The sequence below is a fragment of the Triturus cristatus genome, chromosome 1_1 (assembly GCF_964204655.1).
Source record: "Triturus cristatus chromosome 1_1, aTriCri1.1, whole genome shotgun sequence".
Lineage (NCBI taxonomy): Eukaryota > Metazoa > Chordata > Amphibia > Caudata > Salamandridae > Triturus > Triturus cristatus.
Window position 1 is genome coordinate 22,843,550 of NC_140579.1, and position 144,179 is coordinate 22,987,728.

General features: G+C 47.4%; 1 protein-coding gene across 2 annotated transcripts; it reads left to right on the forward strand.

Moving 5' to 3' along the window:
• Window positions 1-3,209: 3,209 nt before the first annotated feature.
• LOC146869191 (C->U-editing enzyme APOBEC-2-like) lies at window positions 3,210-112,741 on the forward strand. 2 transcript variants are annotated; one of them, XR_014978300.1, is made up of 4 exons: window positions 3,210-3,554; window positions 20,542-21,120; window positions 21,780-21,835; window positions 112,460-112,741. XR_014978300.1 is itself a non-coding variant. In XM_085643057.1 (3 exons), the coding sequence occupies exons 1-2, from the start codon at window positions 3,427-3,429 to the stop codon at window positions 21,077-21,079; spliced, it is 666 nt and encodes a 221-aa protein (XP_085499183.1). In that variant the 5' UTR covers window positions 3,210-3,426; the 3' UTR covers window positions 21,080-21,120; window positions 21,780-22,251. The 2 variants fall into 2 exon arrangements, 1 of the variants encoding a protein (XP_085499183.1); XM_085643057.1 differs by lacking the exon at window positions 112,460-112,741 and having other exon boundaries at window positions 21,780-22,251.
• Window positions 112,742-144,179: the final 31,438 nt, after the last annotated feature.

The following is a 144,179-nucleotide window of genomic DNA, read 5'->3' on the forward strand; positions in this document are numbered from 1 at the left end:
TCAAAGCGCCCGCGAAATGTAAGTGATCGCAATCGCGATCACACTTCAAAGCGCGGCTGTGTGACAGGCGAAAGTGAAAGACGAGTGCTTTCAGGCTGCCAAATGGTGCGCGCGCCCGGCACACATGCACAGTAGTTGGTGGCCTGAAAGCACTCGTTTGCACTTCCAAAAGTGCTTACTATAAGTCTCGCCAGAACAGCGCTAAAGCGCTGTCTCAGGCGAGACCTAAAAAAGCCCAGAGACCTCCCTTAACCGGCTGTCGTGTCACGATCACCAAAATGGTGGCTCGCGACACGAAATGGCCGGCTATAAAGCCCCCCCCCAAGCCCAAAGCCAGCCCGAAAGAGTCCAACCAGCCCCCGGCCCAAAAAATCCTGGGTGGGGGCCAGGCCCTATTTAGAGTTCGAGCCATGGAGGTGTCCCCTTCACACACTTTACAGAGTGTATAGCGCCTACATACACTCTAAACAGGACGGATCGGACACCTGCTGTTTTGCATTCGTCAGACTTTTAATAAGGCCCGTAGGTGCTTTTTCCTCAAATTATTCTCCCTTTTAAAATCTGCAAATAATATTTATTTCCATCATGAGGCATGAATCTAGAGAACAATATGGCAACATTCTCCCACTTTCTTCCAAACTGTTTCGGTGGCACTCACCTCATTGTACCATGCCAATTGCTAACATTGTCGAGTCACAACTTTGTTGAGTTTCCCTGAACCTAAATATATCTTATGAACTAGAGCTAATATTAAAGAAAATAACTACATACCAGCTCTTACTTTAAAAAACAACCATGTTGACACGAGGTGCACGCGCACAGGAGTGCTGTCATTACGAGGGCTGTACTCCATAAACCATGGTTACAAGCATCTGAAAAACCACAATCGGCCCCATAAACAGTAATAATGTGAACTGTAAATGAGAAAAGTCAATATAATAAAAACAGCAAAGCTCTGTTCTCAATGCCAAAAAGTGAACGAAAGGTGCGAGTAATACAGCCGTTGTTGCCCGAGTGTAATAAAACTAGAGGCGGGGACGGATGAGCGTTAGAGTATCACAGGTTTTAATGTTCATGTATTCTGAATTTATTGTTTTGCTGAGTTTTTTGTGCCAAAGTTGTTGACAGTGTTTCTACCCTTAAGAGATTACCGGGTCATCATCAGGACGGAGTAAAGTTATGGACTGACCAAGCATCAAGTCTCCGAAAAACTATAGATGGAAATTGAGGGTTATAGCTTTAGGCCCTCGCTCCACTAGGGGTGTATGGGGGTTCTCCTCTACTTTGATTCACAATCCCTTACTGCCACCTAAACGGAAACCTCTTCGCCACAGAAATATACTCAAATGTACAAAGTTTATTTGCATAACCCAGCCTCCCCCTGCCATGATAAAAGCTGCACTATCCTGTGTCTGACTCCCCTATCCTGCCTATTCATAAATACTTAAGGTATCTAACACGTGACTCATTAATTGTACTAGTCGCTAAAGACAATATTCAGCTTTCTTCAGGGCGCATGATCAGGCAATGGATGTATGACGTTACAACGCATACTTTTACAACGCATGCACTTACAACACAATTTTTACATCGCAACATCCACTACAACGCATTCCATTACATCGCATGACACTACAACGCATTTTAAAAAACTACCTTTACAACGCATTCCATTACATCGCATACTACCTTTACAACGCATACCATTACAACGCATACTGTTACATTGCATTTAAGGTAAGTATTGGATAGTATAGGGGTAAAAATTACTATTCTAACTCCAGAGGGTGCAACAGTAGGGTAAGTGTTGGATTGTGTAGGGGTTAAAAATTACTATTCTAACTCCAATGGTATGCATTGTAATGGTATGCGTTGTAATGCCTGCGTTGTAGTGACATGTGATGTAGTGTCATGCGTTGTAATGGTATGCGTTGTAGTGTCATGCGTTGTAATGGATGTTCCGTTGTAATGCCTGCGTTGTAAGTGTAGTGCGATGTAATAGTTGCGTTGTAAAGGTTGTTTCCCTCAGGCGATGCTTCTAACTAAGGGTAAATGTGCCGGATCACGGCCAAGTAATAGGAGACCTCATATTACACACTCAAATCAAAGTCCTACCATATAATAGACTATATTTAGGGTTAGCGTTCTGAAATTGTGACAGTGCAACGGATCTCACATCCACATGCCGGTCACAGGAACCCTAATGATTAATAGATACAAGCAGATATGTTCTCTTTAGCACCGTTGGTCCTAAGGAAGAAGAAACCGGTTGTGGAAATCTCCTAATTCCACTATAGGCCAATGTCACAGCCACATCGCCCAACCTTCTACATATGTGGTGACATTACACCGTTGATTTAGAACCAGCCTGGGCATGATTGGTAGTCCTCAGGGTAACGGGAGGGCACAGCAAGAGCTCTGAGCCGTAAACCACTCTCAGATGCACCATCACCCCTGCAGGACTGGGAGTGACTCACACGCAGAGCGCGAGCCTTTGAGACAGCCTCTGACCCAGGACCACCTCACCTTCAGGAGGCAACTCAAGACCTGGCTGCTCGAGCAGTAGCGGACCCCTTCCCCCAAGCGCCTTGAGACCCTTCCGGGTGAGTAGCGCGCTATACAAGTGTCTTGATTGATTGATTGATTGATTGAGACAGGTGCAGGGGGCAGAGTGTGGGCAGTGCCACAGGGGCACTAAAACGGTCCATATGAGACATGCGTTTGCATATGAGAAGGGTGCCAACGTTCAAGCCCTCTAAATCAGAAGCGAGCTATGCCTTGCATAGTGGTGGACAAGTCCGAACGGCGGCTTGTGATTCGTGTAATTAAGAGTTGGGGGCATCGAATCAATGTAGGCACAGGAGGTTTGTGTTCAGTTGATATATTTACACGCGGGCAGACGACTCTCCCTCAGAATGTGCCTGCCTGCCACAACAGGAACACATATCAAAACACTATGTACAGAAGGGCACACCCTACCGATGGCACCCCCTTAAGGTCAGGATTGAAATGCCATCGTGGGAGCCAATCTATCTGTCTAGTCCCTGCCAAGACTCTGTCCGGTTGATGGATTAACTGGACAACGGCTTCGTTTCCAAGATGTTTTCCATCTCATACTCGTCATAGGTGCTAAATCCATGGTGACATCGGTATAATTAACAAAAACAAACACTAAATAAAAGGCAGCGTGGCAGACACAAAACCAAGCGAGCTTGGCACAGAGGCCAGTCCACCCATGCGCGCCTCCTAGAGTGGCTGCAGCCGGGCCCCGTCCGCCCATCCTCCCTCCACGGACCTGAGTCCATTTTTAGCTCCAGCCAGTTGCTTCTGCGCCTCCCGCTCACGGACATCGTTCTCACAGCTGCTCAGGGACCCGTCGACCAGCGAGCCAGCGCCTCTCGCTGCCAGACTCCGCCGGACCCCAGGATGGCTGAAAAACAGGGCAACCCCGAGCCGTGCAAGAACAGCCATGATGACCCCGAAGCTCCTGAGACACAGGAGAACGCGGAGGCACAGGTCGAAGAGGAGCCGCCGCCATTCGAGATTGTGTCAGGGTAAGAACTAACTCTCTCGAACCTCAAACCGAAATGGGAATTTGCAAAACCGTGTTTGCCAACTCCCCTAATCTCGGAGGCAGGCTCTCGTGTTTTTAGCCACAAATGTGTTTGGTTTTTTTGTCCTTTTAAAAAAAAAGAACTTTGTCCATTGTACAAATAGCCCTTGTTCTCGTGTATTAAATCAGTTGGTCATGAGCGTTCGTCATCTTTCTGTTCCAAAATCCCATATTGTTTGGTCCCAAATATGGCTTTGTAAAGATAAGCATAGCTCTAGTGTCACTCACTGACAGCAGGCATCAATCTCTGTCTCCCCCTCCACCCTTCCTGTTTTTATACCATTCGCCGTAAAAACCTTGGTTAAAGTGTGTTGTAGTCTCGGTAAAACATTGCTTCATAAGATGTCAATCAAATACATAAATAGCAATACAATTTGACCACAGTAAATGGTAAATGAAAACTAGGGAAGATAGAAAATGAAGCACATAAAATAGCAAAATGAACCAACAAAAAGCAAAACTCTTGTCTGTGATCGACCCTTAAAAGTAAGGCTGTCCTATTGGAACGTGATCTTTGGGTTTGCGGCATTTAAATGGTATAAGTGCTCCAAGTGTCATGCTTAGAATTCCACAAGGAAGTGACAACTGACACTAAACAGATCTGAGCAAGAAAGGGGTTTTAAGATTGACGAAAAAACCAAGTTAACAATAAAACTAACACCGACCAGAAAACTAAATATCAAAGATTTCGGTTTGGGGGGGCACGCAACTGCAGAGGGCACATGGGGCAGGACTGAGGTGCCCTGGAAAAGCTGTCTGCATTCGCTTTCAAGGGGTGCCACAGGCAGTGAGGAGGTGCACCGGCACGGCTGCGCGTGGATATGTCCTGAAGAGCAGGGGCCTTGTAGGTTTGGGGTGAGGCGCACTTGTAGAGCTTGCGGCGGGTAGTGCCAGTGCTGAAGTAACAGGGGAGCCTGTGGGTTAGGAGTGAGTGGACTGGCAGACCTCTAGCAGGGGAAGCAGCACTGGCTGAGATGTTTGCAGCTATAAGTCCTAGCATTGCATGGACGCTCCAGGATGGCAAACAACCATTACAACACTGTCAGTACAGCGCACTACCTTTACCACACAGTCTTTACAACGCAACATCCTTTGCAACGCATGCCACTACAACGCAAGGTAAGTAATGGGAAACAGTCATTTTTACCCCTACACTATCCAACACTTACCCTACTGTTGCACTCACTGGAGTGGGAATAGTAATTTTTACCCCTACACTATCCCACATTTACACTACTGTTGCCCTAAAAGTATTATGCGTTGTAATGGAGTGCGTTGTAAGCGTAGTTTCTAAAAATGAGTTTTAATGGCATGCGTTGTAAAATCATGTGTTGTAATGGATACTGCGATGTAAAAACTGTGTTGTAAAGGCATGCGTTGTAAAAGTTTGCATTGTAACGTGTCCTATTTCTCCAGGATAGGAAAGTGGTGCATTCACAGAGTTCTGTGTGGGTCCGAGAAATACATTAGCAGGAAATCTGCACAGGGTGAGATTTTGTGGACATTAGCAATGTACAGAATTGTGAAGCGCAGGTTAGTAGCGAGGTGACCTCTCTGAAGGCCCCAGTGCTGGAGCAGCCCAGGGATACTGCTCAACAAGATATGGACTAGGTGTATTAGTAAGGCTGCATAGACGGTTCTGTATTGGGAAACGATGTAGAGATACTCCAAGCTGTATGATGCGCTGGCGAGCAGTATACGGAGTTCTAGGAGTAAACTGCAGGGAGTACATGCAGCAGGTCAGTCCTGAGGCTAGTTCATAGACGTGTGTATACATGGGACCTAAAGCGGATTGAGCGGGGGCATGATAGCAGAACGAGGGATGGGGGGGGAGATGTTGGCGCCAGTGCTTAATTTGTAAAAGCAAAGTGCCAGGGCCCTCGTCAGGAAACCACTGCAGCTTGCACCACACATTGCCCCTGCCAGTGTTGCCAATGACACTACCAACACAACTACTGACAATCACAATCCTATACGTGTGACAATTCAGACTATTGCCGGCCCCCAAAGCTATAAGAAGGGCTTGGGCGGGGGTATTGTTTCTACTACTTACCGGTAATCACATTACTCCTAGTCCTACTCTCGCTTCTCTCCGTTATGCAATGAGGCCCCTGCGCCTCGTAGACACACCCCCTACCCAAATAAAAAGGCACCACCCCCTCCACCATACATGTACGAACCAAGCCACCGTAGACACCGTTGGCCGGTCCACCGGGAGGGAGGGCGGGCTGTAACGGAGAGAAGTGAGAGTAGGACTAGGAGTAATGTGATTACCATTAAGTAATAGAAACATTACCCCCACGTCCCTCTCACTTTTCTCCTTTACGCAATGAGACATACAAAGCCAAAGAAAAACCAGGCTAACTGCCCAAGCACAAGCCCAGAACATCAGAACCAAACACACCAAGGAAGGGCAAACAAACAGGAAAGACAAGCCGGATGCAACACAGCTGACCGCATCCTAGAGGCAAGCTCAGCCCCAAACATGGGCAAGAAAGAAGACCCACAAAACAAGGAGCCGAGTACCCCCCAAGCCAGCAAGCCGACACAAAAGGGATGAAAAAACAGCAGAGCCAGAAGACGCAACCCCCCCCATAGAGGAAGGAAAAAAAGGGGAACACGAGAGAGCCCGCCAAACAGGATGGAATGCCCCAAGAGGGACACATCCACCAAGAGAAGGACCACCCCATAAAGAACCAGGAGACCAGACCGACCAACAGACCCCGGCAATGGGACCACAAAGCCCCAAAAAACCAGCCGGAGCACCAGAGGCAGAGAAACAGACAAGGGAACCATGAGGGCACGAGCATACCAAGCCCCGAACCAACAGGCAATGCAGAGCAGAAGGAGACCAGGCAGACCCCAAAAAAGCACTCGCACAGCAGTGGCGACCGAAGTCGACAGACCAAGGCATCACCAGCCACCAGGCTCCAACAGCAAGACACCCGCCCTGGAAACGCCAGAGAAGGCACCAGGAGAAAAGGATACTACTGGGCCACAGAACCGGAGAATCCAGACCACCACCAGCTCCAACAACAGAGGAACCAAAAGAAGAGGAACTGCAGGAGGCCCCAGCAAAAAACAGACTCCCAACCCACCAAACCAAGACCCCAGAACAAGGCCAACAGAGGAACAGCCATCAGGGCAACCCACACCCTGGCCCCACAGCAAACAGTCCAGAGCCCAAACAGCGGGAACAGGAAAGGCCCAGACAGAACAGCGACCCCCGAAAACTGCAGGAGACAGACAAATGGGGACGTGCAGTAACACCACCCACAAAAAGAAAGCAGGCAAGAACGCCCCAGGGCCAAAATGCAAACACCCCACCAGGAAGAACCACCGCAACCAACCTGCCACAGGACAGGCGCACATGGGACAACCCAAGCCAGGAGCACAGCCTGAGAAACCGGCAGCATGGTGAAACCCAGAAGCCAACCCCCCAGGTCGAAACGGCCCACAGAAGGAAGAGAAACGAGGAACAGCACACTGGAAAATCCAGGGGACCCTGGCAGGAACAAGGGATAGCCACAACAGCCCACCAGCCGCCAAAGGGACCCAGCAGGCCAGCCAGTAGAAGCAGGAGCCAGAGAACACCGACCGAAGAGGACGAAGCCCCAAACACGACCACAGAAAACCACAAAACACAGACCACAGGCCAGGAGAGCCACGCCAACAGCACCAGGCACACCAAGGTATCCACCCCGGAACAAATCAGGCCCGATCCCGCCAAACCCCAGGTACCAGAGGAGAACAGGCACCTCACAGCGGCACGACCAGAGGAAGAGGAGGTAGCAAAGCCCACCGCACCTGGCAAGCCCAGACAGACACTCAACCAGGAGCGAACCAGGGCCGACAACGCCGAATGCCTGAGAACAGATGCAGGCAGGAGCCATCAGGGACCGGAGGACGAAAGGACGCAGGCCAGACCAGCAGACGCAACACCCTGGACGACCACAGGACGGAACAACAGCATCTGGGAAACCGGCACACATGCCCCACCAGCACAGAAAGGCAGGCAAAGTCAAAACCAGAGGCCAGCAAAAAGATCGAAAAAAGCCACCAAAATCCGGCAAACCATCTGAACAGCAGGCAAAGAGGCCCAGCACAAGAAACAGCCAACAGGTGGAATCAATACGGAACAACCAAGCAGGAAGAAGCAACCACGGCACCCCACCAAACAGCTCACAGGGGAAGCCGAAGAGAAGGACCACCGCCACACTCAAGGGGAAGAAACTGCATACAGAAAATCCCCCAGAGCGACGAGCAACAGCCCACACAGACACCGAAGCCGAAAATATGGACCCCGGCAGGAGCACCCCATCCCCCAGGCCACAGGAAGCCGGGAACAGAGGAAGCACAGGGGAAGGCCGGCCCAAAGCCCAGCTCAGCGCCAGGCCCACAAGCATCGCAACGCAGACACAGAGGCAGAGCACAGGAAAACCCACAAGCAATGGGAAAAGGACAGCCCACTCATCAGGAAACAACCCAACAATAAAAGACATAGCACCCCCATGCAGAAAACAAAAAAGGACGTCCAACCCAGATGGAAGGAGGGGTAAAGGGAAAGGGGCATCACATCCACCACCAACCGACCCCCACCAGACAGGCCCAGCACCCGAAAAAGAAGAGCCAAAAGGGTAGCAGCACCAGCACCCAGGGGTCCAACAAAGCAGCGCGACAGCCAGAGCACCGCTCCGAAGCGCAGCGACAAGCCCAGGCACAGCCGAAGGTGAAGGAGGCCCCAAAACCCAGGAACCACTGCAGACCCGAACCCACACGGGGAACGGAGCAGCGCCAGATCCACACGGGGAACCGAGCAGCGCCAGATACGGGCAGACAGGACCACGAGGACGTAGGGAAGCCACCGCCAGAGGACAAGCTCCCACAAGGAAGGAAAGTGTCAAAACCCAGAAGAAAAGGCCAGGCGGACAGGAAAAGCCACAAAGACAACTCAGGCAAGACACAAGGCTCAAAGCAGCAAAGCAACCCCATCCGTGAACAGGAGAGGCAGGAGGCACCAGCCGGAGGCCCAGGCACCCACAGCCAGAGGCCACAGCCAAAGACCAGAGGCTGACCAACCCGCGCAGGAGCAGGCCCGCACCAACCCCCGAATCAGGACCGGGACTCCGAGCCCAAATACCAAGTCCAAGCAAGAGACAGACACCAGGCCCAAGGAGCCCGCACGAGGCCGCAGCACAGCCAACGGCCAAGAAACGCACCCCACAGAGGCAGCCACAACCACCCTCCCAAACACCATCGAGATAGACACAGGCGCCAGAACCATGGAGCCCGTTACACCACCAACAGCCACCAAATGCACCCCACAAAGGCAGTCCAAAGGGACACCAGCCAGAGGCAGCCACAAACACCACGGAGAGAGAAACTGGCCCCAGATCACCACCAGAGAAAGGCACAGCAGACCACCGGGCAGGAGAACCAAAACAACACAAATAAGGGAAAAATTGTGTTGCACCGCTAGCAGGCACTGTCCCCCAAGTGGGCCACAGGAGAAACAGGACAGCACACCAGGCCACACCACTAAAGGAGAGAGGCATCCACCCCTGGCGTCCCAACTGGAACCCAACAGGCCAGAAAATGCAAAAACCTTGCATCCACCCCCTGCCGCCCCCCCTGCCGCCCGCATGAAGAAAGAGGCGTGACGCAGGGCAACAAGGGAACACAGTTTGCCCGACAAACTCGCACCAGGACTGCATGCACGCCAATGCGGAGGATGAGCCACGTGCCGCGCCAGGGAGCCCACAGCGGTAGTCTCCCCAACAAGGCACTAAGCAGGCCGACCCTGCACAACCTCAGGGAGCAGACAAGACCAGGGGCCGACATGGGGATATGGCGGGAGGCCCAACAAACACCCACCCCACCCCCAGCCACCCCATCAGAAACAACCACCGACCGGAGAAACGCCAAGCAAACCTCCGGCCGATGGAAACTAGCCCCGGCCACAGGCCATGCCCACCCTGACCGGAGCAAGGCACCGCTGACCATCAGCCAGGGAGGAAAAGCCAAGTAGAAATACATGCAGCGGCCAGAGAAAAAGTACAGCAAACCTCCGGCTGATGGAAAACGACCCCTGGCAACAGGCTACGCCTACCCCGACCGGAGCAAGGCACCGCCGACCTCCGGCCTGGGAGCAAAAACAGGCAATGAACTACAGGCACACCAGTAAAGGACATTGTAACGGTCTAGTTTATCTAAAGTGCACCCCCTTCCCGGAAACACTATCACACACTGTATCACTCTCTGGCTAGGCGTGGCCAGAGAGCTTAAATAAAGATGCCGGGGTCGCTCGTGACTTTCGGCTGTTTACACCATTCGACAGTGTCGTGTCTCCCTCACTAGCAGCCCTGCGGCGCGCAACAGCATAGCGCGATATCAGGTGGGGCCTATCTGACCCCACGACACTGGCGACGAGGATGGGATGTAACGTTCACACGACGTCAGGAACTGCCCCCGAATAGAGCCGGTCTGCCAAGAAGAGAAGAGCCCCAGCTTCATAGTGCGGATTATGCGTCTGCACTCGCCGAAGGAATCCTGCCGTGTGTGACGGATGAAAGCAGCGCAAGATGCCTGCATCATCCAAGCCGCCGGTGAGTGCTCGCAAGCGGAGACCCCAGCGCTCGTTTGCGTAACCAGAACAGGGCGCGTTGGAGCTCCCGAGTCAAGCACGGTCGAGCACGCGTCGGGAAGATTAGCGCGCGCATACGCATTGGCCCCCTGCTGTATCCAGGCCTGAGAGGGGAGAGTGAAAACACGAGCGCATCGTCAGCGCTCTGAAAGCTATGACACAGCTGACTCCACGCGGCACCAAAGCTAAATAAGGGCACACAAACAAGCCCAAGCTAAAGCAAGCTCTGCAACACAAGGAATGAGAAAGTACATAACACAAATGAATGGTGGGCATTAAACATCATCAAACACTGGCAAGTGCAAGCCCCCAGACCAGGAGAATAGAACATAAGCAGTGGCAGAAACACACAACAAAGTTGGGAAGTGGCACAAAACACTGGGAGCAGTGTCCAAAATCACACAGTGGCTATACCAAAGTAGAATTACACCAGGAAGATTGCAAGATAACAACCAACCATGGATGACCAGGCAGCGCCAGCACAACAGCCAGTTGCCACTGCAGCTACACCTTCACACCTGCTTACACAAGTCAGCGCACTTCCCCTGTTCAGTGAATTAATTGACCCCGCAACGGCGTCACCCAGGTGGAAGGTATGGATCGGCCGTCTTGACAATTACTTTATGGCCACCAGGGAAACAGATGGAGCTGTAAAAAGATCACTTCTGCTGCACTTCGCAGGGGACGAAATATACAAGTTGTTTGCACATCTGCGGAACACAGGACCACAGACGGACTACGACGCAGCGGTCAGAGCCTTAAATGCCCACTTTGACCCTCAACTTAACCCTGATTATGAACGTTTCAAACTCCGACAAGCTCGCCAGAGTGAGGGTGATTCTGTGGACACGTTTCACGCACGTCTACGCGAGTTGGCAAGCACATGCACCGAAGATGACCAGGTAAAAGAAGTACGGGCGCAACTTATCCAAGGTTGCTGCAACAAGACTCTGCGGACCCTCATTCTTCGACAGCCTCCCATATCTCTTGAAGACATACTAATCCTAGCTCGATTGCATGAGTTATCAGATGTCCGGGCGTCTGCCATTGAGGCTGCTCTTAACTCCACGGCCGAACAAGCGGTGACTGTCAAAACAGAACGAGTGGACGCCATTCGGGCGACGACTCGCGGTGGGTGCGGAAGGTGGCCCAATAGGAATTCACGACAACAACAGTGCGGATACTGTGGGAAGGAGGAGCACCCCCAAGACAGCTGCCCAGCGAAGGGGAAAACCTGCACAAAATGTGGCATTCCTAACCATTTTGCGAGTGTATGTCGAGGAGGTACGCGATACAGAGGAACCTCAGGGCGGAAACCACCATCCAAATAAGTGAGGCACCTCACACTGGAAGAACCTGCCACTTCGAAGACACCAATGATGGCAGCGCACCGTCGGCAATACCTAGAGGCCTCATCCTCAGATGGCGAAGAAGAATGTCACTTCATTTCCTTTGTGAATGATCTCAAGCGAAGACGTTGGCCACAACCAACGTGTGCCATCGAGATAGCCGGGACACCTGTTACAGCCCTCATCGACACAGGGGCATCAGTGAATGTCATGGGGTGTCAACACTACAAGAAGCTAAATCCAAGGCCAGCACTCACGCCATCCAAGGTCAAAATCATCACGTACGGAAGCCAGACTCCGCTTCCTCTGAAAGGAAAAATGTCTGTACAAGTCAAATCGGAAGACCACGAGGTCATCACAACATTCCACATAGTTGACAGGGAAGCAGACATATTAGTTGGGAGTCACACTGCTGAAGACCTGAGCCGGGTCACTTTTGCGAACGCAGTAAAGTCACTTCAAACAGAGAACATACTGGAGCTGTTCCCACAGCTACTTGAAGGCCTAGGTAGTATGAAAAGACCACCCATAAAACTACACATCGACACAGCTGTGAAACCCGTTGCCCTATGGCATCGAAGAATACCATTTCATTTACAACCACTAGTGAAACAAGAACTTTTGAAGCTTGAGCAGCAGGGGTAATAGAAAAAGTGACGGGTCCAACACCATGGGTGTCCCCCATGGTCATCGCCGAGAAGCCCAGGCAGCCATGGAAGATCAGGATCTGCATTCATATGAGTATGCCTAATCAAGCGATCAGGAGAGAGAGGCACCTGACACCTACCGTCGACGACATACTGGCTGACCTCAACGGGTCGAAGTGGTTTTCTAAATTAGACCTAAACGCCGGTTACCACCAATTGAAACTAGCTAAAGAAAGCTAAAGAAAGCAGGTATATTACCACATTTTCAACGCATCTGGGTCTGCGATGCTATAAAAGGCTAAATTTCGGGATATCTTCAGCAGCTGAAATTTTCCAGAACGCGGTAAAAGAAGTTCTGTCGGGACTTCAAGGAGTTATTGATGTCAGTGATGACATTTTAATACACTCGGCCACAATCGAAGAACACCACCGTCGGCTCAGAGCAACCCTAAAGCGTCTGGCAGAACCTGGAGTGACTCTCCACAAAGAAAAATGCCAATTCTTTAAAAGATCCATCGAATTCTTCGGTTATGTCTTTAGCCAAGACGGAGTGAAAGTGGACCCCAGGAAGTCGCAGGCGATTCAACTCGCCCCAGCCTCCACTACGTCATCAGAAGTCAGAAGCTTCTTGGGCATGGCGACATACTGCGGGAGATTCATTCCGAATCTTGCCACGATTGCCGAACTGCTACTAAATCTGACGAAAAAAGAGTCTGCCTGGCACTGGACTCAGGTGGAAGAGGAAGCATTCCAGAAAGTAAAATCAGCATTGCTGGAGAGCACAACCATGGCGTACTTCAACACGACTCGGCCAACGGAACTGATAGTGGACGCCAGTCCAGTGGGGTTAGGAGCCTTATTAACTCAAGAGACTGAGCCGGGTACCTGGGTTCCACTGGCATTTGCTAGCAAAGCACTGACAGCGACCGAAACTCGCTACTCTCAAATCGAACGAGAAACACTGGCTATTAAGTGGGCCTGCAATCACTTTCATTTATATGTCAGCGGTCATCCATTCAGAGTAGTAACAGACCATCAACCCTTACTCCTGCTCTTCAAAGGGACTGCACCTCACCCCCCACCCAGGATCGAGCGGTGGGCGAAACAACTTCAGAACTATCAACTTGAACTAGTATATAGAGCAGGTGCCAAGAACCCGGCCGACTTCCTGTCACGTCAACCGGCACATCCCGCGGAAGCAAAGTCTGATCAAGAGCTGAAGACGGAAGAGTTCATCAACATGATCTCCCAATGGTCGTGCCCACAAGCGCTTTCAATTGATGAGATCAAGACCCACATGGACACCGACATGTCAATCAAAAGAGTGACGGAAGCAATACGGAAAGGATCCTGGGAAGGCTTTCTCCAGGACATCCAGGGATGGAACACTGTCGACAGGTCCCGACTGGGGAAAATATGGCGAATCCGAGCTGAATTTAGCATCGCTGAGTGTGGCATACTGCTGAGAGGGTCACGTATCGTTATCCCTCAAAGCCTCCAAGAACACGCAACTGTATTAGCGCATGAAGGTCATCAAGGCACAGGAAGGATGAAATCCCGAATGAGAGAAAAACTGTGGTTTCCTGGAATAGAGGAAGCTGTAGACAACGTCGTAAGGAACTGCAGGGCCTGCCAACTCGCCGAAAACGCAGAAGTGCCAGCTCCTGTGATAACTGAAGACCCTGCTCTGTCACCCTGGTCATGGGTGAGCCTTGAGTTTCCCAGATGGTAGGGTCACAGCAGTTCTAGTCGATAGCTACACCAAATATCCTTGCGCTGAAGTCCTGCCGTCCACAGCGTTTAACCATCTAGAGCCAGTGCTGACAAAAATATTCGCATTATTTGGTCAAACCACATGTGATCAAGACAGACAATGGTCCCCCATTCCAAGGTAACGACTTCAAAGACTTCCTCACTCGGTTGGGGATAAAACATCACCGCATTACACCGCAGTGGCCACAAGCCAATGGAGAAGTAGAGCGCTTTATGCGGACAGTGAATAAGATTCTACGGATAGCAGCCGCTGAACAAACTGACCCAGAAATCGAGTTGCAGAAATTCTTACGAGAATACCGCAGCACACCTCACTGCACAACACAGAGATCTCCGTGGTCCCTAATGCTGGCAGGGCCTCGACGAGAAAGCTTTCCACTAGCTGATAACTGGGAGCCTGAACCATATGACCCTGCAAGCACCCAAGCCAGAAGAGTAGAGAACAATGAAAAAGCGAGCCACCGGAGGCGAGCACAAACTCGAACACTGGTGCCAGGGTGTGGGGTCTTGATAAGAAATCGCAGGAGCAGTGGAAAGTTCCGCACTCCGTACGAGACAGGCTTTTGGACCGTGAGGGTCATCCGAGGGACAGCTGTGACTGCAGAGCGGAACGGAGAAGTAGTAACCAGAAACATCTCATGGTATAAGAGAGTACCCATGGCAAACGTCGAGAGGCAAGGCCCCGAACTCACGTTGGAGAGGCTGAGCCCACTCACACTAATGGTGTATCTCAGCGTCAAGTATCATCGACACCCATCGCTGAGTACAACCCGCAAGTCGTGACCAGTGGGGGAGAAACGGTCAGTCCCACAAGGGGTCAGAGTCATCATCAACATCAATATACCCTCAGGCCTAACCCTCGACCAAACCGAAGACAAGTGTTGAAAAGAACTGATTTGGGATGGGATGTAACAGTCTAGTTTATCTAAAGTGCACCCCCTTGCCGGAAACACTATCACACATTGTATCACTCTCTGGCCAGGCGTGGCCAGAGCGCTTAAATAAAGATGCAGGGGTCGCTCGTGACTTCCGGCTGCTTACACCATCCGTGAGTGTCGTGTCTCCCTGACTCACAGCCCTGCGGCGCGCAACAGCATAGCGCGATATCAGGTGGGGCATTCCTGACCCCACGACAGACATCACTCAACCGAAACGTGGTAAACAAAGGCTGACACAGCAGGAACCAACAGTCCCTGCACAGGCCCACAAGCCGGCCGGAGAAAGGCTCAGCAAACCTCCGGCCAGCGGAAGCAGCTGAGACCACAGGCTACGCCCACCCCGACCGAAGGAAGGCACCGCCGACCTCCGGCCAAGGCGAAAACATGCAGGAGAATGCGGCAAACCACAGGGAACGCACCCCCGCAGAGAAGCAGACCGACTCCCCAGCACTGGCACACTCCCACAAGCCGGCCGGAGGAAAGCAGCGCAGACCTCCGGCCTGGTAAGAGAAGGAACGAGGAAGGAGCACTGATACACCGCCCTGAGGCAGACCCATTCCCCCTCTTACCTGAAAAGAGGACCTCCTCCCAGCAGAGAGCCAGAAGAGAACGTAGAAGCTGGCCCCTGCGACCGCCGGCACCGCGCGGCCTTAAACAGGGTCTACAGGAACACTGGAGCCCGCTGAAGTGCGCGCCCCGAACAAGAACACACACCGAATCCAAAGAAGAAATAAACACATGAGCGAGCGCGCCGCACCCACCTCACCGTGTCTACAGACACAAAAGAACAGGTATGGTGAAGGGGGCAGTGCCTTTTTATTTTGGTACGGGGTGTGTCTATGAGGCGCAGGGGCCTCATTGTGCAACGGAGAGAAGTGAGAGGGACGTGGAGGTGATAGCCATTTTTACTGACTAAATAGTAAACAACTATTGTTGTGATCATCTTCAAATTAGCTAAACAGTGCCATCATGTGGCAGATGGTGACAAGCGCTGGTGTTGACAATCAAGTGCAGGTGCTGAGTACTGGAAACCACTGGCTCAAATTAAGCACTGGTTGCCGATCAACACTGGGTCCGGGCTTTAACTCTGTAACAGACTCTCCATGCCACTGGAATCAAGCTATCCTGGCTGAAGAGGGGTGAGACCCCAAAACCGGTCCTAGGATGCTTGTTTCCAGTTCAGTGAGGACCTGGCTTGGCAGTTCGGGCTGGACTGTTCCCATGAGGCACAGGGTCAAGGCTGATTTGCATATGGCTGGGTTCAAACTGGAATGGCATGGTGTGCAAAAAAGCGATGGATTTAGGCCCAGATCTCTGTACTGGGGTGAATGTAGGACATTGTTCTGCATTCTGTCCATCAACTGTTGTTTTTGCATTATGACTCTAAGGCACTGCATATTCTAATTAGGTTGCAGCACACACGCCTATTCGTGCTCGTCTGAGGTCCCTCAGAAGCGATGAAAGCTCCAGACAGCCTGGCTGGCATGTGAAAGATTACAGGATCTAAATCTGGGAGCGCAGAGCTCTCTTTCAGCCCCTGGCAGGGCGAAGCCAGGATTCATAGTCGGCACCTGCTCCCCAGAGCTCACTCTGCTCACCGAGCAACAAGCCCACCACACAAACAGAGCCCCTGAACCGAGATGACACGACAGAGGGAGCCTTTGGTGCATCGGTGCCCACCCTGCCACTGCCCCTCTTGTGCAGCTGTCACTACAGGCGACCAGGCACTCTTTCAAGAGTAAATTTTAACGATGCACGGAACCATGGATTTATATTATGTTTACTTAACATTTCAAGTGGCAGAGAAGGTGGAAAGAATACCGTGTCCCACTAGAGTAATCCATGACCCCCCATCTAGGTCATAAAAATGTCACATTTTAAAAACAGAGTGGACTCAACCGTTTAACACCCCCTCCACCTGGATTTCAGTGACACAAGGCAAAAAAAGAACGCCCATACAATAAAGTACAGTCCACTTCACCTTCTATGCAACTGGAAATATAGGTTAACAAATAAAATACTATTATCCAGGTATAATCTAGAATTAACTATACAGCAACGCGCCAATACACATATGAATGCAGTGGCTGAGTACTCTGCTACAATATTTATTAAAGATGCACGCAGGTGTTTTATAAAGGGCCAGTTGTCATCTTACAATATCTTAGGGACGCCATCATGCACAGGAAAACGGAGGTACAAACAGCATACACAATAGAGTAGAGTTATTGCCAAATCATTGGAGTGTAGTCAGGTGGACTCCTCCCTTGCAACATCCTTCAAACATGGATCCTGGGACATGTCAGTAGCAAGGCCTTCTTAAAAGGGTCAGCTTTGAGAAGTTGCCTGAATCTTAGGTAGTTGGGCAATGACTTTTGGACCCAGATGGATCTAAAGTTTTGAACCCAGCACTCCCACGGCCTGCATTCGATTGGTGGCATGGGTGCAGTGGTATCAGGTGTGACGCTCCTATTTGCCATGTGGTATTGGACCAGTATTTGTTGGTATGTTGGTTATTTACACCAACAGACTTTCTGGATGATGCAGAAGTCCTTGAGTGTAATCTTTAGTCCCACTGGGAGTCCATGGAATGCTTTCGGAAGCACCTCTTAGATGCTTTATTTTGGAGTCTCTCAACCCAGTCTGTTGTTGCCAGGTCTCTGTAAACAATGTAACCAAAGCCTATTCGTCCCAAAACAGAAAATCTTCCACGTTCAATTGAATGAGAGGTTGATAGGAGAGGGAGGGTGCTGTGAAGCAGGTGAACCCCCTTGACTGCAGTGTTGATTTGAGGGGTGAAGAAGAGCTGTCTGTACCTTAAAGTGCTCCCCCGTGTTTGGCTTTCCAGAATGAAGCAGCCCCTGCACCAGAGGGCCAGTGGAATGGCATAGAATCAGCGCCTTGTCTTCCTCACATCGGGGCTTCCATCGTAGAAGGAAGCTTCATCCCCCCCCCCCCCATAGAGTGAGGCCCAGGTCATTGGTGATGCTATTGTGGCCTTCAGAGTTATTCTTCAGGTGAATGTTTATTCGTGTTGTCAGATACACCCGGAAGTGAATACTGTACTGATAGAGTCGCTGAGACGGGGTCACGTGTAGCAGTTGAACAGGAGTGGGGTGTGGAAAGAGTGGAAACCTAAGGAACACCGCGCATAGACCTGTGGTGGCAGCACCCAGAAGCACCGAGCACACCTGTCGAGCGAGCATGAGGAGGGAGCCATTTTAGAGGCTGTCCTGGTCCACCCTCTCAACCCGTGGTCAGTACCTCACGATCCGCGGTGTCACCCACAGCCACAGAGGAGCATCAAAGCTGTGTGCTGGCCGCTGCCCAGTGTGCTGTGGAGGCCCCCTTTGAAGCCGATTCCCTCGCTCTCAAAGGCGGGAAACATTTCACATGGTAAACAGTTACTGCATAACAAATGGAGCTTACAACCTTGGCATGTATGAGCCTTGTACAAAGCCGAGCATCCGCCGTCACGGAACGCTGCAGTTTTATCTCCCACTCTTCTTCCCATGGTAACAGGAAGTGGTCAGTTGCCGCAGGCCTAATTCTGAAAACAAGCACAATTGATTGTCAAAGCAAAACTAATGTAGACAATTTAAAGAACGACAACATGTGCAGGGCTGTGGTGTAAGTTCCTGCAGTCCTTCCTGCATATGGGCTGCTCCCTGCTCAACCAAAGGCTTTGCACACGGGCAGAAGGAGCTGTCCAAATTGAAATGTTAGTTCTCACTCACCACGTTTTGTGGGGGAATGCGGCTCATTGTACATTACGTCAAAGGGGATTTGTCTAAAAAAAAAAAAACAGATTTGAATGACCGAAAGCCAGACACGTATTTTCTATCTGGCCTTAATTTCTTACTTGCTGCCTCATTTTTCCTGGCGTTATGTATTGATACAGGCACAGGGCTCAATTTACAAAAGATTATATGTGACCGACTCCTGCAGGTCCAGGAATATGTAACACCTACTCATGGAAGAAGTTTGGGACCCAGAGCAATTGTGTGTATAGAAAACAATCGTTATCCCCTCACACTTCTCATCCAACCACCTGGAGCCAGGAGTCAGGCAGCAAACTGTGCACCACATTCAGAGCCCCTTTTCCTCCACTTCAGGTACATGCAGGAAAGTACTCTGCACCTTCCGCTCTGCACTCACATAGAACCACTCATATATCTATATAAACACCTTTTTTACAGATTTGACAACCTTTATTTTTTGAGTATGTGTTTTTTCAATCCCATTTCTTTACATTCTAATTTCCGCATGTTATGATATCCTCGTGGTTTCATTGGGGGTCAGCAGCATACTGTTGTGCTAACCCCATGGAAGACGCGGCATACTCAAATGGTGCGAGATGAAAGGGAAAGAGATGACTTTAAATCTAGAAAACACTTTATTTTTCCCGCTCTAGAACGCCTTACACTCACCCAGCACCTACAATGTTTGCAGCCAGTGACCTAAATACTCAGTGAATGTTAATGTTCCACAAGTACCAATGTGCCCCTCTTTGGTCGTTCTTTTGTCCTTGTGTCAGTGTCTCTGTGCTCTGAGGTTGGGTTCTACCACATACCTTAAATTCACTTTCCATTTTACATGACTACAGCTCGCATGTTCTACGTGCCTCCACTACTACACACCTTCCATACTCCTACTACACATAACGCATTCTCTTCCCCGCTCTGCAACAAGCCCTCCATTCTCCTATTCTGCACCGCACCTTCTGTTCCCTTTTACTCAAAGGCACATTCCATTCAACACCATAAATATGATTCCTTATTCTGTGAGGTACTATCCAGCCACCATCTACCACACGCTGTGTATCTCCCATTGCACGGGATGCCATGCATCGGCCATTCCCTACCCCGTGAGCGCATTGCGTGTCCTCCCCTTTTATTTCGAGATATAATCCATCTGCAAGGCTTCCCTCCACACACCATGGAATATTTTTCCACATTCTGTAGCATACTCTCCTCCTTCGTTTTAGTCCTCGTTGCGTAACGTGCAGTGCTGCTGTGCAAATGTCTACATAGCCCTCTACGCAGACTTCTCTTCTCAATCCCATAGCACTTCTAACTTTATCTACAAGATACCAACTCCACTGGTGTAGGCGAATTACCATTTCTAATCAGTGTATGGAATGTGAACAAAGATGGCCTCTGCTGTGACTGTTGCGCGTGTGAACTTGAGCCAGAATCTCTCTCAGGAACTCTTTTGGCGGGTGCATGAATTGTTTTTCGGTGGCATGCAGAGGTTGCCTGCCAGATGCTGCAGGCATAGCCCATCACTGCCCAGCTATATGGCAGTCTTCTACTTGGGGTAACCAACTCGCTGCCTTTGGTTATCTAGAATAACCCTTCAGCATGGAATCCCGTAGTCTGGACAGCATGTTCCCAACCCCTAACTTCACTTTAATCACCAATATTTTGTCCCACTGCTACACATTAAGGGAGCTAAGATAACGCCCATAATGCCTTTTTTGTTGTGAGGGGGACAGGTGGGGCAGCTTCTAAGTTCACCACCAGGAGTGCTCAACTTGCACCATCATATTCACACTCTCTCTTCCTATTTTTTTTAGGAGCCGACTTCCAGCCTTCTTCTTCAAATTTCAGTTTCGGAATGTGGAATACAGCTCAGGCAGGAACAAAACTTTCCTGTGCTTTGTGATGGACCTCCAAGGCAAGGAGACTGGAGTCTTCCGTGGGTATCTGGAAGATGAACACATCTCTGCCCACGCCGAAGAGGCCTTTTTCAACACTGTCCTGCCAGAGTGCAAGGCTGGCGTTAAATATCAGGTGACCTGGTACATGTCCTCCAGCCCGTGCGTGGCCTGCTCAGAGCGCATCGCCGGGGTGCTGAAGAAGAACAAGAACCTGCGGCTGATGGTCCTGGTGGGGCGGCTTTTCATGTGTGAGGAGCCAGAGATCCAGGACAGCCTGCGCAAGCTGAAGGCTGCAGGCTGCAAGATGAAGATCATGGGCCCACAGGATTTCGAATTTGTCTGGAAAAATTTTGTCGAGCAGGAGGAAGGCCAGGACGGACCCTTCGTGCCATGGGAAGACATACAGGAGAACTTTCTTTATTATGAAGAGAAGTTGGCCGAGATCCTGCAGTGAACACTGCCAGAGGTCCAGGATAGAGCTGCATTTGCTCCCAGGTTAGTTTGACTATTTTCCAAGAGATTCTCTCTTTCAAACTAAGACACAGTAAGATAATGAGCAGGGCTGTTTCTACCATTAGGCAAGACTAGGCGTCCGCCTAGGGTGACAAAAGGGGGAGGGCGGCAAAAAACATGAGTTTGGGAATATCTAATGCATTAATTCTTCTAGCCTGGATGATAGGGGGAGAAAGTGATGGTAGTAATTGGGAGGGGGCGGCATTTTTCAATTCTCGCCTAGGGCGGCAAAACACCTACAAACGGCCCTGATAATGAGGAGGTACATAGAGATTTAATTCATTAGCAAGCAGTAGACATGAGCAAGCCACTAAAAGCTCGAGCTAGATGATTGGCTTAGCTCGAGGTCCTTTTGACAGTCTGAGCCTAAAATACACTGACCTATCACGTGGCAGCTGCTTGCCACCTGCCACCCACGCGCTAGCTTCTTGCACTAAGTATTAAACACAGACATTAACCTTTGCTGTAAAACAGGCGGAAAAGAGATACCCATCTACTGGATGAATTCCACAAAATGAGACCAGAAATCCTAAACTCAATCTCAGCTTCCTCACTTGACCAAATTTTGTTACCCTAAGTATTGGTGTCTCTAGAAGTGAACTCTAAGGGATATATATCTCTTTCTGTTTTTTCTTTTTTAGGAGCCGACTTCCAGCCTTCTTCAAATTTCAGTTTCGGAATGTGGAATCCAGCTCAGGCAGGAATAAAACTTTCCTGTGCTTTGATTAAATGTTAAAATCTAACTTTGCATGTATGATATATATATATATATATATATATATATATATATATGTTATTGATTATTTCATATATAGCAGGTATGGATTACAATATCATTGTTTGTACCATTATGGTAGCAGAAATATAACCATGTATGGTTTAAACATAAATTACTTCATGCTTGTGTTGTAATCCTGATATACGTATTTATACGAGGTACGCTATGTTTGATAGTATCTTGTCTATGTCTATCATGCACAATTGAAGCACTGGCACTTTAAAAATGGCTTTCACGGTCCAGAGCGTGTCATGTGATCAAGCCGAGGGACGGCCGAAACGCGTCATGGCGGACTAACTGGTGGTGTGTAATCAATAAACAATTTGAAGCACGGATTTGGGTACACACTCGTCTTTTTTTCTGGAGAAATAGTGGAACGAGGAGATTAAATATATATATACATATATATATATTATCTACTGGCGGTCGCCAGTAGATAGTTATAGTTAGGACCGTGTTTCCATAGGAAATCCGCAACATTCTATTTGGAATAACTTTGGCGCCGGTTGACGAATCCTCGCGAAATTTTCAAAATAGGTGGGGCGCTCCGCTCCGCTCCTACCCTGAAAGTCTCGGGGGGATTCGTCAAGCGGGGGCCGGGAAAAAAGGGGGGTCCCAAAACGCGTTTTCCCCATGCAATTTTCCATAGGGACCTTTAGTCCAAGGTACAGCCCGAACGGCTGAACAGAATTACTTTAAATTTGGCAAAGAGGTAGTCCTCAGGTCAGGGATGTGCCTTTTGCATATCTGGTGTCAATCCGTTCAGTAGTTCCTGAGAAAATCAAAAGTAAAATCATATCTATATCTGGGCGGAGCCTAACCACACATCTCATTCTCATTGTGGGATCTGATTGGCTGTCAGCACTTCATCCAAAAAGTGTTGGCAGCCATCTTGGGACCAATATACATGATAGCACCTCATTAAAAAGCCTTGCAGTTAATAGAAGATTTTAAGACTTTAGTTACATTATAAATCATTTGTTGATGGTACCATACTCATTTTAGGAATTGTGGTATGTTCTAAGGTGATTTTACCATGTGAAAAAGCCTTCTGCTGTGATATCATGAATCATGTTTGAGAGAAAACTATTTTCTCATGCTTTTCCCACAGAGGTTTGGAAGGTGATCAATAAGCTAAACTGAGAGCATATTTTCTGTAAGTTCACATTATCTTTCTCAGTCATGGGAGAATGAAGTCTGACATTCTCAGTAAAACATGTACATCCAACAAGGGCAGAGACTGTCAGTTGATTCCTTTGTGTTCTACTGCAGCTTCCCAGAGTGTTCTAAAGAACAACTAGAGCGCTAATAGTCCTACTTATGACAAAAGTATGGCACACCTGAAGCCATCTTGGCTGGAATAAAGTGGTAACTCTTAAAACATTTAATTTAAAAAGGAACAAAATGAGGGGGTTCATTTTGCCATAGAAAGTATGATTAGTGCTGCAGAAAGAAAAGTTAGGGCACATTTTGAGTGACTTCTCAAATCCTCTTCTATTTCATTAAAACATTCTGACATGCAGACTGAAACATGCACTTTCAATACCAGCAGCAGACTTCCCTGGTGAGCAGTAGCTTTACTACAGTGATCTAATAAGCAACTAGAGTGCTAACATTCTGAATTTATGGCAAATGTGTGACACATCTGAATGCCTTCTTGATGGAATCAAAGTAAAAAACTGAAAGTTTTTCCTACTGAGGAGACTGTAGTAAATGAGGAAATTAGGAAACATCATAACAAATAAGTCTCCCAAAATGGCCACCAGAGACAAAAGAGCCCAAATGTAGCCCAAATATCACGAGATGTAACCCAAGTATAGCCCAATGACAGAATGTCCCAGAGTGTTCTAACGAACAACTAGAGCGCTAACAGTCTTACTTATGACAAAAGTATGGCACACCTGAAGCCATCTTGATTGGAATAAAGTGGTAACAGTTAAAACATTTAATTTACAAAGCAACAAACTGAGGGGGTTCATTTTGCCACAGCAATTATGATTAGTGGTGCAGAAAGAAAAATTAGGGCACATTTTGACTTCTCAAATCCTCTTCTAATTCATAAAAAAATTCTGACATGCAGATTGAAACATGCACTTTGAATACCAGCAACAGACTTCCCTGGTGAGCAGTAGCTTTACTACAGTGATCTAATGAGCAACTAGAGTGCTAACATTCAGAATTTATGGCAAATGTGTGACACATCTGAATGCCTTCTTGATGGAACCAAACTAAAAAACTGAAAGTATTTCCTACTGAGGAGACTGCAGTAAATGAGGAAATTTGTAAACTTCATTACAAATAAATCTCCCAAGATGGCCACCAGAGACAAAAGAGCCCAAATGTAGCCCAAATATCACCGAGATGTAGCCCAAGTATAGCCCAATGACAGAATGTCCCAGAGTGTTCTAACGAACAACTAGAGCGCTAACAGTCTTACTTATGACAAAAGTATGGCACACCTGAAGCCATCTTAATTGGAATAAAGTGGTAACAGTTAAAACATTTAATTTACAAAGGAACAAACTGAGGGGGTTCATTTTGCCACAGCAATTATGATTAGTGGTGCAGAAAGAAAAATTAGGGCACATTTTGACTTCTCAAATCCTCTTCTATTTCATAAAACAATTCTGACATGCAGATTGAAACATGCACTTTCAATACCAGCAGCAGACTTCCCTGGTGAGCAGTAGCTTTACTACAGTGATCTAATGAGCAACTAGAGTGCTAACATTCAGAATTTATGGCAAATGTGTGACACATCTGAATGCCTTCTTGATGGAACCAAACTAAAAAACTGAAAGTATTTCCTACTGAGGAGACTGCAGTAAATGAGGAAATTTGTAAACTTCATAACAAATAAATCTCCCAAGATGGCCACCAGAGACAAAAGAGCCCAAATGTAGCCCAAATATCACCGAGATGTAGCCCAAGTATAGCCCAATGGCAGAATGTCCCAGAGTGTTCTAACGAACAACTAGAGCGCTAACAGTCTTACTTATGACAAAAGTATGGCACACCTAAAGCCATCTTGATTGGAATAAAGTGGTAACACTTAAAACATTTAATTTACAATGGAACAAAATGAGGGGGTTCATTTTCCCATAGAAATTATGAATAGTTCTGCAGAAAGAAAAATTAGGGCACATTTTGACTTCTCAAATTCTCTTCTATTTCATAAAAATATGCTGACATGCAGACTGAAACATACACTTTTAATACCAGCAGCAGACTTCAGTGGTGAGCAGTAGCTTTACTACAGTGATCTAATGAGCAACTAGAGTGCTAACATTCAGAGTTTATGGCAAATGTGTGACATATCTGAATACCTTCTTGATGGAATCAAAGTAAAAAACTGAAAGCATTTCCTACTGAGGAGACTGCAGTAAATGGGGAAATTAGGAAACTTCATAACAAATAAATCTCCCAAGATGGCCACCAGAGACAAAAGAGCCCAAATGCAGCACAAATATCACCCAGATGTAGCCCACATGTAGCCCAATGACAGAAGTGTGCAGACTTGTCAGGTATTGGAGTGCTTTACATGAGCATTGGTTACATCACACAAGATCAAATTCATTCTGGTTGTAGACATGGGGAGATTAAGTGATTTGACCAGAATCACAGAATGTTGAGCTGAAGCAGAAACTCCAACCTGGTTCCCCAGTTGCAAAGTCTGCAGCTCTGGAAGTAACACCACATCCTCTCCCCTAAGTGCAACATTTAATCAAGTGGTCAACTGGATAAAAAAACATAAAGATTACAAAAAATTTAAAAGTTCTTTGTCGCTATTTGAAAACTCAGAAAATATGTCCTCATTTTAGTTTTTTAGAGCACTAACCATAATTTTGATGCAAATAAGACCCTCTCATATATGTAATTTCTAAAGGAAATGCTCTAGGTATTACAGTTTTGATTACATCAAGATGACGTCAGGCGTTCCACACTTTTGTAATAAATATAGAATGTTAGCAATCTAGTTGTTCATTGGGATACTGTTGAGAGGCAGAGGCCAGGGGCACGGACTCTGAAAATTGAAGGCAGGTAGGAGAGTGCAGAGGCAACAATTTGACCGCACTGGGCAGGCAGGAAGGGCAGTGGCAGCACAACAGACTATGGAGGGCAGTGGAAAGGGGGGCAGGGGCAACAAACCAACAATACAGGACTTGCAAGAGAGGCTGTGGCAATATAATAGACCATTGTGGGCAGAAGGAAGAGGCAGTGGTAGTACAACCATACATGCCAACAGACCCGATTCAGCCAGGAAACGTCCAATGTTTTTAAGCTCAAATGGGCTTTACTTGATCTGTCTCCTGTCTACAATCTCCTCTTTTTTAATGTAACTCAAAGGGGAAAATCAATACCCCAGTTTTTTTTCAAAATCTCCCTCTTACCAAGTTCAAAATGTTTGCAAGTATGGTACATTGGATCATGGTAGGCAGGAGGAATTGGGGTAGGGACATGGACTCGGATAACAGAGGACAGGAGGGACATGGAGAGGTGCACCAAACTGACCCTACAGGGCAGGCATCAGGGAGTGCAGCACAACAATCCATGGAAAGCAATAGGGAGGGACAGGACCATGCACATGGACAACAGAGAACAGAGGGGAAAGAGGCAATGGTAGCTAGCTGACCATAATGGACAGACAGGAGAGAAAGCTGCAGCATAACAGACCATAAAGGGCAGGAGGGACGGATCAGGGGCATTACAATGGAACAGGCAAGCCAGGAGGGAGGGAATAGGGGTCTGCACATGGAAAAAGAGGGCTGGGGCAAGGGGGCAGGGCAGGAGCAGCAAGATGACCATGGAGGTCAGGCAGTATGGCCACTAGAAACAAGACACACCATGGAGAGCAACAATGAGACTATGATGTCATACACACAGGCCATGGAGGGAAGGTGGGAGGGGGCAGGGGCAGCTAGCTGACCACACAGGGAAGGTGGGAGGGGCCATGGCAGCACAGAAGACCATGCATGGCAAGCAGGAGGGTTAGTGGCAGCACAATGGCTATGATGGGCAAGAAGGAGGGTGCAGGGGCATGCACAAAGGACCATGGAGGATCGAAGGGAGGGTCAGGACCTGGGCACAGACAAGAGAGTTCAGGGGAAGGGGCCTCACAACAGACCGCACGGGGCAGGCAGGAGGAGCAGTTGCAGCACAACAGACCAGGGAGGGCAGAAGGGTGTGGCAGTAAAATGGACCATGGAGGACGGGAGGAAGAGGATAGGGGCATGGCATGTGGACAGGCAGGGTGGAGGTGGCAGGGACAGGTTACAGTCATCTGACAATGCTAGGCAGGTGGGAGGGAAGTGGCAGCTCAACAGAATACGCAGAGTAGATAGGAGTGGCAGGTCCATGGGATGGAGCAGGGGCATGCACAAAGACATCGGATGGCAGAGGGAAGGAGAATAGGGGCAGCAAGCTAAGCACAGAGGCTAAGCAGGAGGTCAATGATGGGCCATAGAATTGGGCAATGGAGGGCAGGAGGAGTGAACTGGTACATCATGCTAAATGGAGGGCAGTGGCAGCACATCAGACCATGCATGGCAGGAGGGAGGAGGCTAGTCCATGGATTCAGACAACAGAGGATAGGGAGGAGATGGATGGGGCAGCAAGCTAACTGTTCAGAGAAGGTGGGTATTAGGAACTTTATTGTTTTTAAAATGTGTGTCTGTGCGAACTACTTAAAATATGAACAAGTATGCAGCATAATCTCACTTTTATTCAGGAAGAAGAGGTCGTTTGTGACTGTGACTCCGGGCTCACTTGGCAGAAACACCCCCTGACCCTCCACCCCCCATCGCAAAATGTAATGTCCGTGAAAAGGGTAGGTGGACGCAGTGTTATATAGAACATAGTCCTGAGAGCACGATTGAAAATGAAAACTAGATATAGTATATGGTATAAACTATGCACCAAAAAGTGTGATATAAGATGAACCAGGGCGTGAAATATAATATGCAATACATTGTGCGCAATGACAGATTCATTGGAGAGCGCGAGATAGCACAGGCACTAGCTCGTGCTATGCGATATGCGCCTTGGAGTGTAATATGCACAGGGCAGTGTTGTGTAACCTAACTAGTCTCTAAAGTTGTAATATAAAATATGTGCTGGGGAGTGTAACGTTGCATATGCACTGTGACAAAGATATGGATCCCAGATTGTAATATGTATGGCATAGCGCTGTGCGTTATAACATAGGCATCGAGGAAGGCACGTTAGATGGGGCAATATAACCCGTGCGAAGGCAAGTGTGGCACGACATATTCACAGGGTTGTGTTACAGTGCACATGGGCTAGAGAGTGTCATAGCATACGCACTAGCTGGTGGAATACAACACAGAGGTGTGAGGCACTCGGCGGGCACTGGTGGGTGTAACACAGCATTGGGCTCAGCCAGGAGCCCACTGTGACTCTCAAGTGAGGTTCGTCTCCTTTCCAGAGAGTAAAATAAAAAGTATTACACATCCGGCGGTGGATGTGTGTTTTATTAACCGTGAGGGGGGTTTCTTGCATAGTTTGATCGAATTTTTGTGGAATCCCCTTTGAATGGCTTGGTGTGCGTGTATATTAAATATGCCCGTCAATAGCTACCCATGTTTGTATAAATAAACGACAAGGGTGTCTACTTGGAGAGTACCCAACGGCGGGGGCGTCGGGATTAGGCACGGTAGGGCGTCAGACACGTCAGAGCTTCACTAGCGGTGTAAATACATTCCATGTGGATTCATTCTAGTCATAGTTGCCTTTTAATGATTATCACGCAAATCGTCATGGTGATAGGTACATACGGTTTGTCCAGCATGTCCTAAGTGTTTCTATAAATATATATTTTTTAAAAATAATAAAAAAACAAAGGTCGGCCCTGGGGGATGGGGTCCCCGGGGCCATAAGTGGCTTGAGGAGGGGGGCAACGCAGCCCCCTCCTAAAGAATAAAAAAAAAAAAAAGGCCTTGACCCGGGGGTTGGGGTCCCCGGGGCCGATTAAGGCCTTGGGAGGGCCAAATTTTTTTTTTAAACAAAAAAATGAGGGTGCAGGCCCTGGGGGATGGGGCCCCACGGGCCAGTAAATTAGAAAAAGAAGGGGGGGCCACACAGCCCTCCTTCTTAAAAAAAAAAATAAAAGACCCCTTCAATACTGAGGGTCCCTGAGGGCCAACTAGCCCAACAGGTATCTCCAGTATGCGCCAGGGAGCTGCGTGGCAGACAGGTGTTCTGAGGCCACGCCCCTTTTTACACCTCTATGCAACGCAGCTTTGTGGCGCTTACTGGAGGTACTTAGTGGGCTAGTTTGACCCTAGGGTCAAACTAGCCCACTAAGGATTCAAGGGGACTTAATCTCTCAACTTAGAACGGCCACAGGGCGCGTTTACACAGTGGTGAAGGGAGGGGACGGGGCCTGAGGTGACATGTGCAAACACGCCCTGTGGCACGTTTTAAGTTGGGGAAATAATTCCCTTTCAATCCTGAGGGACCCTGGGGGCCAACTAGCCCACCAGGGGCTTCCAGTAAACGCCACTGTTCTGCGTTGCAGAGAGGTGGTGCAGGCCGTGCCCCTTTTTACACCTCTCTGCAATGCAGCTCTGTGGCGCTTACTGGAGGTACCTAGTGGGCTAGTTGGACCCTAGGGACGCTCAGGATTCAAGGGGACTTAATCTCCTAACTTAAAACGGCCACAGGGCGTGTTTACACAGTGGGGAAGTGAGGGGACGGGGCCTGAGATGACGTGTGCAAACACGCCCTGTGGCGCGTTTTAAGAGGTAGTTTTAATCACCTGCCCTATTATATACTAGGGGCTTACAGAGGAGGTCATGCTGATCACAGGGGGACCCCAACGCATAGTGTTACCTAGTGTATGTAGGTGTTTTCACTGTATTCTGAGTGTCTTTTAACATAGCACTGGCTCTAGGACTGGTTAGTCAGACTCAGTTAACACTAGTATCCGTCTGAAAAAGTTGAGGGTACAGGATGATTTTGCAACAAGGCTTCTTTCTGTTCTTCTGTTTGTTCTTTCTGCACGTTATCCTTCTTCCTGCACTTTTCTTCGTCTTTGAGGACTTCTGTTGCTTCTTTCTGCATTACTTCTTTTTCTTTCTGTGCGTTTTTTCTTCTTTCTTCACATGTCCTATCTCTGTAGCCATAGTTAGAAATTAGCATTTAAAAAACCTTTGAAATTCACTGAAAAAACCATAGGTTTCAGGCACGTTATAGTTAGGAATTAGCATTTAAAAAACCTTAGAAATTCACTGAAAAAACCATAGGTTTCAGGGGCGTTATAGTTAGCTGGACTTTTTACTCGTACAAAACCATTGAAATTCCCCCGTTATAGTTAGTTCAGCTAACTATAACTCGCGCGCCCACAATGCACTGCTGATGACGTCACATATTACATCACTCATGACATGGTCAGTGACATCACTCATGACATCACTGATGACATCACTGATGACATCTCAAATGACATCACTGATGACATCACTGATGACATCATCCAGTGAATGTGTGTTTTTCTGAAAATTACATATGTTTTATATATGTATATCTCAAGGTCGATGGAAGAATAAATGGGTATATAAGTGTCTAAATTGATGATTTGCTTTTGAAAAATAGATTGTATAACTGACTGATTAAGTGTATCTTAGTGAATACATGGCTTAGTGAGTAATGTTTAAATATATAAATATCTGTATCAGTCTCTCACTTTGTGTATAAGTGGCTGCATGGGCTGGTAGTAGCCACATGAGTGTCTATATAGGTTATTAGTTGTTTTTTTGAGTATCAGAATGAGTGTCTGAGTGTCTGTATGGTTCGGTGGGGGTATTACGTAGTGCATAAGTGCATGAATGAGTGACTCACTGTTTGTATGTGTTGAAGACAGCATGTGTGCAGGACTGTATTGGTGGATGAGTGTGTGCATGGGTGTGTTAGTGAGTGAATGACTGTCTCAATAGTGTCTTTATGAGTAACTACATATGTTTTAAACTAGTATATGTGACTATTGGTGTATATAAGTGAGTATATGTGAGAGTGAGAGATTGAAAGAGTTCCTGTATGAATAAGTATGTGTTTATATAAGTGATTGTTTAAAAGACTAAGTATGTGTAAGTTTCTGTAGAAGTAAGTGTGGTGGTGTGTGTATAACTGTATATGCAAGTAAATGTATGTTTGATTCTTTATTAGCATGAGTGACTATGTGTGTGAGTAACTCTATGGATGAGTGGCGTTGTGTAACAGGATGTATAGGTGTATGAGTACATATGATGAGTGAGTACATGTATGAGTGGCTGTATAGGACTGTTGGTGAATGAGTGGATGTGTATGTGGATCTTAGAATTACTGAATAGGTTGTTGTAACTGATATTGGTATGTCTATTATTTTGAAAATTTTAGTTTCTATTTTTGAATGTGTGTATCAAAGGTTATATTAGGGGGAGAGGAGGCCTGCCACTCTATCACAAAGATGATGTTATCAGTGATGTCATTTGAGATGTCATCAGTGATGTCATGAGTGATGTCACTGACCATGTCATGAGTGATGTAATATGTGACGTCATCAGCAGTGCATTGCGGGCGCGCGAGTTATAGTTAGCTGAACTAACTATAACGGGGGAATTTAAATGGTTTTGTACGAGTGAAAAGTCTAGCTAACTATAACGCCCCTGAAACCTATGGTTTTTTCAGTGAATATATATATATATATATATATATATATATATATATATATATATATATATATATATATATATTCCCTACTGGCGATAGTTTTCCCATAGACAAAGCGTTTTTTGCTTTTGCTTTGCTAATACCTATGGTGCCATCTTGATGAAATCTTCCCCCCTAAAATGGCCTACTTTGCCTAGTGGAGCATGGAATCTTCCGGGGTGATTCGTCAACCGAGGGGTGAGAAAAAGGGGGTCCCAAACCAATGTTTCCCCATGGAATGTCCATGGGGATTTTGCAATTTTTAGACACGGCTACAGGCTGAACCGGTGAACAGATTTACCCACAATTTGGCGAAAAGCTAGCTCTTGATCCAGAAAGCGTCCTTTTTAGGTCTCGCCTGAGCCAGCACATGCGCTCCACGGCCAAACATTTAGTAAGCGGCTTTTGAAAGTGCTACCACAGGCTTTTGGTGGCCTCAAGCTTGAGTGCACGCGAGCGTGCACGCGCGCAGCCGCCATCTGTCACACAACTCCCGCTTCTCTCCCACCACAGATCGCTTCTAACGGCTGCTCGCGCGCGGCCAATGCTTGCATCGCTGATCTCGATCACTTTCCCGAAGTAAGTCATTGTTCTGGGCAGTATGTACGGTATTCAAGTTAAAGGCCAAAAGATTAACCAAAGCCAATCCTCTCAACTACCTGCTATATGCCAGTGGATCGAACTGCTGGTTGGGCACCAAGCTAAAAGAGACAGATTTCACTGTTACTGCCTCTTCATAACTAAATCACGAGGTGGGAGGTCACTCCCCTACGGTTCAGTTGCGAACTCAGACATCAAACAAGCAAGTCCATTTGCTCGGGAAGCAAGCTATTACGCCCACTCACAACACCTGGTCAACCGATACGCATAAGATGGTTTTGCATGCAGATCGTCAGAGAGTTGTCAGTAAAGCAGGTGCAACACATCAGCTGTTTCCTGATGAGATAATTGATGCTATGAGACATCCTTGAATGGGAGGGGACAAGCAAACTATGCGCTACAATTCACACAGCCTATATTTTTGCTTCTGGAACTCCCCCCTTCAGTCCAAGAACCTCACTGTCCGTACTTCTGATGTTATACACACATGTACTTGTTACCCTTCACTTCCTTCCCGCTGATAGCACTTGCTTCTACTTTTCAAAAGCCTGCCCGCAGCCTGTTAAACACCCATCTCCTTACCCATTTTGCAAATCTACTTTTGCTTTAAATTACACAGGGCTTTTATCCAGGCGCTTACCACTCTCCGCCTGCTGCTTCCCTTGCAGACGCACTGTGCCTAGCCAGGCAGTTGCGGCTTCCAATCAATATAGCAAGTCTGATGAAAAGATTGAAACAAAAAGGGAAGGTTCACCAGTACAAAGTCCAAGTTCAAAATGAAGTCCTTTATAATTCCTTTATTCTTGTAAAAAATGTGTATGGTAAAACCTCAGCCCACGCATTTCGTTCTTAGCGAAATAACTTCTTCAGGGCGAATTGGAGTATTTGTAGCAATCAACAAGAGACCATATAGTATGAAGGGTCCCATAAGTATTCCTTAAGCAGACAGTTGGTACGATAATCCGAAATAACGGTGATGCTCATCAAGAGATAAGTGTATGTCGACAAGTACGTATTGGAAAAGTCCAAGCAGTTCACATGGGGTCACTCAATGATACGAGTCACTCGTATCATTGAGTGACCCCATGTGAACTACTTGCTCAATGAGACTTGCATGTGGTGTGAGGTTCTTGGCAGCACCACTTTAATGTCCGAAAGAAGAGGTTAGAGCGCTGTGTGCCTCACCCGGAATTACAACCAATGCACTTCCAGAGTAAGGTAGGAGTGCAGCAGAGTCCACTCCGGCGGCTAATCGACTAGCGCTCTGTTTTTGCTTCATAAATACAAGTGTGTTTAAATACGCTGTTTACGTTCGTTCTTCCTTTTTATTCTGCATTTGGATACATTTAAGCGTGATCATGATTATTCGATTATGGGGTGCAGAGTCAGGCAATCTTGCGAACTATTTAACTTTAGTCACATATTTAAAGTGCTTTTCATTCATGTCCAATCTGTACCTCTGCTTTACAAAACGATGCCACTTATTCTTTAAAACGGCTCTGGTATAGTATTGTATTTGTCATTTGTATTGTACGTCGATACCGCTGAGGTGGCCCCGAAGCTGGTGTTACTGCGTCGATGTGGAAGAGTAGAACATGTATTGTTGCCTGTGTGTTTTTCATGGAACAGTTTTATCTACTTCACTCTTTTCTATCTACTCTTTGGAGTAAAATGTCATTTTACGTATACTGAAAACCGGGATATAATATGGAAGGTGCCTTGTAATGTACATGTAATTGACAAGATAATCATATGCTGTTATACAGGCAGTCCTCACTGTTCAGGGAAGTACACCCATCCTCACTCGACACGGACGTATGACATTGCATGCATGTCTTGCATTCCCCCTGTTCCAAATGTCAACTTTTGCGTATTTGTTTCTCACTTCAAATTAATTTGCTGCCATTTTTCTTGTACAAGGAGGCATTGAAGGAAGAAACTCAATGAAGGATTTGGAGTTGAGAAGAAAAATGAATTGGCAAATCCAAAGATATTCATTTTTTAATTGCATGCATGCCACAAAAAGAAAACAACATGCCGCCGCCGAAAAATGGTTGCATATTGTATTTTTCCTAGAAAGGACCCCTTTGAGAACAGAGCTTTGTCGAACCACCATCTATACATAGGCGCAATTATAGATAACAGAAGAACTCTCAAGCAGAGCACCGTGTGATATGAGAAACAGGTAGTTACATGGGAAGCAGCTGTCCTTGACAGAGAATCTGAAATAAGGAAATAAATCTATCCTTGAGGCTGTCTGAAACAGAGTAGAGACAAGCATTGGCATAGCCAATAGGTCTCGCCTTTGGGACCTTTGAAGTGTTTAGCCATGCAACAGTTGATGTTGTTGCACCAAGGATATTGTGCTGCATAACTAAATACTTAAAAGGCCCCAATGGCGAGACCTATTGGCTATGCCAATGCTTGTTGTAATTTGGTGTAAATCTGTTCTGTAGTTTGGGAGTTATTATAGAAATAAAAAGTTGTATATCTAGGGACACAGATTCTCTGCAAATCCGCTGGTACCCGCTGATCCAATTATATATTACTTTACATTATAAAAGCATATAAATTCACAGAAAAAAAACAAAGGTTACAGGGACGTTATAGTTAGGTTCACATTTTACCCACACAAATCCAAAAAAAGTCAGCAGTTATAGTTATACTTATCTGAAGAAACTATAGCTCTTGCCATTAAGTAACTTTAGGCCATGAGTTTTAGTTGCTTAACATAACTATAAGTATAACTATAATGCTGAATTTCTATAGTTTTGTGTGGGGAAAATGTGAGCCCAACACTAATGTTCCTGTAACCTTTGATTCTTTCTGTGGGAAAAAATCTATCTATCTATCTATCTATCTATCTATCTATCTATCTATCTATCTATCTATCTATCTATCTATCTATCTATCTATCTATCTATCTATCTATCTATCTATCTATCTATCTATCTATCTATCTATCTATCTATCTATCTGTCTGTCTGTCTGTCTGTCTGTCTGTCTGTCTGTCTGTCTGTCTGTCTGTCTGTCTGTCTGTCTGTCTGTCTATCTATCTATATATCTATACATACACACATGCACACACACACACACACACACACACACAAAATCATATTTAGACATCTTCAGCAGATAATCTACTTTGCATTGAAAGGTAGTTGGGTTGGGGGGTGGAGCATGGAGCCCAGGGAAGATGGTGGAGTACCCTTCAGCTCTGCGTCGGACTGGCCCTGACACAGACCACTACCAACAAATCACAGACACCGTGTAGGTCCAAAGACTGTAAAATTGAAGCACAGACCAGCATGCAGCAGGGCACTTCTGCAACAGGTCCCATTTGAGCCCTGTGAGACCAGAGACCCACCAATAGTAACGGGTCAAGGCAACAGCCAGGCTGATCCATGCAACCGTGCTACGAGTGGCATGCTGGCACACAGAGATGTTGCACTCACAGCTCTGTATCATTGGCAAAGGTGTGATAACCACATTGGAAGGGCAGGAAATAGAAGGCTCTCAGGATGGTCGGGACCCCGAGGAGGCCTCTGTGGCCAAAAGCCAATAAGTAGTGAAAAAAGAGGGACAAGTGTGGCGACCATATTGGCATTAGCTCATACCTGGAGGTGAAGCCGTAAGTTCAAGGACCACAGTAGCCTCTGCGCACAAACTAGTGAATAATTGGCGCAGGCAGCTAATACTGAGAGGGCGCTGTTGAGTACTTTTCCACAAGGGTGTTTAGGGACCTAAGCTCCTAAAATAGAAATATGGGTGGCACCATCAGGACAGACCTATTTACAGGAATACAACTATTTCTGCACTGAGAGCAAGAAGGAAGAGCAGCCGCAGGAAATGCACATGAGAATCCTGGCCTGGATTAGCAATCTCTAGCGATAGAAAAAGGAACACATTTGAATGAGATGCTGCCACACTCACCAGGAATCCCGCGGGCGAACATCACTGGTCCACCAGGAGTTTATATGCTCTACACACTGACCATGTCACTTTATAGTCAGTTTCAATGTTCAGTAGGAAGTAGAGACTCCTGAAGAAGGCTAAATCAGAGCTGAACGCATGGTGGTAACATTGCTCTAATCAGCCTGTGGCCATAGTACATAAACTACCATTATCTTAGGAAAATACACCCATTTCAAGAACCCCACTCATGTCAAATCCTACAAGCCAATTAGTGTTTACAGAAGCTGTAACAGGCAGGCTGAATAAATCAGCAAACGCTCCAGATGCTATGACGCTAGACTTTGCCCTAGGCTCTATCTTGAAAGAGCTCACAGCACTCAAGACCTTTGTGATGAGGGTTGTGGGTAAGCAGCCCTAGATGGAGACCTTGCTTTGAGACTGCTCCGTGCCAGCTGTAGAATTATCCTACAGTAATCATGTTTCCCTGAACCTGCAAGCTATCCTTAGCCTACAGTACATGTGGATCCCGGCCTGGGTTGTTCTGAAGGGATATCGCCTGAGATGGACGATGTCCGACATACGGGCCAAGGAGGACGTGACCATGAATGCGGGGAGTGGGCTGGTGGAGAAAGCCCATGCGAGGTGGAGTGGAGAGGTGAACGGGGTCTGGTACTGTGGGGGAGAGGCTTGGAAGCCCACTGTGATGGGTCCGCAGTGCGACTTGGCCATCCCCCTTCCTACCCCTAGATTGAAGGCACCATTGGCCAGGCACGGCTTGCCGGAAGAGTGCAGGTGTGGCCGAGGACATCGCCTGCCCTGTGGGCCTTTGGATATGAGGTCCGGCACCCGCGGTGGGTAGGAAGCACTGCAGTGGACTCGTTAAGAGTTTGCCACAGGAATCTGAAGACCGCCGGGGTTGCTGGTGCTGCTGAATGCAAAGGGGCAGCAGAGGAACAATCCTTCTCTCTGGCCCCAGCTGACCTCAATGGTTTGCTTGGGTACAAAATGTAACTGCAATGCTGTTGTTGCGTAAAAAAATTACCTGAGGTGGCTTAATGATGTAATCTTTGTATTTTTGAGTAAATTTTGTTATGTAAAATTACCAGAATTATGCAACTCCTCCAGAATACTTTCAATTTCGCCCAGGCTTAGATGAGAGGGATTCCCCATACAATTTTATAAAGCCAACAAAGAGGCAGTTGTTCTTCTCTTGCTTAAGATCTTCACAGTTTTAGCCCCAGGCACAACCCCTCTCCCAGAACTTCACATGGCAAATCTCTCTCTCATTTTATGATGGAAGTTGAATATTGCACCCCTCCCACAGAAAGTTAAGGACCATGTGGGGCGTCAAAGTATATAGCCATTAAGCATGCTGGGTAAGGGTGCTTTATTTAAAACGGTGGCGCTAACAGAGTTGCTTTATACGCTGCAAAATTATCAATTCATCTCTCGTTGGTGCGGTTCTCCAAGTTACATGCCAGTATAAATAGTTTTATGTGGATGGGGCCCTCCTGAGTGTAGCTCACAAGAAGTATACCCAGGTTCTATTTGGTGGGGGAAAAATGGGACCTTTGACAAAAAAACTGTATTACTGGACAGCCCAGATGCTTCCAATTAACAAATGGATTTTTGGGGACTATGATGATCTGGCAATATGGCCTGAGGAAGCCTCGTTTGATGGACCTACCCCATGATCATTACTGTATGGGAGCAACATCACAGCGAATAAGCCCCCTATAAGACCAAAACCTGCAGAAAGTTGGTACATTGAGTTACAATGGATGGGCTGGTTCAAGAAGTTAATCAGAGAAAAGTTGTTATGGCAAAGAACCTGGCTTAAAGAAGCATCTTGACTAAAGGGATTTAAGTACTCGGGCAGGCTGGGGCTTTTGGAAGCTAGAATATGTCTAGGATATGTCTGTGTTCACAAGCACATGCTATCCTTTGAACACCTGACTATGAAATTTGAGCTCTAAAAATCCAAGTTTTTCCTCTATTGCAATTGCCAGACGTGTTGGAATCCTACAAAAGCCACCGAGATCCAGTCCGTAAAGTTAACCCACTGGAAGCAACGCTCACTATGGTAGTAATGGGGGAAGGCCGTCTCCCATCTGTATAAACTCTGGTAGTAAATGTCTCTGATCTTATGGTGAAATTAAAAGAAAACTGGGAATCAGACCTGGGGGAACTCGACAAAGAGACGTGGGTAAAAATGCAGACCGCTAAACAGATTGAAGATGTCACCTGAAAGTAGATATAGCTACCTTTAACTTCTGTCTACTGACAACATAAGATAGGCTTGTGAAAGTGGAACAAATGATTGCCATCGCAGTTGTAAGAAGCTGGCATGGTATATGATGTCCACTAATGTTAGGTTGCACCCTTCATCAGTCCAGACAACCCTTATGGTGATTTAAGAGGTCTTAAACAACCTGAGAAAGCTCTCTAAGTGGTAGCTGTGGAGAGCAGCCTTCAGGCTTAGTCTAGAAGGAGTCTAAAGCAGCTTGTTTTACCAGAATGCAATCTTATAATATATATTAAATGAAAAAGAACCACACAGGGTATTTATAAAAATATGTATTTATTATATAATACTCTCTAACACGTTTAGAAATCTCTAACACGTTTAGATATCTCCTACCCGTAGATAAACACAATGCACACAATACTTTGCATAGAAGTACAGTAAATATCACAAAATACAAAGTAGGCCCCGGGGATGGACCAAGCCTTATACTAAGAAAGTGGTATAAGAACCACGACTCATGTCATGACAAAGTCGAGAGGACATAGAAGTGCTGGAGACCCAAGGAACCACCCAAAGTGAGTGACTAGGAACCCCATGGAGAGCGTGTTCAGTGTGGGAACACGACCTCGTGCTCCGTACAAATCAACGTGTGAGTCGCGGTTAGAATTTTAAAGATTAAGGACCCTTCACAGTGGACCCTGAAGAAACCCCGTGGAAGACAGAAGGTTGGAGAGCCACCCCATCTGTGGATTACCTAATACCCACATTACCTACACCAGGGAAGCCGGGAGCATAGGTGTGAAGTGGTGTTGGAAACCGCTGTCTAACCCAATGTAAGACTTCAGGAAAGTGCAGCTGCTGAAGGAGAAAGTTTCCGGTGGAATCCGAAGGTTGATTCTAGTTGAGAGATACCTGCAAGCAGAGGGGACAGAGTCTATGTCACTCAGGAGTGACCAGGAGATCTGGAAGACGTACGCTCACTGATGTCGGGAGTTGCAGGAGGGTTGACGAGGACTTTGACTCTGCAGCTGTGAGGACCAGGCGATGCTGAGGAAGACCTGGAGCCATGCACAAGCTGTCCCACGTCGGATGTCGAGTGCTGAGGAGTCGGGTCTGGCGGAAGTACCAACAATCCTTGGCACATACAACCAATGCAGAAGTCGAAGATTTTGCAATGTCTGGACCAGCAAGGTCCAGGGGACTCACCGGAAGCATTGGAGTCAGGGCAGGCCCGAGCAATCAGGGGAGCCCAAAAGAAGCAAAGATGACCCTCAACAGGACCCACAGGCCAGAGGACCTGGAGTCGCAAGAGGACCTTGAGGAGCTCACCAAAAGATGCAGGCCACAGTGTAAACAATGCGAGGTGGACAAAGACTTTGGTCACTGGAGGTGCTTGAGGTTGGAGCTAATAGGAGCCCGAAGATCCTGGTGGAAGGAAGTCAACAAACCTATGCAACTGCAAGTTGATGCGGTGCACAGGGGTTCGGTTCCTGCGGCTCCCATGAGGGATACTGGCCTCAAACTTGATGAGAGGACAGGGCAGGCCTCGAGAGCTGTGGAGAACCGCCACTTGTGTTGCAGAACCTTTTGGAGTCTGTAGAAGCTCAGGATCAGCAGAGCGGTCAGCTTAGTTGCAATGCCTGTTAATGCAGGGAAGGGATTCCTTCACTTCAAGGGAGATTCCTTCAGGTGTCTTGGATGTCCACAGGCCTTGGAAGGTTCCTGTACGGTGCACAGGCAGACGATACAGCAGACTGGAATGGGGTTTTAAGTGCAGTGACCCTAGATATAGGAAACCAAATCTTTAGTAAGTGGTGCTAGCACCAGCATATAAAGGCTACAATGGCAGGCCTGTAGTTCCATTTTGAATGGTCTCCCATGGGTGGCATAATGCATGCTTCAGTCCAGGGGGGACCTCTGGGGTACCTATGCCCTGGGTACCTTAGTACCATATACTAGGGACTGATAAAGGTACCCCAGTATCCAATCTGGGATGTACCTAAGTACTGAACATAACACTTTAAGGGAGAAAGCAGATCGACTGGGGTCCTGATTAGCAGGATCTCAGTCAGACTAGTCAATGACAGCTTAGCACCAAGCAAAAAATGGGGTAAACATAAAAACAGATATTACTTTCCTACAGCAGTCAACTGGGAGCAGGATTACTGGAACATACAAGCAAAACTCACCGAGCTGGAGGGCAGAAATCGAAAAGCCAATCTGCACTTTTCAGGCATCCATGAATGATCGGAAAAATATGATATGATTGCTTTTTTGAAAAGCTTCTGGTTCAAAATAATAGGCATCACATTTGACCGCCTTTGGAATTCCAAAGAGCACATAGGGTCCAAACGCGAGCTGCTGGTAAGGACTAACAGCCAGACACAAATCACAGTATGTTGCATCCAACATCAATAGGCACAACAAGTACTTCAGGCAGCAAAACGTAAGGGAGAATTTATAAATGGTGACCAAAAGATCCTTGCCTTTCAGGATTTCTCGAACAAGGCCGTACAGAAACTGAAACGTTTCCTGGTCCTGCGACCATGGCTTAAAAGATGCAGATCAAATACAGTCTCATGGAGCTGGCTACCAGGTTAATAACCCATGAAGGCCACACAACAGGGTTTACTGGCCCATATCAACTGAACATGTTCATGGGTGTTCTGGGCTCCTCGGAAGCAGACAGCATACAGCTACGACTTAAACACACTAACTCTCCCCAGCTACAGGTGTTTCCCAGCTGGACAATGTATCATCTGAAAGAAAAAATACTTGAAGAAGTCACAAAACTCTGAACATGAGTAGAGCAACGCTAACACCGTCAACACCAACCCTCCCACTCACCCCTCCCCAGATAGAAAAGTCAAGATCCCCAAACACATCAATGCATTGAGACCATGTTGATTGGCGTTTTCAAATCTAAAATGGCAGGCATAGAGCTTTGGTGATACTTGTTCACCTTGGAACTCACTTGGATTGTAGTAAGCTGCAGAGTCCCCTTGACTAGAGACCGGACTCCTCGGCAGATATGTTCTTTGGATGCTACGATATCATGGAGTAAAGTGTGGGGAGGAGGCTCTGAGGGATTGCTAGTTACTTGCTGTGATTATGCATTTGGTAAAAATCCATAGGTTTGCGCAGACCGCAGGTATGGCTCTGAGTTATGATATCCTGGGATAGTCGGGACACTCTGAGGGGAGAGTACGGACCTCTATCGAGTTACAGAATCGTGTACAGTGCTCTTATCAAGGTGGCACTGGGAGCACAATTAGAACTATTTACTTGGGAAATACGACGCTTTTATCACTGCTCATCTCGAGACGGATATTTATTTACATAGACGTCGGTCATACTTTTGGAATACATTCGCAACCTCACATATGCCCTGACGAAGTTCAATTTGAACGAAACGCGTTGGCTGAGACTATGGTTGGACAATTAAATTAAAATAAAGATTTTTTCGAGTACAAACAATTGACCACTTGGTGTGATGTATTAACAAGTAAATTGGTGGTGCACCGCTCCAAACCTCTTCTCTATCCTGGGATAGTCCTTTTGAGGGAGAGAGCGAGCTTTTTACCACACATTGCTCGCAATGATGGCCCATGATTATCAGATTTCTCGGACACCGGAGGCCCCTCTGTGCCGACTAAAGCGCCCTGTGATCATTTCCCAATGGAAATAATCTGAGGGCCTTCCTACACAGGCTGGTCTCTATGCTTGGTGTTTCAGTGACTCACTCAACTAATGCTGCATTACACACACCCATTGTAGTGAGCCTTCCAGAGAAGAGGCGTCTGCCCTGTCTGGCTCTGACCTGGATCTGTAGCATTAAGTAAACAAAACACACTTATGCACTTGTTACCAACACTATCACTATTTTATTTGAAGCTCTTACGAGCAACCCCGACTCACACACACACACCACTTTAAGGCTAAAGGTATAAAACATCTCCAACATAGAGACATTATTCCTCAGAGTGCCCACTAGCCCGACCCCCCCCCACCCCCGTCCACTTTATTAGTGGAGAGTAGACCAGTGGAAGGCTGTCTTTTGCTCATGCGCCCAATAACTACCCACCATGACCTGCTGATTCTCTCACTAAATGGCAATGAGTTAACAAATTACATTCAGTGGAAAGAACTCTCTTACCTGAAAGTGCTCGCCCCAGATATCGGACTATTTTAAGAGACGCACCTCTCCAATTTAGAAAGTGAAGAACGGAGGAAACACTGGGTGGAAAAGGTACACCGCTCTAGCAAACGACTTGAAGCAGCAACTCCAGACACTTCCTAAAGGGCCTTTTGGAAAGGAAGGGTGGCAATTTTGATCAGGAAAGTGCACCCGGCAGAGCCAGGTGGCCACTATGGGCCCCATTTATGAAAAGTGACGCATCGCTGCGAGAAAACAGCGATGCGTCACTTTTCATTGCGCCCTACTTGCGACACCAATGATGCGTCATATTTACAGTATGACGCATCATGGCGCAAGGATTTACAGATACGTCAGAAATACAGACGTATCTGTAGGCGCAAAAATGACGCATTGCTGGAGTGTGTCACCAAAGTGACGCAACTCCAGCAATAGGTCATTATGCATGGGCAAGTCCCATGTTAAATGTGCATGCGTCAGTCTTACGCCTGCTATGAGGCAGGCGTAAGATATTGACGCATTTGCGTCCTAGGAGTGGCGCAGTGAAATCTCATAGATTGCACTGCGTCACTTCTACGACCCTTTCTTGCGTGGGAACGCCCCCCCCGCATACATTATACCTGGTGCAGGTATAATGTGGCGCAGGGGTTTACAAAGTGACGCATCTACCTAGATGCGTCACTTTGTAAATATGGCGCAACATGGCACATTTTTTACACTGCTGATGCGTCACAAAAAGTGGCGTAACGGCGGCGTAAAGGTGACGCAAGGCCTCATAAATGAGGCCCTATATTTTTATTAAAATGCACATGCGTCAGCAGACAGTGGCACTCGACTCTTTCTTCAGTGATGTCACCAGAATACGATTGCCCCTTTCCTCGGGGTAAGGTCCTGATAGGCGGTGACTGGATCTTAGTGTAGGATCAATTTCTGGATAAGTCTGGTCACCACACTTTAACCCATCCTGAGGGACGGTATACATACCCAAAGAGTTATGGCAGGACTTTCCGCTGACAAAAGAAAATTAGGATACTCTGACCTCCCTCCAAATGTTATGGGTGGCACGAAAAGCCTGTGTAAAAGGGTAAGTTATGAAAGACTCAGCCTCAAGCAAGAAAACTTCAACCAGCTAGCAATTACTTTTAGAACAAGCATTTGCAATGCAATAGGTCTCGCAGTTACGCAAGTGTGAGCTATTGGCATTGTAAATGGCTATGCCTTTTATTTTGGTTTTGGTTTTTAAAACATAAATAAAAGACATTGTCATTTACAATGGCAATAGCTTAAACTCGAATAAATGCGAGACCTATTGCATTGCAAATGCTTGTTTCATTTTATTTCATGAAAGTAGGTGTCTTGCAGGTCCAAGGCATGGCGGACAGTGTCTGGACAAAGTCGTTCAATAGGACGGCATTCAGAGGGTGCCGGTCAGGACTTCTTTTAATGGCAATAATGGCTCAGAAGATGCATGTCCACGCTGTATAACTTTTGTTAGGAAGTTAATTTTAACTTCCTTCATAGATGGCTGTAAATCCAGTACCTCAGCATCACATCTTATGACCACAGCAAGAGAAGAACTCCCTTCCATTGATGGTCGATGGGGGAGAACTCAATGCCATAGCATGGGAAATATGCATCTCGTAAATGCATGAATCGACTGTCATCATCACGGGGCGGGGGCAAACCATCACCCTTATCTCCATTGTCATCTCCGAAAGCGGGTTGACTTTGATCATAGTCGGAGCCTAAAAGTTGTGGGCGCGCTGGAGGGCAGCTGCGAGGTAAATCATAGTTCTATCTGAATTGTATTGAACTGGGACCAGGAGTGTCATACGGATTCCACATGCAACCTTGCTTGAGGCCGAAAAGTTGACTCGGAGTAGGGCACAGCAATGGCGGCAGGGTCCTACTTCGGCGCAAGCCGCTTGGGACTGCATCAGCATTAAGGAGGCTGGTGTGGATTTTAACATTGGATTTGTAAGTAGGCGTCGGAGCTGAAACCAAACTGATTGAAGAGGCACAGACGGTACGAAGGACGGATCCACCGGTGGTAACCCGACTTGAGGCCTCTGCAGATCCTTGGGGACCGAATGTTAGCATGACGCTCATGGGCCTGGCAAGATTCTTGGTCCGATGTTCCTCTCCGAGTTGCTGCCATCCCTGGGACAAGCCGGCGTGATGCTACGTTGACTGCAACACTCAACGTTGTATGGTCCAAACACTGTCAAGGGCTTGCTCTCACTGCAAAGCAGAACACACTACTTGAGGCTTGTCCTCTCGCCTCAGACTCCGACCAAACGTTCACGCCATCCATCAAACGGAATGCGCCATCAAAAAGACAGCATGCATGGTCGTTCACGAGACAGCACTCACAGACTGCCAGATCTCCAAAATACTTAAGGATGTCTTCACGGCCCCCACTACAACCTCTGGAAGGATCCGACGACAGTCTGTCCACACTGCTGGCTTCCTCAAATGGAGAACTTTCCAAACGGGTCGCAGTGAAGAAAGTGCGCATACGCAGATTTCTGAAATCTATTCGTGTTGGAGTGTCTGGCGTACTTCGGCTTCCAGGTATCCTATCCTCGTCACCAAAAATGTGGAGTATTTCACCAGGAAAGACACATGGAGACAGGTGAGTAAACTGGTCATCCCTAGAATCCCTTGACCACCTACATCAGCACATTCTAAATGCTACGTCACTGATCAAGGGATTCACAAAGGGACCACGAGACACCACAACTGCATTTCCATCATATATGTCTAACTGATATTTGAATGATAACTCTCGCTAAGTTAGACATTTTTCACTGGTGCTATTGTTTTATCAGTAGCTCGTGCTCTGCTTATCATTTTGTGATTGGTGTTGAGCAGGGCCCCTGGATTTATGCCATTTTGAGTCTGCGACGTTTTCTGCAAAATTGTGGATTAGCAGCATATGCAACACAATCCTTCATCTGCTGAATAATCTTCAGATTTTAACAAAAGAAAAAACGTGTTTCTAGCTCAAATGGATCAAATGTTACCAAACATGTAGCAACATGTATTGCTGTGCAGTGGAAGGTCCTTCGCAAAGGTTCACTGACCCGTTTCTCAGAGCTGCATTCGGGTGTTAAATCCGTACTAATGAGGCACACCTTTGTCCAGACAAGGTTAACCTGGTGTAAAAGTAATACTATCACAAAATATGCGGCATTACGCTGCATACTTTGCCTTTTCTTGCCACATCATTTCTCCACCCTGAATCATAGTAATCGAGTCCTCCCCTGTCACATAATTCCAGTGCTGTTGAGGCATTTAATCATTTAAATGTACATAGGTTTTTATGGCATCCTTCTTAATACTATTGACTCAGGACAGGTTTTGTGAAAATAGGTGTAATTTAAGGGATATGTCAGTTATCGGCAACGTTATGGCCTCTGTCAGCGAGAGGTCGCTCTTGTGTCTGAGCCGGAGATGGACAATTTACCTCCGCTGTCTGCAGCTTCAGATCGGCGTAAGTCTTCTATTTCACGCCATGTCTGTTCTAAATATTTGCAGTTATAGCTGAATAACTGGAAATGTACTTGAAAAAGATGTAGGGCGGCAAAATGATAGGAAGTGGGAGCCCAGGGGAAGGAAGATGATATTTACAACTTTAAAACTTGAAAGTGATGGGAGGTTATGTAAAACTGAATGCCCGGAGTATTTGTACTGCCTATGGCTACTGACAATTATAGAAAAACCGAAGCCTTTTGCCATCCTTCTAGACAAAGCTTTTGGTGGTGAACCACGCATCATACCACACACCAAAAGCATGGGTGTGCATGTCTGGCACACCATGGAAGTATAGGAACGTTCCATGAGTGCACATTCAGAACTACCTGCAAACCCAGTAGCTTTTTGGTCAATTCATCTGAAAGTTGTAGACTATGACGCACTTTTTTTCCTAACGTTTTTTCAGAGGCTGTTCTGTCTTCTTTCTTTCTCTCGCATCTCTCCCCTTTAATGTCTGGATCACTCACTGTAAACTACCGATGCAGTTTACACCTGCGCACTTTCAAAGTTCACTAACCACCACTGCTTCTAAGGGAACATTTGGAAATTAAAGTGTTTTTTTAAAATAAGGGAAGCTCAGGAAACAAGTTTGCACCTACGGCGAAGAGCACTTCGTGTCAGAATAGCATGCTGATAATTTATCAATGCTTGCAATACTTTGATCTGTTTTATTATTTTCAGTTCATTTTGTGTCTTTATGTCGTCAGGTTACTCTAATTGAAAGTCAATAGGGACTCCATTGCACCCAAAAAAAAATCATATTATTTTGTGATGTGAATTAAGCTTAACGGGGTTTCTCCGTTTCTCTGTTGGTTTAAGGGCACCTGCTTGCAAGGTAACACCCCTACTATTCTAACATTATGAGGGGCAGTTGATTTTTTCTAAATTGAACATTTTTATTTCAAGAACATGGCCTCCACGTTCCGTAGCAACATATTATTATTATTTTTTTTGTCGAATATACTTGCAATAAAAATGCAGCCATCAAACCAGCTTGTGAAGAAGCGACCTCGCCGCTTTGCAAAATGCTTTTTTTATTACAAGTAAGTACCTGCGATCTTCAGCCACACTGGAATATAAAATGTGACCCAAAAAAAAGGCTCCAGTTATAGGCACGAACAGTTGTGAGGCATCTACGTTACGGGGGCGAACATTTCTGGAAATAGAATCGTTTCATGGCTTAATGTTACATGCTTCTAGTCTTGATTAGAGAAAAATATACGACGGATCGCGCGCCATGTTCTCGTGCCGTGACTGGATTACTTACAATAACTCCAGCCGACGGATTGGGCCTTCATTTTCATGTCCCACCTCCCGAGAAACTTGTCTTTACTTTTAATAAGGGAAATATAGAGGAACTTTACGCATGTGACAGATTAATTCTACTGTAAGCGTGTTTCCTCCAGCCTTAACTCCGCCCGGCGCCTTCCCCCCTCCGCGCCGCGCGCAGATAGATTTTAATTGAGTATTCCAGACAAGTGCCTCTATTTGTTCAACCGCAGGAATTCAAAGGATTTCTGTACACTATGGGGCATATTAGCAAAACCGGTTTTAGCGGCAGGAAACTGCCGCTAAAGCGGCGATAATGGGCTTGATAATATGCCCTTGTGAATTCCAATAGAAGCCCATGTTCACACCAGAACCTAGTTTCCTGCCGCTAAAGCGGCGATAATGTTATCGGCGTTCCTTGATAATATGGCCCTTAGTCTCCAAGCTATTTTGTGCTATGTTGCTTCCACGTCTAGCTTACTCAAAAGTAGCACAACACTTCTAAACGTTTCCATGGGGCATATCAGCAAGGGCCGGCGATAATTATCGCTCAGTGCTCTTAGCGTGAGGATAATTATTGCCGCCAACTCTAAATTTTATTGCGGAGATAGCATGCCATTAGCAACGCTTATCTCCAAAGCGATAAAATTCAGAGCGCAAGCTGCCAAATGTGCGATTATTGCTGGAAATCCAGCGATAATCACACAACTTTTGGCGAAAGCTTGCTAATAGGGCCTGACATACTTAGCCATGATATCCACCTTCCATAGTATATCATGGCTAAGTCAGTTTCAAAGCAGGCGTAAGGAAAGTAGCGATAACAGAGGTTATCGCTACTTTTCTTGTTGCTTTGCTGCTTTGCGTGAGGCTTGATAATAGGAGAAATGTCGCTTAGCGACATTTCTCCCGTTATCCTGGGGAGGAACACCCACTTTGCATCTCATTAGAGATGCAAAGATGGGCGTTAAGGGAAATGGTGATAAGGCAAGGTTTCGCGCGATAGCGTGACCTTGCTAATCAGGCAATAAAATTGTCGCCGCTTTTCGTCCGAAAACGGACGCAAAAGCGTCGATAATTTTTTATCGCCTGCTTGCTGATATGCCCCCAAATTTCCCCACAACACATTGAGGGGCATATTAACTATGCGGCGCAATAAAATTATCGCCGCTTTGCTGACTTAGCGCCCGTTTCCAGCACGCCTAACTTTGCATCACTAATCAGATGCAAAGTAGGCGTGGGTGTGAAACCAACCAGGGAAAATATCGCGAAGGCAGCTTCACTATATTAACAAGGAAGGGTAGCGATTATTTATCTTGTGTTAAGGATGCCTTAACGCAGGAATTTAACGTCTGTTAAATTCCTGACTATGGCATACTTAACATGGGGTGGATTCTGTGGCTAAAACCACAGGCCCTATCATCTAGGATATCGCCGTTTTCCACCATGGAAAACGGCAATATCCACACTATCTCTGGAATTTTTATCGCCTCGGCGATGCGCGTTGTTGATAACACGCTAACTGGGCAATAAATTCCAGAGATATCCGGCGATAAATATGCAAGCGCGCTTTGCGATATTTATCGCCGGCCCTTGTTATTATGCCCTCGAATTCTTTCGATATTGTGTGGAGATCACCGCTGGCAAAAGAGGCGGTGTCACTGACGCCAATCCTTCCGAGACACATCCACGCTGCTCTTTTGATGAATCGCAACAAAGGTTTACCTTTACTAGAAATTTAAATAGGAACGGCTTTTTGCGCAACGTATAAAAGTAATATCCATTACAATTCCCAACTGATGTATTTTTGTATGAGCCAGCTGGGTTTAAATGGCAACAGGCCAAAAGGGGAAAAAAATAAAACTAGTCTGCTTCGCAGCCCTCGTGAAGACTTTTCTTATCTGCTTGTTAAATAAACAAGCAGATAAGAAAAGTCTTCACAGCAGCCGTGAAGAGGTCGTGATTAATGTTTTTTCCGTGCTCAGTGCTTTTGGTTTGCTGGCTGTCACATGGGCTGAGTGAAAACAGATGCGCTTGTCACGATGGGCGGCATCACAAAACTGCAAGGGCGTCAAAAAAAGTGACAGCCAGCAAACCAAAAGCACGGAAAAAACATTAATCACAACCAAATCCAATTGGAAACGGTCAAGACACAGGGGCTTGGATTAACCCCTTCGCCGCGGCACAAATTTTGCCGCGGCGCAGGGGGGGTTCAGGGTGTTAGCGGCGCCGCCATGCTCGTGACGGAACCACTCCGTCATGAGCCACGGGCGCGCTGTGCCCATGACGGAATGGTTCCGTCACGACTCCGCCCACTTGCATTGTTCGCCCGCACAGGTGGGGAATCAGTGCCGCGTGGGCGGAGCGGCCGCCAACGGCCGCAGCATGACGGAACCACTCCGTCATGAGCACACGGCGCCCGTGGCTCATAACGGAGTGGTTCCGTCATGAGCAGGCAAGGGGTTAAAGTCCCCTTCTTTCTAGTGTTTACTAAAGCTCTTGCAGGCGAGGAGCGCATGCACGCTCCCACGCCAGGCCGAGACCTAAAAACGAGTAATGAAATTAAAGGACAAATGCAAATGAGAGCACTGCCAAGAGGCAATAAGGCACCTACTCGGCACAAAATAAGAGCTAAACATTTTGCTATCGCACCACGCCAAAAAGGCACACTTTAATTCACACAAGCACTACCATGAAAGAGGGGGAAAGGCGGGCTGTCTCCTATATCTCCAGCTCAGACAGGAAGCATACAATCCCAGCGATCATGAACAGGTATGAAGAACTGGTGACACATCCCATCTATATCTTGACGACTTTCCAGGACTTCTACCAGTCATTATATAAATCTGAATGAAGTGACTCACAGATACAGGACGACCAATTTTTGCTCTCACCGCCGATTAAAGACACTATCCCCAGACATCATTCAGTAGTTAGAAGCTGAGAAAACAACAAAAGATATAGCCTAGGCAATTGACGCGTTGCCTTCAGGTGGGTCTCTGGGATTACTCTGGGGTGGGAGTAATTTGTGTAATTTCGAGTAGAGTAATTGCGCAAAATGCTTCCCGCACTCAAAACATTGCTGAGCAATCCATTCTGGTAAATATTTTATTTTGAATTGATTTCAGGTTGCTTGTGTTCAAAACACTGCTGCTTCCATACCTATTTGCAGTTTTGTGCTGAAAGAATTACCTGAATGGCCCCACTCATGTTCAAAATCTACCTGCAATGTTTGTTGCCCCCCCTAACCCCCCACGATAAAGGAACTGATGCTTGCATTTAAAATACAGCAGTTCGTGTTCGGATTTGTAGTTTCAAACTCAAAAATAACCTCAATGGTCCGGTCGGGTAAAAAATTGAACTGAAATGCTGTTTACGTTAAAAAATGACCTGAACTGTACAACTCACGTTAAAATCCCCCAAATTACATGATGTGGGGTAATGATGTAATCTTGGAATTTTTGCATAAATGTTGTTATGCAAAATTAAGCATTTACTCCAGATTAATTACGATTTCGCCCAGGCTAAGATTAGAGGGATTCCCCATACATGTCTATAAAGTTAACAAAGAGGCAGTTGTTCTTCTCTTGCAGAAGATATTCACAGTGTTAGCCCCAGGCACAACCTATCTTCCAGAACTGCACATGGCAAAAACCGCTCTTATTTTAAAGCTGGACAAATATCCATGTGGTGCAACCTCTCGCCTTACATAGACAGCATTCCAGAGGCTGACAGACAAGAAGTGTAGGAAGGTGAAATCTGACTATATGGTTGCCCCCAACTTTTTGCCTGGTATTTGAGTGGTTTTTGACTAGTCTGGCTGGGATCCTGCTATCCAGGACCCCAGCCTATATGCTTTCGCCTTAAAACTAATGTGAGTACCCTAGGTACAAACCAATTGGATGCTGAGGATACCCTGGCAGTCCCTTGTAGATGGTACCCTAGGTACCCAGGGCATGGGTCCCTCAGTAGGCCTACCAGGGCTTCAGCACTTATTGTGCCACCCTGGGACAGCCATACAAAATGACACCACCAGACCACTACTGTAGTCTGGGTAAGGTGGTGCTAGCACCCCTTACAGGGATATAGGTACCATATATCCCACCCCATTACAACACATATACTCTCATAGGTCACCCCTATGGCAGGCCTTGGTAATCCTACAAGGCAGAGTGCTGAGGTATGTGTGAGGGGGGACCCCTACCTGAGTAGGGCCCCTCTGCAACCTTCGTAAAATCATTGCTGGGTTGTTTGTAGTGTAGCCATACCATATACTCTTAACCGCATTATACGTATATTGTGATAACGTGATAACTTGAGAATGGCTACACAGAACCATATCGTGTTTGGTGTCAAACATGTAGGAATCATACCCCCAGTCCAGCCATGGGCATGAGGGCATGATTCCCCCCTGCAAGAAGGGCGATATGGGAAAAGCGGCAGAATTTAGACACCAATTTAAAAGTGCACACGTATCACAAAATGGATGCTACCAGCCACCCACACGACTCTGGCTGCCTGTTGCTGCGGAAAATCCCAGCCTCGGCAGCTGGACAATAGGGCTCCTGTGGCAGGGAGGTGCCAGCACCTCCCCAGACAGGATATGTGGATTGGAACTGGGTGGGTGCACCATAGGATGCCTTTCAGAGTTGCACGTAGGCAGCTACAGCGCCTACATTCTGCACACACCGTTTGGAACCGCCCAGGCAGGAAACACACAAAGGGGAGAGGGTGTAGCCACCCTTTCCCGCCTCACCACTCATTGGTGGACACTACTCTGGACACTCCCCTAATCTTGGGGATAAAGGTGAATAACGTGGCCCCAGAGAGTCAGATTAATCTTGGACTTCACAGACTTGACCTTCGACGAGCTGCTGCCCAGCTGACTGAAGAAATCTCCCTTGGGGTAAAGGAGTTACCCCCCTGCTTGGCAAACACCTGAAACACTGCAAGTGACCCGGTTGGAACTTCGCTGCTCCTGCGGACTTCGTCGACTTCCAGCACCCTTGAGGTGGGTTTCCAGTGCATTCCAGAGCCCAGTGAGTGTGCTCAACGAGTTTGGGCACCATGGACCGCGTGGGTGCCGAGATCTCCAATACCCCAGGACACCAGCCACCTCTTGCATAGCACACGACCCTGACCAGTGGGGAAGTTGTGCTTTGGCCCGTTATCGAGCCAACCACTCTACAGCAATTGTGCCAAAGACCAGTGCCCTAGCCCCCTCCGGTGGCCCGTGGGCTCCCTTTTACACACTCCAAATTGCTGCCTCCCGCGGTCCCTTGTCTCTCGACTTGCGGGTCCTAGCGGAGGTCAATCTCAACATTTAAGAGTTCCCCTAGTTGCTCCAGGCCTGCTCTACAGTCTCTCCAAAGGAGACTTCTCACAAACCTCGTGGGTCTGCACCAGTAGCTGATTTGTTTTCTTGCGTGGGTTGCGGTTGCCAAGGCTTAGTGGATCCAATCCGGACACTAACTCCGCAGCGACCCTCATCCGACGTGGGACAGGCGTTCTCCACAAGCTGGCCTTCCTTGAAGCCTCCCGGAGCCCGTGGCTGCAGATCCAAGCTACCCTTCTTTCCACTTGAAGCACCAGACATTGAAGGGCTCTTTCCTTTGAGCTCCCTGGTCACTTTGCCGTGACCCAGACTCTGTCCCCTCTGCTTTCAGGTTCTTCTCTACAAACTCTACATCTTCAATCTTCACGGCATCATCGACGCTTTGGCTAGCAGCAGTTTTGTACATTTTCCCATTGAAAATCAGCCCGCGACCCGACATCGAAAACGACCTAGGCACCCGGAGTCCCTGGGGCAGGTAACAGTGGTACTTCGGTACTCCCGTGGTAGTGGGCTCCTCAAAAGCTTAACTCTAAGTTTTTAACTTTGAACTCCTGCTAGAAGTGTCTTTAATCTGTTTAAATCAAACCGCGACATTCTCCATAGGATATAATAGAGATCCCGATAGCAGCTCTTTCCACTGCACGCGCCTCCCGTGGGTCCCCTTCCTCATAACCTGGGGTGGATTCTAAAGGGGCCAGCAATCCTAAATGCCCTAGGCATTGTCTGTAGAATTGTCGTGGTTCTTATACCACTTTTTTAGTATATGGTTTGGTCCCCCCCTGGGGCCCAATGTTAACAGTGCTATTTATTGTATCTATCAATGCTTGTTTGAATTGTAACTTTGCCTTAGCCTCATAAAGAGACTGTGGGATTCTGTCTAGAATAAATACATATATTTTATATATATACCTGTGTGGAATACTCTTTCATTTGGTCATTCAAGAGGTTATCTATGGTAAAACAATAAGCTTAACACTCCTTCAAGACTTAGCCTGAAGGCTGCTCTCCACAGCTACCACTAGGATAGCTTTCTTTAAAGGTTGTCTTTTAAACCTATCACCATAAGAGTCGAATTGGACTGGTGCAAGGTGGCCACTATAACTAGTGACCAGCATATGCCAGGCCAACTTCTCACAAGAAGACAGAAAGATCCTCCAGGAAGGAGAAAGGACTTCGGCTGAAGTCATAGATTGCGCAATGGACATTGCGACCACGGCCTTCAGATCTTTGGGGGGAGCGGCAGTCTTACGCCGACAAGGATGGCTGTGAGCAACAGCTTTTAGGTCTGAAGTCCAGAATAAAATCTTGGACCTTCCCTTCAATGGAGAAGATTTGTTCGGGAAGCACATTGACGAGGCTTTGCGAAATCACTGGGAACTCTGCAGTACAGGAAGGTTCCTTTTCGAGGCTCAAGAGGTAGGGGCCAATTCTCCTATAGAGGGGGTTATCAACAATGCAGGTATACTTCTTACTCCACCTCATCTCAGCCATACCGTCAACAGTATGCGCAGCGACAAACAGGAGGTTACACAAAATCTACTCCTAGAGGTCGAGGAGGTCGTCAGGGTAAGGACAATACCCGTCGACAATGACAATGTTCTGAATCCGGCTACACTTTTTCCTCTTATGTCGCATGTTCCCCTGGGTGGAAAAATTTCTCATCATCTTCGAAATTGGCAGCAAATGACTACGGATCAATGGGTCCTCAACATAATACAATTTGGACACACTCTAGAGCTTCTGCAAACGCCCCCTTGTACACCACCAAAACACCAAGAGGTCAAACACTTACATCAGATGCTTCGGGAAATTCGGACAATGCTCCGAAAAGGAGCAATAGAACCGGTACCGAATTCCCAGAGAGGAAGGGGATTTTATTCCCGGTTTTTTCTAGTCAAGAAAAACGTTCTCCAATGGCGCCCTATTTTGGACCTCAGATCCCTAAACACTTACCTCAAGAAGCAATCTTTCAGAATGGTTTCCCTCCAAGATATTCTGATGCTATTAAACCCAGGAGATCATATGACCAAATTGGACCTATGGGATACGTACTTTCACATTCCCATCTATCCGTCCCACAGGCAGTATCTTCGCTTCATGGTGGCAGGAGAACACTACCAGTTCAAGGTACTGCCTTTTGGCCTGAAGTCAGCCCCGAGAATTTTTACGAAATGCCTGGCTCCAGTGGCAGCGGTCCTAAGAAAGCAGAAACACCAAGTATTTCCTTACCTCGACGACTGGTTAGTCAAAGCGCCATCAGCAACATCGGCCCGGTCGTCAACAAAGGCTTGTGTGGAACTGGTTACCAGATTGGGTCTGACTTTAAACGTAGAAAAATCATCTCTTCAGCCAACACAAAACATCACCTTCTTGGGAGCAAAACTAGACACAGAGGTAAACAAAGCATTCCCCTCCAAGGAAAGACAGCTGGGAATAATATCTCTATCCCAGACTTTTATAAAAAGAAAGTCTCTTTCAGTACGCAAGTACAAGTCATTGCTGGGAACGATGTCATCTTGCATTCCCCTCGTACCTTTCTGCAGACTAAGGATGCGTCCGTTGCAAGAGCAACTGGATCTTCAATGGCATCAGGCGGAAGGATCCTTCGACGATATACTCAGGGTAACGCCGACCATGGTCCACGCGGCAACATGGTGGACTCAAAAACGGAACATCTTGCAGGGTCTTTCATTCCTTACTCAACCAGCCCCACTGGTGATTACGACAGACGCGTACTTGGAAGGCGGGGAGCATTCCTTCAGGACCTCCAAGTCAGCGGTCGCTGGAAATTGCACGAACAGCAAATGCAGATCAACCTCTTGGAGCTCAGAGCCGTCCGTTTGGCATTGTTAGCGCTCCTACCAAGGACACAGGGATCAGCTGTGTTAATAAGAACAGACAACACAACAGCAATGCACTATTTGAACAAACAGGGAGGAACAAGATCACTCTCCCTGTCTCAAGAAGTCCAAAGGATATGGGAATGGGCGCTGCAACACAGGATATCTATAACAGCGGAACATCTTCCAGGGGACCAGAACATCAAGGCGGATACTCTCAGCAGGCTCAAATCCACCTGCCACGAATGGGAGATCGACCAAGGGAGTCTGAACAGCGTCTTCGAAAGATGGGGAAAACCAACAGTAGACCTATTCGCTACAGTGGAGAACAAAAAATACCAGTTCTACGCAAGCTGGCTTCCCCAACGGGGATCTTGGGGGAATGCGTTTTTGATGGCATGGTCAGGCATCTTTGCCTACGCCTTTCCTCCAATTCCCCTCCTGCCACGGGTTCTTATGAAGATCAAGAAAGAACCGTGCAAGATAATCCTGATAGCACCATGGTGGCCCAGACAACACTGGTTCGCGGAGCTTCTATTAATGTCGGAAGAACGCCCGATTTGCCTCCAGCCGATACCGTCACTCCTGACGATGTTCCAGGGGGAGGTACTTCATCCGGATCCGAAATCACTGCACTTAGCAGCCTGGCTCCTGAATACTGCGAATTTCAGCAACTAAACATCCCAACGGAGTGAAGGGACATACTATCTAGAGCCAGAGCGGATAGTACGAACAAAACATACAGGATGAAGTGGAAGAGATTCTGTTTATGGTGCAAAAGATGTAACATTCATCCTCTGATCTCGGCAGCACACGAAATTATTCCATACATTTTGCTTTTGGCAAAGTCTGGTTTGGCTCATGCATCTATAAAGGTACACCTAGCCGCAATATCACACTACAGAAGGACTGCCTCTGGGCCATCTCTGTGGTCCGCTAGAGTCATCAAACAATTCATGAAGGGATTGTTTCGGGGTTTTCCCTCCAATAAGGCCTCCACCACCTCTCTGGCGATTGAACATTGTGCTTTCCCAGTTAATGAAACAGCCTTTCGAGCCAATACACAGGGCAGATCTTAAATTCCTGTCGTGGAAAGTTGCACTTCTCATCGCGCTCACTTCAGCCAGGAGAGTGGGGGAAATACAGGCTCTCACGATCCAAGACCCTTTCTTACAATTCAAAGAGGACAGAATGATACTCAGGACTAATCCAAAATTCATTCCAAAAGTACCAACTGATTTTCATTTAAATGAGCCTCTAATTCTCAAACGATTCTTTCCTCAACCAACAACAGCGGCGGAAAAAGCCCTCCACTGTCTGGATGTCCAACGCTGTCTAAAGTTCTATTTGCAAAAAACTAAGCCTTTCCGCAAGTCTTTACAACTGTTTGTTGCCTTCAGCGCACCCAGGAAGGGTCTCCCTTTGTCAAAAAGGGGAATTGCCAGATGGATTTCAAGTGCGATAGAGTATTGTCATCAGGCAGCTGGGCGACCTCTGAAGGAACGAGTCCGTGCCCATTCGACAAGCGCAGTGTCTACTTCTACTGCTTTGTTTGCGGGAGTGCTGATCCAGGATCTCCGCAGGGCGGCAACCTGGACAAGTACACACACCTTCACCAGGCATTACTGCTTGGATGCCTCCGCAGGAAGAGATGTGGCAGTGGGAGAAGCGGTGCTGAGGAACCTTGTCCAGTAACGGTGAGCCCTCTTTACCATCCCTCCTTCCTTTATTTACTACATTTGCACATTTTATTGTTGTTTATGGTATCGGATGCAATTTACGAAGTAATTTTGATATGTGTGTTTTGGTATAGAGATACCGCTTCTTTATATCACACTACCTATGTTCCCTTGTTTTTCCAGGTCTTGGGTTACAAAAAATGTGCATTTATTTACTGCTCGCTATTCTGATTCAGGCATGTGAATCTATGAAAGCTCCAATACTGGCACCTCGTTCAGCGATGATAGGAGTTTTGCTAGAGTGTGCCTGGGAATGCAGCCGAAGGATGCGTTTTAACCTCCAAGGCACTGGACTCGGTCTTCGGTAGCTGCCCAGAGCATGACTCTCTGAAGTGGTGGAGGCCATCAGTCACCAGCGGGCACACTCTGCTATCACGTGCAGGTGGGAGAGAACTGTAGCAGCTGCTTCTCATATATCCATGCTGCAAGCAGCGTGTGTGTACAGGGATTGCGGGGTGTGTCAGAGCTGCAGGGAATGTGCTGAAACAAAATGCTGCAACTCACACAGCTCCACAGCTCTGCTAGGGAGCTTCCAGACCCTCTCCAAAGCAAAATTTAAAAAAAGAAAGAAAGAAAGAACAACAAAATAGTTTTTTGATTGCAGATAAAAGAAAGAATTACATGTACCATTCCAGTAGTTCCTGGCACTGAAGGGGCCTACTTTTTAGGTATCGCTTGCGCTGTGCTTGTGATTAGGTTTTGCCTGCACTGCCCCTTATACTGCATAACTGCTCACCAACTTAAAACTTACCCAATTGTTTTTTAATTATTAATTACATAGGCGAAACCTAATGCATTTATGAATGCTTGTTTATTTTTCTTGTAGCTTTTGTGTTGCTATGATGTATAAGCTGCATTGAGGTGTGGGAGATACTAACATGTACGCCCACGCCTGGAGACCATTGGGACTATTTTACATCTCAGTAGGTCGTAGAGAGACTTACGTCTGGAGCATGAAGCGATTCATTGTTGAGACAGTGGATATAATGAAACCAGCAGAACCGCTCCTTTACTGTACCTCACTAACTAAGTTTAGGTTGAATAGTGGCTGCTGTTGTGGATTCCTTTTATCTTGCAATAAAAATGGTTAATTGAAAAATGAGTAGATGGATAAATGTGTGTGTGGGGTAATATAGAGTGTCTGTATTTTTTGTGTCGCCCAGTGGGCCCAGGACAAGGAGAGCTCGGGTCCCATGTGGCCTTGTTTTTGAATTACCAGTGAATCTAGGCATATATCTTGTTTACAAAGCCCTTTTTCTTCAATATGTAAATGAGAACATTAATAGGTGAGTTCCGGATGTGGGATGTACAAAAACTTCTCGAGTTTGTTTAATAGACTATAGTGTTGCTCTATGCATGATAGAATCTAGTTCACGAACACGGCGCACATGACAAATGACCTGCGTCTTAGTTTACTAATTGCTTTGTCATGGGTTGGGGGGCTTGATTGTTTCTAAATTCATGTTTTAACCAATGCCTCCAGATAAAGTAATATATTCTGATGTTCTAAGGTGAATGAATGTTTAAAAATAGACTTTTTTGGATTTGGAAGGCACTCATATTTCTACATGATGTTTATTGCACGATTTACATGGCAAACAAATTATTTTCAAGCCTCAGCCCGGCATTTGCTCTTAGAGCCACAGGAGACCCTAGGGTCGGCTTTCCTTGTTAGTTTGTTAGCTAGCCCTCCTCTATCAAAGAGTCTAGAAAAGGTGTGACAAAGCATGCCATGTTCATGGTCTACAAATAAACATTTGTGCAAAGGATTGACACAATAGCTTAGTCCTGCATACGTGTTGGTGAATTTAACAATGCTGCCATGACATGATCGAGTAACTGAACATAAGTGCATGTTACAATGAGGGAGCATGATGTGTGCGTGGCAGGGAAATGTGTTATTTTTCACTACTTTAGAGTTACCATTCCTGCAAAAGTGGGCCATTGTGTGATAATTTAGTTTGGATATGTAAAAGATGGCAGTTTTATCAGATAAAGGTCAGTTCCCTACAACATTCTGCAGAAACATGACCAGGTAACTCTTGCTCGCCTTTGCCTCCCTCCAGGTATACCCACAGCGATACGATACGAGCAGTCAGTACCATACATATACTTCACTGAAATACTTTGCTTCGGTGATTTTTTCTAATACACAAACCTTTTTCAAGATGGCCGACTTAAGGAGCTACCACCGGGAGCTCCCCGGGCTACGAGTCGTCGTTAATCCCCGGAAAAACCCCCCTTTAAAACCACCGCCCATCTGGAACCGAAGGAGGCGATCTTGTACAGCTGATAACAGCTGACAACTTAGTCCAGAACAGCATGATTTTCCTTGTTGGCCGAGAAAGCGCGGCCTCGGATGAGGTGACACCGCCCCCTTTCCCAGTGGTGACGCAGTTGGGTCCACTGTCCCCGTCCCTGTGGATCATACTAGGCACCAAGGAGTCTTTGAAGCCTCATCTAAGACTGCACTGCCGGTCACCGTGGACCCCAGGGGTGGGGTGCTTGCTGCCATGCCTCCGACGACCACCAGACCTGATCCACCCGTGCAGTCTCTTCCCTGGCTACAGGACTGCAATCAATCCCCCACAAGTGCCCGATTTAGCACACACAGCTACTGGGAGATTGTGCGCCCAGATCTAGTGGATTGGACAAATGCCGCCGACCGCGGCCCCCGCAGGGGGCCACTACAGTGGTCGGCGCCCTAGTGCCACCGGGGCACCGGTCACCCCTCCCCACCCCCTCCCAAGGGGAGGGGGCGGGGACGCCGACTGGTGTCCCCCTCCTCGTGCTGGCCCGGAAGTGACGGACTTCACTTCCTGGCCCCTGTGGGGAAGGGGAGGCTATTTAGCCTTCCCCCACCCTCCTGGCGACCTCTTTTGTCGCCCACCACGCCACATCTCGTCGTCGTGTCTCCAGATTGCGGTGAGTCTTGCTGCACCCACTCCGCCCAGGCCCTGTCCCTGGGCAGTACCAGGTCGACAGGGCCCTGTGGCTCGGATGGCCACGGGCGGAGGGGGCGCAAGATTAGGGCGAGGGTGGCGACTTTAGAGGGCGGTGACGCAGTCCGCCGGCGGCACTGATCAGTGTAGCGAGGGACATAGCCCCGATTGATAGAGCACCTGATGGCGCACGAAAAGTAGCGGGATGGATGCCCGCACCCCGCGATTTGCAAGCAGGTAATCCCATGGGTGAGGTTGGCTTTGAAGCCGCCCACCCATCCTGCGATCCCCGGCTAGTCATTTATGCTCCCCGCGCCGCGTGATCCTGGGCAATTGATCGCCCCCCGCCTCGAGTTGGGTCGGGGTGGGGTTGCTGACGCGGGGCCCTGTGGCACGGATTGCCATGGGCGGAGGGGGGGCAAGATCAATAGCTGGCGGCGAACAGAGAGGGCTGCCATTCTCTGTGTACTGCGGTCCAATACCTTCGGGTGAGTCGCGCCGCGACCCGGGGCAAATCTCTTAAATCTCGAGTTCGCTATGTACTGCGGTCCAATACCTTCGGGTTGAGTCGCGCTGTGACCCTGGGCGAATCTCTTAATGCGAGTTCGCTATGTACTGCGGTCCAATACCTTCGGGTTGAATCGCGCTTGGACTGTGGAAATGTGGATTTTCCTGATCAGTTATGTCCCCTATCTTGGACCCCAACGGTTCTATGTGCATGTCACAAGTACATGTATGTTCCCTCCAGTTCCAGTTTCTAAGACGCAAACATATGTGCGTCCACCGTCAACATGTTCTCTGTCAGATCCGCCATCAATGGGCTGGATATTCGATTCCTAAGTATGAAAGGACACCGACTTTATATGGCTAAGTTACTCCATTTTTAATGTTCAGGCAGAATAGGCCCGATTCTGTCTTCAAAGCCTTTCCCTGCTCTCTGTCTCTGACAGCTTCAGCTTGAGCTCGCATCTGTATCCATGAACTTTGTCCTACTCCCTGTGCAGCTAACGGTGCCTGCCTCGGCCAGTTTCGCCTGCCTGCCAAGAAGCTGTATTTCACCTTCGAATTATCTACTTTGCTTTTCAGCCGATGCATTCCTGTCTAGTGATTTAGGTAAACATTTCCTTTAGCTCCCAAGCAAAGGACTCGGCCCTTCCGTCCTCATGCAAGTAATTCATAGCCCTGTTGCCATGGAAAGTTTTCTGCCCCTCGCATCTCATATAGGCACTTAGACGCTTGTACACGCACACACAGTCAGTATAGAATAGATTCTGCTCGAGAGTCCTTCCTTGTGGATAACATAGTTCTCTAAACATAGGATGTTAGATATGATTTGGGATTAGGTTGACTTGACCCCCCAGACTTCTCGTCTCCACATGTAGAGCTAAATGTCAAGTCCCCTTCACCCCCTAGTTGCACGTCAATTACACGTCATGCTGCTGCGCGCGCATCTATGTTAAGTATTATCTTATAGATCCACCTATGTATGATAAGCAGAGCCAATCATGTTTCTTTTTGCTCCTTATTACGCCTAGTTTCGATTACATATTTACTATGTCATTTCTCTTATCAATTGTTACGCCTTCTACATTCGTTTCATTGTAATGTATGACCTATAAAAGTTACTTCTTGTCAATAAAGTATTGTACTTCACTTCCTGAACCCTCGTGGTGACGGAACCTGAAGGCCGCCACTCGAGTCGGCCATTTTGGAATAAAGCCCATTCAGAAAACCTCTTATACCACGGATTCTGCCTCTTATTATTCTGAGCTATTTTACTTTATTTTAGATTCCGTATGAAATTCAGTCTAGGTAAAAGAATATTTACCACATAATGGCGCCCGAACAGGGACACTTTCTCATCTCACGCGCCGGCGGTGCGTTGCAGGCCCGGTCTCCTGCCACAGCTGGACGGACCATAAACGCGTACCAGCAGGATTTCCTGTAGCTCCCTCCGGTCAAGCGGGGGCGACTGAGGCTGCGATCAACCCAGACGAGGCGGTGAGAAGTGCGAAGTATCCCGACCAGAGCCTAGCTGAGAGAGCAAGATCCGAGGTATACAGAGGCCCACCAGGTTTTCGAAGTCCCGATGTCCAGAGGGTCCGCTGTCCGCAGTCATCGAGTCCCGTCCATTCTCTGAGGCCTTCCGTTTCAAGGAGCTACTCGGTGAGTACCATCGCCGGGGAGGCGTGTTGACGCGCACATAGGTTGTGCCGGTCAAGACGGATTTGGGTACACAAATCCGGTCTGCACTGTTTAGCAGTGTATATGTACTGTTTAGCAGTATATCAAGTATTCCGAAGTATTCAGTTATTGTCAAGAATTCAGCTTGGTGATTAGTTATGCAGACTGTCATCATTGTCGGTCATTTTTAAAATGTTTAATGTTTAATGTTTAAAGTGTTCAAATGTCTTGCATATTGTGGTATGAATGATTGTTCATTGTTCACTGTTCATTATTGTGTTTTTTCGTATTAAGTGAGTTCAAGAGTAAGTATCAGATCAGTTGTCAATATGCCGCTCTTCTCGAAGTTAAGACAGATTACTACCAGAAAAGGGGTGCTTGAAGAAGCAGTTCCTATTCCTCCTAGGGACACTCCAGGGCATTTTATGTATCACAAGCATGGCTTAGATGCCATATTATTTCTTGATTTATGGGTAGATTATACCAAGGGATTGCCAGAAAGTCAAAGGTGGCCCGCAGCGGGAACCTGGGATGCAGAGTGCATCATGAAAGTGGAGGAAGAGTTATGGAAAAGAAAAGTCAGACAGTCACAGAAAGACGCTGTTGAGTTATGGCGTAAAGAATCTCATAGACGTACAGAAAAAGCACGTAGACAAGAAGAGAGGAGTAAAGAAAGTTCAAAGGAAGTTCAAGAAAATCTATTAATTGAGGAAGGTATCCGAGTGAAATCAGAACAAGTAGATAGACAAAGAAATGCTCTTATGAATGGTATGTATCCCCTTCTAGCCGAAGGACTACCTAAGGCTGTTCCAGAGATGCCAAAAGACTTGCCACCCCCATTATTTCCAATTAAGGTACATCCTAAAGGGCATCCCAGAACCGCAGAAGATGTTTTTCTTTCCTCATATCTAGATGACGCAGCTCCCGAGTATGCTAACCCCGCACCACATAGACCGTCTGGCGGAGGGGTTCAACGTCAGGATCAGGTATCTGTCCCCGTGCAACAGCAAGTCCCGACACAAGCTCCGGCAAGCACATCTGTTTCCGCATCTGTCTCCGCAATCGATTCTACAGTGGTATCGACACCTATAGTTGCTGTGTCACGTTCGACGAATCCATTCACACCCGACGCCCCAGATGGGGCCACGGGAGGTGCTAGCAATACTTTTACGCCACCTAGAATAAATAAACTTGTTTTTCAAGAGTCAGCGCATTCACGTACACCCAAATTCGTAAGTGAACGTGCGCTTAAGGAACTCCTTATAGATTGTAGATATGACCCGGTGGTCGGTAAAGAGGACGAAATGGTCCTGGCATCATTACGTATTAGACGAGCCGCAGAGTATTTAGCGAGGTTACCAGGAATGACTACGCATCTAGATAAAATATATCATTTTGTTCAAACAGGGCGAGATCCAGAATGTATTAACAGAGCTATGGAATTCCAGAAAGTAGAGATACAGGGGGAACTGTTACGTTTCCTCATAAACTGTATGATCAGAAATCAAGACCGTCCGGGGGTAGACCCGAATGCAATGCTTATTCTTACAAGATGGAGCCAGAATATATCAGAAGGGAGACACGATAAGCAAAACTGTATAATAGCCATGTGCCGAAAAATCCGTAAAGAAATAGAACGTATTCATGAAGAAAGATTGGAAACAGACGAGTTCGAGCAAGATGAAGTGTCCGAATCAGGGAATTCCGCAAGACAGTCAGAGACCATAGCCTACGTAGGCAGAGGAAGATCCTGTAATAATACTAGATGCTTTTCTGATCCCATACACTCTGTATGTCCAAATAATAGCAGAACGTATCCAACGCCTGTAATAAATCTGAAGTCTCCTGAACATTTGTTTCAAGCCGCAGATAAAATACTACGAGAACGAAGGGGTTACCACCTCCTCGATTCCATGGATGAGCAAGAATTAGCCAGATCAGCCGTTCACTGGATTGACAGTCCTGAAAAATACGGTGATGAGACCGTAGCACACACGTTTTTTAACCTCAGTGCAGATGAACAACGTTTAGCTGGAATCTATATGATTCAGCAACTCCTTATATTATATAAGAGCCAACATGCTGACCCTGGTCCTTTACCTGATATATTAACGGAACTACTCGCGAACAGATGGAGAGGTTCTAGTAACAAGTTAATTAAAGAAATATTAGTGTCACGTAAACAGTATGTCCTTTTTGTAAGTCCGGATTCTTTCTCGCTGCCCCGCAAAGAAAGAACGCCGTATCATATGGATAGACAAAATCCCTTACGAGAAGTGCACCCAATAAAAGGCGAAGACAATCAGTTTCACCGTGTATTTGTATACACACCCATAACAAAAATTGAATTGTTAGAAATGAAGAAAGTAGTACCCAGTCATGACAAAGACCCAGCGGGTTTCCACCGAGAAATTAAGGACATGTTACTGATGGGAGAGTATACCTATCCTGATATTATGACGATATTAAAGGTGCTCTTGCCTGCTGGCATTTATGAAAAACTGAAAGAAAAAGAGTGGGAAGTGGGAGACCAAAAGATAGATTGGACAGCATTAGAAATGGAAGAAAAGGCCCGAACTGCAGGTTCAGGGCTCGGGGATAAAGTTAAAGCATTACCAGGTTTACTAGTACAAGTACTGCCACGTTTATTAACTACGAAAAAGGAAGATTGGGGTGCAATCTCAGCCTGTAAACAAAAGCATGATGAAGACACAAGTGATTATTATGCCCGATTTGAAAAATGTTTTGGAATAAATAGTGGTATAAAAACAAGTAGTGAGTCGTATCCACATTTATTTGTGACAAAATTAGTAGAAAATGCATTACCTCCAGTAAAGAATAGAATATTGAAATTCGAGAGTACCTGGCAAAGTAACACTCCGTCACAAATGCTACAAATGTTACAGTATCATCACAATAGAATTAGAGATGAACAAGAACACGAACAAAGACGTATGAAAGATACAAAAATGAAAATGCTAGTGTCTCAGACAGTACCAGCTGAAGGACATAAAAAGGGTATGACACAGTCCGATTCAGCAGGACCGGTAAAAGGGACATGCAATTATTGCAAAAAGCCAGGTCATTACGTACACGATTGTCCAGTTTTAAAACATAATATCGCCATAGGTAAAACACAAGAAAGACCACGGCCACTCAGACAAGATCAGAATGAACAAGGAGCTATGCAGCATGCCCAGGCCATGCCAGCCGCACAACAACCCATACAGTTTGTGCCAGCTGCACCACCGTTGCCTGCTACTGCCACACAAACCACAACACGACAAATGTATCAGACCGCACAGTATGAATACCCTGAGTATCAGCGTTACGCATGAACCAGCCTAGAGAGGGAAGTTGACTTACCCCTTATCGAGATTCCTGTAGATCAAGAAGGACCTTATGTACATAGTGAATTATTAGGTCAAGATAGAAAATTCTTACTCGATACAGGGGCAAGTCGAACAACTATAAAACGTAGTGAAGTTCCAGGGGCACCCCTCTCAGGCTGTCAGAATATCTCCCTTGGTTTTTCAGGAAAACCTATTGTTAATGAAGTATCACAGCCTCTTCCACTTACGATAGGACCTTTGACACGAACTACAGATTTATTGCTTACTAAATAATGCCCAGAAAATCTGTTAGGAATTAAAACTCTGAAAGCCCTAGGAGCCATAATATGTTGTTCTCCGGAAGGAGTAAGGTTGTTTTTACGTGATTTTAAAGGTCACTATGTGTCTAGAGACATGGATCCCCGACTACAGACTTTACCTACACATCTATGGGCACAAGGCCCTACTGATGTTGGTTGCATGAACATTACACCATACCGAGTCACATTGAAAGCAGGAGTGGTACTACCACGAATGCGACAATACAAGTTACCGCAAGATGCTGTAGTGGCTTTGCTGAAAATCATTGATGAGCTAATTGTCCAAGGAGTAGTTGTAGAAACAGACTCCAATGTATGTAATTCACCGATAATTCCGATTCTTAAACGAACTGATCCTACTGCTCCGCCAGTATACCGATTGGTTATTGATTTGCGTGAACTAAACAAGTGCATTGTGCCACAATTTCCTGTGGTCCCCGATATATCATCATTATTGACAGCAATTGATTCCGAAGCAACATTCTTTACTGTAATTGATCTCAAGAATGCCTTTTTCAGCGTCCCAATAGATCCGGAAAGTCAATATTTGTTCGGATTCAGTTTAAATGGGCGTAGCTTTAAATTCTCACGCGCTCCCCAAGGATTCACAGAAAGCCCCAGCATCTACAGCCAAGCACTGAAACGAGAACTTGACAGTATCCACATGCCAGTCAATACTGCACTGCTTCAATATGTCGATGATCTGCTGATCACCGCGAGAAGCGAACCCGAATGTGAAAAGGCTTCTCTGATAGTTTTACATTTTCTAGCCGACAAGGGGCACAAGGTGTCTCCTTCTAAGCTGCAATTCTGTGTCCAGCGAGTTATTTATCTTGGTCACTCGCTGTCCAAGGAGGGAAGGCAGCTTACACCAGATCGCATCCAGTTAATTGCTAACATGTCAATACCCCAGACACAAAAGGAGGTGCGGGCTTTCATAGGCCTCACTTCATATTGTAGGCAGTGGATCCCTCAGTACGCATTTCTAGCAAAACCACTCATTCAGTTAACCACACAGGAGGCAGCCACATCGACTGTTCTCCCTTGGACTCAGGAACATACACAAGCTTTTGAAAGCTTAAAGAAAGCTTTATGTCAAGCACCTGTTTTAGCAACACCATGTTATAGCAAACATTTTACACTCTTTGTTACAGAACGCGAAGGTACTGCCTTGTCAGTACTCACTCAGGAACAAGCAGGATCACGCAAGCCATGTGCTTATTTTTCCAGTACATTAGATCCCGTAGCTCAGGCTTTGCCTGCGTGCCTGAAATCAGTGGCAGCAACAGCTTTAGCAATCAGACAAAGCGATGCCATAGTGTTAGGACATCCATTGACAGTACAAGTACCACATGCAGTAGAAGTTCTTGTGAACCGAACGCAAACACAACACTTGACCATAGCAAGACTTACCGGTTATGAACTGACATTGTTTCAGCCACACATAGAGATCCGACGTTGTAATACATTGAATCCTGCTACACTGTTACCTGTAATTGGAACAGACCCACTAGCTCATGATTGTGTTGAAATTATTGAAATAAAGACGAAACCTAGACAAGACTTGACAGACGTTCCATTGTTAGATCCAGACCTGACGTTGTATGTAGACGGATCGTGCATGAGAACAAGTACAGGAGATTTAGTGGCCGCGTATGCAGTCACAACAGACACTGAAGTTATTGAGACAAACTGTATAGATACTTTGTCAGCCCAAGCAGCAGAACTTATTGCTCTAACACAAGCCTGTATTCAAGCCACAAATAAGAAAGTTAATGTATACACTGACTCACATTATGCATTCGGAGTTGTACACGACTTCGGCGTGCTGTGGCGAGAGAGAGGTTATTTAACTTCCCATGGTGCCCACATTCAGCACGGACCCCTCATTCATGCCTTGTTAGACGCAATACATCTACCCACTGCTATATCGATTATGAAATGTAAAGCACACACGAAGGTTACTGATATCATTTCTCAAGGCAATGATTTAGCTGACAGAACAGCTAAACAGACTGCTCAGACTCGCACATTAGACATGACAAAGCCAATAGTTCAGACACCAACACAGTGTATGACAATTAAGGATCCCGCACTTGACGTAATTGACATACAGACACATGCTACTGCAGAAGAATTAAAGAAATGGACTGAACTAGGAGGGATCCAGACAGATCAGGGATGGATGACGAAGGAGAAATCTGTATGGTTTCTTCCTGACTCTATGGTCCAAGCCATCATAGCTACAATTCACAGTCCGGCGCATTTAGGGGAGAAAGCTATGCTAGATAGCATTCAACACATTTGGTTCAATAAACATTTACGAGCAGCAGCTAAACAAAAAGTCCGTACCTGTATGATATGTTGTCAGTTCAACCCAGGAAAAAGTGTTCCCGTAGAACAGGGTGGATTTCAGACTCCTGATCATCCTTTTGAAGTGCTCCAAATGGATTATATCCAGATGGAACGATGTCGAGGATTCAAATATGTTCTTGTAGTTGTCTGCGCTCTCTCCCGATGGACTGAGGCGTACCCAGTATCAGATTACACGGCCCCGACTACTGCCAAACAGTTAGTTCGAGAATTTTTCCCACGGTACGGTTTACCACGTGTTGTATATTCAGATAACGGCCAGCCTTTCTCATCCGAATTAATGAAACATGTCTCACTTTTGTTGGGATATCAGTGGAAATTCCACTGTGTCCGACACCCCGAGGCAGCAGGTCTCGTGGAACGACATAATCAAATTTTGAAAATCAGATTGTCTAAAATATGTAAGGAGAAAGGTGTTGACTGGATAGTAGCCTTACCAGTTGCACTATTTTACATAAGAATGGTAGCACACTCTCGAACAGGGCTATCCCCGTATGAGGTGATCTTCGGAAGACCACCAAATATGTGGGGGACGCCTATACCACGTAAAATAACTGATGTTAATTGTAATATGCTGACAGATTACTTGGCTTCCTTGATGTCTGCACTACAATCTTGTCGTTCACAGGTAGCTGCAGCCTTTCCTGACAACACTGAGGTGAAACCCCATGACGTTGCTCCGGGTGATCTGGTGTTTGTGAGGAATTTCGATCGAAAGACCCAGTTGGAGCCCAGGTGGAAAGCACCGAAGCTAGTCCTGCTGACCACAAGAACAGCCGTGAAAGTTGAGGGCCGCAAAGGCTGGATACATTCCAGCCACATCAAGAAATTTCATGGACTATCCTCGGATATAGACACTGTGCCCTGCACTCCCTCACAGACTGATTCAAAACTTCCCTTTGTTGAACAGAATGACTCTCAGAACTATAAATTAAAGCTTAGGCCCAAACAGTCGAGCAATTTGATTGTTTAAGTCCTCTCCAAGGTGAAGCGGTTGAATTGTCTCTGACATGTATCCCTTGGATCTGAGTAGAGAAAATACCCGAGAAATGTTGAAACGACAGGCGTATTGTAAATCACTGCGTAGCTACTGTATGAGGACATTATTAATTCTGTTTTTATTGAGTCTTTTAATAATTATTACGAGTGTGATTTTGCACATATATCATCCTATTTCTAGACATGTTTATAATGTTGCTGCTGAACATTCTTTTAGTGACCTACCGCCACATGAATTATCTTATAGACTTGCGCTGCGCAATAACACTTTCATTAGTATGTTACATCATTCCCATCAGACTAGTAATGCCACCAATTGTTGGGTGTGTGGCCGACTCCCTCCCTATCAGAATAACAAAGGAGTTCTGCCTTTCTTTCCACATCCGTTCACACATAATGGCTCCTGTGGAGCATGGTTTAGTTTACTAAATTCCATAGACCCAGACACAGCAGTTTATCAACAACATTGGATATGGGGAAATCTGAATCTAGTTTTATTCAAAGTCTGTCACCCTAATAAGGAGGGACACCCCAGTAGAACAGGAACTGATCTAGAAAATGAAGTGTATAAATTAGGTAATTTTACACCCAATCTTATGATTCTGAATGTCAAATCCGAAGTTGAACTAATTCTGCCCACTATGTCAGTATTTCCAGTTAAAGGTGAATTATGTGTAAGAAAAGTTGGTTCCATACATATGGGCCATAGCAAATGCGTTACTACAGTAGAATATAGTGATCAAGGTAAATCTTCATTTAGAGCTTCTCGCCATTCTTACTTTATATGTGGTCAGACGGCATATATGCGTCTGCCTCTAGATTGGGATGGTACCTGTTACATAGCATTCCTTTTGCCACCTGTTTTCCTAGCTCCTCCTGATTATTATCGAAATGTTCATTTAGTACACAATAGAGAGCGAAGAGATCTCCCAGTTGTCGATTATACTGAGACGGCATGGGACAAGTATGTAGATTTCAATAAAGGTATCTTTCCCTATATAGGTACAATATCAAATAGTAAGCTGATACGTAGACTAACCAAGACTCTTGAAGCTGTAGTAAACGAGACTATAGCCGCCCTAGGCAATCTGACAGAGGAACAATCAGTGATGAGAATTGTTGTTCTTCAGAATCGTCTTGTCCTTGACGTCATCCTGGCCGATAGGGGCGGAGCTTGCAGGGTCATCGGATCCAGCTGCTGCATATTCATACCAGAAAATTCGCCATCTGTATATAAAGCTATAACACGCCTTCATAAGATTGTGAGCCAGATACACGAGAATCCAGGCACTTGGACGTGGTCCGGGTGGTTTTGGAGTGTGATATCAGCCTGGGGATGGAGAGTTCTATCCTTCCTAGGTATTGGCCTTCTTATGCTCTTCAGTTGCTGTTTATGCCTGCAATGTGGACCAGCGATTTGTGGTCTGTGTGCCACATCGTGCATTCCATATCAAGGTTCTCGTTCAAAATGCCGGAAGAAGAAGGAAGAAGAAATGATGCTCCATGAGCAAATCGATGGAATAATGAAGATTGATATCTCTTGAAGGGCAAGTAGGGGACAAGGAGGGAATGTGGAAATGTGGATTTTCCTGATCAGTTATGTCCCCTATCTTGGACCCCAACGGTTCTATGTGCATGTCACAAGTACATGTATGTTCCCTCCAGTTCCAGTTTCTAAGACGCAAACATATGTGCGTCCACCGTCAACATGTTCTCTGTCAGATCCGCCATCAATGGGCTGGATATTCGATTCCTAAGTATGAAAGGACACCGACTTTATATGGCTAAGTTACTCCATTTTTAATGTTCAGGCAGAATAGGCCCGATTCTGTCTTCAAAGCCTTTCCCTGCTCTCTGTCTCTGACAGCTTCAGCTTGAGCTCGCATCTGTATCCATGAACTTTGTCCTACTCCCTGTGCAGCTAACGGTGCCTGCCTCGGCCAGTTTCGCCTGCCTGCCAAGAAGCTGTATTTCACCTTCGAATTATCTACTTTGCTTTTCAGCCGATGCATTCCTGTCTAGTGATTTAGGTAAACATTTCCTTTAGCTCCCAAGCAAAGGACTCGGCCCTTCCGTCCTCATGCAAGTAATTCATAGCCCTGTTGCCATGGAAAGTTTTCTGCCCCTCGCATCTCATATAGGCACTTAGACGCTTGTACACGCACACACAGTCAGTATAGAATAGATTCTGCTCGAGAGTCCTTCCTTGTGGATAACATAGTTCTCTAAACATAGGATGTTAGATATGATTTGGGATTAGGTTGACTTGACCCCCCAGACTTCTCGTCTCCACATGTAGAGCTAAATGTCAAGTCCCCTTCACCCCCTAGTTGCACGTCAATTACACGTCATGCTGCTGCGCGCGCATCTATGTTAAGTATTATCTTATAGATCCACCTATGTATGATAAGCAGAGCCAATCATGTTTCTTTTTGCTCCTTATTACGCCTAGTTTCGATTACATATTTACTATGTCATTTCTCTTATCAATTGTTACGCCTTCTACATTCGTTTCATTGTAATGTATGACCTATAAAAGTTACTTCTTGTCAATAAAGTATTGTACTTCACTTCCTGAACCCTCGTGGTGACGGAACCTGAAGGCCGCCACTCGAGTCGGCCATTTTGGAATAAAGCCCATTCAGAAAACCTCTTATACCACGGATTCTGCCTCTTATTATTCTGAGCTATTTTACTTTATTTTAGATTCCGTATGAAATTCAGTCTAGGTAAAAGAATATTTACCACAGGACTCTGGACAAATCACTTAATTTCTGTGACTCTGGGCAAATCACTTAATCTCCCCGTGCCTGGATATGTGTGCAAATACGGTGCTCATGTACTGCACTCCAATGCCTTCGGGTCGAGTCGCGCGGTGAATATGGGTCGAGTGCACGAATGTGTGGATAGATATGGTGCTCATGTGCGGCGCTCCAATACCTTTGGGGCGAGTCGCGCTGGGACTCGGGGCAAGGGGAGCTTGGGGGGGCAGACGACCGCAGGGAGTTCCCCCCCCCCGGGTGGTTTGGGAGGGGGTGTGGGGGGGGTGTGGCTGGCCTTGCGACGGCCATTTTGCGTTTGGGCTACAATTTTTGTAGCCCAAATATAGCCCAATTATAAATTGCTTGGGCGCCTTCTCCCAGCCACCATTTTAGGTTTTGGTGACCTGGTGGCTGGGAGATAGGCTTGTGGTGTTTTTCGTCCTCTCCTTATATTTTGGTAATTCCTGAGTATTGATGGCGTCGCATGATTACCGAGTTCTCGAGGCCCTCCGGCTCCTGTCATGGGGCCGTCGCGCCCTATGCGGCAGGCCTCAGCAGGCGTGGCGGCAGCAGTGGCCGCTTGCACCTCTCCGAAGCGCCCGAAGCAGATGTCGGTGAGTGAGCGGGGCCGCCTGCGTTTTAAAAAGGCAGCCCCCGCTCGTATTAGGCAACCGTGTCGGTCGGGTGCGTCAGGGCAGGCGGGTGGAGCGAGTGGGGGAGGTCATGAGGCTGGGCGCGAGGCGGTGATGTCTGTGGGTGTGCCGGTTTCGGCAGCACGTTCTGTTTCCTCCCCCGCGGCGAGTAGCAAGCGCGGGGGAGGGCGCGGTACGAAGAGACGTTCGTCTTCGATGCCGGAGGCTCCGTTGTGTAGCGGGAGGGAGGCGGGTAGCGCCAGGAGTGAAGGTGTTGGGGAGGCCTTTTTTCAGGAGCGCGGAGAAGTTCTTTCTGGCAGGCCGTTAGTGAGTGCGGCAGGGGACAGTGGAAGGACCGCTGGGAGTCTTGTGGGCTATGCGGTGGATGTGGGGTTGTCAAGTGAGCAGGTGTCAGGTACCCGGGGTCTGGAGCGGTCGTATGAGGCACGCAGTATTGTTGAGAGGTCACGGGATCAAGGGGATGTGGGGCTTTATAGCCCTTTGTTGTTTTCCCCTAGTTCATCAGTGAGGGGTGCAGCGTTTTCTGTGGAGGCGAGCTCCGTAGAAGAGGGAGAATGGGCGCAGGTGGGGGGGTGGGGTTCCCAGCAGATTTCGGTGTCACATGGAGAGCAGGGGGTTTGTGAGACATCGGCCTCTTCATGTGGGGTGGGTTGGCATTCACCAGGTGAAGAAGGTCAGAGAAGGGCTGGGGGAGGGGGGGTAGGGGGGAGGGTTGGTTTCTGGGCGAAGTGGAGACAGCCGGGGGGGGGGCCTGGCTGGGGAGGGTCTGGACATATTTCCTTCGTGGGCAGAAGGCGTTCGGGGCTTTGGTGGGGAGGGTGCATCGGGGTTGTCCTGCGTTCAGAGGCAGGATAAGGTGGTGGGATATACAGCGAGGGCGGGTTCTGGGGTGAGTGGTCGTGAGCGTACGGGGTTGGGAAGTTCGCTGGTTCGCAGTGGGAATCAAGGGGAGGGTTCTGCGTCCGCTTTGGTCCAGGCAATGTTGGAATGGAGTGGGGATGAGGAAGGGATGGTTTCGCCGACTCCGGTAGGGACGGTTCAAGCGGGTTTTTCTAGAGGCGGGCTGTCTGGCGAGGGTTTTTTGAGTGGTCTTGGGCCACGTGTGTCGGATAGCTTTCAGGGACCCAGCACACCAGTCCAAATTTTCTCTTTACAGGGTAGGAAGTGTAGCAGCGCAGCGGACTCGGTAGGGCGAGGTGCGGCCCATTATCGCCGAGGAGAAGGGAGGGTGAGGCCTTGCGCGGCACATTCCGTACCTGCGGGGGATCCCGTCGCGGCCAGCACACGAAGGTCCGGCGCGACCTCGCCGGCCCCAACGTCACAACGGTCAAGGTGGATGGATTTTTTAAATAAGATGGATTGTTATGTGAATCAACGGAGGGGGGAGGACCGGCGGGTACAGTCGGCTCCCCCGCAAGGTGGTTTCGAGGTCGTTAAGGCCGGTTGTGGTAATGCAGGGTCTGGTAAGGCCCGTACGGTGGAGTTTGCTGAGGAGATATTGCAGATGGAGGAGCCAATTCTGCTCGATTATGAGGAGGACAGCCCAGAAGAAGGGGAAATACGTGATTGTGAGGAGGGGGGACACTCTCATGTTTCTCGTAGCTTTTTGCAGGTTTCACGAGTGGCACCCCTAAAGCAGTCGGTGGTGGTGAAATCCAAAATTGAGCACGGCCCGTCGGTAAGGGCTCATCTTCCAAGGGATTCTTCTGAGAGGTCGGCGAGGCGGTCGGAGTCGGTCCGCACACCCTCTTTAGAGCCAGGTGAGAGCGTTACAACACAGGCCAAACCTATAATGGTGTCTGTGGGGTCCGGGGAGGACGGGGGAGGGGGTGTGTCGGATGGGAGATTGCATAAAGGAAAGTATGTAAGAGATACAGGGGTTGGCACGGGAGCTGAGGGAGCGGTTTCGGAGACCAAGGTGGAGAGTGGGACCAATACAGAGGCAGGGGATACCAAGGAGCCACCACAGAGTAAAGAGTTGAAAATTAAAAACTATATGGGGGTGACTAAGCCTTTAGGTGCCCACTTAATGCTGGCAACAAAGGAGCGCATATGGAAGGGCGAATACGTGGAGATTTTGAAACTATTGCACCGGGAGGTGAGGTCTAAAGAGGGCTCTAAAGAGGAGGAGTACGAATTAGCTAAGCGCCCTAAGGTGCCGCTGACAATTGAGACTTTGACGGTGGCATTTTTAATTTACGCCAGTGTGTACTGTGAGAAGTTCCCTGAGCGCTGCGTGGCTATATTCAAGTATATGGATGTCATACGGAAGGCCCAAATTACAGGTAGTGGTTTCGCTTGGGCACAGTATGACGAGGAGTTCATGGCTCGTATGGCGTGGGATTCAGAGGCAAAATGGGGTGAGCTAGATAATGATTTGTGGCAACATACAATGGGGGCAGCGCCAGGGGGTAAGACTATTTTCACAGCTAGTGGTTTGCCTTTGGTTTATCGGCCCTTTCAGGGAAAGCTCACCCGGGGTGGGGTGGGAGGCTCAGCCGCGTCACAAACTGGATTTGGGGCATGTTGGGATTTCAACAAGGGTCTATGTACATGGGAATTTTGCAAATACCGACATGAGTTCTCTAAGTGCGGGAAACGGCACCCTCTCGTTAACTGCTGGGGCGTCAGACCGTCAGGCGGACAACAAGGACAACAGGCAGGTGCAGGGATGTCTGGCAATGCGCAGCAGTCGCAGGGTGGACGGGGGGGAAGGGGAGCACAGGGTTCTGGTCCAAAGGGCTCCAACGCCAATTAAATTGGTGCAGTTTGAGGAAGCATTGAGGGGTTATGAGAATGTGGAGGCAAGACAGACACTTTTGGATGGTTTTAAGTGGGGTTTTCATTTAGGGTACCACGGGCCCCGGCTCAGAAGGTGGGCGGATAATTTGAAATCCGCATCAGAGCACAAATTGGTGGTGCGCGAGAAATTGAGCAAGGAAGTGCGTGAGGGGAGGATGGCAGGCCCTTTTGGTGAGTGGCCATTTCACAATTTGATCATTTCCCCTATTGGTGTGGTGCCTAAAAAAGAGGAAGGGCAGTTTCGGCTGATTCAACATTTGTCATGGCCAGACGGGTCGTCAGTCAATGATTTTATTGATGAAGATGCGGCATCGGTGTCATATTGCTCAGTTGACGTCACCATGTCACTTGTAGTGACCGCGGGCACAGCTGCAGGCATGGCAAAGTGTGATATCAAGTCGGCTTTTAGGCTGCTCCCGGTTCATCCGGATGATTGGCCTTTGCTGGGGATACATTTTGATGGTAAATGGTATGTGGACAAGGCTTTGCCAATGGGCTGCTCTGTGTCATGTGCTCTGTTCGAACTTTTCAGCACTTTTCTCCAGTGGTGTTTCACGAAACGCACAGGTCACAGCTTGGTCACACACTACTTGGATGATTTCTTTTTTGTGGATTCCCCGGGCTCCTCGGAGTGCCAGCATGCTTTGGACACTTTCCACGAGCTTATGGAGGAGCTGGGGGTGCCGCTAGCTCCGGAAAAGACAATGGGGCCTGATACTGTTATATCTTTTCTGGGTATTGAGCTTGACTCAGTTGCAATGCAGGCCCGTCTGCCTGAGGATAAAAAACTCAAAATGTTGGCTTTGCTGGACAGGATGTTATCTAGGCGGAAGGTGACAGTGAAAGACATCCAAGTTTTGTTAGGCCATCTGAATTTTGCCTGCAGGGTCGTAAGGGCAGGTAGGACTTTCTGCAGGCGCCTGGGCCGGGCTTTGGCGGGTCAGCATTTACCTCACCATCATGTGCGCTTGTCAGCAGGGGTGAAGGAGGACCTGCGTATGTGGTCTGTTTTCTTGCACTCCTTTAATGCAGTACAACTGGCTAGGGACGAGGATGTACAGTGGGATGTGCAAATGTTTTCGGATGCAGCAGGCAGTGATGGTTTTGGTATTTACTGGCAAGGACGGTGGTGTGAAGAGAAGTGGCCGCAGAATTGGAGGAATGGAGGGCGGAGCATTACTTTTTTGGAGCTCTTTCCGCTCCTGGTGGCATTGACCATTTGGGGCAAGGAGCTGGAGCATAAGAGGGTGCTTTTCCGTGTAGACAACATGGCAGTGGTGCAAATAGTCAACAGGCAGTCAGCAAGGGATGAGCAGATTTTGAAATTGTTGAGAGTGTTTGTGCTGGGCTACGACATTTCATTCAGGGCTTTGCACGTGCCGGGTGTGGACAATGACATTGCGGATGCTTTGTCTCGTTCGCAGTGGGGGAGATTCCATGGGCTGGCCAAGGAGGCGGACAAGACTCCGACCCCGATGCTGGAGCATCTCTGGTCTGTCGGCAACGTAGGGTATTTCAACTGGTGGCAGGTTCTTTGTCCGTTTCCACTCGTGCAGCGTATGCTTTGGCGTGGAGGGAATTTTTGTCATCAGGAGCTTGTAGGAGGGAGGAGTCGTGGCGCAGTTCAGAGGATGTAGTTCAGTTTATCTTGGAACCTCACTGAGAAAGGTTTGTCTAGAGTTACTATTGCTGGGAAGTTGGCGGGTATTTCCTTCATGGGTAAGCTTTTTTGGGGTTATTCCCCTTCTGCTGGGGAAATAGGACGGAGGATGCTTGAGGGCTGGGCTAGGGAGCGGGGTGGGGCTGTTATGTCTCGTTTACCTATTTCTTGGCAGACATTAGCACGTTTGTTGGACGTTTTGCCTGCAGTTTGCAGGGATGATTTTGAGGCATCGTTGTTTGCTACCCTTATGGTGTTTATGTTTTTTGGGGCTTTTCAGGTTTCTGAGCTCCTTGGGACCAAAGTAAAGCGGGGCATTTGTTGGCAGGAGGTCTTCTTTACGGACACAGGTTTGAACATTTGGCTGTCCAGTTCAAAAACGGATCAGAGGGGTGTTGGAAAGGGGGTGTGGTTAGAGGCAGGAACCCCCAGTTGTACTTGTCCGCTGCGTTTGGCAAAGCAATGGAAGATCCTATCAGGGGGTGATGGGAGCGATTTGTTTTTTAAGCATATGAATGGCTCACGCGTCACGGATTATCAGCTGCGTATGGTTTTGCGCAAAGGGTTACAGCGGATTGGTTTGGATGGGGCTCAGTTTGGGACTCATTCTTTTAGGATCAGGGCAGCGACTGAAGCGCATAACCGGGGTTGGTCTCAGGATGACATCATGCGTTTAGGGCGTTGGTCATCGGACTGTTTCCATAAATATGTGAGAGTTAATGCAGTGGAGGCGCATGCGTCAACCCCTTTTTTGTGAGTCTCCTTCTTGTTTCTCTTTTCAGGTTCGGTGGCTGGGCCCCTCGCAAAGGAATTGACGGTGTGGATTGTGGGGCATTCCTTCATCAAGTGGGCACATGTACAAGCATGCAAAAGTTATTTCGGGGGAATGTTGGGGTTCAATGAACGTCTTTTTCGGATTATCTGGAAAGGAAAAGGGGGAATGCTTTAGAGGGAGCTTATTCCATGTTTAAATAAGGCAGTGGTGAGGGGCCAATGCCCTGATATTCTTTTGATCCATTTGGGCGAGAATGATCTTTGCGGCGTTAAAGGGCTGGTCTTATTGCGGGCAATGAAGAGGGATTTGGCCTTGCTGAAGGAGCGTTGGTCGGGTTGCCATGTGCTTTGGACGCAATTGGTCCCGCGGAGGGTGTGGAGAGGGGCGTTGAGCCCCAGAGCTATTGACAGGGCACGGAAGAAGGTGAATGCGGAGATTTCTAGATTTTGCCGCGATCTGGGTTTCGGGAGAATGACCCACAAGGATATTCGTATTGAGGTGGTAGAGTTTTTTCGGGGTGATGGTGTGCATTTGTCAAGGTTGGGCATGGACCTTTATTTGCTGGAAATTAGGGAGGTTTTGTCCCGATGTGTGAACGTGCAGAGTCATGGTCAGTGGGTCTAAAAGTGTTTTCTTTGTTGGGGGGCAGAAAGAGGGGTGGTTATTGGTTATACCACCCCTTTCTTTCTGGGTGGCGGGGGTTATGTGAATTTTGACATTTTGCCGGAGGTTGGTTGGTTTATTTGTTGAGTTGGGTTATCGGCAGGGAAAGGATAGGTTGGTTAAGTTTAGCTCGGTTCCACAGTTTGGGTGATCGATTGCTGTAAAGGGGCAGGCAGGGGAGTTTGGTTAACGGAAGGTTTGTATTTAGAGATTTTTGATGGGGTTATACAGGAATGTAATGTTTGATATTGTTGTAATGTTGTAATGTACGGGCGGGGGCGGGTTTGAAGAAATTTAGGGGAGGGAGCGGGGTGTGGGGTTAGGTATATGTTTTATTTAGTGAGGTTTAGTTTTGAAAGGCTGTTTGCCAAGGTTTTAAAAGTGTAATGTGCACCTGTTCCAATAAAAGCGGCCTTTTTCACACAAAGTCTTTGTCAGTGGCCTGCTTCCCCCCCCCACCCCTCCCTCCCAAATCATTTAAGCTTGAGTTCGCGCTGTGACTCTCGGAAAATCACTAATCCACCGTGCCCGAATATGTATGTAAATACGGGGTTCATGTACGGCGCTCCAACACCTTCGGGAGAGTCGCGCTGTGACTCTGGGCAGATCACTTAATCTCCCCGTGCCCGATGATGTATGTAAATACGGTGTTCCGGAACTGCGCGCCAATACCTTCGAATCGAGTTCGCGTTGTGATTGTGACTCTGGGCAAATCACGGAATCTCCACATGCCCGAATATGTATGCAAGCTGCTGGACCTGGTCTGCCTGGGTCCCCGAGGGTCACGGATCTCGGCGGCTCATGATCTCACTTCCGTGCCCGAATATGTATGTAAATACGGGGCTCATGTACTGCGCTCCAATACCTTCGGGCGAGTCGCGCTGTAACCCTCGGCAGATCACTTAATCTCCCCGTGCCCCATTATGTATGTAAATACGGTGCTCATGAACTGCGCGCCAATACCTTCGGATCGAGTTCGCGCTGTGATTGTGACTCTGGGCAAATCACTGAATCTCCCCGTGCCCGAATATGTATGCGAGCTGCTGGACCTGGTCTGCCTGGGTCCCCGAGGGTCGCGGACCTTGGTGGCTCATGATCTCACTTCCGTGCCCGAATATGTGTGTAAATACGGTGCTCATGCACAGCGCTGCTATACCTTCGGGTCGAGTTCGCGCGATATAAAAGTGCTATTCACAGCAGGGGTCGCGCAGTCCGATCCTGACTGCACGTGGCGCTTTGTAACCTGCATATCGATCCCCCACCCCCTCACCGCAGGAACTGCACGCGGTGAGTGTGTGCATGCATAGTTACTGCCTTTTCAGCTCATGCAACATACAACCATTGACAAGCCAATATTGCTGACTTGCTGTAGGTCCGACGTTACGTTTATCATATATCTGGGTGCAATGACAGAAACAGCATAATACAAGTCGGTCTGCTCACTATGCTAGGCACATATCCGAGCTTTGGGGCCAAATTGGGTTTTTGAGGCACTACCGTTATCAGTTTACATACAAGCCATATTTACTGCTTATTTAGCTTTGCAACGTACAACCATTTACAAGCCAATAGTGCTGACTTCTTGTAGGTACGATGTTACGTGTATCAGATAGCTGGATGCAATGACAGAAACAGCATTATGCAAGTCGGCCTGCTCACTATGGTTTGGGCCTAATGGAGTAGTTGGAAAATCGCGTAGGCATGTTACGGGTTCTGTCCAGATGTCGGAAGGGACAGCGACATACAGGTCAGGAGGCCCACCACTTTAAACTAAGTAAGCCAGCACGTATGTGAAGCCTCGCCTTATTTATTTTACCCACGCCCCCCCCTCTCTCATCCGACTCGAGGCCCGGGGCGGCACATATACAGCTTTAACATCGCAAGCTTGTGGTCGCTGAGCTTGCAGACCGGACACTGCCATCCGTGACCTTGAGCCTGTGCCGGGCCTGCACGTCTCCTCGAGTGGCAAGTGCAGGCAGAGCCCGATGATTGCTTGGCAGCCGGGGGATAAATATGTGTCAGTAACTGAACTGGTGCTTATGCGTGGCGCCCAATATCTCCAGCCGATTGTGCCCAAGAAAAAAAAAAAATGATATGTATATTATATATTAGCGCCGATGCCACATCTTTGCCTAGCAAGCGCGACTTTGGTGCAGGAAACCACGGTAGAGCCTCGGGGTTGCGTCCTGTGAGTTTGAGAAAATCTCTTAATCTCCCCGTGCCTGAATATGTAATGAAAATACTGTCCTCATGTGCAGCCGCCAATTTTGGTGCTGGAAACCAGGGTTAGGGCCTCGAGGTCGCGTCTTGTGATCCCGGGGAAATCAATTATCTTCCCGTGCCTGCATATGTAATATAAATACGGTACTCATGTGCAGCCGTCTACTCTGGTGCAGGAAACCAGGGTTCGAGCCTTGAGGTCGTGTCCTGGGATTTTGGGCAAATCACTTAATCTCCCCCTGTGCCTGAATATGTAATGTAAAGGCAGTACTCATGTACAGCGCTCCAATACCTTTGGGTCGAGTGCGCACGCTTTACTGACTGAATGTCGTCAAATCTAAAATGTGTTGCTTCTAGTACATAAGACAGTCACCAGTTCTAGGCTTGCCATGTGGCAAATGGTACGCCACCGGTTGGCACTGTGGCTATGTTGTACCATCGCTAAGCCTGAAAGAAGTGGTATAAGGAGGAGATATGATGGAATTAATTTCCGTTGTCGTGTGCTGCACTGTTTGACTAATATTAATCCATAGATGAGCATGTCTATTTAACAACAGTCCCACGGTATCGAGGTCAGCACAGTTTACTGCACGTGTTGAGCAGCTACGACATGAACCATGCTTCGCAGATGCCCTCACACATGCACACAATAAAAATAAAAATAAAAATTAGTTATAGGACCACTCAATGCAAATACAGTTAGGGGTACAGACCAAGTGGGAGTTCTTTCCAAGTATGGGGTTGACTGTTGGAGCCACCGAAAGATTTCGACCTATACCGGCAGATTGCTTCACAGGTCCCGCTGCCCTAACCTTCTGCTGAAAGGTGCATGGGTAGGCTGTTATTGTTACTGTTTCTTGACATCCAAACCCCCATTGCTTAAGGCCTCGCGCTCTCAATTGCTTTAGCCTTGGGCAGGGCGGACCATAGTGGGGATAGTCCTAACGGAGAACGGTCATTGGGCTATGTTGGGATCAGTTAAAGAGGGAACGCTGCCTACAGTCTAAAAGAGGTTTGCTATAAGTCCGCAACTCTGCCCCTCCAACGTGCTGATGTTGGCCTTTATCTGAGCACGGTGTTAAGATGGGAGGGACACGTAAAGGAGCAATTTACAGCTGTGGGGCTAATGCTAACCAGGTAATAGGCCGTTAACGTCACTCATAGTTGCACAGATATTAAGAATCACACAGAGCAAACTGAAACCTAGCCACCCTGGTGGATGACTAGTTCTTGGAGGGCAACGCAACCGAGATAGAATGGTGGTTTATTATCTAATGCGAATGGAAGCATTGATCAAGCCAAAAGATGGGTGTAGCTTAGTGCCCCAATCGTATTGAATACAGGGATGCATTGACATAGCGGCAAAAGACCAAGTGGTCACGTCATAGCGCCCACTAGGGCCAAAATCACAGCACAAAGTTTACCAGTGGAATTTGACCAAGTGGTTGCTGGTGCGCTGCACGCGAGTGAATTGCAAACTGGCGCTGGGGACAGTCGGCCACAAGTTGGTGCTGTCTGCATACTGTAGAGATGACCCAACAGGCATGGATCAATGCAGTTGGGATTAAAATCACTGGTGCCAGCTGAACATGCCATTCCGATAGTTTTGGAGGGCTTGGAACAGGCGCGAGCATCATGCCTGCACGAGTATCAAGGTGGGTTGTGGTATTACTATGATGGACAGCACGGCAGGAGCAAGGTGGGGGCGATAGGAAGTGGCCGCCTGCCATGAGACCTGGCATGTAGTCGCACAATTGTCAGGAGTCCCGTAGAACTGCCTTGCGGCAGGAAGCGCACGCGGATGCCAATTTTTAGTTTGTGCAATTAGGTTCTCTAGGTACAATTGCCGTGAATAGCCCTAGGTCGGAGACTGTGTGTCACTCTGCCTACAGGTGGCATTGCGGTACGTCTGCCTTGGTGGTAACCGGACAGGGTATTTGTCCCTTGACTTTGAGGAGCGATTCATTCAAAGAACTATTCTCACCATTGTTATTTCAGTGTTTTGGAAGGTACCTCTGTATCCTACCCACCAATAGTTCATTGTTAATCCGATGACTTGCTGTCCACCGGTCCTTCTTCAAGACCGCCTCATGGCGCCCAAGTTAAATCATGGACCATTAGGTTTCAATTGTTCAGCTCCGTCTGGGCAATCAACCCGATCGGGTCGCAAGTGATCACTCAGCTGGTTAAATTTTACCAGAACCCCCGACCCAGCATCTGTGCATGTCAGGGGGAACAAGAGGGGCCTCTAGAGAGGTACACCTCCTCTTCAGTTGTGTGGGTTTCCGGGGGTCGGCTGTGCAGACGGTCCATGCGCGGGCAACACATTTGCCTACAGCCTCGTTATCATTAGAGGGCCCCCATTCCCACACTTGGTAGTGGAAGCGGAATCGACCGAACACCAGATTAACCGGGAATCCAAGTATCACTGCATGCGAAAAGGGGTCTCGCGGTGAGGAGCGGTGGGCACTGCGTGACTAACTTCTGTCTAGGATGCGGCCTGGAATTCTAGAAGGCACAACATTGCACAGTGTAGGCTGTAAGCACAGCGCCCTGTGGGGTGTCAGGCAGAGAACATTAGCATGGGACTACCTACATGCCACGTTATTTAGCATAACGTCGGTCGCATGGCGACGCAGTACCTGCTGCATAAGCCATGGGCGAGCTTGCTACTCACTGAAGGGAGACACCTAAGGCTTATTCAACACAGAAGGGTGACAGTCCCACCATGTCAGAATGGAAGCAATTTTGAAATGCTACGCGGCGAAGCCAGAATTGTGGCTTCGGTCATCTCCTACAACTAACAAGCCTTGCTAAGCCATCGGCACTGGGGTGGTGTAGTTGTCATACAACAAGTGTGCGGTGGTTCAAACGTTTGGTAAACACTACGTTAGAGCCTTATGGCGACAGGGCATTATTGACCATTCAGCATTCTCAACATTCAGGATAGGGCCGGTAATTGCACCGAAGGTCCCTGCTGGTTCCCTCAGACTTGTCTGCCCCCAGGGTTATCCTTCTATGGGTCAGAACCTGAGACTTGAGCGGGCACCTCCTGCTCCGGCGTCCCAAATATGTTGATAGTCTACGCTGGGGTGGAGGTACCATGAAGGTCCTGACTACTACTGGGTTCCCCCAAGCGATGGGATCAATCTAGGTGGGACCACAAAGTCTACAGTTCTTGGGAAGCATCCAGCAGCGACAGATAAAGTATCAGCGAGTGGGGTAACAGACACCAGCTCGTCAGCAACACCGTGCCCTGGGAGCACGCGCGCAGCGCAAACACAGAGCTCCAACCATAAGGGTGCAGATTAGCAAAATACAAGTAAATAGGTTGAATAAGGCGGGCCTCTGGCCTTACAGCGGTGTGAAATCACTATCACTCAGAGGTAGGCCCAGGTGAGAATGGGGCATTTCTTAATGTCCGGAGGACCATCGCGGTTGGTGGATCTCCCAGCGGTGCCATGGGTCGTGTACACAGCGGCAGGAAACTGGGACCCTGGGGTACGGACACTTTTACCGCTTAGGGGATGCGGTCAGCCAACATATTGTGCTGCCGTCCCAATAACTAGGGTATCAGCGGGTCAAACACTAGGGGACATTATGCCAATACAACATTTGGCATGCCCAGGGTGTAACTAAAACTCAACGTCAATGGAGCAGGAATCTGGCACTGCCAGGGATGCTCCGGGTTGGCGGTGGGCACCCCCCTGCCACCCTTCCACCTGGGAGCATGCCAGGAGGGGGGAAGTAGGTCTTAGCAATCTTTAATGGGGGCTTTGCGAGCCGTGGGGCCGGCATCCTCCCGCCCAGATTAGTGAAGAGGTGTAACTTTTCCTTGGTTTCAGCAGACACTATCTGACCCAGGATAGAGTCTAGGGCTTTGGGACATAGAGGGGGCCATCTATAACACCAGGAGCTATAGCTCACTGGTAAGTCCTGCCTGTGGTTGTAAAGGATCTCACAGGACAAGGGTTGAGTCCCGCAAGCGCTGTCAAGTGTCATAAGATGGCAAAATTTCAAACTCTTCTTTCAGTAGGGACGGTTCTCTTCCAGCTAGTTGCTGGACGCCCTAGACAGGAGAGGTTGCAGGTAAGACTATAGCGGGTTGGTGGGGGGCCCTGGCTGCGACGGTGAGCCGCCTCCAGAGCTGTGGCGGAGTTACAGGGCGATCTGGAAGCAGGCCGGTACAAAGGGTACCTCTGCGCGGCACCATCGGGGGTGCCTGAGCCAAAACTGAGGAGCCTCAGGGGAGGGTCCTGGAAGCCGTGTCCGTGCCCCACTAGTCCTGCGGTTGTGGGCCTGAACAACCGGGGGTTTGCTAAGCGACGCTCCACCCCGAGAGGGGGGGCGTGAGTAGAAGTTACCAACGGCACATGATCGTAGAAAGAATCACATGGATGGCAGCAACGGCGGGTATCGCTCCCGCGCTGCCCGGCTCATCATCCCCCCCACCCTCCTCTTCCCTACGGAGGATTAAGACTGTGCACAGTAGGCTCCGGGGAGGGCCTCTCGTGATCCGGAAGCCCCAAGGCCTCGGTCTGGGGGTGCATAGGGGTTGAAGTGGCAGCGCTACAAGCCTCGCACCACATAGCTCCCACAATCACGGCCACCGGCGCGGGGAAGATCGGGCATAGACGGTGGACAGGGCGGCCCCCCTCCCGACCTGGGCAACCCTCGGAGGGGAAGACTGACCGGACCAGGGCAATGTGATGGGCACATAAGCGTTCTGTGGACGTCCCGGGAGGTCACCTTCCCGCATTCCCACCTGACCGGGAGACGTGCAGGCGAAATCAGCGCCAGGCCCAGCACATTACAGACACCGGGGAAGAAGTTAAAGGCTCCACGATACGACCCCTTAAGGGCCCCTCCAGACGCAGCGGCGACACAGCATACCCTCCTCGCCTAAGGGAAAGGCGTCCCCGCAAAAGCAGGAATACCGACAGGCCGAGCGCGGAGTCTACCCGTGCGGCAGGCGGCGGCAACTACTGCGCCATTTCTGAAGTGGACACTTAAGGCCCCGCAAAGAATCGCAATAGGGAGAAAGGGTCAGCGTGCGCCGCAACAGGTGAAACTGGACAAATTCGCCTATTCCAAGGACACTCCGGCGATACCCGAAAAAACAGCCGCTAAGGGACCGCCACCCGCGCAGGAGGGCCAGAGCGAGGTAACACTGCAGGACATTATGGCCGCACTCAAGAACGTGCAAACAACGGTAGGGTCAATTTCTACAGATGCTTCATTTTTACGCGCAGATTTCCACAAAATGGCCGCTAGGGTGAAGGAAGTGGAGGACATAACGTCCTCTCTGGTCGAGGACACCACCACCCTGCAACAGAAGGTAAAACAACTAGAGGCCGAAAATAAGACTATGGCGGAGAAGCTGGATGACCAGACGGTGCGCTCCCGGCGCAACAACGTTAGAATTACGGGTGTGCCGGAGAGTGAAGGGGGACCAGCGATGGACCTGTACATAGAGGAGCTAATCAAGACACGACTCCAGCCGAGGGGACTATCGAAATTCTTCTCTGTCGAAAGGGCGCATAGAGTTCCAGGAGGTAAACCTAAACCGGGGTCCCCCCCACGACCGGTGTTAGCGGGCATCTTCAATTTCCAGGACCGCGACACCATTTTGCAGACGGCGTGGGTGGCCCCGCCATTGCGCATCATGAACTCAGTAATCTCCTTTTTCCCGGACTACACGGCGGCAGTCACCAAGAGAAGGCGGAATTTTTTAGAGGTGAAAAAGGAACTGCGAAGCAGAGAAATCGCTTATTCTATGTTGTGGCAGGGGGCAAAACCTGGTTCTTTGAGACACCGGAGGAGGCCTATGAATGGCTGGAGGGTTGGAGACAAGTGGGCCGTACAGATAGAGCAACGAGCCAACAGCAACTACGTTCACCGAGGGTCCACTCCTCCAGCGAAACAAATGGCGGAGAATCCAGAAACGCCACGCAAGGAGAGGCTGAAAAATGAGGTCAAGAATCACGGAGAACGAAACGACGACTCCACAACCACAGGACAGGCTGATAGTTTCCGGCTGACCCTGCAGCGTAGAAAGGCGGACTGACTCGGCCAGACGGGGTTGGCTGGCGCCAGGCTACTTAAAAACTCTGCAGGGGCCGCCGTTGATACTACCAATACTTAGCTTGTTGGGGTCAATGGGGAACCCCGGGGAACGTCTCGGACTTCATCTCTCGCACGCAAGTACTGTTTAAGGGGTTGAAGCACTCTGCAATATAGGGGGGGGCGGGTAGTTGGGAATCCGTCATGCAGGGGAGCAGGGAGGGGGGAGGATGGAGGGGCATGGTTTAAGTTGTTGTTTATCGTTGCACAGGTAGTTTCAAAAAAGTATTCACAGCCGAAGCAAGTAGTCACTGGAGGGGGGCCGCTTGAGCCCACAAGGACACAAAGGTTCCACTGTCGATGGACGGCTCACAGATGTTAGGATCCAGAAGACACGGCCCCTCCCAGTCTCAACCCTCCGACACAAACACATTGGGGGCCCCTCTAATGGTGATGTCCTGGAATGTGAATGGCCTGGGTAACAAAATAAAGAGGGGATTAGTGCTACAATATCTTAAAAGGCATGCCCCATCCGTAGTCCTAATTCAGGAATCACACCTGGTCGGTACGGCGAACAAGGCGTTGGACAGATGGGTATTTCATATGGCAGTCCATACCGAGTTCACATCGGGTTCAAGAGGCGTTGGGATCCTATTGAAGTAAAGCTGCCCGTTAATAATAACAGGGACCTATGCGGACGACCAAGGGCGTTTTGCGGCACTATTCTGCCAGTGGGAGGGATGGCAGTAGAATATCGTGACAGTCTACATTCCCCCAGCACTTCATAGCCTCGCCTTCCCTGGGTAAATTCCTGTTGGCACTTCCTCCTGGGGAATTACTTATGGGAGGTGACTTTAACGCAAAAGTGCACGCTGCCATCGACAGATACCCACACAGAGATCAGGGGACTGCTTCATCTCCCCTCAGGGAATTCTTAGACGCAGTGGGGCTGGTAGATGTATGGCACACGAGACATCCGGAAACACGACAATACACCTTCCACTCAGGGGTACATGATAGCCTATCACGGATTGATTATATATTTACCTCCCCGGCCAGTGTAGAGGGAATAAGTGACATTGAACATCTTCCGAGGGGTATCTCCGACCATGGGCCCATACGTATGTCCTATGTGTCTCAGCTCAAGGGACGGATTCGCACATATCCAATATACCCGGGATACCTTAAAGTTTCGGGATTTGGAAAACCCTCCACAAGACCTCTAAACGCTATTTCACAGACAACACGCACTCAGTGGCCTCACCGGTCATCCTATGGGAAGCCTACAAAACAGTCCTCCGGGGGCAGGCCATTTCAGTGATCACTGCCCACAAACGGTAACAAAATCGTCAGATTGAGGAGCTGGAGCAGGCAGTTAACCTACCCGAGAGCATACATGCGACAGATCCCACTGACCATACGACCCACTTCCTTCGACTGGCGCAGCAAGCCTACGGTGAATTCCTACGGGAACACACTAAGGGGAAGATTGCAAAAACCCAACACACAGTATATAAAGTCGGGGACAAGGCGGGCAGATTGCTGGCCTGGCTGGACAGGAAAGAAAGGGCCAGTCGTTATGTGGCGCAGATTACTTTTCCCTCGGGAGAGGTGTTGAAGGACCCTACTGACATAGTCACAGCATTCGCGCAACACTTTGCAGCAGTATACTCCCCCATAGCAACGACCTCAGAAATGGACTGCATAGCGTATATCAAAGACATACCTATGCCAAAATTGGCACCGCACGATACTCAGGCGTTGGAGACAGGCCTCCCACTGGAGGAGATCACTGCCGCCGTAAAAGGGCTGCAGTCCTGGAAAGCCCTGGGTCCCAACGGGATCCCAATAGAACTCTATAAGAAGGAGCCGGACATGCTGGCACCTCACTTATTGAATATGTTCAAGACCAGCCTAGAGGAAGGGATACACCCGAGGGACCAACGGTTGGCCACTCTTATAGCAATCCCAAAACCGAGCAAACCGCCACAGGACTGTTCATCGTATCGCCCGATCTCACTCCTCAACGCAGAGGCAAAAATACTTGCCAAAGTGTTAGCCACCAGGCTACAACCACATCTCGCGACCTTGGTGCATCCCGACCAGTCGGGCTTCATGCCAGGCAGAAATACAGCAATGAATCTGCGAAGGCTCCACGGGGTGCTGGCAAGGGCACACACTATACAGGAAGAGGCGGACATCCTCTCTCTGGATGCAAGTATGGCCTTCGACCGGGTCGAGTGGCCCTTTCTTTTTGCCGTGCTGAAACATCGCTGTTTCGGGCCCAACTTTTGTGCCTGGATCCGGTTACTATACACGAAACCTTTGGCACAGCTGGTGGTCAATGGGCGACTGTCGGAGGAGTTCCCCTTGGGGCGAGGCACCAGACAAGGGTGCCCCCTATCTCCGTTGTTGTTCGCCCTGGTACTGGAGCCGCTAGCGGCATGGATTAGGTGGGACCCGGTAATACGGGGACTGCGCTGGACCGAGGGGTGGGAAGATAGGATATCCCTCTATGCGGATGATGTCCTGCTTTACATGGCAAACCCCCGAAAGTCCATTATTTGGCTCCTGGACATATGCGCATCATACGGCAGAGTTTCCGGCTATACGATAAACTGGACAAAGTCAGTTCTGTATATGCCTAAGGGTCCCCCCCGCGTCTCCCCCCAAGCATTGAAACATCTCTGGCAACGGAGGGATTTAAATATCTCGGAATATACATCACACCACACCCTGCACGGTTCTACGACCATAATCTCCTGCCCCCACTGCAGAGACTCCATAGTAATGTGCGGTGGTGGCACTCCCTCCCACTGACATTGCTCGGGAGAGCAGCCTTGTTCAAAATGATGGCTCTGCCCAGATTCTTATACGCGCTACAGAACACCCCGTCACCTGTTCCTGACTCCTACTTCAAAGCGATCGAAGCGGAGGTGGGATACCTCCTATGGGAGGGATGGCCCCCTCGGATAGCGCAGCGTAAGCTTATAAGGAGTTGGTATGACGGAGAAATAGCCCTCCCTAATATCAAATTCGACTATTGGGCCTCCCAACTCATTGTAATGAACCAATAGCTCCATGCCCCGCAAGACGAACCTGCATTACGTATGGATAGGCACGTTTTGGGTACAGAGGGGATTATGGGAGCCCTGTATGACAGCAAACGGAGGAAAGGACTATGGGGCCCTACAGCACACACAGTACATATCTGGACGGTGGCACAGCGGGCGTTAGGCTGGGAAGGAGTGATGACAAAACATACACCACTCTGGGATTATCCCAAGCTGGGCAGGCTACGCACCAGTAAAGGTTTTTCCCGGTGGGACCAAATAGGCATTTCTGTGGTCGGGGACCTATGGAAAAAAGGGGAGGTGGTGACGTTTGCCCAGCTACAAACAACATATCAAATGGCCGGGACTGAGTACTTTAGATACATACAAATAAAGCACGCTCTCACAAAAACGGTACCCCCGGGAACAGACCTCCCTGACGCCTCGCCGCTGGAGGACCGACTACTGACAGACCGCCTCACCAAAAAAGCGACATCCCTGACATATCGCAAATTGATTAATAATCAAACAGACCCTAGCCAGACCCTTAGGGAACAAGCATTTACAATGCAATGGTCTCGGCATTGGTAAAGTTAGAGCTATTGGCATTGCTCATGACATTATTTTTGCTTATGTTTTTTGTTTTTAAAACATTTAAAGAAACGGCATTGTCATGAGCAATGCCAATAGCTCTAACTTTAACAATGCCGAGACCGTTGCATTGTAAATTAAGTTCTTAATGATAATATCAACTCCATTTTCATCTTTAACATGCATATGTGTGTTCAATAAACGTAGCCATGTTACACGGCTGTGTGTTTACTAGTCTGTTTGGCGGGTGGGAGGACTGCTTAGCGCATGTGTGGCCGAATTTAGCGCTCTAAAATGACTGCATACCTGAACTCAGCGCTATACAAGACTTATTAGTAAACATATACACGAGACACCAGAGGCGCAACTAGAGCCAAATTGGGAACACTGCTTAGCGCATGTGTGGCCGAATTTAGCGCTCTAAAATGACTGCATACCTGAACTCAGCGCTATACAAGACTTCTTAGCAAACATATACACGAGACACCAGAGGCGCAACTAGAGCCAAATTTCGGGGGGGGCTAAGAAAAAATTTCGGGGGGGGGGGGCTGAATCCTTAAGCAATAGTCAGAATGGAGCTGCAGGGGCTCTTAGAAGGGGTGAAACAACAGCGAGGCCTCATTAACATCCAAATGGTCTTTTAAAGACCTGTGAAGTGCTCGGGTGCGGCCTTGTGTGCGCCGGGAATCTGTCTCCTCCCGGGCTGCCACACACGACGGGGGGGGCTGAAGCCCTTTGAGTCCAATGGGTGTTGCGCGCCTGCGAGACACGCATAAGAAGTGAGGGTTAAATGGCTTCCTGGTGGCAGCTTCGAGTTTAAGATTCCTGAACAATGCCAGACATTACAGGATTGCTGGATTGGGATAACGCGACGAGGCGCCCTGAAGCACGCAATGAGCCCTCGCCACAAAAAGGGAACACGTTCTGAGGAACATATTAAAAGAGGGAAACGTGAAGATTGGTGATGTGATAAGGGATTTAACAATGTGTCACTGAGAATCTCCTTCCCAGGGAAAACATGTGTTCTCTGGCAAAACTACTTCCCGGACCTCAGTTTCAATCTGGCGCCCTGCGTAACAATCCCAGCTCCGGCACTAGACCAACCAGTCGTGTGATCTGGGGCACATCACTCTGTGCCCTGCTTGAAATTCTAAATGTGAAAAACGACAATGTGCTGTCTAGTAGTGTTTCAGCTCCTCGTCTCTTCTGTGTCCCGACTAAACCGGTCTCCCGGGGTACCCCCACACACCATCCTGCTCCTGCTGCAATAAAAATGTTCTCTCTGCAGCCCCGCGCTGCCCCTCGAGGCCTGTCATCTTTATATGAAATACCTGAAGCAAGTAAAGGGCTATTAGTTCTATAAGTACGCTCACGCCCAGAGCAAATGCTCTCAAAAGATGCGTGAGACTTGTTTATTTATAATCCCTGGTGCCCACGGCTGTTTGAACCATGCCATTCACTTTCGATAACCGGGTGAATAAAGCTTACGCTGCCTTTTTATGTCCCGGGCAGACTCATTACGGCTGTTTGTAGTGAAAAACGATGACACGGCTGAACGAGAGGGGCGAGAAAGCACAACGCCGCACGCACTCGGTTTCACTGGAGATACGGAGGGTATAAAATCGCTCATTAATCGGTGCGACTTCACAGAGCTAAAAAAACAATAATGAAAATAACAGGCTCGCTGGGAGGAGGGGGGAGAGAGACAGAGAAAGAGAAGGGAAATATAGGAGGAGAGGGAGAGAAAAGGAGAGGAGGAAAAGAATCAAATGGATCGAGCAAGGGAAGCAAGAGAAAAAGAGAGACTGCGATAAGGAGACAAGAGAGAGGAGGGAGAAGTGAATGGGGAGGGAATGAAAGAGCAGGAGAACGAGGAGAAGGTGAAAGATTTGTCCAAACCAAGCGCGACAATCAGCCGAGGGGCCGCCGCAGCAAAACAAGGCTCAGTCAGAAACATGTGAAAATCCCGCAACATGGCCGCCATTCATAAACATCAATCGGGTAATTAACAACACTTTTGTTCAAAAGCAAACCCGCGCAGCAGGATTTGGCGCCGAGTGTTTCTTCCCTCTCTCTCTCCCTACACGATTGGAAATTCAGCACCATGCTTTGGCCTTTCTAAAAGTGATCAAGCAGTGGGGCTGCAGGGCGATTATCAGCTCTTGCTTTGGTTATCTGCAGGAAACATTATTCCTTGACGCCGCTCTCCCACAGGTGCCTTTGTGAGATAGAAAAGACACGTGGCGCCAAAGCGGAGTATAAAGGACTCTTCCTCCGGGGCCACTTTCTGAGGAAAGAAAAACATCTACTCTCGCAGCCTCGGCGGGAAAAATACGGGTTCCGCAGCGACTGGGGTTTTTCCGGTGATTGGAGACTCTACATGCCTCGGTAGAGAAGCCACAGGCCTCTTGAACAAGGAGATCAGGTGAGGGAGCAACGCCGGGACACCACCGCCTTTCTCCGAGGCATGGCAGAAATGCCTCGGAGAAAGGCAGCGTCCTTTTCGGATTCGGGGTCGTGTTTTGCTGTTGTCTCCTCCCTGAGACTTTTCGCAAAAAACACGCCCCCGATCCGAAAAGGACGGGGCCTAATCGGAGTGACTGACCTCTTCTCCAGTGGCTGGCCAGCATTTACGAGGCCAGCCAATGGAGAACAGGTAAGAAGAGGGGCGGGTTCAAGCCCCTCTTCTCCAAGTCATTATCTCTCGCGAGCGAGATTGCGCAAGCGCAGCGAAAGGCAGCGTCCTTTTCGGATTCGGGGGCGTGTTTTGCTGTTGTCTCCTCCCTGAGACTTTTCACAAAAAACACGCCCAAGATCCGAAAAGGACGGGGCCTAATCGGAGTGACTGACCTCTTCTCCAGTGGCTGGCCAGCATTTACGAGGCCAGCCAATGGAGAACAGGGGAGAAGAGGGGCGGGTTCAAGCCCCTCTTCTCCAAGTCATTATCTCTCGCGAGCGAGACTGCGCAAGCGCAGCCTTCGCTAGCCGAGACCTAAAAATGGCAAACTGAAATAGGCGAACTGGATGAACAAGACTGACAGGAAGCTCTCGCTTCCGCGCGAGAAGTGGCAATCCCTTCGCGGCTAAAATTGGTGCAACTTAAAATACTGCATAGAACTTACTACACCAGGACCACACTCTAAAAGATAGGAAGGGCGGAGTCCCCGCTTTGCCTTAGAGGCTGTGGGGCAGAGGGTACCTTTTACCACACACTAAGGGACTGTCCTCGCATCGCTACCTATTGGAAGGCCATACTCGACACACTCACCAAGGTTAGTGGTCAGGTGATCTCCCTTGAACCGAGGAAGTGTGGTAAATAAAAATTCCTTTACCGGGACTGAATTTGATACAGAAACATTATAAAATAGCTCAGTAAAATGAGAGGCAGAATCCGTGATATTAGAGTTTCGGAATGGGCTTTATTCCAATAATCGATTATAATCGGATGCTCCAAGTTCCATCACCACGGGGGTTCAGGAAGTGAAGTACATACTTTATTGACAAGAAGTAACTTTTATAGTACATACATTATAATGAAGTGAATACAGTAGGCGTAACAATTGATAAGGACATTGACGTTTGGTCTGCGTAACCGAAAATGGGTGTAATAATGAGTAAAAAGGAACATGATTGGTTATGATGTAATACATAGGTGGATCTATAAGATAATACTTGGCCTAAATGCGCGCGCAGCAGTATGACGTGTAATTGACGTGTAACTAGGGGGTGACGGGGACTTGACATTTAGCTCTATATGTGGAGACGAGAAGTCTGGAATGTCAAGTCAACCTAATCCCAAATCATATCTAACATCCTATGTTTAAAGAACTATGTTATCCACAAAAATAGGACTCTCGGATAGAGTCTATTCTATACTGACTGTGCGTGCGTGTACAAGCGTCTAGGTGTCTACACTGAATGCGAGGGGGTAGGAATATTCCATGGTAACAGGGCTATGAATTACTTGCATGAAGACAGAGAAGCTGGGCCTTTTTGCTTGGTAACTGGTAGAATGTTTACTTAAACTACTAGGCAGGAATGCATCGGCTGAGGGGGAGGCAGATAATTCGAAGGTGAAATGCAGTTCTTGGCAGAGAGTAGGCTGATGTCAGGCTTCGTGAGCCGCGCAGAGAATGAGACAAAGTTCATGGTCACAGATGCAGGCTCGGACTGGAGCTTTCAGAGGCAGAAGGCAAGAGGAGTTTTGATGACAGAATCAGGGCCTACTTGCCTGGACTGTAAAGTGGCATAAGTGAACCATATAAAGCCGGTGGCCTTTCATATTTAGGAATGGAATATCCGGCCTATTCATGGCGGATCTGACAGAGGACATGTTGACGGTGGACGCACATGTATTTGCGTCTTCATAACTGGAACTGGAGGGAACATACATGTACTTGTGACATGCACATGGAACCGTTGGGGTCCAAGATAGGGGACATAACTGACCAGAAAAATCCATATTTCCACATTCCCTCCTTGTCCCCTACTTGCCCTTCAAGAGATATCAATCTTCATCAATCCATTGATCTGTTCATATAGCATCATTTGTTCTTCTTTCTTCTTCCGGGATCTTGAATGAAAATCTTGATGTGGAATGCACGATGTGGCACACAGACCACAAATCGCTGGTCCACATTGTAGACATAGACAGCAACTGAATAGTATGAGAAGGCCAATACCTAGGAACGATAAAACTCTCCATCCCCAGGCTGATACCGCATTCCAAAACCAACTAGACCAAGTCCAAGTGCCTGGGTTCTGGTGTATCTGGCTTACAATCTTATGAAGGCGAGTGATAGCTTTATATACAGATGGCGAATTTTCTGGTATGAATACGCAGCAGCTTGATCCGATGACCCTACAAGCTCCGCCCCTATCAGCCAGGATGACGTCAAGGACAAGACGATTTTGAAGCACAACAATCCGCATAGCAGACTGCTCTTCCGTTAAATTGCCTAAGGCGGAAATAGTCTCATTCACTACTGCTTCAAGGGTTCTAGTTAATCTACGTATCAGCTTACTATTAGTAACAGTACCTATATAGGGAAAGATGCCTTTATTAAAATCTACATACTTGTCCCATGCCGTCTCAGTGTAATCGACAATGGGGAGATCTCTCCGTTCTCTGTTGTGTACTAAATGAATATTTCTGTAATAATCAGGAGGAGCTAGGAAAACAGGTGGCAAAAGGAATGCAATGTAGCAGGTACCATCCCAATCTAGGGGTAGACGCATATATGCCGTCTGACCACATATAAAGTAGGAGTGGCGAGAAGCTCTAAATGAAGATTTGCCTTGATCACTGAATTCTACTATAGTAGTGCATTTACTATGGCCCATATGTATGGAACCAACCTTTCTTACACACAATTCACCCTTCGCTGGGAATACTGACATGGTGGGTAAGACTAGTTCAACTTCGGATACGACATTTAGAATCATGAGATTAGGTGTAAAATTACCTAATCCATATACTTCATTTTCTAGATCAGTTCCTGTTCTTTTGGGGCGACCCTCCTTGTCAGGGTAACAGACCTTGAGTAAAGCTAGGTTCAGGTTTCCCCATACCCAATGATCTTGGTAAACTGCTGTGTCTGAGTCTATGGAATTAATTAAACTAAACCATGCTCCACAGGAGCCATTATGTGTAAATGGATGTGGAAAGAAAGGCAGGACTCCTTCATAATTCTGATAGGGAGGGAGTCGGCCACACACCCAACAATTGGTGGCATTACTAGTCTGATGGGAATGATGTAACATACTAATGAAAGTGTTATTGCGCAGCGCAAGTCTATAAGACAATTCATGCGGAGGTAAGTCACTAAAAGAATGTTCAGCAGCAACATTATAAACATGTCTAGAAATAGGGTAATATATGTGCAACAACATACTTGTAATAATTATCAAAAGACTCAATAAAAACAAAATTAATAATGTCACTATGCAGTGGCTACGCAGTGATTTACAATACGCCTGTCGTTTCAGCATTTTTCGGGTATTTTCTCTACTCAGGTCCAAGGGATACATGTCAGAGACAATTCAACCGCTTCACCTTGGAGAGGACTTAAACAATCAAATTGCTCGACTGGTTGGGCCTAAGCTTTAGTTTATAATTTTCAGATTTGTTCGGTTCAACAAAAGGAAGCTTTGTATCAGTCTGTGAGGGAGTGCAGGGCACAATGTCTATATCCGAGGATAGTCCATGAAATTTCTTGATATGGCTTGAATGAATCCAGCCCTTGCGGCCCTCGATCTTCACGGCTGTTCTTGTGGTCAACAGGACCAACTTGGGTGCTTTCCACCTGGGCTCCAGCTGAGTCTTTCGGTCGAAATTCCTCACAAAGACAAGATTACCCGGAACAACGTCATGGGGTTTCACCTCAGTGTTGTCGGGAAAGGCTGCAGCTACCTGTGAACGAGAAGATTGTAGTGCAGACATCAAGGAAGCCAAGTAATCTGTCAGCATATTACAGTCAATATCAGTTATTTTGCGTGGTATAGGCGTCCCCCACATATTTGGTGGTCTACCGAAGATCACCTCATACGGGGATAGCCCTGTTCGAGAGTGTGCTACCATTCTCATGTAAAAGAGTGCAACTGGTAACGCTACTACCCAGTCGACACCTTTCTCTCTGCATATTTTGGACATTCTGATTTTCAGTATCTGGTTATGTCTTTCTACGAGACCTGCTGCCTCGGGGTGTCGGACACAGTGGAATTTCCACTGATATCCTTACAGAAGTGAAACGTGTTTCATTAATTCGGATGAGAACGGCTGGCCGTTATCTGAGTAAACAGCACGTGGTAAACCGTATCGTGGGAAGAATTCTCGAACCAACTGTTTGGCAGTAGTCGGGGCAGTGTAATCTGAAACCGGGTATGCCTCCGTCCAACGGGACAGAGCGCAAACAACTACGAGAACATATTTAAATCCTCGACATCGTTCCATCTGGATATAGTCCATCTGGAGTACTTCAAAAGGATGATTAGGAGTATGAAATCCACCCTGTTCTACGGGAACGCTTTTTCCTGGGTTGAACTGACAACAGATCATACAGGTACGGACCTTTTGTTTTGCTGCTGCTCGTAAATGTTTATTGAACCAAATGTGTTGAATGCTGTCTAGCATAGCTTTTTCTCCTAGATGTGCTGGACTATGTATAGTGTTAATTATAACTTGGACCATTGAATCAGGAAGGAACCATACAGACTTTTCCTTCATCATCCATCCTTGGTCCGTTTGGATCCCTCCTAATTCAGTCCATTTCTTTATTTCGTCTGGTGTAGCATGTGTCTGTATGTCAATTACGTCAAGAGTAGGATCTTTAACTGTCATACAATGTGTCGGTGTCGGGACTATTGTCTTTGTCATGTCGGGGGTTTGAGTTTGAGCAGTCAGTTTAGCTGTTCTGTCGGCTAGATCATTGCCTTGGGAAATGACATCAGTAACCTTCGTATGGGCCTTACATTTCATAATTGATATTTCAGTGGGTAGATGTATTGCATCTAATAATGCATGAATGAGGGGTCCGTGCTGAATGTGGGCACCGTGGGAAGTTAAATAACCTCTCTCTCGCCACAGCACGCCGAAGTCATGTACAACTCCGAATGTATAACGTGAGTCAGTGTATATGTTGACTTTTTTATTCATGGCTTGAATACAGGCTTGTGTCAGAGCGATAAGTTCTGCGGCTTGAGCTGACAAAGTATTTATACGATTAGTTTCAATGACTTCAGTATCTGTTGTGACTGCGTAAGCGGCTACTAACTCTCCTGTACTTGTTCTCATGCATGAACCATCTACATACAAGGTCAGGTCTGGATCTGATAATGGGACATCGGTTAAGTCTTGTCTGGGTTTTGTTGTTATAGTAATAACTTCAATACAGTCGTGAGCTAGTGGGTCTGTTCCGACTACTGGTAAAAGTGTGGCAGGATTCAATGTGTTACAGCGTCTGATTTCTATATGTGGCTGAAACAATGTAAGCTCGTATCCTGTAAGTCGCGCTATAGTCAAGTGTTGTGTTTGCGTTCTATTTACAAGAACCTCTACTGCGTGTGGTACTTGAACTGTCAATGGATGTCCTAACACTATGGCATCGCTTTGTCTGATTGCTAAAGCTGTCGCTGCTACTGATTTCAGGCACGCAGGCAAAGCCTGAGCTACGGGATCTAATGTACTAGAAAAATAAGCACATGGTTTGCGTGCTCCTGCTTGTTCCTGTGTGAGTACTGACAAGGCAGTACCTTCGCGTTCTGTAACAAAGAGTGTAAACTGTTTTCTGTAACATGGCGTTGCTAAAACGGGTGCTTGACATAAAGCTTTCTTTAAGCTTTCAAAAGCTTGTGTGTGTTCCTGAGTCCAAGGGAGAACAGTCGGTGTGGCTGCCTCCTGTGTGGTTAACTGAATGAGTGGTTTTGCTAGAAATGCATACTGGGGGATCCACTGCCTACAATATGAAGTGAGGCCTATGAAAGCTCGTACCTCCTTTTGTGTCTTGGGTATTGACATGTTAGCTATTAACTGAATGCGGTCGGGTGTAAGCTGCCTTCCCTCCTTGGACAGCGAGTGTCCAAGATAAACAACTCGCTGGACACAGAATTGCAGCTTAGAAGGGGACACCTTGTGCCCCTTTTCGGCTAGAAATTGTAAGACTGTCAGTGATTCTTTTTCACATTCCGGTTCGCTTCTCGCGGTGATCAGCAGATCATCGACGTATTGAAGCAAGGCGGTGTTAACTGGCATGTGGATACTGTCGAGTTCTCGTTTCAGTGCTTGGCTATAGATGCTGGGGCTTTCTGTAAATCCTTGAGGTGCGCGGGAGAATTTAAAGCTACGCCCATTTAAACTAAATCCGAACAAATATTGGCTTTCCGGATCTATTGGGACGCTGAAAAAGGCATTCTTGAGATCAATTACAGTAAAGAATGTTGCTTCGGAATCAATAGCTGTCAATAATGACGAGATATCTGGGACCACAGGAAATTGTGGCACAATGCATTTGTTTAACTCGCGCAGATCAATAACCAATCGATATACTGGCGGCGCTGTAGGATCTGTTCGTTTAAGAATCGGAATTATCGGTGAATTACATACATTGGAGTCTGTTTCTACAACTACTCCTTGGGCAATAAGCTCGTCAATGATTTGTAGTAAAGCCATTACAGCATCTGGTGGTAACTTGTATTGTCGCATTCGTGGTAGCACCACTCCTGCCTTTAGTGTGACTCGATATGGTGTAATATTCATGCAACCAACATCAGTAGGGCCTTGTGCCCATAGATGTGTAGGTAAAGTCTGCAGTCGGGGATCCATGTCTCTAGACACATAGTGACCTTTAAAATCACGTAAAAACAACCTTACTCCTTCCGGAGAACAACATATTATGGCTGGATGTATGACGTTACAACGCACACTTTTACAACGCATGCACTTACAACGCATTTTTTACAACGCATAATCCATTACAACGCATGACATTACAACGCAGGACACTACAACGCATTTTAAAAAAATACCTTTACAACGCATTACCATTACAACGCATACTACCTTTACAACGCATACCATTACAACGCATAATATTAAATTACATTTAAGGTAAGTATTAGATAGTATAGGGGTAAAAATTACTAATCTAACTCCAGGGGGTGCAACAGTAGGTTAAGTGTTGGATAGTATAGGGGTAAAAATTACTATTCTAACTCCAGGGGGTGCATCAGTAGGGTAAGTGTTGGATAGTATAGGGGTAAAAATTTCTATTCTAACTCCAGGGGTTGCAACAGTAGGGTAAGTGTTGGATAGTGTAGGGGTAAAAATTACTATTCTAACTCCAGGGGGTGCAACAGTAGGGTAAGTGTTGGATAGTATAGGGGTAAAAATTACCATTCTAACTCCAGGGGGTGCAACAGTAGGGTAAGTGTTGGATAGTATAGGGGTAAAAATGACTATTCTAACTCCAGGGGGTGCATCAGTAGGGTAAGTGTTGGATAGTATAGGGGTAAAAATTACTATTCTAACTCCAGGGGGTGCAACAGTAGGGTAAGTGTTGGATAGTATAGGGGTAAAAATTACTATTCTAACTCCAGGGGGTGCATCAGTAGGGTAAGTGTTGGATAGTATAGGGGTAAAAATTACTATTCTAACTCCAGGGGGTGCATCAGTAGGGTAAGTGTTGGATAGTATAGGGGTAAAAATTACTATTCTAACTCCAGGGGATGCATCAGTAGAGTAAGTGTTGGATAGTATAGGGGTAAAAATTACTATTCTAACTCCAGGGGGTGCATCAGTAGGGTAAGTGTTGGATAGTATAGGGGTAAAAATTACTATTCTAACTCCAGGGGGTGCATCAGTAGGGTAAGTGTTGGATAGTATAGGGGTAAAAATTACTATTCTAACTCCAGGGGGTGCATCAGTAGGGTAAGTGTTGGATAGTATAGGGGTAAAAATTACTATTCTAACTCCAGGGGGTGCATCAGTAGGGTAAGTGTTGGATAGTATAGCGGTAAAAATTACTATTCTAACTCCAGGGGGTGCATCAGTAGGGTAAGTGTTGGATAGTATAGGGGTAAAAATTACTATTCTAACTCCAGGGGGTGCAACAGTAGGGTAAGTGTTGGATAGTGTAGTGTAATATTATGCGTTGTAATGGTATGCGTTGTAATGGTAGTATGCGTTGTAATGGAATGCGTTGTAAAGGTAGTTTTTAAAAATGCGTTGTAATGGTATGCGTTGTAATGTCATGCGTTGTAATGGATTATGCGTTGTAAAAAATGCGTTGTAAAGGTAGTGCGTTGTAAAAGTTGCGTTGTAAAGGTTGTTCCCCATTATGGCTCCTAAAGCTTTCAACGTTTTTATTCCTAACAAGTTTTCTGGACATGATTTAGTAAGCAATAAATCTGTAGTTCGGGTCAGAGGTCCTATCGTAAGTGGAAGAGGCTGTGATACTTCATTAACAATAGGTTTTCCTGAAAAACCAAGGGAAATATTCTGAGAGCCTGAGAGGGGTGCCCCTGGAACTTCACTACGTTTTATAGTTGTTCGACTTGCCCCTGTATCGAGTAAAAATTTTCTATCTTGACCTAATAATTCACTATGTACATAAGGTCCTTCTTGATCTACAGGAATCTCGATAAGGGGTAAGTCAACTTCCCTCTCTAGGCTTGTTCATGCGTAACGTTGATACTCAGGATATTCATACTGTGCGGTCTGATACATTTGTCGTGTTGTTGTCTGTGTGGCAGCAGCAGGCAACGGTGGTGCAGCTGGCACAAACTGTATTGGCTGTTGTGCGGCTGGCATGGCCTGGGCATGCTGCATAGCTCCTTGTTCATTCTGATCTTGTCTTAGTGGCCTTGATCTTTCTTGTGTTTTACCTATGGCGATATTATGTTTTAAAACTGGACAGTCGTGTACGTAATGACCTGGCTTTTTACAATAATTGCATGTCCCTTTTACAGGTCCTGCTGAATCGGAATGTGTCATACCCTTTTTATGTCCTTCAGTTGGAACTGTCTGGGAAACTAGCATTTTCATTTTCGTGTCTTTCATGCGTCTGTGTTCATGTTCTTGTTCCTCTTTAATTCTATTGTGGTGGTACTGTAACATTTGTAACATTTGTGTTGGAGTGTTACCTTGCCAGGTACTCTCGAATTTTAATACTCTATTCTTTACTGGGGGCAGGGCATTTTCCACTAATTTTGTTACAAACAGATGTGGGTATGATTCGCTACTTGCTTTTATGCCACTATTTATACCAAAACATTTCTCGAATCGGGCATAGTAATCGCTAGTGTCTTCATCTTGCTTCTGTTTACAAGCTGAAATTGTACCCCAATCTTCCTTTTTCGTAGTTAATAAACGTGGCAGTACCTGTACTAGTAGACCTGGTAGTGCTTTAGTTTTGTCCCCAAGCCCCGAACCTGGACCTCGGGCCCTTTCTTCTGCTTCTAATGCTGACCATTCTATCTTTTGATCTCCTACCTCCCACTCCTTTTCCTTGAGTTTCTCATAAATGCCAGCAGGCATCAACACCTTTAATATTGTCATAATGTCGGGGTAGGTATACTCTCCCATGAGTAACATGTCTTTAATTTCTCGGTGAAAACCCGCTGGGTCTTTGTCATGACTGGGTACCACTTTCTTCATTTCTAACAATTCTATTTTCGATATGGGCGTATATACAAATACTCGTTTAAACTGATTGTCCTCGCCTTTTATTGGGTGTACTTCTCGTAAGGGATTCTGTCTATCCAGGTGATACGTGGTTCTTTCCTTGACAGGCAATGAGACATGCTCTGAGCATACAAAAAGAATATACTGCTTTCTTGATACTAGAATTTCTTTAATTAATTTAGTACCTGGACCTCTCCATTTATTCATAAGCAATTCAGTCAATATGTCAGGTAAGGGACCAGGGTCCGAATGCTGACTCTGATATAGTATAATGAGTTGTTGAATCATATAAATCCCAGCTAACCTCTGCTCATCTGGGGTGAGATTCAAAAATGTGCGTACTACTGTCTCATCACTATATTTTCCGGGACTGTCCACCCAGTGGACAGCTGCCCTGGCTAAATCTTGTTCATCCATAGAATCGAGAAAATGATAACCCCTTCGTTCTCGGAGTAGTTTGTCGGCGGTTTGGAACGAATGCTCGTTAGACCTTATGTTAATTATAGGTATTTGGAAATTCCTGTCATTATCTGGACATATCGGACGTATTGAGTCAGTATGACATCTAGTCTGATTCCTATTACAAGATCTTCCTCTACCTACATAGGCTATGGTGTCCGACTGTCCGGCGGGCAGTCCTGACCCTTCTTCCTCGCTTTGTTCGAACTCGTCTGCCTCTAATCTCTCTTCGTGTAGGCGTTCTATTTCTTTACGGATCTTTCGGCACATGGCTATTATACAATTTTGCTTATCGTGTCTCCCTTCTGATATATTCTGGCTCCATTTTGTAAGAATTTTCATTGCTTCCGGATCTACCCCCGGTCGGTCTTGATTTCTGATCACACAGTTTATGAGGAAACGTAACAGTTCCCCCTGTATCTCTACTTTCTGGTATTCCATAGCTCTGTTAATACATTCTGGATCTCGCCCTGTTTGAACAAAATGATATATTTTATCTAGATGCACAGTCATTCCTGGTAGCTTCGCTAAATACCCTGTGGCTCGTCTGATACGTAATGATGCCAGGATCATTTCGTCCTCTTTACCGAGCACCGGGTCATATCTACAATCTATAAGAAGTTCCTTAAGCGTACGATCACTTACGAATTTGGGTGTACGTGAATGCGCTGACTCTTGAAAAATAAGTTTATTTATTCTAGGTGGCGTAGAAAAAATATTGGTAGTACCTCCCGTGGCCCCGTCTGGGGCGTCGGGTGTGAAAGGATTCGTCGAACGTGACACAGCAACTATAGGTGTGGACTCAGCTATAGAAGCACCTGTAGGAACAGATGCAGAAGCAGATGTGCTTGCCGGAACTTGTGACTCGATTTGTTGCTGTAGGGATACGGGTGCTGGATCTTGGCGTTGGACCTCCCTGGTATGCGGTCTATGTGGGGCGGAATTAGCATACTCGGGAGCTGCGTCATCTAAATATGAGGAAAGAAAAACATCTTCTGCGGTTCTAGGATGCCCCTTAGGATGTACCTTGATTGGGAATAATGGGGGTGGCAAGTCTTTCGGTATCTCTGGAGTAGCCTTAGGTAATCCTTCGGCCAGAAGGGGATACATACCATTCATAAGGGCATTTCTTTGTCTGTCTACTTGTTCTGATTTCACTCGGATACCTTCCTCAATTAATAGATTGTCTTGAACTTTGCTTGAACTTTCTTTACTCTTCTCTTCCTGTCTACGTGCTTTTTCTGTACGTCTATGAGATTCTTTACGCCATAACTCGACGGCGTCTTTCTGTGACTGTCTGACTTTCCTTTTCCATAACTCTTCCTCGACTTTCATGATGCACTCTGCATCCCAGGTTCCCGCTGCGGGCCATCTCTGACTTTCCGGTAATCCCTTGGTGTAGTCCACCCATAAATCAAGAAATAATATAGCATCTAAGCCATGTTTGTGATACATGAAGTGCCCTGGAGTATCCCTAGGAGGAATAGGGACGGCTTCTTCAAGTACCCCTTTTCTAGTAGTGATCTGTCTTAATTTCGAAAAGAGCGGCATATTGACAACTGATCTGATACTTAATCTTGAACACACTTAATACAAAAGCACAATAATGAACAACCATTCATACCACAATATGCAGGACGTTTAACACCTTAAACATTAAAACATTAAACCTTTAACTGAAACAACAATGATGATCGTCTGCATAACTAAATCACCATGCTTAATTCTTGACACTTACTAGATACTTCGGAATACTTGATATACTGCTAAACAGTACAGATACACTGCTAAAACAGTGCAGACCGGATTTGTGTACCCAAACCCGTCTTGACCGGCACAACCTATGTGCACGTCAGAAATGCCTCCCCAGTAATGGTACTCACCGGGTAGCTTCGGAAACGGAAGGCCTCGGTAACTTGAACTTGAACCGGACTGGACTCGACTCGCCTCGTCGGAAACTGGGCTTGACTTCGAACTGGTGGGTCTCTGTATACCTCGGATCTTGCTCTCTCAGCTAGGCTCTGGTCGGGATACTTCGCACTTCTCACCGCCTCGTCTGGGTGTTGATCGCAGTCTCAGTCGCCCCCGCTTGACCGGAGGGAGATACAGGAAATCCTGCTGGTACGCGTTATTGTCCGTCCAGCTGTGGCAGGAGACCGGGCCTGCTACTCACCGCCGGCGCGTGAGATGAGGAAGTGTCCCTATTCGGGCGCCATCATGTGGTAAATAAAAATTCCTTTACCGGGACTGAATTTGATACAGAAACATTATAAAATAGCTCAGTAAAATGAGAGGCAGAATCCGTGATATTAGAGTTTCGGAATGGGCTTTATTCCAATAATCGATTATAATCGGATGCTCCAAGTTCCATCACCACGGGGGTTCAGGAAGTGAAGTACATACTTTATTGACAAGAAGTAACTTTTATAGTACATACATTATAATGAAGTGAATACAGTAGGCGTAACAATTGATAAGGACATTGACGTTTGGTCTGCGTAACCGAAAATGGGTGTAATAATGAGTAAAAAGGAACATGATTGGTTATGATGTAATACATAGGTGGATCTATAAGATAATACTTGGCCTAAATGCGCGCGCAGCAGTATGACGTGTAATTGACGTGTAACTAGGGGGTGACGGGGACTTGACATTTAGCTCTATATGTGGAGACGAGAAGTCTGGAATGTCAAGTCAACCTAATCCCAAATCATATCTAACATCCTATGTTTAAAGAACTATGTTATCCACAAAAGAAGGACTCTCGGATAGAGTCTATTCTATACTGACTGTGCATGCGTGTACAAGCGTCTAGATGTCTACACTGAATGCGAGGGGGTAGGAATATTCCATGGTAACAGGGCTATGAATTACTTGCATGAAGACAGAGAAGCTGGGCCTTTTTGCTTGGTAACTGGTAGAATGTTTACTTAAACTACTAGGCAGGAATGCATCGGCTGAGGGGGAGGCAGATAATTCGAAGGTGAAATGCAGTTCTTGGCAGAGAGTAGGCTGATGTCAGGCTTCGTGAGCCGCGCAGAGAATGAGACAAAGTTCATGGTCACAGATGCAGGCTCGGACTGGAGCTTTCAGAGGCAGAAGGCAAGAGGAGTTTTGATGACAGAATCAGGGCCTACTTGCCTGGACTGTAAAGTGGCATAAGTGAACCATATAAAGCCGGTGGCCTTTCATATTTAGGAATGGAATATCCGGCCTATTCATGGCGGATCTGACAGAGGACATGTTGACGGTGGACGCACATGTATTTGCGTCTTCATAACTGGAACTGGAGGGAACATACATGTACTTGTGACATGCACATGGAACCGTTGGGGTCCAAGATAGGGGACATAACTGACCAGAAAAATCCATATTTCCACAGAAGTGGCTACTTAACGTGTGGGATCCAACAGACTTGAACCACATAGAGCAAAATTGGGCGACCATGGGTATGGCATATGCTAAACAGAATATTGCTCCGCCGTGGGGGGCTCCAGTGGCCACCTCTCATAAACAATGGTGTGCTGACCTAGACGGGGCCATGGTGGCAGAAAAAGCAGTCTTTATTAATAGAGGCTGTCCTAAAAAATGGAAGAGGGTATGGGCCAGATGGAACGAATTTTGTGGGAATTTGTGTACCCCTCCACCAAGGGACTCAGATTCAGACCTGAGTGATTAAAAAAGCGTAAGAAGAACATTAGTGGTCGTCACACAACGCATTTACAATTTAAGGGACTGGGTCAAAAAGCAAGTCTAATTGTATAAGCGGTGAACTCTCCGTGACACAAGAATTGGTAAATGATTCTACTGACTCTAATATGGCTTAATTAATTGTATCCGACAGTGAATCATTGTTAACCTCAATAAAATGTTTAATAAAAAAAAAATATATATATTGCGCTTTCATGACCTTATTTAACTTATTTAACCTTTTATTTTGCCTTTACTGATCTTATGTAACTGTTTTTCTTCATGTAACTGTATTTTTTCGCCGCATATTATTGTGGGCCCTTTACTCCCCTTTACTCCCTTCATGTCATTGCGACCTCCAATTTACGGAGGTCGACTTCTGACCCTGTGCTCACCCTCTCATGTCATCTCCTTTATTTATTACCCCCTTTATCACATCTTAAAATAAATATCCAGCGTACACAAACCGAGGTTTTCCCCTTACCCGTTCTCCTTCCCTTCCCGCTCCGCGTTGTCGCTGTCTTCCTCACCGGCTAATCCCAAAATTTTACACGACGCTTCGGTGAGATAACACTTTGAGGAATGAACCATGGCAACGCACCGCTAACGTCGCTGCGTTGCCAAGGAACATTCCTCGATACGTTTTTTCAACTCTAAGCGGCCTACAACGCCTTCGTTTTTACGCATTGCCCGTCTCCTGGCAACCAGTGTGACAACAGCCTCCGGTGATCGCGCTCGAGCGCATTTACGATCCCCGGAGGCTAGGATCAGCTGGCAGTTACGCTTCTTAAAGCCCAGGGAAATATATTTGTTAGTCAAACCCTCATCTTAAAGCCCATTCATCTTTAATTCATTGAAAAATAATTATTAGTATTACCAAACCTTTATATTATATAAAAAAAAAGAGGGAGAACGTTTTATTAAAACCTTCATAATATATTATTTAAAAAAAACAAACATTTTATTTCATTTAACTTCTCTATCCTCCCTTATCATGTCTGATCTTGATTCAGACGAAGCAGAGGCTAGCGTACCTACCCCAACCTAAATAATGAGGCGTTTAAAAACATCATCCACGAGGAAATGAGATCCTGTATGTTGTAAACTCTTTCTAAAGTAATGACATCTAAAAGAGCCTTCCTATGTGAAGAGGATGATAATACTCTAGATCAACATACATTCAACGAAGATCTCACTCATACAAGGGGAAAAAGACATAAAAAAGTAAGAATTTAGATTTTATCCCCAAGAGCACTGGAGGTCCTAGTACCTCTACCTTCATGGGAGGTCACCGCACCTCAAATACCTTGGGTGTCCCTAGCGGCACAACACATAAAGGTGTCCCTAGCGGCACAACGCATAAAGGTGTCCTCAGCGGCACAAAATATCAGGGTGTCCCCTGCGGCACAAAATATCGTAGTGCTCAGAATGACAACCTCGATGAAAATGATGATGATTTTGATAATGACGATGCCTCTGATTCTCCCGACGAATATATCTTAGATCTCGATGAAGACGATCTTGAGTTCAACTCCCTCGATGAAGATCTCTCTCACTCTTCTAAAGATACCATTCTAGACCCCTAGGCCAAGACATGTTCTCTCCTCTTAATATTAAACACCCCAGGAGCTCAGAATGGATCCCTCAGGACCACGTGAGCAAATTTATAAACAAATGGCTAAGGAGCCCACTAGACAGGGATGCTCGGAACCTATTAAGAGCTGAATGCTCCAGACCCTCCATCGGGGATAAAGCCTGCCAAACTCCAAACCTTGATCCAGAACTCATCAAGTACCTCTTTAAGCTCGGAAGAGACCCGAGAAAAGGAATGGAGAGATCCTTTAAAGGCTGTCAAGATAGAGTCCTAGACATCCTAGGCCCCCTCGCAAGAATTATTGATATAACTGAAGATAGCCACATTAATGGCACCCCACTATACACTGAAATAATTAGAGGACTTAGCCAGAGAGCTCTCGTTCTTCTAGGTAATGCTAACGCCAGCCTCAACTCAGAGAGGAGAAGAGTAGTCCTCACCAAAATTAGTCCAAAATTAAGCGATTTAGCCGACAAAGAACCCTCCATCAACCCCAAGGGCTTGCTCTTTGGCGAAGACATGATCAAAACACTAGGAAAATATGTCTCGACCTTTACGGCTTTAGATAAAGCCCACCAGAACATGAAAAGAGTTTTTAACTCAAATAACCTTTTCAGCAGGGCCGGTAGACGGGGCCTGTCTTCCGGCCGCTTCAACCGCAAGCCATACCCTAGAGGAAGAGGATATGGCGGAAGGGGATTCCTCCCCTCGAATACACCTCAATTCTTCCCACAAAGAGGAAGAGGATTTCGCTCCAGAAACTTCAGATCCCGCGGTGCTCTCAACTACAACACACAAAGTGAGTACAATCCCTACCTCCCCTACTCCTCCCCTTTCCCCCAAAGTAGGAGGCAGACTCAGACTTTTCTTCAACAATTGGAAATTAATAACCCAAGACCCATGGGTTTTAAATACTGTGAGAGGGTTTATGATAGACTTTACCGAAACTCCTTACCAGTCTTCTTTCCCAAGAGAGATGAATCTTACCTTAGATCAGGAAAAAATAATAGAGGAGGAAATCTCCACCATGCTTCAGAAGGGCGCTATAGTAGAAGTCCCTCTAGAGATGCTAAGATTTATAAGCACCCTCTTCCTTGTCAGAAAAAAAGACAAAGGTTGGAGACCTGTCATAAATCTCAACAAATACCTCGTTTACAGACACTTCAAAATGGAGGGTATTCACCTCCTCAGAGACTAACTCCTAGAGGGAGATTGGCTCGTCAAATTAGATCTGAAGGACGCTTACTTTACCATCCCTATAGCCAAAGTTCACCAACCCTTCCTTCACTTCTTGTGGAAAAACCATCTCTTTCAATTCAAAGCCTTCCCTTTCAGTCTCTCTTCAGCCCCTTGGTGTTTCACCAAGGTCATGAGATCAATCGCCTCATCCCTAAGGGAAAAAGGTATTCGCATGATACTATACCTGGACGATATCCTCATCCTATCTCAAGACCACTCTCAAATCATCCAAGATCTCAAAACTGTGATGGACCTATTAGAAAACCTGGGGTTCATCATAAACAAAGAAAAGTCAATTATTTCTCCTTCCAGAAACCTGGAATTCTTGGGTTTTACCGTAGATACAATAAAATGCCTTCTTCTGCTCCCACCAAAGAATATATCAAAAATTAAGAAAGAGATAAGACACATTCTAAAACTTCAGGAGTTTTTCCTTAAGAGAATTAGCCAGGTTACTGGGTCTCCTTTCCGCTTCCATCCAAGCTATCTTTCCAGGCCCCTTAAATTATCGTGCCCTTCAGAGAGTAAAAGCCAGAGCCCTTCAATCGGGCCTATGGTACGGGGACCTCATCTCACTATACCAAGAAGCAAGACTGGAACTGAGCTGGTGGTTAGACAACCTAGAGGCATGGAATGGCAAAGCAATTTTTGGATCAGCTCCAGAATTTGTATTAGAATCAGATGCCAGCCTTCATGGCTGGGGAGCTTGCTTCTAAGGCCAGAACACTGGAAGAGTCTGGTCTCTGGAAGAATCCTCACACCACATAAATTTCTTGGAATTGACGGCCGGCCTCTATGCCTTGATTAGTTTCAAACAATCCATTCAGGGCAGATCCATCATCCTAAAGATGGACAACATTTCCGCAGTTGCCTATAGAAATCGCCTAGGTGGAACCAAATCTACAGACCTCTCGAACCTAGTCAAGAAACTTTGGATGTTCTGTCTGTAACACAAAATATCTCTAAGAGCCGAATATCTCCCAGGAAAAACAAAAGTATCCGCAGATTGGAACTCAAGGTTCCTCTTAGACTTCAGCGATTGGAAACTCAACGTCTCTGTATTCAATTCTTTAAACAACTTATGGGGTCCCCTGGGAATAGACCTCTTTGCCAGCAGGTTGACATTCCAACTCCAGAGTTACTACAGTTGGATGCCAGACCCGGGTGCTCTGGCAGTGAATGCCTTCCTCCAACCTTGGGAAGGCACCAACGGTTACGCTTTCCCTCCGTCCTGATCACTCCTTTCTGGCCTTCTCAGGCTTGGTTTCCAACTGCCCTGGAAATGAGTTACAACCTTCCATTCCTAATTCCCTCCCTAGTGGATCTTCTTACAGACATAGACGGTCGTCTTCACCCCATGGTTCAAACAGGGAAGCTCAACCTTCTTGCCTGGAGAGTGTCAGGAGATCCAACGATCTCTCAAGACTTTTGTCAACAGCTTCAACTCTCCTCGGGGAGTCCTGGGCTCCCGGCACACACTACCGGTATAACATCATATGGAAATCATGGGTTTGTTGGTGCTTGGAAAGGAATCTGGATTCCGTTGAAGCACCTATCGTTGACATAATCAATTTTCTTGTAGAACAATTCGAACGAGGCCTTAGTTAGAGATCTATTAATTGTTATAGATCTGCCATCTCAGCAGGTCACTCCCTCGTTAATGGTAAGACAATTGGTAAAAATGCAATTATCTAAAGAGTTCTCAAAAGCATCAGACTCAGGAGACCCCCTAGACCTAGATATCAATCCCTCTGGGATGTCAACTTAATTCTTGATCTTTTTTCAAACTGGCCTATTAATACCCTTCTAAACAATAAAAACCTTTCTATCAAACTCGCCACCTTACTTTGCTTAATTTCCTGTCGTAGAGTCTCTGATGTTAAAGCTCTTGAAATATCTAATAGATCCTACAACATGTTCGGAGTCAATTTTGATCTCTTTAGGAGAACCAAGACTATGTCCGATTCCATCTTTTACCCTCGTTTTGATTCTTGCCCTAAACTCTGCGTGGTTAATTGTATGAAAGAATACGATTCTAGAATGGATTCTCATCGCCCTTTATGTGTGACTCAGTTACTCATTTCCTTTGTTAAACCTCACAGAGGTATCTCCTCTAGTTCCATTTCTAGGTGGGTTAAAATTGTTATGAACCTAGCAGGTATTGATCTAAATATGTTCAAAGCTCACTCTATCAGAGGTGCAATGGGCAGTAAGTCTTTCTGGTCCGGAGGTAAGTTGGATGATATCCTTAAGGATGCTGACTGGTCGAATGCTAGAACCTTTGCTCAGCATTATTGCAAACCAATTTCTCATATGTCCGACGTAGTCTTACAAAGCTACCAACATGCATAATTGGTTGCCTCCGGTCTTGAAATGAAATTGCGATTCTCCTATTAACATGACTAGTGAATCTGGATTTCATTAAATACACGGAGGCTAACATTATCCCTCCCTCCTCTTTCCCATTTAAACTTACATCTTCAGTATAACATATCTATTATGTGTGAATTGAAATGTTATATACATTTATTGACATGAAATCTGATTTATGTTTTTTCTCCTTTATACTTGTCTTAATCACATTGCTTGTTCACCTAATTTATCCTTTATTTTTTCAGAATTTACTCACATTTCTTTCTATTTATTTCAGATAATCTCTCCTAACTTCAGGACTGGGACTTCTTCTCCTTCATCATCCTTGGTTTCCTGCCTTTCCTGATGTTTTATCAAAGATGTTTGCATCTCTTTAAGGAACTTTACTCCGTTTCCACACCTTAAAGTTTCAAGTTTTTTAGAGAAACTTATCCTGTTTTACGCCATTTAGAAGAAGTTGAATGTTGTGGTCTCATGCCTTTTGTTTATTCTTAATGTTCTTTATGGAACACTTGCTTTATGATGTATGCGGCTGCTTGGAGACGCATTAAAAGTGATATGCATAATGTTAGCCTCCGTGTCTTTAATGAAATCCAGATTCACTAGTCATGTTAATAGGAGAATCGCAATTCTTGGGCACCAACACATGAAACAATGCAGTTTTCTTGCAAAAACAGTACCATCAGGACCTTTGAAAAGATACTTTTCACTTTAGATAATGTTTCGGTACAGTTCCTAGTGACAATACCTGTACCCTTCCTCAGCACGTGCACTCGCCTTCCCAACCCATTACATGTTTATAGGAAGCATTTGTAAAGAATTATCTAATGATGATTGTTCAACACCTCGTCTGAGCTAAGAAATGCTCTTACGATTGCAATTACATTGTCTACATTCCTACAAGCAGAACAGAGCGGGACTTCCAGTATGTGCTCAACAACATACAGAGACCAAAAAACTTCACTTATATAAATGGGAAATTATGCATTGCTAAAAGCGGACTAATGGGTACATTCATGGACAGTTAAACTCCTTACTCTAACTATGCCAACCCCGTCTATTTGGTGTGTAAAGGTATCATCACAGCTGCTAGTGACAGACACCTGTGCAGGATCCCATGCCGCAGTGCGTTGCTGCCAATGCTTTGAACTTGAGAAGACAGAGTCACTGATATGCCAGCTGTGCCCGTCTGTCTTCCTCACACTTCCACAGGATTCAAAAGGTTCAGTAGATATATCATTGTTCTTCGGACCCAAAGTTCACACATAACCCCAGTGTAATAAAAAAAATCTGTTTTTTTTTTTACGGCAGAGTAACATTTGGAGACTCCCAAGAAGAAGAATTAGCTGTAGAGTAAGCTTCTATTTGTCGTTTGGCTTGGGTAATAATCACATGTATTAAGTCAAAGAAATCAAAAGGCCAGTTAGAAAATGTGCGGTTTTCGCTAAAGAATAAATAAAATAAAAAAAGAGGGCATTACACTGCCCGAATATGAACATTTGCTGCGTGCTTTTTGAGACATGCAACATTGCAAAGAGTCTATGATGTAGACATTGGACAGAAATGTCACATGCTACACGTACAAAAGAGTTGGCTTTGACACTGATTTTTTTTTAAAGTGGCAAAATATGAATAAGAGAGCCTGTGTGGTTTACGCTTTACATATGATAGCGCTTCAGGCTGGTGGTTGCTGGGTTCAAGAAGGCCATCTATTGCCAACTAATTTCAAAGTGTACTCGCAGTTCCAAATATGTGTGAATGCAGCGTCATCCTGCGACTGTGACAACCAGTGTATTGTAATTTCGTAAAGTCAGAGTGGGTAAAATTGTGTAAATACATGTAGAGCCGGGTATACCCACTTACTGGGTCTCGGTGGCAGGGGAAGCGCCCAAGTCGACCATACCCTCCTTATATTATAAAAGGAGACACAGGAGCCTTTGTCTGTTCACAGGCCAGGTCGCTCCCCCACCGCGCCAGCGTCACCCTCGCTGCCTCTGTGATTCCTGCCTTTTCCCGCAGTTTTTTCACACTTCCCGCTTGCGCCGCTGCCTCCCCTGCGGCCCCACCCCCCGCGCCTGATTCGCCACCCGCTCCCCCTCCCAGCTGCTCCTCCCTCCCTCGACCCCTTCTTAATGGAGACCGCTGCGCGGCCGTGCCGCTGGCGCGCCTAAGGCAAGCCCGTCTGCACCCGTCCGCGCCTGGACCACGCCCAGCGCCAGAACCCCTGGACCCCACGCTCGCCACGACGCCAGACGAAGATACGACGCCGACTTCCTCCACGCACTCAACGCCGGCCGACACAACACCTGCTTCCGGGCTGCCCCGAAACGGACCCTACTCCTGCCGCACCTGCAGCTTCACCTGCGACAGACTCACCAAACCTCCTAGAACTGGACCCAACCACCTCCGCTGCATTCTGCTCAACACCCGCTCCGCACGCAAACACGCCGTCGAGCTCTGGGACCTACTCGACACCCTCGCCCCAGACGTGATCTTCCTCACCGAGACCTGGTGGAACGACTCCTCGGCACCCGACATCGCCATAGCCATCCCGGACGGCTACAAGATCACCCGCAGGGACCGCGCCAATGGAATCGGAGGAGGAATAGCCATCATCTACAAGTCCACCCTCAAGGTCACCGCCTACGCAGAAGACACCCTCAACACCGCCGAACACCTGCACTTCCGGATCCACACCGACCCCAACACCACCCTCAGAGGAACACTCATCTACAGACCCCCCGGACCCCAGGCTCAGTTCAGCGACTCCATCGCCGACCTCGCCAGCACCCACGCACTCGCCTCCACGGTCTACATCCTCCTCGGGGACCTGAATTTCCATCTCAAGAACAACAACAATGCCAACTCCGCCACTCTGATCGAAAACCTCGCCAACCTCGGCCTCAGACAACTCGTCACCGCACCCACCCACGCAGGTCACACGCTGGACGCCGTCTTCTCCACAAGCACCCACATCGCCTTCGACCACACCTCCGAACCCCACTGGACCGACCACCGCTGCATCCACTTCACCTTAAAAAAACCGACCACGCACCATCACACCCAACAGCTGCCGCGCCGCTGCTGGAACAAAGTCATTGAAGACCAGCTGACCACCACCCTCGCCCAGAACCCACCTACCAACCCCACCTGCCCTGACGCCGAAGCCCGCAACCTCAGACAGTGGATCGACGACTGCGCCAACACCCTCGCCCCACTCAAGAGACCATCCAACAACCACGCCAGCAGGAGAGCCACCTGGTTCACGACGAGCTCCTGACCTCCGAACGCGCCTGCTGTAAGCTGAAGAAGAAATGGCTCCACAAACGAACGCCAGAAAACCACGCAGCCCACAAGGACGCCACCCGCAGACATCACCACCTCATCAGACTAGCCAAGAGATCCTCCTTCAAAGACCGCCTGGAGAACAACACATGACAGCAAAGAGCTCTTCCGCATCATGAAAGAACTCTCCAATCCCGACGCCAGCGCCAACGACATCCCGCCCTCACAAGAACTGTGCGACTCACTGGCCATCTTCTTCCACCGCAAGATCGCTGACATCCACGACAGCTTCAACTCCACGACCGCTCCAACGGTGCACGACTCCATCCCCCCCCCGCAATCACCAACAGCGCCAACCGCCTGACCTCCTGGGCCAACACCAACGACAACGAGACACGCAAGATCATGAACTCCATCCACTCAGGATCGCCGTCAGACCCATGCCCACACCACGTATTCAACAAAGCAGACGCGGCCATCGCACCCCAACTACGGAAGGTCATCAACATCTCCTTCGAAAAAGCGACATTTCGGGAAAGCTGGAAGCACGCCGAAATCAACGCCCTCCTCAAAAAGCCCAAGCCGGACCCCAAGGACCTCAAGAACTTCCGACCCATCTCCCTGCTACCGTTCCCGGCAAAGGTCATCGAGAAAATCGTCAACATTCAACTGACCCGCCACCTCGAAGACAACAACATCCTGGACCCGTCCCAATCCGGATTCAGACAACGGCGAAACATCAGCCCTCATCCTCCTGGACCTGTCAGCCGCATCCGACACGGTCTGCCACCGCACCCTAAAGACACACCTCCAAGAAGCCGGAATCCAAGAGAAGGCCCTTGACTGGACCACGTCCTTCCTCTCCGGCAGAACCCAGAGCGTCCGCCTCCCACCTTTCCAGTCAGAAGCCACCAACATCATCTGCGGCGTCCCCCAGGGCTCATCCCTCAGCCCGACCCTGTTCTACATCTACATGGCCCCCCTCGCACAAGTGGCCCGCCACCACAACCTCAACATCATCTCCTATGCCGATGACACCCAGCTCATCCTCACCAAGGACCCCCACACCGCCAAAACCAACATTCACGAGGGCATGAAGGCCATCGCCGACTGGATGAGGATCGGCCGTCTGAAACTGAACTCGGACAAGACGGAGGTCCTCATCCTCGGACCCACCCCCTCAGCCTGGGATGACTCCAGGTGGCCGACCGCTCTAGGGACAGCTCCGACACCAACCGACCACGCACGCAACCTAGGATTCATCCTGGACTCCTCCCTCTCCATGTCCAAGCAAGTCAACGCCGTCTCCTCCTCCTGCTACAACACCCTACGCTTGCTCCGCCGGATCTACAAATGGATCCCGACCGAAACAAGAAGAACAGTGACACAGGCCCTCGTCAGCAGCAGACTGGACTACGGCAATGCACTCTATGCAGGAATCCCAGCCAAACACCAACGGCGGCTACAACGCATCCAAAACGCCTCCGCCCGACTGATCGTCAACGCCCCCCGCCGCAGCCACATCACCCCCCTCCTGAGAGACCTACACTGGCTCCCCATCAACAAGAGGATCACCTTCAAGCTCCTCATCCACACACACAAAGCACTCCACAACGCCGGACCAGCCTACCTGAACAGCAGACTCGGCTTCTACACCCCCACCCGCCAGCTCCGCTCCGCCAGCCTCGCCCTCGCAGATGTCCCCCGCATCCAACGTATGACCTCCGGCGGCAGATCCTTCTCTTACCTTGCTGCCAAAACCTGGAACATCCTCCCAACCCACCTACGACAGACCCAAGACCTACTCGCCTTCAGAAGACTCCTCAAGACCTGGCTCTTCGAGCAGTAGCGGCACCCCCCCCCCCGCCTCCCCCCCACCCCTCAGCGCCTTGAGACCCTCACGGGTAAGTAGTGTGCTTTACAAGTACAGTGATTGATTGATTTGTCTGCAGAATGAACAAGGTTTTATTCAAATAGCCCGGGCTATGGAACAGAGTCCCAACCTCGTCGGTGACAAGACAGAGGAGGCTGCTGCTTTACTCCGCAGCTTACAGGCCTTATATACATATTTCCCCACCCTAAGGAACCAGTTCGGATGGGGCTGTAGTTACGCCATTGTTCGTTCAGACAGGACTGGTGCTGCAACAGATGGTGCAATCGATTAGGGCAGATCTTGCCAAACGGGGTATGTACGTGAAAGAATCAAACAGATCTTGACAAACAGGATATGTGAAAGAAACAAGTTCTGGGCCAGTGTCGTGACCAAGTCTTGCGAAACAGGATGGGTGCGTGCAGGAGTCCAGTCCGAGGGCGGTGAGAGGCCAATTCTCTGTTCCCCTTTTTGGAATTGGCTTAACCACAAGGAGCAGGAAGGGCAGGGCGGTCGTGACAGTTAGAACTTTGGCAAGCATCAGTAGAAACGACCAGGAGGGTCATGCAGAGGTGTTTGACACGAAATGGCAACGCTAAAATAATGGAGTCTGACACAAAATGGATGCCGACAAGGACACTTTTCCTCATACATGCACAGAAATATGAAACAAATACAGTACCTTAACAACCCGCAGTACTTGAAATTCCCAGGAGGTAAAATGATAGCAGCATTACCTGATTGACATATTCTCCAGACTCGGCACTACCGACTACATTTCTTGGCACAGATGCGTATTCTAATAATAGAGACACGAAGGGGTATGTCGAGGTCAAACATACAGTATTACACTGTCTGACCATAAATACGTGTTTTGTATTGTAGCCTCTTGAGTATGTTTTTGACCCCATGTTTCTCTCAAACTTTGGTTGCTAACAGCCTGATTGTGAATGGATGGCGATACGGCACCGCCGTAATGAAAGCACCCGACCGTGAGTGACTCTGGCATGGTGCAAGTGTAGCTTATATATATATATATATATATATATATTACTGCTCCCAAGGTGCCCACGTGGCAGGAAAGCACTCCAGAACCTGCGATGCCTCTCGATGCCCCAGCAGAGGAAAATGCGGCCAGACGCGTTTCGAGTTTCCATCTCTTTTTCAATGGCCGTTCACCTGTTTCCTGTGGCCAAGTCCCGCCTACATACTCTGCTCCTGCCTCCTGATAGGCGAGTGTGTGACTGGCAGTTCCCACAGAATTGTGGTTAATGTAGTGCGGCACCAAATAAAACCCTGAATGGGTGCCAAAGAATAAGGATCTCTAATGCACGCCCTGAATGGGCTGACCCCTCTGTAAACTTCTTCTTGGCTTAGATTCCCTCGAGGAACTGGGGAGATCCCCAGCTGACGACCCGCTTATGTTAGAGCGGTGGTGCTCTCCTCGCGGCTGGACAAGCCGCGTTTAAATTACTGCTCCCAAGGTGCCCACGTGGCAGGAAAGCACTCCAGAACCTGCGATGCCTCTCGATGCCCCAGCAGAGGAAAATGCGGCCAGACGCGTTTCGAGTTTCCATCTCTTTTTCAATGGCCGTTCACCTGTTTCCTGTGGCCAAGTCCCGCCTACATACTCTGCTCCTGCCTCCTGATAGGCGAGTGTGTGACTGGCAGTTCCCACAGAATGGTGGTTAATGTAGTGCGGCACCAAATAAAACCCTGAATGGGTGCCAAAGAATAAGGATCTCTAATGCACGCCCTGAATGGGCTGACCCCTCTGTAAACTTCTTCTTGGCTTAGATTCCCTCGAGGAACTGGGGAGATCCCCAGCTGACGACCCGCTTATGTTAGAGCGGTGGTGCTCTCCTCGCGGCTGGACAAGCCGCGTTTAAATTACTGCTCCCAAGGTGCCCACGTGGCAGGAAAGCACTCCAGAACCTGCGATGCCTCTCGATGCCCCAGCAGAGGAAAATGCGGCCAGACGCGTTTCGAGTTTCCATCTCTTTTTCAATGGCCGTTCACCTGTTTCCTGTGGCCAAGTCCCGCCTACATACTCTGCTCCTGCCTCCTGATAGGCGAGTGTGTGACTGGCAGTTCCCACAGAATTGTGGTTAATGTAGTGCGGCACCAAATAAAACCCTGAATGGGTGCCAAAGAATAAGGATCTCTAATGCACGCCCTGAATGGGCTGACCCCTCTGTAAACTTCTTCTTGGCTTAGATTCCCTCGAGGAACTGGGGAGATCCCCAGCTGACGACCCGCTTATGTTAGAGCGGTGGTGCTCTCCTCGCGGCTGGACAAGCCGCGTTTAAATTACTGCTCCCAAGGTGCCCACGTGGCAGGAAAGCACTCCAGAACCTGCGATGCCTCTCGATGCCCCAGCAGAGGAAAATGCGGCCAGACGCGTTTCGAGTTTCCATCTCTTTTTCAATGGCCGTTCACCTGTTTCCTGTGGCCAAGTCCCGCCTACATACTCTGCTCCTGCCTCCTGATAGGCGAGTGTGTGACTGGCAGTTCCCACAGAATTGTGGTTAATGTAGTGCGGCACCAAATAAAACCCTGAATGGGTGCCAAAGAATAAGGATCTCTAATGCACGCCCTGAATGGGCTGACCCCTCTGTAAACTTCTTCTTGGCTTAGATTCCCTCGAGGAACTGGGGAGATCCCCAGCTGACGACCCGCTTATGTTAGAGCGGTGGTGCTCTCCTCGCGGCTGGACAAGCCGCGTTTAAATTACTGCTCCCAAGGTGCCCACGTGGCAGGAAAGCACTCCAGAACCTGCGATGCCTCTCGATGCCCCAGCAGAGGAAAATGCGGCCAGACGCGTTTCGAGTTTCCATCTCTTTTTCAATGGCCGTTCACCTGTTTCCTGTGGCCAAGTCCCGCCTACATACTCTGCTCCTGCCTCCTGATAGGCGAGTGTGTGACTGGCAGTTCCCACAGAATTGTGGTTAATGTAGTGCGGCACCAAATAAAACCCTGAATGGGTGCCAAAGAATAAGGATCTCTAATGCACGCCCTGAATGGGCTGACCCCTCTGTAAACTTCTTCTTGGCTTAGATTCCCTCGAGGAACTGGGGAGATCCCCAGCTGACGACCCGCTTATGTTAGAGCGGTGGTGCTCTCCTCGCGGCTGGACAAGCCGCGTTTAAATTACTGCTCCCAAGGTGCCCACGTGGCAGGAAAGCACTCCAGAACCTGCGATGCCTCTCGATGCCCCAGCAGAGGAAAATGCGGCCAGACGCGTTTCGAGTTTCCATCTCTTTTTCAATGGCCGTTCACCTGTTTCCTGTGGCCAAGTCCCGCCTACATACTCTGCTCCTGCCTCCTGATAGGCGAGTGTGTGACTGGCAGTTCCCACAGAATTGTGGTTAATGTAGTGCGGCACCAAATAAAACCCTGAATGGGTGCCAAAGAATAAGGATCTCTAATGCACGCCCTGAATGGGCTGACCCCTCTGTAAACTTCTTCTTGGCTTAGATTCCCTCGAGGAACTGGGGAGATCCCCAGCTGACGACCCGCTTATGTTAGAGCGGTGGTGCTCTCCTCGCGGCTGGACAAGCCGCGTTTAAATTACTGCTCCCAAGGTGCCCACGTGGCAGGAAAGCACTCCAGAACCTGCGATGCCTCTCGATGCCCCAGCAGAGGAAAATGCGGCCAGACGCGTTTCGAGTTTCCATCTCTTTTTCAATGGCCGTTCACCTGTTTCCTGTGGCCAAGTCCCGCCTACATACTCTGCTCCTGCCTCCTGATAGGCGAGTGTGTGACTGGCAGTTCCCACAGAATTGTGGTTAATGTAGTGCGGCACCAAATAAAACCCTGAATGGGTGCCAAAGAATAAGGATCTCTAATGCACGCCCTGAATGGGCTGACCCCTCTGTAAACTTCTTCTTGGCTTAGATTCCCTCGAGGAACTGGGGAGATCCCCAGCTGACGACCCGCTTATGTTAGAGCGGTGGTGCTCTCCTCGCGGCTGGACAAGCCGCGTTTAAATTACTGCTCCCAAGGTGCCCACGTGGCAGGAAAGCACTCCAGAACCTGCGATGCCTCTCGATGCCCCAGCAGAGGAAAATGCGGCCAGACGCGTTTCGAGTTTCCATCTCTTTTTCAATGGCCGTTCACCTGTTTCCTGTGGCCAAGTCCCGCCTACATACTCTGCTCCTGCCTCCTGATAGGCGAGTGTGTGACTGGCAGTTCCCACAGAATTGTGGTTAATGTAGTGCGGCACCAAATAAAACCCTGAATGGGTGCCAAAGAATAAGGATCTCTAATGCACGCCCTGAATGGGCTGACCCCTCTGTAAACTTCTTCTTGGCTTAGATTCCCTCGAGGAACTGGGGAGATCCCCAGCTGACGACCCGCTTATGTTAGAGCGGTGGTGCTCTCCTCGCGGCTGGACAAGGCGCGTTTAAATTACTGCTCCCAAGGTGCCCACGTGGCAGGAAAGCACTCCAGAACCTGCGATGCCTCTCGATGCCCCAGCAGAGGAAAATGCGGCCAGACGCGTTTCGAGTTTCCATCTCTTTTTCAATGGCCGTTCACCTGTTTCCTGTGGCCAAGTCCCGCCTACATACTCTGCTCCTGCCTCCTGATAGGCGAGTGTGTGACTGGCAGTTCCCACAGAATTGTGGTTAATGTAGTGCGGCACCAAATAAAACCCTGAATGGGTGCCAAAGAATAAGGATCTCTAATGCACGCCCTGAATGGGCTGACCCCTCTGTAAACTTCTTCTTGGCTTAGATTCCCTCGAGGAACTGGGGAGATCCCCAGCTGACGACCCGCTTATGTTAGAGCGGTGGTGCTCTCCTCGCGGCTGGACAAGCCGCGTTTAAATTACTGCTCCCAAGGTGCCCACGTGGCAGGAAAGCACTCCAGAACCTGCGATGCCTCTCGATGCCCCAGCAGAGGAAAATGCGGCCAGACGCGTTTCGAGTTTCCATCTCTTTTTCAATGGCCGTTCACCTGTTTCCTGTGGCCAAGTCCCGCCTACATACTCTGCTCCTGCCTCCTGATAGGCGAGTGTGTGACTGGCAGTTCCCACAGAATTGTGGTTAATGTAGTGCGGCACCAAATAAAACCCTGAATGGGTGCCAAAGAATAAGGATCTCTAATGCACGCCCTGAATGGGCTGACCCCTCTGTAAACTTCTTCTTGGCTTAGATTCCCTCGAGGAACTGGGGAGATCCCCAGCTGACGACCCGCTTATGTTAGAGCGGTGGTGCTCTCCTCGCGGCTGGACAAGCCGCGTTTAAATTACTGCTCCCAAGGTGCCCACGTGGCAGGAAAGCACTCCAGAACCTGCGATGCCTCTCGATGCCCCAGCAGAGGAAAATGCGGCCAGACGCGTTTCGAGTTTCCATCTCTTTTTCAATGGCCGTTCACCTGTTTCCTGTGGCCAAGTCCCGCCTACATACTCTGCTCCTGCCTCCTGATAGGCGAGTGTGTGACTGGCAGTTCCCACAGAATTGTGGTTAATGTAGTGCGGCACCAAATAAAACCCTGAATGGGTGCCAAAGAATAAGGATCTCTAATGCACGCCCTGAATGGGCTGACCCCTCTGTAAACTTCTTCTTGGCTTAGATTCCCTCGAGGAACTGGGGAGATCCCCAGCTGACGACCCGCTTATGTTAGAGCGGTGGTGCTCTCCTCGCGGCTGGACAAGCCGCGTTTAAATTACTGCTCCCAAGGTGCCCACGTGGCAGGAAAGCACTCCAGAACCTGCGATGCCTCTCGATGCCCCAGCAGAGGAAAATGCGGCCAGACGCGTTTCGAGTTTCCATCTCTTTTTCAATGGCCGTTCACCTGTTTCCTGTGGCCAAGTCCCGCCTACATACTCTGCTCCTGCCTCCTGATAGGCGAGTGTGTGACTGGCAGTTCCCACAGAATTGTGGTTAATGTAGTGCGGCACCAAATAAAACCCTGAATGGGTGCCAAAGAATAAGGATCTCTAATGCACGCCCTGAATGGGCTGACCCCTCTGTAAACTTCTTCTTGGCTTAGATTCCCTCGAGGAACTGGGGAGATCCCCAGCTGACGACCCGCTTATGTTAGAGCGGTGGTGCTCTCCTCGCGGCTGGACAAGCCGCGTTTAAATTACTGCTCCCAAGGTGCCCACGTGGCAGGAAAGCACTCCAGAACCTGCGATGCCTCTCGATGCCCCAGCAGAGGAAAATGCGGCCAGACGCGTTTCGAGTTTCCATCTCTTTTTCAATGGCCGTTCACCTGTTTCCTGTGGCCAAGTCCCGCCTACATACTCTGCTCCTGCCTCCTGATAGGTGAGTGTGTGACTGGCAGTTCCCACAGAATTGTGGTTAATGTAGTGCGGCACCAAATAAAACCCTGAATGGGTGCCAAAGAATAAGGATCTCTAATGCACGCCCTGAATGGGCTGACCCCTCTGTAAACTTCTTCTTGGCTTAGATTCCCTCGAGGAACTGGGGAGATCCCCAGCTGACGACCCGCTTATGTTAGAGCGGTGGTGCTCTCCTCGCGGCTGGACAAGCCGCGTTTAAATTACTGCTCCCAAGGTGCCCACGTGGCAGGAAAGCACTCCAGAACCTGCGATGCCTCTCGATGCCCCAGCAGAAGAAAATGCGGCCAGACGCGTTTCGAGTTTCCATCTCTTTTTCAATGGCCGTTCACCTGTTTCCTGTGGCCAAGTCCCGCCTACATACTCTGCTCCTGCCTCCTGATAGGCGAGTGTGTGACTGGCAGTTCCCACAGAATTGTGGTTAATGTAGTGCGGCACCAAATAAAACCCTGAATGGGTGCCAAAGAATAAGGATCTCTAATGCACGCCCTGAATGGGCTGACCCCTCTGTAAACTTCTTCTTGGCTTAGATTCCCTCGAGGAACTGGGGAGATCCCCAGCTGACGACCCGCTTATGTTAGAGCGGTGGTGCTCTCCTCGCGGCTGGACAAGCCGCGTTTAAATTACTGCTCCCAAGGTGCCCACGTGGCAGGAAAGCACTCCAGAACCTGCGATGCCTCTCGATGCCCCAGCAGAGGAAAATGCGGCCAGACGCGTTTCGAGTTTCCATCTCTTTTTCAATGGCCGTTCACCTGTTTCCTGTGGCCAAGTCCCGCCTACATACTCTGCTCCTGCCTCCTGATAGGCGAGTGTGTGACTGGCAGTTCCCACAGAATTGTGGTTAATGTAGTGCGGCACCAAATAAAACCCTGAATGGGTGCCAAAGAATAAGGATCTCTAATGCACGCCCTGAATGGGCTGACCCCTCTGTAAACTTCTTCTTGGCTTAGATTCCCTCGAGGAACTGGGGAGATCCCCAGCTGACGACCCGCTATATGAGTGATCCTTATCCTTTGGCACCCATTCAGGGTTTTATTTTTGTGCCGCACTACATTAACCACAATTCTGTGGGAACTGCCAGTTACACTCGCCTATCAGGAGGCAGTAGCAGAGTATGTAGGCGGGGCATGGCCACAGGACACAGGTGAACGGCCATTGAAAAAGAGATAGGAACTCGAAACGCGTCTGGCCGCATTGTTCCTCTGCTGGGGCATCGAGAGGCATCGCTGGTTCTGGAGTGCTTTCCTGCCACGTGGGCACCTTGGGAGCAATAATTGACACGCGGCTTGTCCAGCCGCGAGGAGAGCACCACCGCACAAACATAAGCGGGTCGTCAGCTGGGGATCTCCCCAGTTCCTCGAGGGAACCAAAGCCAAGATGAAGTTTACAGAGGGGTCAGCCCATCCAGGGCGAGCATGAGTGATCCTTATCCTTTGGCACCCATTCAGGGTTTTATTTTTGTGCCGCACTACATTAACCACAATTCTGTGGGAACTGCCAGTTACACACTCGCCTATCAGGAGGCAGTAGCAGAGTATGTAGGCGCGGCATGGCCACAGGACACAGGTGAACGGCCATTGAAAAAGAGATAGGAACTCGAAACGCGTCTGGCCGCATTGTTCCTCTGCTGGGGCATTGAGAGGCATCGCTGGTTCTGGAGTGCTTTCCTGCCACGTGGGCACCTTGGGAGCAATAATTGACACGCGGCTTGTCCAGCCGCGAGGAGAGCACCACCGCACAAACATAAGCGGGTCGTCAGCTGGGGATCTCCCCAGTTCCTCGAGGGAACCAAAGCCAAGATGAAGTTTACAGAGGGGTCAGCCCATCCAGGGCGAGCATGAGTGATCCTTATCCTTTGGCACCCATTCAGGGTTTTATTTTTGTGCCGCACTACATTAACCACAATTCTGTGGGAACTGCCAGTTACACACTCGCCTATCAGGAGGCAGTAGCAGAGTATGTAGGCGGGGCATGGCCACAGGACACAGGTGAACGGCCATTGAAAAAGAGATAGGAACTCGAAACGCGTCTGGCCGCATTGTTCCTCTGCTGGGGCATCGAGAGGCATCGCTGGTTCTGGAGTGCTTTCCTGCCACGTGGGCACCTTGGGAGCAATAATTGACACGCGGCTTGTCCAGCCGCGAGGAGAGCACCACCGCACAAACATAAGCGGGTCGTCAGCTGGGGATCTCCCCAGTTCCTCGAGGGAACCAAAGCCAAGATGAAGTTTACAGAGGGGTCAGCCCATCCAGGGCGAGCATGAGTGATCCTTATCCTTTGGCACCCATTCAGGGTTTTATTTTTGTGCCGCACTACATTAACCACAATTCTGTGGGAACTGCCAGTTACACACTCGCCTATCAGGAGGCAGTAGCAGAGTATGTAGGCGGGGCATGGCCACAGGACACAGGTGAACGGCCATTGAAAAAGAGATAGGAACTCGAAACGCGTCTGGCCGCATTGTTCCTCTGCTGGGGCATCGAGAGGCATCGCTGGTTCTGGAGTGATTTCCTGCCACGTGGGCACCTTGGGAGCAATAATTGACACGCGGCTTGTCCAGCCGCGAGGAGAGCACCACCGCACAAACATAAGCGGGTCGTCAGCTGGGGATCTCCCCAGTTCCTCGAGGGAACCAAAGCCAAGATGAAGTTTACAGAGGGGTCAGCCCATCCAGGGCGAGCATGAGTGATCCTTATCCTTTGGCACCCATTCAGGGTTTTATTTTTGTGCCGCACTACATTAACCACAATTCTGTGGGAACTGCCAGTTACACACTCGCCTATCAGGAGGCAGTAGCAGAGTATGTAGGCGGGGCATGGCCACAGGACACAGGTGAACGGCCATTGAAAAAGAGATAGGAACTCGAAACGCGTCTGGCCGCATTGTTCCTCTGCTGGGGCATCGAGAGGCATCGCTGGTTCTGGAGTGCTTTCCTGCCACGTGGGCACCTTGGGAGCAATAATTGACACGCGGCTTGTCCAGCCGCGAGGAGAGCACCACCGCACAAACATAAGCGGGTCGTCAGCTGGGGATCTCCCCAGTTCCTCGAGGGAACCAAAGCCAAGATGAAGTTTACAGAGGGGTCAGCCCATCCAGGGCGAGCATGAGTGATCCTTATCCTTTGGCACCCATTCAGGGTTTTATTTTTGTGCCGCACTACATTAACCACAATTCTGTGGGAACTGCCAGTTACACACTCGCCTATCAGGAGGCAGTAGCAGAGTATGTAGGCGGGTCATGGCCACAGGACACAGGTGAACGGCCATTGAAAAAGAGATAGGAACTCGAAACGCGTCTGGCCGCATTGTTCCTCTGCTGGGGCATCGAGAGGCATCGCTGGTTCTGGAGTGCTTTCCTGCCACGTGGGCACCTTGGGAGCAATAATATATATATATATATACATACATATACGCTCCACTTGCACCATGCCAGAGTCACTCGCGGTGGGGTGCTTTCATTACAGCGGTGCCGTCCGCAATTATTAAAGCTCAAACCTTCCTCGTCTTTTAAAGGAATGTAAGCACTCACGGGTAACGATATATCCGTTCTTTTATTTTCAGAACAAACGCGTTTCGGCGGTCTGCCTTCTTCGGTGTTACCGACACACCGCGGGCAGCCATCTCTTAAACGCACACATATGGAATAGAGCTGGACAAAGGAAAACCACAAAACGAGAAGATAAGCGCCATCTTGTAATGTGTAAACATTGTTGTTTGTATGATATCGCGTTTAAGACAAACCAGTACCAATGCATATTGATTCAGTTCATTAACTGGCATTGAAAATCATACTATAACGGTTACCCTATTGTTTAGTGATGACCGATATTCAACAATTTCACACCACATATTTGGTAGTATATCTACCTATTTCCATCATGACACCTTGTTCATTTAATTTAGCCGTGAATCGTCAAATGTCCACTGCACATGACCTTTTTGTGTGAATTGACTACATACTATTAAAAAACATTAACATTTGCAAAGGACAATTAGGTCATCCAATCGGCTAATCCCTAACACCTCAATGCCATTCAGTGCACTAAACATTAATTCATTTAGGGAAACCAATTATTACAGCCCTATCTTCATTAAAATTCAAGTCCCCAAATGTGAGGCTAACTCCTCATTGCTGTTCAGACCTCTGGGGAACTTGGTTTGTAAATCTATTATATAGCGTGATTCCAACCTACGCAATCTCTTGAGTCGATCTCCCACTCTTATGTTCTCTGGAACATGATCAAGGCCAAAGTATTGTAGCACATTTCTGTTACTGGGATGTTTCTCATCATAGTGCCTTGCTACAGGATATGACACATCGCTTTTTGCAATTGCCCTCCTGTGTTCAAGTATCCTAATTTTCAAAGGGTGAATGGTACTGCCTATATAGCAAAGGCCACAAGGGCATACCAAGCAGTAAACAGCATAAGTTGCTGCAAGTCAGAAAAGTCTTTATTGGTCTTTTCAAATTAATATCTGGTACTTGGTACATCAAAACTCTTTTGCTATTTGAGCAGGCTTTGAATTTACCACATGGGAAAATGCCTTGCATTTCCTTCAAGGTTCCCATTACTAGGGGTTCCTTAGTCAAATGACTACGTACTAACCTATCTTTTAGGGATCTCGCCTTCTTAAAAGTCACCCACGGATAAGTTGGATATCCCCACTTATAACATTATTCGTTCTCAAAATGTCCCAATTCTTTCTCAGCATGCGTTTCAGGAAATTTGCTTCTGCAGAATATGTAGTGATCATGCTGAACTTGCCTTCATGTGGGTCATCTGACCCTCTCTTTACTTTTTTGCTGTCTTTTAGCAGATGTTGTCTGGGGATTCCTCTGACCTTCTGTAGTGTTTTCTCTAAAATAGATAATTCATATTCCCTTACTTGAAATCTAGCTATAACAATCCTTAGCGGCTGCTTCAAAGTCACATGTTCTAGAGCTGTTCCTTTTTAATCTTAAAAATTCCCCATAGGGAATACTCTGTATCAATTGAGGTGGATGATTGCTAGTCGCGAACAAAGTTACATTTCCAGCAGTTGTTTTGCGGTAAAGGGCTGTTTCTAACCTACCTTCAGATACAAACACTTTCAAGTCAAGATAGTCCACTGCCACTGGACTTACTGTACCCGAAAAGTGCAGATTCAGATTGTTCTTATTCAGGTCCTCGATGTAACCCATTGCAGACTCAGATGTGCCCTCCCACACAATAAAAAGATCGTCAAAATAGCGATGCCATACCGCCACTCTACCTTTAGTGGCACCATTTTCGTAGGTTCTGGACACTTGCTCCTCCCACCAGCCAACGAACAAGTTCGCATAGCTGGGAGCGAAGCAGGTGCCCAACGCCGTACCTGAGACCTGTTTGAAATACTTATCCTCGAAAACAAAGATATTATTTGTGAGGAAAAATCTTGTAAATTCAATCAGCATCGAATTGTGTTCTGGAAAACGCAATGGTCTTTTGTTCAAATAAAACTGTACAGCTCTCACACCATCATCATAATTTATACAGGTGTACAGGCTAGTAATTTCCAATACTACTAATTGATAAGCAGAGTCCCAAATGAAACACGTGATTTTGTTAAAAAAATCTTTAGTGTCTTTCACATATGATTCTAGTTCAGTCACAAATGGAAACAGATAATAATCAATAAACATGGACAAATGCTCGGTCAGACTGCCCTGTGAGGACACTATTGGCCTACCTGGCGGAAATAAGTTGTTCTTATAAAGTTTCGGAATGTGATAAAAAGTTGCCACAACCTGATTGGTATTTCTTAAAAATAGATGTTCTTCTGTCCCCAACATTGATCTGTAGTACCATTTCTTGATTAGAATCTCATAGCTGTATACGCTTTCTTGATAGATCTCCTGTGTTGTCTTTGAATAGTACTTACTATCTGACAGCTGTCTCAAAGCTTCTTCGCAGTATTGTACCCTGGTTTGCAACACTACGTTTCCGCCTTTATCTGAAGGCTTGATTAGAATTGATGTATTCTTGAGTAAATCATCAAGTGCTTGCTTCTCCTCCTTCGTCAGATTGTTGCATCTAGGATTCCTCTGGTTCCTGCATCTGAATTTCAATAAATCTTTAATCATCGCATCCGAAAAAACGTCTATGGCGTCGAAAGGCATTTGTGGTACAAACGTTGATTTCGGTTTGAATGGGCTTTCATCCAATTTTTGGTCAATGCCCACCTGTTTCGCTCTCTGGGCCATATTATCCATAACGTTTGATTGAACATCCAAGTCCTTATGTAGATTGTGCAAGAGTTCCACTCCTGGTAAATCATTGCAGGTAAGGTAGATCTGTTGCTTTCATTCTTGCCCCTAATGCTTTGGTTTTTTTCATCGTGGGTCTTAATTTAAAGTACTTATGTAGCTTTAATTTCCGTATGAAATTGAAAAGGTCAATTCTAGTCTGTGTAAACTCTAGTTGACTTGTCGGACAAAAAGTTAGTCCCAGAGTAAGTACTTTAACCTCATTCACAGACAGTTGTTTAGACGTGAGATTGACCACTGTTAAATTTGAATTGTCTATTGGCGCTTGTTGTTCCTCTTCTTGCGTGACATCCACACAGGTGCTGTTCCTCTGCCTCTTCCGGCCCAAAACCTGCTCGACGTGTTCTCCGGTGGGTTGTTCGGGTGTATTGTTCTTGCCGCCCCGCAACCATGATTGCCTTATTATTTGAAATTCGTTGTGAAAAGGAGTCGTTGTCATAGCTCCTCCCAATGTGGCCACAGCATGTTCATCTCCTGACTCTTTTTCAGTTAAATCTGATTCTGATGTTTCCACTCTTAGAATTGCTGTTTATGTTGTTCTTTCTGTTAATTCCTTCCTTGGGCCTTCAAATTTACGTGCAAATGTTAGCACTCTTCCTTGTAAATAATCATTCTCGCCGCGCTCAAATTTTTCTTGTTTTCTTAACTTTATTTTATTTTCATACTTCAACAGCCGTACTTTCGTCTGTCCCAATAATTCATCTACTTTGTACTTATCTTCTTCCTTGGACAATAGCTCCTCCAGGTCTTTAAACTCCACTAATGCCTTCTCTCGGTCACTCCAAGCATATTTAACTAAAATGCCCAGAGTGCCCTGACAGTATTGTGCGGTATGATCCGCCCAGTCTGATAATAGGTTGGGGTCCGGATTCTCAGACGATGGAACAGTGTATACTCTCAGGCCCCTGGGAACCCTATTTGTTTCCACATAGTTCTGAAGGGAAGTGGCTTCCCACCACTTCCTTTTCTCATGTTGATATAATCTCTCCAGTTTAATTAAAGTAGTATTGAGATTGCTGGTCGGTTGCAATAATTCTGCTGCTGTCGCTCGTTTGGTGCCCTTTTGTTTTTTAAACATGTCATTGGCCGCTTTGCGGCGAGCCGATTCACTGAACATGATGTCTTAGTTCAGTGAATTTTTCTGAACACCGAAGAAGGCAGACCGCCGAAACACGTTTGTTCTGAAAATAAAAGACCCGATATATCGTTACCCGTGAGTGCTTACATTCCTTTAAAAGACGAGGAAGGTTTGAGCTTTAATATATATATATATATATTCACTTAAAAAACCATAGGTTTCACACATGTTATAGTTAGCTGGACATTTCACTCGTGAAAAACCATTGAAATTCCCCCGTTATAGTTAGTGCAGGCAACTATAACTCACGCGACCGCAATCCTCTGCTGATGACGTCAGATATTACATCAATGTATTTAGACACCTATTTACCCATGTCTTTTTCAGAAAGACACATATGTCATCAGTGATGTAATATCTGACGTCATCAGCAGAGGATTGCGGTCGCGTGAGTTATAGTTGCCTGCACTAACTATAACGGGGGAATTTCAATGGTTTTTCACGAGTGAAATGTCCAGCTAACTATAACATGTGTGAAACCTATGGTTTTTAAGTGAATTTGCAAGGTTTTTTAAATGCTAATTCCTAACTATAACGTGTGAGAAACCTATGGTTTTTTCAGTGAATTTGTACGGTTTTTTAAATGCTAAGTTATGTATTTATTTATTTATTTATTTAAGGTTTTTCACCGTGCGCGTACCGTACGATATATAGATTGATTTAAATGCTATTTTCTCAGGAAATACTGAACAGATTTACACCAGACCTGCAAAAGGCACATCCCTGACCTGAGGACTACCTCTCTGCCAAATTTCAAGTAATTCTGTTCAGCCGTTCGGGCTATAGCTTGGACTAAAGGTCCTATGGAAAAATGCATGGGGAAAACGTGTTTTGAGACCCCTCCTTTTTCTCAGCCCTTGCTTGACGAATCCCCCCGAGACTTTCAGGGAAGGAGCTGAGCGGAGCGCCCCACCTATTTTGAAAATTTCGCGAGGATTCGTCAATCGGCGCCAAAGTTATTCCAAATAGAATGTTGCGGATTTCCTATGGAAACACGATCCTAACTATAACTATCTACTGGCGACCGCCAGTAGATAATATACATATTGCAACAGAGATTACAGGAGTGCATGCTTTGGACTGCATTGTTGGAAAAATGGTTTGGGAATTGTAAAAATAAAAATTTCCTTCTGGTAGCTCTGAGTTTAAGGTAAAATAACATCAGTACTCTCATCTAAACGTCCATAAAGGCTTACGGTACTTTACCGTGAAAAGATGCACAATTGCAAAAAAATAAATAAAATGATTATTAAAATATTTAATATATATATGGTATTTAAATTTTTTTTAATTAACAATATCTCGTTTTTGCACCTTATAAAGTCTATGACAATATGGTATTTCACCAAGATTAAGATAAGGTTCAATGCTAGGATTTTATTAACAAACAATAGAGCCTTACCCTCAGGGGACTGTTCACTTTGTGTTTGCATATAAATACTACTTTTGTCATAAAATAAAGAATTTGACTGGACAATCATTTATTGCTGCTATTGAACATACTTTGAGTTGGAAGCCGGTGTTCACTCCCCTGTGAACACCAGCTTTCTAACCCCAAGAAGCCTTGGACTGCTCGACCCGTGCTACCACTGAGAGTTTACTGGTGAAGGGGTTCTTAGCCCAGTTGCTCAGGATCTGTAGTAGGCTAGGCCTTGGGACATCAGGAGTAAAAAGCATGACGTGCCATCATTAAGGCTGATTTATTTGATGGACAAGTTGAGTACGTTCCAATTTGTTTTTTGTGGCATTATAGGGCAAGACAGCTCTAGTACTTCTTACGGTGTAGCATAAATTGCAACCATTGGATCTATCAGAAAGTAGATTTTTTTGATTTGGCTTCATTTTCTCAAAGTAGGTCATTATTGATGCTGGGGGAGACTCAGTCACCAAACTTCCCTTGGAGGATTTGGTTTGTTTGGTCTCATTGCTTGTGTCCCTCGCCATTAGGCATATCCAAGATTGTAGACTAGTGGTTGACAAGATTTTCCTGAGAGCATTATTGTAAGGTGTTCTTGCCTAATTAACGTGTCTTCGACGTATCTTTGGGCTTGGACCTTACCTCTTTTATAGTTGAGCTAGTTAGTGATTGACGAGTTGTAGCTCTGTGTTCGGTTGTATATTGTCGTACTTGTTATCAAACTTTATTTAAATTAAATTGTTTGAGGTGTTTCCAAATAAGCACTGTGGCTGGGCCAAGTACGAACCAATCACTGATCTCTTGTTAGACTTCTCATCAGCTTCTCAGAAGTGCAAAGTGCGTTGGCCTAAGATCTGCTGCCTCCACGGTACCCCAAAGGAGTATGGTGGCCCTTGCCTACTCGTGTCCTCCTGTTGGGTCTGAGGCTATCCATAGCTTGGAGGGAAGCTGGTGGGGCGAGGGACATGGAGCAAGAGAGGGCCAGAGTAGGTATGTGGCACGTGGTGCGTGGAGCTTTCAAGGAAGGTGGTCACCCAACAGCAAGCTGCACCCGGACCTATCCGAGCCACTTCCATGAAATCAGGGCTCAACAAGCACAGTGGTTCCTAGACCAGCATCACCCCTCCATTGAAAAACTGGAACTAAATAGGGAAAAGACAAAAATTCTTCGACTAGTTGAACATAAGAAGATTAAATTTACATGGTCGATTGATAAGTCAGTACTGGAAGAAGAGAATTACTACCGGTACCTAGGCGTTACAATTGGGAAAAGCAACTCAAAAAAAGAACATACCCTGACTATAAAAGCAAAGTCCCAAACACTGATTTACGCATATAGACAGCTTCAACAAAAAATGGGGGGTCCCAATTATACGCACCTCCTGAGGGTAATGTCTGCCCAAATTCAACCTACACTATCATACGGACTAGTCACTTGGCTCGGAGGTGAGGCCAAAATTTTAAACGAACTACAGAATAAAATCTACAAATCTGTGTTCAATCTGCCTAAATCAGCATCTGCGGCTCAAGTCCGCCTTGAATTTGGCTTACAAAATCAACACTTTCGCTCAATGTCAAGGTTTGCAAAATGGTGTCATAAACTTCGGCTAGCCCAACCCAAGTCCATGGACCACGTTTGTTGGCAAGAAATAAGCTCCCAAAACAGAGAGTCTACCGGAAATTCTTGGGCAATTTACCTGAACTCCTGTTTGCACGAACTAGATCTCCTAGAAACTTGGAACAAAGAAATCGAACATACTACTTTCTGTAAAATAGCCAACAGAGTGGCAAAAAGGAAATCTTTATTAGAGGACAAAACTACACTGGCTTCTCGACGCCACGCTTGGACCGTAATCTCTTCCTACTCTTATCAGAAACAGCAGACCTACTTAGCAACTCACTTTAGTCAACACTTAAAAAAAATCTTCATAGACTACAGACTGGGTCTGCATTATTCTAAAGATCTAAGACCGTCGTGGAAATATCAGAATGAAAGTCTCCAATGTAGACTATGTGGATACCATAATGAAACCCTAACTCATCTGTTTTGCGTGTGCCCAGCGCTAATGACACTGAGAAGGAAATACCTACGTGCTATTTGTCTCAATTTGAACATAAAAACATGCCGGCAAGCGATAATAACTTGGTTGAGTGGCTCCTCTCCCACTTTTGCTTGCCGGGGACTCAAATTCATGACAGAAGCTAAAAAACTACTCCCGGGCAAATGAGCGGCCCTACACTTTAACTAAAGTGGAACACAGTGATTAAGGCCGGACACTCTACCACGTGATTACATCTTAAAACGTGTTAGACTAAGAATTCAAAATCTATAAGTTATTCTTCCGGGGACTTGTGACCTGGTTTTAAAAAAAAAAAAAAAGACAAGACGAAACAAGTAATTTATGATCGCAAGCTTTACAATTGTTTTTATTAAATGTGGATTGTAATAATTTTTATTAATTATGCAATAAAAATTGACTGACTGACTGACTGACTGACACCCCTCCATTGCACCCACCATTCTCTGTCTGTCTGTGTGATGGAAAAACTACTGAAGCAGTAGAAATGGCCTTTAGTTCTGCTTGAAACTGGGTCCTACTCCGGCCGCCGATTCCTGTCCACAGGTCCTGGTGTTAGCTTGTGGCAGCAGGTGGACAGGAAAATAGGTCGAGGTGAGTTGAGATGAGGTGTTTGCAAGATTACCAGCCGTGTGTGCCACCACAGTAGTCGCCTTTGTGTCACTCTGTGGTATGGGGGTTTGATGGTACAAGAGCAGATATAAGGTAACAGGAGTGAGCTCAGCAGAAGTAGGACAGGGCAGCACAAATAAGTTGAGCCTCCTGGGCCATTCCTGATACTGCTCAACGCTGCACGACAGAGTGGTCTGCCCCAGTTGGCCCCTACTCCTCACTCTTCTTTCTCCATAGGTGGAAGAGCACTGATCTAGGGGTGTGTGAGGCCGCAAGCTGCACCAAGTTCTGGCACAGCCACCTCTGCTGCACACGCGTCCACCCCCTGGCATGCCCCCATAAAGGAGGACTCACAATGCAGTAGACCGTGCCTGTGCAGACCAAATTGACACCAAGCCGCACACCTGCGGCCTCAGCACCCCTCTGCTCCGGTCCAATCTTATCCTGCCGCGCACTTCACCGCCCATGGCTCTGCACAAAAATGACAGAGGTGGCATCGGCAGGACCAGACAAACGTTGCTGGCGGGCTAGCGGGGCAACGCGGCAGTGACAGCAGTGTCAGTGTTGGGAAGCAAACTCAGACCTCACTGACTCCCTTAAAAGCGTTGTCAACTGCTACCATTGCTGTTACCATTAATGCTGCCTGCACGTGCTGCAGAGTAGAGCCACGCTCAATGTGGGTCCTCTGCTTCTCTGCTCTGTGTTCTGTTTCCGGGTTGCTCACAATCCAATCCTTTTCCCTTCTTTCCTTTTACTCATGAAATGTAATACTTCCCTTCCCCCTGCTTCTGACCTCACTTTCTGTGAGGAAAAAAAAGGAAAGAAGGATAAAAAAAAAAGAAATAGGAAAAGATATTCCCTCTACACCTAATGCCATTCTCTTGATTTTCACTATTTTGTCCCACCTATCCCTCAAGAAAGCTCCACGCACCTTGACTCCATGTTAATTCTTTTCAATGTCATTTTCCATTATGAGACAGGATGGGTATCTTTCAGTGCGACTTTGGATTCTAAAAAAGGAAATTGATACACTCACTGGACTTCTTAATTATTATCCCAATCCTGAAGGATGGGAAATGCTTTCTGAATCAGCCGCACCACAAAACTCCACTGATCCTCACCTTCTGCACCCTCCTCAATCCCCAGAATTCCCAGGTTAGTCCATCATTAGTGATTCTCCATATCTTCCAGTTTCAGTCTTCTATAGCTCAGCTGCCTTTTCTTCAGTCTTATATCACTCAACTGCCTTTCCATTACTACCATCTGTTCTGACACCAACAGTGATACCTACTCCAATTTGCTTGTCCGCTCCTCTACTGTCCCAATATGATAACCGATGAAAGCCACTTGTTTCCAGACAGCAGATTGGGTTTTGAGATTTGCTGTATGCTAAGCAGCAGAGTCCTTACAGTATTCTTCTCGAGGAGAGCTTAGAAGAGTGTGTTTGGCTCTCAGTGAAGGTCCGACAGCAGGCGCGGATGCTGATTCTGCAGCAGGTAAATTAACTGCAAGCACAGAGTTATCCTGCCTGGATTACTTTCTTAGAGTGAGGCAGAGTTATCAGATGGTGTAAACTGATGTGCTGAATCATCCCATGACAAATGATCATGCTGTCACCAATCATACTTCATTCTTTATGTGGGTGTCAAGGTGTGTCAGGAGGGTCACTTTCATGCAAATGCCAAAGGAGCATACTGGCATCCCTGCCAGGGGCAGCCCAAGCAATAAGAGAGTTAACAGGGTCTTGAGATTCCATAACATTGCCCCAGGCAAATCCAATGTCAACTCCTGCACATCAGTGGTTTGGACTGTCAGTTTCTTTCTCTGAGGCCATGAGAGAATCACCATCCAAAACGTCAGACACATCTGGGGTATTAGAGAACAAAGAAAATGCCTCATGGGGCTCTAACTGAGGGTTTGGTGCTGCATGAGGTGCTCAAAAGCTGCCTGCCATTCAGGGGGTTAAAAGCAAAAACAATTGATGGACACAATGCAGAATAATGTCATACATTCACCCCAGTACAGAGATCTGGGCCTAAATCCATCATTTTTTTGCTCACCATGCCATTCCAGTTTGTACCCAGCCATATGCAAATCAGTCTTGACCCTGCGCCCAATGGGAACAATCCAGCCCGAATTGCCAGGCCAGGTCCTCCCTGGACTGGAAACAAGCATCCTAGGACCGGCTTCGGGCTTTCAGCCCTCATCCGCCAGGATAGCTTGACTCCAGTGGCATGGAGAGCACGGAACCCATGTCTGGGCATACCCGTCCCACTCGGGGTGACAAATGCAAAACCAACAACTGATGGACAGAATGCAGAACAATGTCATACATTCACCCCAGTACAAAGATCTGGGCCTAAATCCATCATTTTTTTGCTCACCATGCCATTCCAGTTTGGACCCAGCCATATGCAAATCAGTCTTGACCCTGCGCCCAATAGGAGCAGTCCAGCACGAACTGCCAGGCCAGGTCCTCCCTGGACTGGAAACAAGCATCCTAGGATCGGTTTCGGGGTTTCACCCCTCATCAGCCAGGATAGTTTGACTCCAGTGGCATGGAGAGCATGGGACCTACGTCTGGGCATTCCCGTCGCACTCGGGGTGACAAATGCAAAACCAACAACTGATGGACAGAATGCAGAACAATGTCATACATTCATTCCAGTACAGAGATCTGGGCCTAAATTAATTGACCTCCATAGCTACCCCCAGGATTATTTGGAGTAACAGAGATGACAGGGTCTGACCCCCAGTTACAAGGCAGAGAGGCCCGCCCTAGCACCTGAATGAGGTGTACTTTGCACACTTTGCTGATTCAGCATGCTAAGCCCCCTACAAGTTGATTCTACTATAGTAGTTGGATAAGACTGAGCAGTACACTGCAGGATGGCAATCGGCCATGCAGGCTGCAACATTGCCTATAGAGTTGTTATTGTGGGCACCGCCAGCTTCACCACCATCTATACCGTTTTGGTTAGCCACACAGAGTTTGTGGAAATTCAACTCCTCCGTGCTGCAAAACCAAAACCAAGGGCCTCGCTGACAGGAACATTATGCAGATTCCTTGTACCAGGGGACACCACACCAATAGTCTTGAGACTTGAGCTGTGACGTGGCTGAGGCAGTCTCCGTCTTGGGTGAGTAATTGGAGCCCTTGCCGAGGTGCCACTGGCACCTGCATTCCTACCGATAGCCACTATACTGAGGTTTCCAGGATCACCAACTGTGTGCTTGTTCTCGACTGACAGAACGCTACTGACGTCATTACTGGCACTATAGTGCTTCTGAGGTGCCGACGAACAAAGGCGCTTCCTTCCGACTGCGGCTCTGCTCCTTGACTGGCAGACATGGAAGAAAGTGAGTGTTGAAGAACTCTGCCCGGACCCGAGCCCCTGGGAACGGCTCAGGAAGACCCATGAATACCGTGGGGGCAGTCGCTCTGCCAGTTCAGCTCCGCTGAAGAGGACATTGGGGTGGTCCCCCCATAATGACCTTTCTGCTATCGATGTTAGCTTCTGATAGCTGATCTCAACAGCATCAGTTATCCCCAGTCACGAGTAGAAGAGACACTGCTGCATTGAGCACAGCCACAGCACTAGCTGGTGGCCTCACCCAGATGCCACCCAGAGAAGGTCTGATCTCTCTCCAAATCACACAGACAAGCGAGTCTGAGAGCCCTATTCACACGACACCAGTCTCATATGTCCATGTAGTTCGTATGAACCATTCATTATGATTCCCTTCTGCAGTGTCTCCGTTTTCTTTTCGTATCTTCACTTAGAGAAAATGGAGCTGCACTCTCATACCTCCCTGGGCCTCTCTCAGCCCCATCTCACTCCTCCCACTGCCATCATTTGCGGACAAACTTCACGAATGGCTTTCAAAGATTAAATGCCTTTTTTTATGAAACAGACAACAAATTGCCCATAACCAATTTTGACACACCACTCAATTTTACACTCCCCCCTCACCTCCAAAAATGGCGCCATCCCTCTGTTTGGTAGAAACCTGCCATTGAGATTAGAAGAGCTCTGACAAAGAGGTCCCTCGAGGGTCCGCCGGGTATTACAGCATCCACCTAGCAAAGAGCATGGGCCGATGATGAAGCATGCCACCCTGGTGGGTGGGTGTCATTGCATCCTATAAATGGTGCCCGTCATGACCAGTTTGAGCTCATCCCCCTTAGTGCAGGGTTAGTGAAACAACAGAAGCCTAAATAACTAGTTTGCAATGTGCGGGGAGCGGGTATGCCCCTCTACTGTCCCCACTTGGCTGTCATCTGATCAACAAATGGTTTGTGGTCAGTTTGTACTATACATTCCTAGCCCAATACATACTGTCTGAAACGAGTAAGACCCCAGTAACAGACAAGGGTCTCTTTTTCTGCTACATAGTAGTTAAGGAGTTCTTTTTAGTATACTCCAACCACCTTTAAGTTTATGCTAGTACTTCTCCTCTGCTGTATCTGCACCAGCACCATCATTTATTTTATTCATCTCAATGATAGGAGGTACATTTGGCATAATAGTTGGCCAACCCTAAAAATGAAGAAAGTTGTTACTTGGTGCTTGGGTCGGCTGCCTCTTTCACACGTTTCACCAAGCTTCCTTTCAGAGTCACACCTTTGCAACTAATATGGAGCCATAAGAAATGTACACTATCAGAACCCAATTTTAATAGTTAGGCCACTTTCCTTCAAAATATACAAACTGCGCAAAGTCAAATCATGTTCTATCCAGTTCTTCCCATATACTAGAATGTCATCCTGAAAAAAGGTCGCAAACCGTATCTCCCCCAATAATTTTTGCATTGCTCTTTCAAAAAGCTGCATATGCAAGTCATAAATGTATGCCCTCAAACTGCTGAGCACCTTCTGGGGTGACAAAAGATGTTAAATGTATAGAACTCCGTTCCAGTGCTATGTGTTGATACAAGGAAAGTAGATCTACGGTTTAAGAGTCAACCCAAGTGCTCTAATTGACATCCCTCAAATCAACACACATTTTTATTTTATCCACTGCCTGCCTTTCCAGGACCACGGGAGAAAGCCAATCAGAGACTACAATTGGCTCTAAATTCCTTCTGTGCATAACCTTTCTAATTCTCACTTCATTACCTCCCTCAAAGTTAAAGACACTCTGCAAACTGTATATACTTTGGGGACCACACTGTCCTGCAAGTTTATAATGTTTAAACTCTTTACACAAACACAGACTTTGGCAGAATGTCTCTGGATATTTAGTGCTGCTCTTTTTCAATGTATCTGTACACATTCTAAGTCTTTACACATAACACTCGATAATCAGGAGGGTTACGGTATAACAAAAACAGCTAACACACACATACACCAGGCAGCGACAGCAAAGCAGGCAGATCAAGCCTCGCTAGCACAAAAATGGGATATGGCAGATTGCAGGAGTAATAGCGTAAAGTTCTCTCCTACACAAGACCAGATACAACAGAGGTAGTGGCTGTGTATGCGTCCACAAATACACACATAATAGGTACAGCATACCATGCAGCAGTGTTACTTTACTTCACAACAGCACTGTCATTATATGGCAGCAGCTTTATGCACTTTATCACAAACATATCTCCAGCATGTGCAGCAACACTGTGTACCATCCTCCTATATGCAGGGAAGTGAAGACACAGTCAAGAGCAGCAGCAAACACACGTTGTCTCTCACAAAAAGATGTGGAAGAGGTGTGGCGCAGCGGCCAGGGTATCTGACTCTGGACTACGAGGTTCACACTTCGATCCCCGGCGCCGGCCGCAGGTTAGCCCAGCACCATGTGACTCTGGGCAATAGCTCACTTAATCTTCCCGATGGCCCCCAGCGCCGGGACACCACTTCGGAGATAGCTGTGCGCTTTACAAATACTGGTATTTCATTTCATTTCAGTCAAACAAGTACAGCGTGTGTAAGGAATGTAAGCTTCATCCAGTGTGTCAGTAACAGTGAGATTTGGTTCTATTGTATTCTGCAATGTACATGGAGTGAGCATTTCAATGATCAGAGATGTGTGTCGTGGTCTAGAACTTAGTGTGTGTGTGGTGAGTGAGGCATCCTGTTATGAATATGATGGTGTTAATGTGCCGGGTTTTTTGGAGGTGTATGTATATGTCTAAGAGCTGCAGACTTTGGAACTGTGGAACCAGGTTCAACTCTCAGCATGGGCTCAACCTCCTGTAATTCTTGGCAGATCACCCCCTATGCCTATCAAAAATGAATGTTTCCCTGTGTAACGTAACTGGTGTTCAGGTAAAGTGCTCCAATACCTTAAGTTGAGTTCTCGCTAAATAAAAAGCTGCTAACATTTTTTTATTTCCACGATGCGTGTAAAAAATATGAAATTCCCACAATGAACAAAAAAACAAGCAGGAAGGATGGAGTGAGTGTTCACAGATGTTTAGAACGAACAGATGGACAACGAGAAGGAACCCTGAGGCTGCGATGCACAGACGGGAGAAGGGACAATCACGCAACGTGGCAAGGAAGCATGAACATGTTGCAATGGCCAACAAAAGAAGAACTACTTCGTGAAAATGATTGGGAGGGAAGCAAGCACCCAAATGAGGTACAATTACAAAGAATGCACCAATAAAAAGTCAGCCTTTCTGGATGGCACAACAAATAGCAATAATGGGTGTGCCAAAAGCCCACAGAGGAGATACAACAGTCTTGCAACAGCGCGAGCGCTGTAGGCTCCACCTAAAAAGGGATGGTTTGTGCCTGGCAGAAGGTTATTTTGCCAGGTTGACAGGGCATTTAAACTGCACACACAGGCTGCAATTGCAGGCCTAAGATGTTTGCAAGGGCTACTTAAGTGGGGGGCGCAATCAGTGCTGCAGGCCTACGAGTACCATTTAATTCACAGGCCATGGGCACATGCAACGCCACTTTACTAGGGCCTTATAAGTACATTAAATATGCCACTCGGGGAGAAGCCAAAAGTAGCATGTTTTAAGGAATGAACGCACCCACTTTAGCACAGGTTAGCAGTGGGAAAGTGCACAGAGTCCTAACACCAGCAAAAAATGGAAAAGGAGGGCAAAAAGTTGAGAAGAAGACCCCCCTAAGGCTGACAATACTAACACACTACGTAAACCAAAATTGCTTCCCAGGATTTCCCACAGTGGAAACTGACGGGCATACACTTGTAGACAATGGCCCTTATCAAATGTGGTAAAAAGTTCAACCTGAGAGGTGCTGCACAGGACAAAGATATTCTGCATCAGCTCCGGATGGAGATGCCACTCATGGTCGGCAAGATAATGCCAACTCAGGCTGTTGGCCCTGGGGTTCAGAAAGCTAACCGGATGGTTGGCAACTAGCCGGATCCCATGCTGGTGCTCCTAAACCCAGCATCTCTGAGCTTCCCAACAGAGTAGGTGAGAATTCCAGCACAAAGGCGTTGAATTGACTCTGAATCCAGACAAGTGTGAACACGAAAAAGAAGGGCTCACATTCTTTGGGCACATCTTCTCCCACAAAAGAAGGCAGCCAGGCTCAGGAAACATCACCACACTCAACTGGTGTTTGAAAGAAAGAGCCAGACCAGATTGCCACAGGTGGAAAAAAAAGCCTTCAACCTTCCCGTAGGAACATCACGTCCTCACAGTCAGGGCCGGACTGACCGTAGCGGTCACCGGGCAGTTCCTCAGTGGGGCGGAGGGGTTTGGGGCGGTTTTATGCCCACGGGGCTGCTTTTCTTTTCTTACTGGGGGCTGGTTTTGCAGCAGCATTGTAATATCGAACCCTATAAGAAAAGCGGGTACAGTGCTTTTTGCCAGCACCCCAAACACCCCCCCACCCCCGGCTCCCAGGGCCAGTCGAGCATCAACCTGCCAGGGCTGGTCGCTGTTCCCAGTCCGGTCCTGCTCACAGTGTCTGACCAAGAATCAAAAGCTAAGACGAAGACATTCGCTGACAAAAAACTTCAGATGACCACTCCTTTACGTTGTCTACAGACTAGAGCTGGCCAGACAATGACAGAACCTAAGAGCACTGATTGTCTTGCAATAGTAGAGGTCCGAGGTGACGAATAGAAGAGATGTTGCCATGGAGTGCCTTGCGTGTGTTATCTTCGTCTAGCATTCACATTTTCACATATTCTTTTATTCTTCTCCTTTCTGTGTGTGTCCTTTCCTCACCGCCTGCCCCCTCCAACCCAATGACCCGAGTTTTTTCAGTTGTCAAGCAGGGGTAAGATGTTGATTAGGGCTTAATTTGAGCCGGTGGTTGCAGGTGGGACCCATCAGCACTTTCTTTTTGGAGGCCATCATCAGACATTGAACCATGACAAGGGTAGAGTAAAAAAAAACCAAGGGGGGATTAGGAGGAAGAGAAAATATGTGAAAAAGTGACAATTGGAGAACGCAGGAACCTACAAGAATGAGATAAAGGAGCAGAGTGTGTCTGGTGGTGGATTAAAGAGCCCCGAGGTGGAATCAAGAGTGAGATAAAGGAACAGAGAGTGTCTGATGGTGGATTAAAGAGCCCCGAGGTGGAATCAAGAGTGAGATAAAGGAGCAGAGAGTGTCTGATGGTGGATTAAAGAGCCCCAAGGTGGAATCAAGAGTGAGATAAAGGAGCAGAGAGTGTCTGATGGTGGATTAAAGAGCCCCGAGGTGGAATCAAGAGTGAGATAAAGGAGCAGAGAGTGTCTGATGGTGGATTAAAGAGCCCCGAGGTGGAATCAAGAGTGAGATAAAGGAGCAGAGAGTGTCTGATGGTGGATTAAAGAGCCCCGAGGTGGAATCAAGAGTGAGATAAAGGAGCAGAGAGTGTCTGATGGTGGATTAAAGAGCCCCGAGGTGGAATCAAGAGTGAGATAAAGGAGCAGAGAGTGTCTGATGGTGGGTTAAAGAGCCCCGAGGTGGAATCAAGAGTGAGATAAAGGAGCAGAGAGTGTCTGATGGTGGATTAAAGAGCCCCGAGGTGGAATCAAGAGTGAGATAAAGGAGCAGAGAGTGTCTGATGGTGGATTAAAGAGCCC

Excerpts from the sequence above, each read along its gene's own strand:
- LOC146869191 (XM_085643057.1), top strand. The coding sequence starts at position 3,427 with ATGGCTGAAAAACAGGGCAACCCCGAGCCGTGCAAGAACAGCCATGAT. Across the intron at positions 3,555-20,541 it reads CCATTCGAGATTGTGTCAGG|GAGCCGACTTCCAGCCTTCT; the intron begins GTAAGAACTAAC and ends TATTTTTTTTAG.